The sequence below is a fragment of the Xenopus laevis genome, chromosome 7L (genome assembly GCF_017654675.1).
Source record: "Xenopus laevis strain J_2021 chromosome 7L, Xenopus_laevis_v10.1, whole genome shotgun sequence".
NCBI lineage: Eukaryota > Metazoa > Chordata > Amphibia > Anura > Pipidae > Xenopus > Xenopus laevis.
The window spans coordinates 107,773,014-107,894,909 of record NC_054383.1 but is presented as its reverse complement, the minus strand read 5'-3'; the positions used below and the strand labels follow the sequence as shown (position 1 = coordinate 107,894,909).

Genomic DNA, 121,896 nt, shown 5'->3' with positions numbered 1-121,896 from the left:
TGCTGAGGATCAATTACAAACTCACTGAACAGAAATGTACCATGTGGCCCCCTTCAAGTTGCTGACTAACTCACAGTTATAGAGCTGAAAAGCAGGAAGTTGGATTCTGGCTGTTTTATTAGACATCCAGTCACTCCAGTCTTTATATATTAAATTTTTGGCTAACTAACTACAGTGGTGTGAAAAACTATTTGCCCCCTTCCTGATTTCTTATTCTTTTGCATGTTTGTCACACTTAAATGTTTCTGCTCATCAAAAACCGTTAACTATTAGTCAAAGATAACATAATTGAACACAAAATGCAGTTTTTAAATGAAGGTTTACGTTATTAAGGGAGAAAAAAAACTCCAAATCTACATGGGCCTGTGTGAAAAAGTGATTGCCCCCCTTGTTAAAAAATAACTTAACTGTGGTTTATCACACCTGAGTTCAATTTCAAAGGTTATAAAGCAATTTCTAAAGCTTTGGGACTCCAGCGAACCACAGTGAGAGCCATTATCCACAAATGACAAAAACATGGAACAGTGGTGAACCTTCCCAGGAGTGGCCGGCCGACCAAAATTACCCCAAGAGCGCAGAGACAACTCATCCGAGAGGCCACAAAAGACCCCAGGACAACATCTAAAGAACTGCAGGCCTCACTTGCCTCAATTAAGGTCAGTGTTCACGACTCCACCATAAGAAAGAGACTGGGCAAAACCGGCCTGCATGGCAGATTTCCAAGGCGCAAACCACTTTTAAGCAAAAAGAACATTAAGGCTCGTCTCAATTTTGCTAAAAAACATCTCAATGATTGCCAAGACTTTTGGGAAAATACCTTGTGGACCGACGAGACAAAAGTTGAACTTTTTGGAAGGTGCGTGTCCCGTTACATCTGGCGTAAAAGTAACACAGCATTTCAGAAAAAGAACATCATACCAACAGTAAAATATGGTGGTGGTAGTGTGATGGTCTGGGGTTGTTTTGCTGCTTCAGGACCTGGAAGACTTGCTGTGATAGATGGAACCATGAATTCTACTGTCTACCAAAAAATCCTGAAGGAGAATGTCCGGCCATCTGTTCGTCAACTCAAGCTGAAGCGATCTTGGGTGCTGCAGCAGTACAATGACCCAAAACACACCAGCAAATCCACCTCTGAATGGCTGAAGAAAAACAAAATGAAGACTTTGGAGTGGCCTAGTCAAAGTCCTGACCTGAATCCTATTGAGATGTTGTGGCATGACCTTAAAAAGGCGGTTCATGCTAGAAAACCCTCAAATAAAGCTGAATTACAACAATTCTGCAAAGATGAGTGGGCCAAAATTCCTCCAGAGCGCTGTAAAAGACTCGTTGCAAGTTATCGCAAACGCTTGATTGCAGTTATTGCTGCTAAGGGTGGCCCAACCAGTTATTAGGTTCAGGGGACAATTACTTTTTCACACAGGTTTGGATTTCTTTTCTCCCTAAATAATAAAAACCCTCATTTAAAAACTGCATTTTGTGTTTACTTGTGTTATCTTTGACTAATAGTTAAATGTGTTTGATGATCAGAAACATTTTGTGTGACAAACATGCAAAAGAATAAGAAATCAGGAAGGGGGCAAATAGTTTTTCACACCACTGTATATTAGAAATATTTTTTATTTTGCACAGTTTTATACAATTTTTATTTTCACACTGAACTGTTCCTTTAAATACCATTAGGAGTGGTGACAGTTTTCCCCCAGACAACAGGAACAGTCAGTACCCTGGCCTTGTTTGTAATGCAAAACTTTGCGGTCAGTGGCGGAACTAGAGTTTGGGAGGGGCCCTGCAGACAAACATGAGGGGCCCCCTTCCTCACTGAAGCACGTGTATACACACTTACGAAAACAAATCCCAGACTTGCCAGTAAGACCAATGCAAATACGTCCAATGATCACTCTCCTTAAAGGGGTTGTTCACATTTGAGATAACTTTTAGTATGATGTAAAGACGGATATTCCGAGATCATTTGCAATTGGTTTTCATTTTTTATTATTGAAGGTTTTTGAGTTATTTAGCTTTTTATTCAGCGGCTCTTCAATTTGCATTTTAAGCAATCTGGTAACTAGGGTCCAAATTTCCATAGCAACCATGCACTGATTTGAATAAGAGACTGGAATATGAATAGGAGAGGGGCTGAATAGAATGATCAGTAATAAAAAGTAACATTAACAATACATTTGTAGCCTTATAGAGCATTTGTTTTTTAGAAGGGAGTCAGTGACGTCCATTTGAAAGCTGCAAAGAGTCAGAAGAAAAAGGCAAATAACTATAAAAAATAAATAGTGAAAACCAATTAAAAGTTTGCTTAGAATTGGCTGTTCTATAAAATAATAAAAGTTACCTTAAAGGTGAACCGCCTCTTTAACTGCAGACTTGCCAGTAAAATGACTGCAGAAATGGCCTCTGGGCACTGCATTGACAGATTGAAAGTATTAACTCACCAAGCTGAATAACACACTTTTGTTCTAACTGTGCTTGTCTCTCTCTCTCTCTCTCTATCTCTCTGCCTCTTTCACCTCAGGGAAACTTGAATGAAAAACTCAAAGATGGCTGTGTGTTCCACAGGTGGAACGCACGGCCATCTTTGAATTATCCTGGTCAGAACAGGAAGGTGAGACAGCTCTGTTTAAAACCGTGATGCGGTCCTGCGGGGCGCTATTTACACCAGTGTATGTGTGTGTGGTTCTTAATGATCACACTACTGATACAACAACTCTAAAGACACTGCCTTGCTGTTTAACAGGGTTTGTTTACCTTTAAACAATCTTTTAGTATGATGTAGAGGGTCATATTCTGAGACAATTTTCAATTGGTTTTCAATTTTTATTATATGTGGTTTTTGACTTTTTTAGCTTTTTACTCAGCAGCTCAATTTCAGCAATCTGGTTGCTAGAGTCCAAATTACCCTAGCAACCATGCATGGATTTGAATAAGAGACTGAAACATGAATAGGAAAAGGCCTCAATAGAAATATGAGTAATAAAAAGTAGCAATGACAATCATTTGTTTTTAGATGGGTTCAGAAGAATAAGGCAAAAAATTATAAAAATAAATAATGAAGACCAGTACAAAAGTTGCTTAAAACTGGTCATTCTATAACTTACTACAAGTTAACTTAAAGGTGACCCACCCCTTTAATATGCAGAGCCATTACTTAAGTATACTTAACAACACCAATTGGGACCGCTCCAACTCACCACCACTTCGCTGCTTCCCTTTGAAGTCGGGTGCTCAGTCCGCAGTGTCCCCACTGCCGCAAATGTATACACCAACAGATGAACGGCACTCCGATAAAAAACAGGCTTTTTATTACTGGGCAATGTGGAAAGGCCTATGTATTTCCACATTGCCCAGTAATAAAAAGCCTGTTTTTTATCGGAGTGCCGTTCATCTGTTGGTGTATACATTACTTAAGTATGCTCTATCACCTAATAGACTAAATTGCTTCTACTGAGGAAGTCCAAATAGTGTCTTCCGTCATCCAATAGTATTGCATAGAGCAGTGACCCCCCCCCCAACCAGTGGCTTTATGTGCAACATGTTGCTCAACAACCCCTTGGATGTTGCTCGCAGTGGCCTCAAAGCAGGTGCTTATTTTTGAATTCAAGGCTTTAGGGCAAGGCCAGACGTGGCGTTTTTGCAGCGTTTTTACGTTGCGTTTTTAAAAAAGAACAGCCAGGCGTAAATACGCCACTGAAACCACATGCGACCGTCAACATGCGTTTTCCAGCACGTAGGATTCTTTTCCCAACATGCACTTCTCATTGTTCTCATTGAGAATTTGGACGCCAAATTTAAAATACGCTGCATATTTACGCAAAGTGTGGTTTCAAACGTGCAGATCCCGTAGAGTCTATTGTAGTTTCCTGACGTATTGGCGTTTCTGCTTAAAAACACAAATACTGGCGTCCTGTGGCGGATTTAAGCTTGCAAGTGCCCTGTGTGAATTGCCATAATGCGTTTTCCATTAGTTTCAGTGGTAGTGCAGATACTTATGCGTATATACGCCTGGCTGTTCTTTTTTAAAAACGTAACGTAAAAAAGTCACGTCTGGGCTTGCCCTTAAGGTAAGATTTGGTTGCATAAAAACCATGTGTACTGCCAAACAGAGTCTTCCAGTTAGCCAATCACACCCTTTATTTGGGGTCCCCAGGAGATATTTATCATGATTGTGTTGCTCCCCAACACTTTTTAGTTTTGAATGTGGCTTGTGGGTAAAACGTCTGGGGAGCCCCTGGCTTAGAGATTGAGCAAGACAAGAGTGAAAAGAGTGAAAAGGCAAAACATATGCATTTTGTACCTTTGGACAAATAAAGTAACGGTATGAATAGACTCCAAGGTATGATATGTTTTATTAGAATAACATGAACTTGTATAAATTCATTCAAATAATATACATCGCATACATCTACCTGGGAGAAATCGAGATTGCACAACTTTTTTTTTTTAAGATAATCAGGGGATTTTGTTTCCTTAAAACAACAGTTTCTTTGCCTCGTTCTTTCTATTTCGTAACGGTAAAGGGAACTACATCCTTTGGTTTTTTTCAGGCAGGGGAACGCCATCAACATTTCCTTATGTGTATGTGAAGTCTGGAAACACAAGAACTGACCGGAAACAGCCTGCTATAAAATCCAGTCAGAAAGGGGAAGAATATTTGCTTTCTATGCATAACACAGAACCCTGAAAAGAGGAATTTTGACATCAAACTTGGATAAGTTGCCACACAGTCAGCAATTTATTGGGTTTGATCCACCCCTGCAGGGAAAATGGCAATTCCATGACCTTTGAACGGTACGTTTTACACCAGGCGCAGTATTTTAGGCCCCCTAGCAAAGAGAGGCAACAGACCTGCTGCAATTTACCAATATCTTCACGCAAACACAGAAGAAAGATAAAAATAAGAAACCCCAAGAGTTCACGTGTCACAGGGTTCCACAAATTAGTCCCGTCTCAGATTGTTCAACCGCTCTTCTAAATCTGCATCTGCATCAGCCAAAGCAGCTGTAGCTTCTCCTTTCTTTGCTCCAGCCACACTGAGGGAGCCCCCTGTTGACGGGAGGTCTGTGAAAGAACAGAGAAGCACAATTTCAGAGCCACAGTCATCCCATACAAATAATTCAAATTCTAGCAAAAATTCTCGAAGTATTACAGATAACTGCATTATATGTCTTTATTCTATTTTCAGTCGTTTTTAAAAAACATATTAAAATTCAGAGGAGCTCATTTATAAACACTGGGAAAATTTGCAACCAGGGCAGTTCCCCATAGAAACAAATTTCTCTTTTCTCAGCTAGCTGCAGGTAGAAAAAGGAGATCAATCTGATTGGTTGCCATGGGTTACGGCCCAGTGTTTATAAATAACCCTTAAAGGGGAAGGAAACCTAGTCGGCGCAAACCCCCCACCCATTTGTTGCCCACCCTCCCTCCTCCCCCCTGGCCTACCCGTCCCGCTGGGCAAATGCCCCTAACTTGTTACTTACCCTTCTGCGCAGGTCCAGTCCAGGGAGTTCACAGATGACATCTTCTTCCACGCGATCTTCTTTCTGCTGTGAACGGCGTTTTGGCGCATGCGCAGTAGGATCATTTCGCCGGTACGGATCTACTGCGCATGCGCCAAAAGTCACGCACATGCGCAGTAGATCGTAACGGCGAAATGATCCTACTGCGCATGCGCCGTTCAAAGCAGGAAGAAGATCGCGTGGAAGAAGATGTCGTCTGTGGGAGGGTGGGCAACAAACAGGAGGGGGGGTGGGGGGTTTGCGCCGACTAGGTTTCCTTCCCCTTTAAGTAAAGTTGTTTTAACGTATTAGCCAGTCAAAAACATGACAAAAAGGTGGTATAAATGTGATACCTTTATTGGCTAACAGATAATCACAGCAAACTTTCAGAATATTTTAGTCCCTTTTTCATCTTTATGTAATGAAGTTGCGGTGTTCTCTGAAAACACCTTTTTGTCATGTTTTGCCCTAAATGAACCCTAGTGACTGAAGAGTCAGTCCAAAAGCTTTTGTTTTTAATTCAATTCTTATTGATGATTTTTACTTTTAAGTGTAAGCTTAAGTTTTAAACATCCATCCTTTTCTTTTCTCAAGTTCTGTGTGATTTGGGCTATGGGCCAAGAGACCCATTTGAGAAATATTTAAAACAGTGGCCTAAGAGATGGGGGCTATTCATTCAAGTACAATTCTATCGTATTTCAATGGAATGCAACAAAATTACAATTATGGCAGTGTAACTACAAGCGGTAGACCGGATTTGCTAATGTCACTAAAAGGTAATCCAAAAATTAGAGGCTGCCAACAAAATTGGCTCAATGTATCACATATGGTGGACGTGTCCTAGGGTGGTCCGAGTTTGGATTAGAATATTTTATATTATATAGTTATATTCTCTGTTTTTCAAATCAATGTTAGAAGGGACCCACTAATAGCACTTTTGAATGGTAAATGTGCAGGTTTTACTAAACTAAAACATAAAGTGCTCAAGATAATATTTATGGCCACAAAACAAACCATAGCTAAAGCATAGGAATCCAGTTCTATCCCCCTTCCGGCCTTTAAACACAAAGTAGATCGGATTATGGTAAATGAAAAACTTGCTAGCTTTCTTAATAACACTCACGATAAATATTTAATAATTTGGCAACCTTGGTTGGATTACAGACGATGTGACCCCACCACAAGACAGCTTCTCTCAATATGAACTGCACATTGTACCTTGTTATACTCACGCTGCTGGATATTATAAAGTTACCATTGTAGAATGCTCAATGCCTAGAAGGAAATTTTGTATCATAGCCTTGTGTAATATTCTCTTCTTGCGAATGGTGTAGTGAATATAAAGGTAGGTTTATTTTATTTTTGTTTTATGTTTAAGGTGACTTATTAGGACAATGTCAGATCAACCTATGTTAATCCAAATTGTCTATGCTTGTTTCAAGAGGACATGTAACATTTCAATTTTGCATGAATATTGTATGTTTTAAAAAGCAATTAAAAATTTTTTGATGGGAAAAAAAGGTAATCCAAAAAACCTAGGCATCCCCCCCTGCTACAAATGCTACAGTTAAACAATCTATAACAATGACTATTTTTAACATTTTGGCCTCTACAGCATTATGGGATAATTAGAAAAGGAAAAAGTTTCAAAAACAAATGCCTTGCTTAATATCACATGCAAACACATTCTCCACTGAGAGATACATTCAAACTGAAACAGATGTTATAACAGATGAATATTTCCTTAGCAAATACTCACTGGACAGCTCATCAGTCAGAGTTAAGCCCAACTCATCCAGGACCTGAGATACAACAGCGTCACTGTGGGAGAATAAAAATAAGATCAGGATTGCTTTAAATAACCTGTCATTTACATTCTTATCACTTGCGCCTAAAGGGTTCCTCCACCCAATAACTGCTTTTTTGTGTAATAAATGGAAATGTAATTCTAAGAAACTTTCAATATACATTATCTCATGCCTTTCTGCTCGCTGGGTCTGACTCTTAGGGTGGTTGCACACGGGGAGTTTAGTCGACAAATCTTCTCTACTGCGGGCAACTAACCTCCCTGAAATGCCTTCCCACCGGCAAGAATGCGAATGGTGGGATGGCATACGTATCGCTTGGTTTTCCGAAGTTGCCTCATGAGGAAATTTTGGACGACTTCGGAATATGAAGAAATGCGTATGCCATCCCACCAGTGATTTGCATTCTTGCCGGCGGGAAGACATTTCAGGGAGATTTGTCACCCGCAGTAGAAAAGATTTGTCACTTAACAACTAATTTCCCCGTTTGCAACCACCCTTAAGGGCAGAGACAGACGCTGCTATTTCTGGAGATTAGTCGCCCAACAACAAATCACTTCTTCTTCGGGTGACTGATCTCCCTGAACTGCCTTTCCACCAGCTAGAATGTAAAACGCAGGCAGGATGGCACTCGGGTCACTTCGGCTTTCCGAAGTTCAGGCGACTTCGGAAAACAAAGCGTTCCGAGTGCCATCCTGCCAGCAATTTACATTGTAGTCGGCGGGAAGGCAGTTCAGGGAGATCAGTCGGCCGAAGAAGAAGTGATTTGTCGTTGGGCGACTAATCTCCAGAAATAGCAGCGTGTCTCTGCTCGGCAACAAATCTCCTCTTCTTCGGGGCGACTAATCTCCCCGAACTGCCTTTGTTTGAATATTCGACCATTCGATAATCGAAGTACTGTCTCTTTAAAAAAAACTTTGACTTCAATACTTCGCCAAATTAAACCTGCCGAAGTGCTTTGTTAGCCTATTGGGACCTTCTAGAGCATTTTTCTACGTTTTTGGAAGTCGAAGTAAAATCGTTAGTTTGATCGCTGAAATCCTTCAAATCGAACGATTCAAAGGATTTAATCGTTCAATCAAACGATTTTACTTCGACCGCAGGATAGCCAAATTCTCCTGAAAACAATCAGCTGACTTGTTTCAGGAGTCAGAACCAGGAGTGCAGATATGTAAACAGACGAAGACTATCTTAATAGCAATTATATTCACAAATAACATTAACCAAATAACCTTTAAAAATATATAATGTCAACCAGTCACAAAATATAATGAAATAAAATCATGGCAACCAGTCACATTTTTGCTTTCAATGTGTTAACTTCATCTGACTAAAAAACCTGATCACGGATTGGTCGCTAAGGATTACTGTCCAGATGCAAATTTGCCCATTATTTTTTAATAAGCCCTACTCAACTATATCAACAATTGTGCTTAAAGGGGTGGTTAACTTTCAAGTTAACTTTTAGTATGTTCTAGAATGGCCAATTTTAAGCAACTTCAACTGATCTTCATTATTTATTTGTTTATAGTTTTTCAATTATTTGCCGCCTTCTTCTGACACTTTGCAGCTTTCAAATGGGGGTCACTAACCCCATCTAAAAACAAATGCTCTGTAAGGCTACTGTATTGATATTGCCACTTTTTATTACTCATATTTCTATTCAGGCCTCTCCTATTCATATTCAAGTCTCTTATTCAAATTATTGCATGGTTGCTAGGTTAATTTGGATCCTAGCAACCAGATTGCTGAAACTGCAGACTGGAGAGCTGCTGAATAAAAAGTTAAATAATACAAAAACCACAAATAATAAAATATGAAAACGAATTGCAAATGGTCTCAAAATAACCCTCTCTACATCATAATTAAAGTTATTTCAAAGGTGAACAAAAAATATACCTTTCTTCTTCATCATCTTCATCACCCATTGCATCATCAATGGCATCATTCATCATTTCTTCTTTCATGTCCATAATTTCCGATTGTTTTTCAAACTCCATCATAATTTTCTGTATCTGAGGAAGCTTAAGCTGCAGTGAAGAAATAACTCAGCTTGACTTGTTGGAGTTTAAATGTGGAGTAAAATACATAAAAAGGACATTGATGAACAGGAAGGTGACATGACAGCAAGTGACATTTATGAAACTAATTATATTGTCATTTTGGAGATTAAAGATAATAAACCATTGAAGTCACAATGTGTTATTTGCAGCGCCAGCTTTTTATACAGAAGAAAAGATGAGGCATGCTATTGGCACATGCTTTTAGCCAGGGCAGGAGGGAGGATTTAATAAAGGGAGTAAACGGACGTAACCCTGCTGTAAAGTGGGTGCAGCAGGAAAGGATCAGTTCTGGTTATGGAAGGTGAGATTGTCAGCACAACTACTTGAAGTTATCTGATGTACACTGTTCTTTCATATGGAATAATACACAATATATAAACTCATGTTTCTATTGATTACCTGTCTGTTCATGGTGGCCATGGCTTTAGTTACTCCTTTCATAGCTTGAGCCATAGAATTATTAGATTTTAGTGTTTGAATTTTAAGCGAAACTGCCTGGATGTTTGCTCGCATCATGATAAATTTCTTCACGTAGCGACGGGTGCGCACAAGATCTTTTGCCATGATTTTCACTGCGTCCTTGAACAGAGGAGAAGAACAGCTGTTACCGGTGTTGGTAAAAATAACCAATACAAATAAGTTTTGATATAAATTAGCACAAGGAGAACACAATTAAGGTTACAATATTATAAATATCAGAATCAATATAATTTTGCAATGCTTGTGGAATAAAAAATATAGAGCATATTGGCTCTCCTGTAGAATGTTACAGTAACACATGCCATTCATGATAAATACTCACCATTTGTCCTTGTTTTGCCATTTTTTTAATATCAGCGATTATTTTCTTCTCTTGTTGCTCTAGTTTCTGTCGCTCCCGATCCAGTTCTCTCATAGCCCTGTTCAGAGCTCGCTGATTTTGCCTCAACAACTCCTCTGGGGTCTTACGGCGTCCAAAAAGAAACTCCATATTTGCTTGTAATGTCTGAAAAATGAGTAATTGTGGATGTAAAAGAATATTGTTTTCTATATAAACCAGATCTAATCAAATAGTGCAGTGACCCTAGAATGTCAGGAAATAACATAAGCCACATACAATGGCAGATTAAGGATGAAAACATTGCATATCTTCATGAGCGGAGGATATAGATGTCTAACATGCGGCTCCTTCCAACTGGGGGTGGGTTGTTGTGCAACTCCCAGTAACCCACTATTTTATGCATCTAGTTAGCTGCAGGGCCACACAGACATCTCCTAAGTATGAATCAGTCTATAAGGACATTTTGTAAAGTTTTATGAATATGGATTGCTGTTAATTGCTTTATAATTGCAGAAAAAAAAATGAAAATAGACTCCAGTTCCACAGAAACCTGTATCGAACATTCTCAGTGCTGGCAACAAGTTAATAGTAACATATACTTAGAGGCACATTTATCAAGGGTGGAATTTCAAATTCATGTGAGTTTTTTTTAAACTCCCCTTAACTCCTATAAATTTGAAATTCGACCAATTGAATTTAAAGTCGGACGAATCGAAACAACCAAAATTCGATTCGAGTTTTTTCTCCAACAATGTCAGGAAGGCTGCAAACATATCCGAATTGATCCCTGGAGCAAGGCCCGGACTGGCAATCTGTGGGTTCTGGCAAATGCCAGAGGGACTGCCCGGACTGGCAATCTGTGAGTTCCGGCAAATGCCAGAGGGGCTGCTATAAGAAAGTCAGTATTTTGTGTGCTGGTGGGGCTGTTTGGGCTTCAGTGTGGGCTGATTGGGCCTCTGGGTACCTGAAATGCCAGGGCCTATTTTGACTCTCAGTCCAGACCTGCCTGGAGCTCTCCCATTGACTTAAATGCCAATTCAACAGGTTTTAGGTGGCGCATAGTCAAATTCGAACTCTAAAAAGGGCCAGAGTGTGATAAATCTTGAAAATTTAATTTGAAATTTTTAAAAAAAATCAAATTTGGATAACTGCCTAGTCAAATTTGAGAGCTTTGACCATAAAATAAATTTGAATTTTCAATTTGATTCTTGATAAATGTGCCCCTTAGTGTGCCAGGGATAAAGTTACATTGTTAGGCACAGCATCATCTCATGTCAGGGACCAACATTTGCCCTCCTATAATACCGAGATCAGGCAAGTTCATTGTTACCAGCACATGCTGTAAAGAAGTATCCATGTTTACAGATAAGAAGAGGCACAAACACATATTTGTATACATAGTGAATAAAGTACCCCCTCTTGTAAAATATAAGGATATTATAAGTTACCGAGGAGTTTCATGACCCTATAGTGTTTTTATACGGGTCATGGAACTCCGAGGTAACTTCTAATATCCTCATATTTTGCAACTGGGGTACTTTATTTATTATGATACACAAGATTCAGTGAGTCATGTGACAGAAATGACATCAGAACTCACCGTTTATAAGGATATCATTTACAAGATATTCATAGCTTTTGTGTATTGTATTATATATATATATATTCATGTATAGAAATACAGCCAGTGCCTCTTTGCCCCAGTATCCCACCTTATGTAGACTGCCAGGTGCTATCTCTGTACCCCAACTTACTTAGCCACCAGTGTATCCTTCCTCTCCAGTGACCCTCCCCACCAAGAAGCTTAATCGTCTAACCAGAGAGTCTGCACCGTGACAGAGCCGAGGTGGATCTAAGTACCGCGGATACCTGCTCTCGCTAGTCAATAGCAGCATCTGTTTCTCTCTCACTTCCTGTTTGTCCAGTCCGTGACGTCAGGATCACAAGGTACGGGCGCGTCGCTAGTCACTGATAGTGGAATGCGTAAGTCACGTGACGATGAGCTCACCGAGTTTCTGTGCTTTGCCATCTTTAATGATGGAAGAGATTAGAAAGCTAAACAATGATGTGTTCCCTGGCTCTCCAGCGCTGCCTGGCTACCTTAGGGAAAGTACATAGAAATACAAGGGATTTAGTGTAAACTGTTGGTGGGATATGAGAGAATCATTGCGAGATACCCTTGATATTGAGATTTGCGGCCCCTAGAGAAATGATGGCTGATGCTGGGAACTGATGAAATACAATGACAAGGTGTCTTGTGCTGACAGGGCCAGGGGTCTCCTTAATTCACCTCCTGAAAACAAAATGTCGATGTTTAGAAAGAGAACTGTAATATGAATAGAAATAGTTCAAACATATTGGGTTATATTTATCAAAGAGCAAAGTTAGAGACAGGCCCGGACTGGCAATCTGTGGGTTCTGGCAAATGCCAGAAGGGCTGCTATAAGGTCCCATAGAAAGTGACTATTTAGTGGGCTGGTGGGGGCTGTTTGGCCTCTGTGTGGGCTGATTGGGCCTCTGTGTACCTGAAATGCCAGGGCCTATTTTAATTCTCAGTCCGGACCTAGTTAGAGATCACCACAGTCCACTAGGGTGAAATCCCGCCACTCTCCATTAGGGTTGCACTGAAGCCACGATTCGGCCTTTTTCAGCAAGATTCAAATTCGGCTGAACCGAATACGAATCGTAATTTGCATGTGCAAATAAGGGACGAGAGAAAAATCGTGTGCCTTTTTGTCACAAAACAAGGAAGTAAAAAATGTTTTCCCCTTCCCAACCCTAAAGGTGGCCATAGACGCAAAGATTTTCGGACCGTGTGTTGAGAGTCCCGACATTTTTCGTCCGGCAGAGATCGGTCGTTTGGCCGATCGGACAGGTTTGATTTTGTCCCGACCGATCCCGCCGGGGGCCCATTGCACTCTCATCGTAATCGTAGTTCAGATTACCACCGATATAGCCATGTCGCCAAACAAGTGGATCTTTTCGTCTGTGGCCACCTTAATATGCAAATTCGGATTTGGTTCGGTATTAGCCTAATCTTTTGCAAAGGATTCGGGGGTGCGGCCGAATCCAAATAGTGGATTCGGTGCATCCCAACTCTCCATTCATTTCTTGGGGTTTTTGAAAGGCGTATTTATCATAGAGGATGAACTTTCACTTTTGCCCATTGATAAACACTCTTTTAAAAATCCCATAGAAATGAATGGAGAGTGGCAGAGGACTTTGGCGATCTCCCCCTAGAATGCATGTTAGCTGCTTCTATATGTGTAATGGACACCAGAGTATCTTATTCCTTCCTCAACTGAATTGCCAGAGTTATCTAATGAGCCAGTAGCACTATTAGCACCCCATTTATTATTGTCAGGGCAAGTTTACTAGGTTTTTTATAAGCGACCAGCTGCACAGAAGTATTTTAGCTCATGTGAGCACAGTGCAGACTGAGTACAGTACTCTAAAGGTGGCTATACATGCACAAATATTTTTTTGCCAAACGATGTTTCGTACAATATTCAGTATATGGTGGTAGATGATATCGGCATATAACTGATATCGACAAAACTATGGGGGGGTTGTTTTGAAATTGGCCTCAGGTGTGCATCCACAACCCCCCCATAGTGATATCGACAAAAGACTTGGATATCGACTCATCGATCTGCCAAGTTGAAAAATGTTGATACATCGGTCAATGTTTACTGCTGAATCGGTAGAATTGTATTGTTTTTTTACCTGTGGATGTGACAATTCAGCTCTAAATGTCTGTATTGAAAACGAACAATCTTTTCTGCGCCCAATGGTTGTACAAAGATTGTAATTGTTATATGTAGGGCCAGGAACAGTAACATAAAAAAATTAAAGTGTTTTAAAGCAATTCAAATATAATACAGTGTTGCCCTGCACTGGTAAAACTGATGTGTTTGCTTCAGAAACACTACTATTGTTTATATAAATAAGCTGCTGTGTAGCAATGGGGGCAGCCATTCATAGGAGAAAAGACTCGGGTTACAAAGCAGATAGCAGATAAGCTCTGTAGAACATAATGGTGTTATCTGTCATCCACTATTTAACCTGTGCCATATAGCCTTTTTTCAATTTCCGCTGTTGCTACTCTATAGGAGTGTTTCTGAAGCAAACACATCAGTTATACCAGTGCAGGGCAACACTAAATTTTAATTTCATTACTTTCAAACGCTTTCATTTTTTGGTGTTACTGTTTCTTTAAGAGTATAACACCCTCTGCAGAGGGGGGCAGTCGGCAGTGGGATTATTACATGTTATTCACTGGTTTACCTCTTGGTTCCTACAGGAGAACTGTTATGGATTGAACCTGTGGAAAACCTGATTTGGCCACCATCAATAAGAACTGATCATTTGGACCCCAGCCCAGCAACTGGATCACAATAGGTTTCTACAGTGACCCATCAGTAGAAGACAGGATTAACACATCAGTGCTGTCTGGTTTTCAGCATGACATGGTCAGTATTCTCAGGCAGTGCATGGTCAGTTTAACACTGCTCGATTTGTTCATACTATGGGGTAGATTTGTTGCCAGCGACCGATTCGCACCCATTGCTATATTACGCCAGATGCAAATGCGCTCAGATTACGCTAATTCACTAAAATGCGGAGTTTCGTCGTGGGCGTCGAACGCTGGGAACTTTTAGCTAGCATTACTTCGGCAATACGAGTATTTGATAGTGAGGACGCGCTAACGTTAATTTCTGCCTAGCGAAACTTCACTAGGGATCTTGCGCTCAGGTCAATTTGCATAGGGTGGGAAATTTAAAGTTGTATGGACGTATTTATGTTAAATGTTGGTGCATATACTTACAAATTACACTTCTTAAAACACATGTCCAGGGAACCTTAATAAAGAAAATAGAGTTATTATAATGCCCTACACATGAGCCCACTGTAAAGTTAATGTTCCATATGTTTGCAAATGTATGGGGAAAAACGGTTCCCCCAAAAAAGTTCAAGTTAGGTCTTTTGCAGCCAATCAGGCTGAAAAAAGGAAAAGACACCAGCGTTTTTTGGACTTTGATGCATTTTCGGCTCACAGAATAATGTAAGTGACAGAAGATTGAGGAAGATCTAGCTGCTTTGCTTGGTCTGAGGTGGCTAAGGCAACTCTGGCGAAAAAGGTAACGTTCAGTAAAATCCGCACTTTAGTGAATTGGCAGAGTAACAACCTTCCCCCATAGCGAAAAGTGCCTGGCTATAGAGTGCGAATGACTGCTAGTGCCAGTCTCTGTTGCTAGTGAATTGGCGCCTACGCTCGTTAGTAAATCGGCAAAGTCATTGTTTGCCACTTCGCCCTTTAGTAAATCTGCCCCTATGAGATCAGACCAGATCTGAGTATTGACATTTTGTTTTTTAAATATATATATGTTTTCTTAGTTAACATTAGATCCAATGAGCGGTTTCCAAATTCTGTGTCATGATACAATCAAAGCTTGTCAGAGTTAGTTTTATTTTTCATGAGTTGGACAAACACAACTATAATAGCATGTACCGCATACAATTACTACTGGAGCCAAGGAAAGGATAGGCATCAGAGCCGGCCCAAGGTATTTTGGCACCCTTCAATCAATGCCTCCCCATCCGGTATTGCATTACCATTTCCCACCTTACCATTCATATTGCCACCTGTATCTGTGCCAGCACCAATTGTGTTGCCCCATGTACCTGTGCCAATGGCAGTCAATCCCTCAGATTTTCCCCAAGCCCCCAATCTGTACCTGCGCCAGCATAAGCCAAAACATCCATTATATTGTTACCCCCAATCTGCACCGATGCCAGCGGCAGCCAAAAAAATCCATATTGCCCCTATTTTGTACATGTGCCAGCAGGAGCCAAAAATCCATCATATTGTCCCAAATATTTGTGTACCTGTGCCAGCAGCCACCATATTGCCCCATGTACCTGAGCCAGCAGGCAATTACTATGTGCTTTTTCAAAATCTTTCATTTCAATCATTTTTGGGGAGCCATGTTCATTCAGATATTGATATTATCTGGTAAATAACCTTTAGGATCTGTGGCAAAACTACCAGAGGGGGTGGAAGGTATGGCTGCACCAGGGCTCAGACTATCATGGTGCAATGTAAACCTAATTTTAGGTAAGGTGTGATAGATTGTGTACTGGTGTGTGTGGGGGGGGGGGGTCTGGGAGCAAATTTTTGCACCTGTAACGAGAGACCTTTCATTTTATTAGTTTTTAGATCTGCACTCTCCATTGTCAGACAGCTTGGTGTCTCCTTTTGCATAATTTCCCGCAGATTACACTATTCTTCTCAGAATTAAAGGTGACATGAACCCAAATATAACTTGCTTAAAGGAAAACTATACCCCCCAAACAATGTAGGTCTCTATTAAAAGATACTGAGTAAAACAGCTCATATGTAAAACCCTGCTTCATGTAAATGAACCATTATCATAATAAAATACTTTTCTAGTAGTATGTGCCATTGGGTAATCATAAATAGAAAATTGCCATTTTAAAAAATAAGGGCCGCCCCCTGGGATCATAAGATTCACTGTGCACACATACAAACCACATGTAAGGTCACATGAGCCAATTAACAGACAGAGTTCTGCCTTTTGCTTCCTCACTTCTTCCTGTTACAGTTGTAGTATTTCTGGTCAGGTGATCTCTGAGGCAGCACAGATAGAGTCACGAAATGGTGGTTCAAGGCAAGAGATGTAAAAGGGCAATATTTATGTAAATATATATTCCAGTTTGGTAAGATTCTTTAATATGTCATTCAATTTGATATAAACTATCTGTTGCTTAAGTATTCATTTTGGGGGTATAGTTTTCCTTTAATGAAAGAACATGTACAGTATTTACAAGCAGTTTTCCAGTATACATGCTTTCAAAAGTTATTTGTAAATGTAATTGCTACTGGATTTAAGCAAAGTAGCACAAGCTAGACAATTAATAAACCTGCCTTGGTTGGAGGAGTGTTGAGTTCTGCTACATTGTTTCAATGGACAGAACCAGCAGTGCAAAATAGGACCAACTGCTTTCAATAGCAATTGCATTTACAAACCACTTTAATTATGTGGTTTGTGTTAATTATGTATTAGAAAGTTGCTTTGAATTACATTTCATGTCATTAGGAATAATTACATTTTGGGGTTTTCAGCCCATTATATATACTATGCTATTTAGCAGGAGTTTTCCCTGTGCTGACTATTGCATCTGTAACCATGTTGTTCTTTAATCAAGCTGAAATATGACTGGTTTCTTATAATCAGCTTGTCATGACCCAAGTGATCTAATACTTACAAGATAAAGGCATTTTCCATGTACTTGGGTTTGTCCCTTTTGAAAGGGTGCAGTGTATATTTTATAAACATTTGCAATAACTTGTTGCCTTGGGCTGGTATAGAAGACCAAAGCATGTATAGCATTGCCTAGATGTTTTTTAAAGCTGTAATTCTCTTATAAGTTTTATGTACCTTCTGTAGAAGGTCTTATTGATATTTATATTTTTTTCTTACTATTCATTGACCATCTGCGTTTCTCTCACTCCAGTGTGTGCCAGTGATGTATGCGATGCCTACCTTACTGATGTGGTCTTATGTAACAGTAGTAGAGCAGTTGGCGACTTTGTATTGGATTTTATTTTTTCCTTTACATCCCCTTTACTTTTTCCAACTCCAGCTGCAGGGACAAAGATCATGGAGCCAGATTTAAACAGATGAACTGGGATTCTATGTGGAGGATTATTTTGCTACAGTCACTGGATCTGCAGAGTTGGAGAACAATGCAAAATACATAAAATACACAGTAGATTACACGACAACACAGGACCCAGTGCAGTCTGCATATTCTGATTATTACTCAGTCTTGCTGTATTGGCTTCTGGCAGATATTATTTGACTTGTACTGTTTAGATAATTTATGATGATCCCAGATCAAACTGAGCATGTGCACAGTCTTGTGTTGCAAAGATGTATAACAAAGTTACAAGATGGTGGCCCCCTGTGGCCAACTGGAAAGCATGAATTATTTGTTTGATTAGGCTTGTGGTGCAGGAGGTTCATGTTTATGTTTAGTATACAAAATACAGCATTTCTAGCCTTATTCTATTTTAGACTTTACTTCCCCTTTAAAGAAAATAATTTTTAGCCCAGAGTACAAGCAGCACCATATATAACTTATTATTGCCTACAAGATTAGGACATTTTAACTTATCCTATAAGTAGGGATGCACCGAATCCACTATTTTGGATTCGGCCAAACCCCCAAATCGATCCGGCCCAATACTGAACCGAATCCTAATTTGCATATGCAAATCAGGGATGGGAAGGGGAAAACATTTTTTACTTCCTTGTTTTGTGACAAAAAGTGACACAATTTCCCTCCCCTAATTTGCATATGCAAATCAGAATTCGGATTGGCCAGGCAGAAAGATTTGGCTGATTCGAATCCTGCTGAAAAAGGCCAAATCCCGAACCGAATCCTGGATTCGGTGCATCCCTACCTATAAGTCTCCTTTAAGCTCACACCTACATATGTAGAGTATTACTTGTACAGATCACACAGCATTTCTTTCCAGTTCATCCTATTTGATTCCTTGCTTCTCTCTCTTTCAGAAAACCTAAAGGCTGTCAGCGTAGGGGAAAGTGTAAATTAAAACAACATCCGTCAATCATGGTTTACGTTTTATTTTATTTTTTGTCTTTTTGTTTTATTATTTAAAACCATACACATCAGTTAAGTGGACTCTATTGGGTCTCATTCGCAAGACAGACGTCATTATAGAATGAGGCTCTAAAACTGAGAGTGTGATTTTGCCCTCCCGGCATGCTGGGATAGATGACAGAGAAAGGCATGGCTGTTACAATAAAGATCAGCTTGATTCTGGCTCTTGGAACCTGTTTCAACTGATAGGGCAAGATTTCCCCTTATGGAGTACAGAGCCCATTACCACCCTGGGCCACCAGATTGCAACCTCACAGGTGTTTGCAGAGCAGATTTGTTCAGTACAGAGCTTCTTGTAGCTCATGCACAGAACCTGACTGAAGCCATTCATTAATAAATATGTGCACTTAAAGAAGAGAAAAGGGGAGGTGGAACTGGGTTCTTGTGTGAGACAGGAGGAATGCCAGGTAAAGACACAAGGGATAAAAGAGAAAATCTCACTCATACGTCTCTCCTCAACACCGTTAACAAACACATATCACCTGGGCTTGCCCACTTGACCCCTGATGAAGGCCTCAGATCAGAAGTATCGGGGTCGGTGTGTCGTTTCTATATGGAAACCATGGCTAATTTCCGAGGAATGAAGAAGTCTATTAACGGGCTCTAGAGAGTCTTCCGAAGCAAACATTAAAAGTGGACGTACATCATTCAAGTCACAGATGGTGGACAGGAAAATCTTTAACCACCTTGTATTTTGTTACATATAATAGTGTGCTTTCAATGAAACAGGAGATGTGGCCAAAGGGTGGAGAAGATCTATGGTGGCAAATTACTCCCTGATTAACAAAAGCTTAAGGCATAAGGCCATAAAAGGAAACTTGAGGCCCCACCAACCTTGATTAAAGGGGAAGGAAACCTCCTCGGCGCTAACTCCCCACCCCCCCTCCCGTGTATTGCCCCCCTCCCTCCTCCCCCCTGGCCTACCCCTCCCGCTGGGCAAATGCCCCTAACTTGTTACTTACCCTTCTGCGCAGGTCCAGTCCAGGGAGTTCACAGGCGACATCTTCTTCCACGCGATCTTCTTCCTCCTTTGACCGGCGCATGGCAGTAGGATCATTTCGCCGGTACGATCTACTGCGCATGCGCGTGACTTTTGGCACATGCGCAGTAGATCCGTACCGGTGAAATGCTCCTACTGCGCATGCGCCAAAACGCCGGTCAAAGGAGGAAGAAGATCGCATGGAAGAAGATGTCGCCTGTGAACTCCCTGGACTGGACCTGCGCAGAAGGGTAACAAGTTAGGGGCATTTGCCCAGCGGGAGGGGTAGGCCAGGGGGGAGGAGGGAGGGGGGGCAATACACGGGAGGGGGGGAGGGGGGTTAGCGCCGACGAGGTTTCCTTCCCCTTTAAGGTTCAGGTAGACAGAAGGATATGGACGATACATTACTTTGCTGCTGCTGTTAATATATATATATGTTTTTAGGACTTCTCTCAGTTGATGACCATCTGAGAGTCATCAAGGGCCTTCACACAGCAACAAAGAAAATAAGGGAAGGCAGAGGAAATATATTTATTAACCTAAAGATCAACAGATGCTCTGCATGAGAAAAGAAGAGCAAGGTGAGGTAATGAAAATTCAAACAATGGCATTACAAAGGTACGGTAAAAATCAATCTGCACTCAGTGTTCCCCCTTCTATAAAAAGGGCTAGCAGCAGGACTAGGCGACACATGAACACCTTGCATATTTCCTTCTACATCAGGAGCTCAGGCTGCCTTGGTGTGTGAGTTTTTTTTTTCTTCGCTCTCTTGGGAGGGTGGGGGTTGGGGGGCAGGTAATGAAGGCAAGATAAATGAGCAATGGGAGACGTAACTGGGCGAGGGAAGAAAAGCTGGTCAGATGGATGGCGGGTTTAGCACTCAGAGCTGCTCAAGTTCTATTTCAAGCAGCGTTCAAAGTAGGTGGATCCTATGTAACCACCCCGCATAGATCGCTGCACATTCTGTTCAAACAGGCGTCTGTTGTTCTGAAGAACCTCAGCGGCTTCTTTATTTAACGGGTCTTCAGGATTTGGCTCCTAGCACACAAAACAAATGGTCAATGGAAGCAAATTGTGGCATGCACAGGATATTCACACAGACATGGTTTAAAGGGCATGTAAAGGCAAAAAAATAAAATCCCATTTTTACTTTCTTTAATGAAAAAGAAACCTATCTCCAATATACTTTAATTAAAAAAATGTGTATCATTTTTTATAAGAAACCTGACTGTATGGAGTGAAATTCTCCCTTCATTTACTGCTGTGGATAGGAATTGTCAGACGTCCCTAACTGCTGGGCAGGGAAACAATCATACTTGTGAACAGCAGGGGGAGCCCTCGCCTTACTTTCCAGCCTTTCAGAATGCCAGCAGCTTTGTTTACCTGTAAAGCATTCGGAGACTGTGTAGATTTGTATTGTATTTGTATTTATTTGTGCCTTTAAATCCCCTTTAATGTTTCCAGCTCCAGGGACAAAGATCATGGAGCCATATTTAAACATATAAACTAGGATTCTATTTGGAGGATTATTTTGCTGCTGCCACTGGTTATGCAGAGTTGGAGAAAGTTAGATTACATGACAACACAGTGCCCAGTGCAGTCTGCATATTCTGATTATTAATCAGTCTTGCTGTATTGGCTTCTGGCAGATATTGTTTGACTTTTGGTTGTTTTGATAATTTTTGACGATCCCTAAGCAGCAGCCCAGGCCACACTGAGCATGTGCACAGTCTTGGTCTTGCAACAATGTTTAACAAAGTTACAAGATGACAGCACCCTGTGGCCAACTTTGAAAGCATAAATCATTTGTTTGATTAGGCTTGTGGTGCAGTAGTGCAGTAAGTTCATGTTTATGTTTAGTATACAAAATACAGCATTTCTAGCCTTATTCTATTTTAGACTTTCCTTGTCCTTTAAGAAACACTCGGGCTGAAAAAAAGCAGTTTCACTGTCCGAACTCTGCCTTGTTTCATAGGCCTTACGAAGTTCTAGGTTTGTGTTCCTTTGGTAAAATCACCCAGTTTGTATCTGTGATCTAGTGCTCATAATGTGCTTCAGTTGTATGGCATGTAGCAAGTAAAATGGTTTGTATGAACCCAAGGGAAATTCAGAACTGTTCTTGAGCGCTGTGCTGATGCTGATGGCTAAACACGCCATAAGGCAATACTCTGGTACTTTTTTCAGTTCAGTTGATTTAAGATAGTTTACAAGAAATAAAGGTGTTTTCCAATTACTTTCTATTTTCTATGTGTAACCAGTTTTGTAATATTGAAGTGTAAAGTGTAATTTTTCACCTTCTAAAGCAGCTCTGGGAGGGGGGGTCGCCGACCCTGTAAGCTTTTTTAAATTGATACTTATACAGTTTATATATTTCTTATCTTTGTCCCTGCTGAGTAGGGCAGCTGTATTAATACAATAATTGCTCATACTCCAGAGATGCGGCTGAGAAATGTATCAACTAAATGTTGCAAAATTGAAGCAGTTTGCGCCTGAATAAACTTAGATTTTGGAAAAACTGTAAAAATTAAACATGGAAAGTATTTGGAAAAAAAGTCTGGAGAACAATTGAACTGAAAAAAAGTGTTTGGAAGGAGAACAATCCCTTTAAAGGAGAACTAAGGGTAAAATCACTGGGGCTGCCAAATGTTAGGCACCATTGAGTAATTAAAATCACTTAGCCGATACCCCTGGCTGGTGCTCCTGTTAGCAGAAAACTGTACTGACCCAGGGTATTTGTGTAGGAGCTCATTTGCTTCTGTCTTCTTTTCTCCAGGTAGGGGCATGGGCAGTAGAGTGAAAAAGCCTGCCTTCTGCATCTAACTTCAGCTTTCACTCCACTGTGCATTAGCAAACACAAGCAGAGACCCCAGGTATCAGGTAAGCAATTATCACAGTTTGACACTCCGCAACCTTTAATACTCTTAAGATAGGGGTGCCCGGTTTATAAGCACTTCTTTTAGTAAAGTTACTGCACCACGATCAGATAACTCTATGGCAAATGGAACTTCACTGCATTATTACACAGACAGACAAGATATAGAGGGGAAGATGGCAGATTCCACACAGTTTGATTACTTGACAACTTTAGACCGACTTTCTGGAACGGTTTGAGCAGTTGAAACACAGTTTTAATAGGTATAACTGCTCACCAGAAACGATGAGCACTAATGGGACTGAATCGTTGCCCCCCAATGATGTAGATTGTATATGACAGAAGAATGGGTTTGGGCCATTATTTTTCACAGAGGAACCATTTGCATAATAGTCTGTTAAAGAAGAAGGAAAGTCTTGGTGCACTTGGGGGTGCCAAACGGAATTTCAGGTATTGACTAACTTGAAACCCCGGACCGGTGCTCCTATCAGTAGAAAACTGAACTGGGGTTCACCAGTGAGCTTCTTCTTTCTTCAAATTCCTGGGGCAAACGCATGCGCAGTTGAACTAAATAGCCCACTTTTTAGTTAAAAGTTCGGCTTTTCCTTCTAAGAGGAAGACGGAAGAGGATCTCTCCGTGGGGCTCACTGATATAACCCCCGGGCCGGCCCAGGCTTTTAGGTAAGTCATTACAATCACTTGGGGGTGCCTAACATTTTGGACCCCCAAGTGTACGATTCCTTTCCTTCTCCTTTAAATACAAGATACATGATTGTTATCTTTTTCCAAGCATTAAACATCAATAACATTCATAAAAAAAATACTGATTCACAAAAAGCCTGACCTCTAGCTGTCGCTTTCTGTAAGGGCAATAACAGACGGGGCAGTTTGTCATGGCGACAAAAACATAAGAATTTCTCTATTTCTGGTAGGGGTGAATAGCTGCAGGTAAAGTTACAGTTTCAAACTTACCAAGAAAAGATACTGCAGGCCATAAATTATAGAATTTATTGTGAGTACAGGTTTCCAGTCCTCTCTGGAGAAGAAAAAAAAAATTCATACATGCAAAAATACCCCAGCAATACATCATAAAGGCTCAAATGGCAGATGGATTTAGTCATGAATGCTATAGTATAGTTTTCAGGGATGTCTATTTTCCAATATTTAGATATTATTAAAATATTTTGCTATGGATTATACAAGACGAGTGCAAGCAGGAGAAAAGGAGCCCTTGTTTCCAGTGACACCTACATGATTCACATAGAAAGCAATGTTTTCCTTTTCATCTTGTACATCCAGCTATGAGGGCCTCAAGGAGCAGTTGAATGTAGCAGAAACTGAGTGGAGCAGCTCATGAGACTGACAATCTGATGAGCCTTTTCCCTGCATGGATTCTGGGCTGCCATACTAAGAGGAGCAGATACCAAGAGATGAAGTCTGAAAAGACTCATGGATGTTTGTTTCTCTGCATCTGAGTAGTAGGAGCTAATGAGAATACCTGCACATTAGCATAAACCTCCGTAATGTTAATGAGGCCTAAAGATAAATAAATGCTCCTTTGTAAATGATTATTTCACCTAGTATTGGGTATCTCCAGGAGGAATGGATAAATAGTCCATGAGCATGACATGTCCTGGTGGCATCAGAGAACACAACCCAGCCAATGGGGGTAGTAATTGTAGAATGTTGGAACCCAAAGCTCTTTTCAATGACTAGAAACTAGTGATGTGCAGCTGGTAGAGTCCTGCAGCGGGTTGATGGTGGTCGGCGGGTTGCGGGTCCGTTAGCGGATCAAAGAGGGAAAATATGCGGGTTGTGGTTCAGGTCGCGGGCTCGGGTGTTAGAAATTGGTTCCCCACAGGACTCAAGCGCCTGGCCCGAAACCCACGGATCGGGTGGGTTGCGTCCAGCTACTGCAAATAATCTTCGGGTCGCTGCCAGCTTCCAGCCCAGCAATTTATTGTTTTGCACCTGCCCCGCCCCTTTTTGTAAAACCACCGCAAGGCGGCTCTATAAATAGAGGGGACGTAGCAAGACGGGTCTGGGTCGAGGAAAACTCAACCCGCACAACACTATTTGACACAGACTATAAACTAGCAGGTGTTTCACCCAAAAGTGACTAAACCTGAATACAATGGAAGTTGGGCAGATCGTTGGCACTTATTAGCACAAAATGCAACTTTGCAGAATTTTATTTTTTAACAAATATATTTTATCAAACAAATCTGTTTTGGGCAGGTTTCTCCAGCAGTGGGAGTGCTATAGCAACATAAAGGATGATATTAAGGCATAGTAAATAATGACATTTGGCTTACCTTAGAATATTTAAGCAGACGTTGCCCTCTAGGTCTATATTTGGATGATATACCATGGTTTCACATTTCACCTTTGGAGGGTCATGTGGGTAGCCCTGTCCAACCTGCAGACAACAGAAATGAGGCAACTGAATATACACACACACATACACCGTTTTGGAACATTTCACAATTATTAAATTTACAAATAAAAGCACAATATACAGTAATGTGTGAGTATATAGAAACACATACAAGCCCCCTCAAGAAGCCCAAAGCAGTGTATGGGGGCCAATTAGGTTGATATTTTGTATGTTTAGATATCGGTACAGGTATGGGACCCGTTATCCAGAAAGCTCCGCATTATGGTAAGGCCATCTCCCAAATAATCCAAATTTTAAAAAATATTTTCTTTTTTCTCTAGAATATTTATAAAGCAGTAGCTTGTACTTGATCCAAACTAAGATAGAATTAATCCTTATTGGAAGCAAAAAAAATCATTCCTGTTGGGTTTATCTAATGTTCACATGATTTTCTAGTAGAAGGTATGAAGATCCAAATTACAGAAAGATCTGTTATCTGGAAAGCCCCAGGTCCCCAGCATTCTGGATAACAGGTCCCATATCTGTACCACAATTGGAGCTAATAGATCCTGACCACATGATAAGAACAATGGGAGGCTTGAATCTAAATAGTATAAAATCCTCCTATTAAAAATGACAGATAATTCAATACCTTCCAACGTAACAGTTTAAGGAAAGCAACGAGTCCGGTTTCCTAAATATGTTTTATAATTATGTTATGTTCTATCAGCATGATATTAATGGTACAAGAACTACACACAGTACTGTATAGTATAAACAGTGTAAGTACTAATGTGTTGTAGTATGAAAGGGTACAGGTATGGGACCTGTTATCCAGAATGCTCAGGGAAGGAAATAAAAACATTTGCCCCTTCCCATTCCTAATTTGCATATGCAAGGTAGGATTCGGTTCGGTAATCGGCCGAATCTTTTGCGAAGGATTCAGGGGTTTGGCCAAATCTAAAAATTTCAGCGAATCCCTGCCATTAATGATTGGTTTAGTTCACAGATCCCATTGAAAAGACACTGATGCTACATAGTGCAGGTATGGGATCCATTATCTGAAAACCCAAAAAGCTCCAAATTACGAAAAGGCCATCTCCCATAGACTCCATTTTATCCAAATAATAACATTTTTCAAAAATAATAAAACAGTAGCTTGTACTTGATCCAAACTAAGATAAAATAAATCCTTATTGGAAGCAAAACCAGCCTATTGGGTTTATTGAATGTTTACATGATTCTTTAAGGTGTGAGGTTCCAAATTACATAAAGATTACAACCCAGAAAACCTCAGGTCCCGCGCATTCTGGATAACAGGTCCCATACCTGTACACATATATAATTTCAGAGAGGACTAGCACTTCACTTGAAGGATTAGTACTGATCCTCTCTAAAATGATACATCATTACAACTGACAGAGTACTAAGGGGCCTTTTCATTATGTGGTGTAAAACGAAATATGCCGAAATAAAAAACCACTGTAAAAAGCTGTGTAAAATAAATGGTGAATTTATCAAGGTGTGTTTTATTTTACGACATGCAAACGCCAGATTTGCTGCTGTCATTTTACAGTGGAAGTTGCTCAAAGAATTTTTTTTTTTTTTTTTATACAGCAAATATTTTTTACACTGTAGCTGTTTTTTTACACCACATAGTAAATGTGCCCCTACTGCGAATAGAACCGGGAAACACAGAACAGAAAATGCGTCTTCAATCTGCGGCAGTTAAGTGGTTCAATTGCTTGTAGCTGAAAAGAAGTGACTTTTGTTGTTTTCAGTTCCCACTAAGAAACACAAAGGCTGTTTTTAGCCAGATACAGGTATGGGATGCGTTATCCAGAATGCTCGGGATCTGGGGGTTTCCAGACAATGGATCTTTACATAATTTGGATCTTCATACTTTAAGTCTACTAGAAAATCATGTAAACTTTAAATAAACCCAATAGGCTGGTTTTGCTTCCAATAAGGATTAATTATATCTTAGTTGGGATCAAGTACAAGTGACTGTTTTATCATTACAGAGAAAAAGGAAATAATTTTAAAAAATTTGGATTATTTGGATAAAATGGAGTCTATGGGAAACTGCCTTTCCATAATTTGGAACTTTCTGGATAACAGGTTTCCAGAGAAACAGATCCCATACCTGTACAAGTAGCTGCTAATCATGTCTCAGTGTTCATAGAGCCATAGTTGAAATGCACAATGGCACAAACCCTCCTATAACTGATCAGTAATGAGTTTATGTAGGAGCCTCCACTAAAAGTGACTACTCAGTGGAACAGCAGTGCAGATGCACAGGGAGATCATGTGACTGATCCTACTGAATGATCACACAAACCTTCACCTGCACACACTTGTACATCTATGTAACTGCACAGGTTCCCATCCCATGACTATTTATACATTGCACTGCTGTTTCTTTCCTCTCATGTTAATGGAAGCAAATGATCACGCAGCATTGTCCATTTCTCAATGAGAAAAAAAGATTACCTTGTATTATGCCGTGGAGTAGAACTGAATCTCACAGCATTGTGGTGACCCTGAAACTATTGTACTTTACAGTTCACCTTTATGCTATGCATATGCTATGTTGTATCCTTTGCAACTATTCAATTTATTTAAAAGTTTATTAGTTATTTGCCTTCCTTTTGTTCTTTTTAGCTTTCAAATCAGGGTCACTGACCCTCTACAAAACTGTAGCACTTCAAGGGATAGGTATTCCTCCTAGACTGAACAAACAGGGAAATATCTTGTAGGACATAGTAAGCAGGCCTGTGGGGAAAGATGGACAGCAATGCAGTAGAGTTGCGCTTTCTCAGTACAGGCTATGAATGAATGAATGTAGGGATGGCACCTATGACTGCTCACTGCCATTGACAATTCCTTTAAAGGAAAAAACTGGGTAAATAGATAGACTATTCCACATTACAAATGTTTCTAATTACAGTTAGTTAGCCAAAAATGTAACAGAACAGAACACTACTTCCTGCTTTGCAGCTCTCTTGATTTCCACTGATTGGTCTATTTACCCAGTTTTTATTTTTATGCTGAACTGTTCCGTTAATGGGCAGATTTGCTAATTTATTATTATTATATTTATTATTAACATGTATTTATATAGCGCCAACATATTGCGTAGCACTGTGTCTTTCCTTTAGACAAATACAGTGACATATTTTAAATAAAAAAAGGCATAACATGCTTTTAACTCGTGCCTTGTGCTGAAATGACTACCAAATTGAATCCCTGCCCTTGAAGTAGAGTCCTGCAGCAGGTCGGGTACCTGCGGTTACCCACGAAAATCTGCGGGTTGCGGGTAGAAGTTCCGGCTGCGGGTATAGACGCGCTTCTTTTTTCTGTTCATGTCGATGATATCATTTCTGGTTTAAGACAGCACTTCTTAAATCTCGGGTAGCGGGTCCAAGCAGGTAAGAATGCGGGTCCGGGTTGCAAAAAATGGACCCGCGCAGGACTCTACCTTGAAGGGATTCACAAAAATCTAGAACCTTGAAATCTAGAACAAGCCAAGTCAATCGCATTTGTCAAGGACAATAACGGAGGAAAAACTATAAAATGGGTCTTACCTTAAAGCTGAACACAAATTTTCCACCCTTGTAGAAACCCTTAAAGAAAAAAAAAACCAAATCAGGAAGGTTAGGGTTACACTCTTATGCACATATAAGTCAGTGGCTAACAGGGCGCAGGTATTATTATAAGTTAAAAACAAATGACAGTAGAGCAAACGTAAAGGGGTTGTTCACCTTCAAGCACATTGAAGTTGGTTTCAGATAGTTCACCAGAAAGACTTTTTCCAATCACTTTCTATTTGTGACCATTTTTATAATACTGAAGTGTAAAGTTTAATTTGTTACCTTCTAAACCAGGGATCCCCAACCCTTTTTACACGTGAGCCACATTCAAATGTAAAAAGAGTTGGGGAGCAACACAAGCATGAAAAAGTCCCTTGGGGTGCCAAATAAGGGCTGTGATTGGCTATTTGGTAGCCCCTATGTGGACTGGCAGCCTACATGAGGCTCTACTTGGCATAGATGCAATTAAAATGTGCTTCCAAGTATGGATGCCCCGAATCCACTATTTGGGATTCGGCCTAATATCGAACCGAATCCTAATTTACATATGCAAATTAGGGGCAGGAAAGGAAAAAGTGGTAAAAATTCTTCTTTTGTGACGAAAAGGCATGTGATTTCCCTACCTGCCCCTAATTTAAATATGCAAATTAGGATTTGCTTTGGCCAGGCACAAGGATTCGGCCGAATCCTGAACCCGAATCCTGGATTCAGTGCATCCCTACTTCCAAGCCTGAAATTTAAAAATAAGCTCCTGCTTTGAGGACAAGGAGAGCAACATACAAGGGGTTGGCGAGCAACATGTTGTTCACGAGCTACTGGTTGGGGATCACTGATCTAAACAAACTCTGGGAGGGGGGGTCGCTGTCTTAAATGGTCTAAATTGATACATTTAGTTGATACATTTCTTATCTTTGTCCCTGCTGAGCAGAATCCCATAACTTCATTTAAGGCAGCTGTTAGACTTGATACAATAGTTGCTAATATTACACAGATGCTGCTGAGAAATGGGTCAACTAAATGTAACAAATTGTAACAGTTCAAATGCTCCTGGATCAGCTGCCAGACTGGAACACCAGAGACAGGAACATTCAACGTTAAACTTAAATTTTGGGAAAATGGTAAAAAATAAAAGATGGAAAATAATTGAAAAAGTCATAGTTTTTGTGTTTGTAAGGTGAACCACCCCTTTAAGCATGAATTACACAAAGCGTGTGCGTGTGTGTGTTAACTGTACATACATAGCAGAAAAGCCTGCTAACGTCACCCTCTCTTACATCTGCTCCATGACCTGCTTTCACCCAGTTGCACCCGATCTAACAGAGGCTGATGTTCACAGGCTTTCTGGTACTTATGTACAGCCCAAGGGAATATGGAGAAGTGGAAGCAAATCAAGTATTTAAAAGTGTACAGTTTTTGTTCATATACATATTTTTGACATTAAGGCACACAGGCAGATTCGGGGAGATTAGTCGCCTGGCGACAAATCTCCTCTTCTTTGGGGCAACTAATCTCCCCGAACTGCCTTCCCGGCGGGAAGGCAGTTCGGGGGGATTAGTTGCCAGTGACGTAACTAGAGGGGGGCAGGCGCCGGACGCGCTGCCGGGCCCCCCGCTCCCCTCCGTACACCCGGAATCGCCCGGGAATCGTGGCGCGTGAGCTGCTGGGGGGCCCTGGCCCAATCGCACCCCCTGCTCCCCTGGTAGTTACGCCACTGTTAGTCGCCCTGAAGAGGAGACAAGTCACATGCGTCAGAAATAAGGTAAGTGATAGAAATGTCAGATGAAGTAGCAGCGTTGATCCGAAATGTCAGATGAAGTAGCAGCGTTGATCCGATGCAAATTTTTTAAACTCAGGTGAATAGGATCGAATCGAATTTGATTAGAATTTTAAAAACTCGATTCTCCAAAAAAAAAACTTGAATGTCAGGAAGACTGCAAACAACTCCAAATTGATCCCTGGACGTCTCCCATTAACTTAAACAGCAATTCGGCAGGTTTTAGGTGGCGAATAGTCGAATTTGAGTTCTTAAAGAGACTACGCCCCTTAGTTTAGCCATGAAAACATAATGGAGAAAATCCACATAGCAGACTGCAGTAAGATAACACTGCTACTTACCCCAAATCAGACCCTCTATGGTGTGGAATAAGTCAGGAGGCAAGGGTTGACTAAAGCCCGGCAGTGGGTGCTCTCCATAGTCTGGTACGTCTTTTGCATATTATTTAGTACATGCCATGTTATATATAGTGACACCATATAATGAACATTGTCTTTAAGTGCAATGGTGTATGATTATTATGTAATATTGACATTAATTGCCTCTTGTACCCAACATAGTTGGCTTGTTTGCTCTTCAGGGTAGAGGGGATTGTATCTAAAGATTTATCTACAACGGTTCTCTATGGTTAGGGCCACATGGGCCTGGTTGAGGCAGTTAGCTCCATTTGTTAAAGGAGAACTAAACCCCTAAAAATGAATATAGCCAAAAGTGCCATATTTTATAAACTGAATTTATTGCACCAGCCTAAAGTTTTGGCTTCTCAATAGCAGCAATGATCCAGGACTTCAAACTTGTCACAGGGGGTCACCATTTTGGAAAGTGTCTGTGACACTCACATGCTCAGTGGGCTCTGAGAAGCTGTTGAGAAGCTAAGCTTAGGGGTCGTCACAAATTATCAAGCAGAAAATGAGGTTTGTCTGTAACATAAGCTGATGCTACAAGTCTGATTATTAAATTCATTCAAGACGTTGCAGCGCACTCCAGAGTCAAATGATCGCTCAGGTTCGTATTCGGTTAAAAGATCAGCCTTTATTGATTACATCAGTTTAAAATGAAATGTTCACGAACCATAGGACTAAGGGGTGGTAACTTGCAGGCAAAGTTGTTGCGAACAGAGGTGAAATGGATTCACAAATTACACACGAGTTTACATTAGTTGTTATATCTAATAGCTCTGTGGAATGAAATAGGGATTGCATTAATTGGAAAATAAGAATAAATTATATATGGATCGCCTTATGAACTTATGGAACCTTTTTTAATGATTAAGTAAAAACCTTGTATCCACGATATGAAACTGAAAGTGGGATCTTAGAGAGCAACACATATTTATATTTTGGTTCAGAAATGATTTAAATTGTAACAACATAGTGAGAAATATATAAAAGTATGTAACAGTTGGTTGACTTAATTGGAACTATCTTGCAGTTTTGGAAATGTTAGATGAACGATACAGTTATTTTATGAAAGTGAATGTTTTTATACTGGTTTTCTGCATATGTTGCTAATTAGTGTATTAGGTAAATTAGCTCACCCCTGTGAGGAGAAGGGGAGTTCCCCTTGTGGGATGGAACTGAGCATGCCCAGGTCTCTGATGAAGTACATAGTTACGAAACGCGTCAGACCATGAGCTAACATTTCATTATAAACTGATGTAATCAATAAAGGCTGATCTTTTAACTGAACACGAACCTGAGCGATCATTTGACTCTGGAGTGCGCTGCAACGTCTTGAAAGTGCATTGTGAAACGTCTCCCTTAGCGACAAACTCGGGGCGGCAGCACCCGGGTCACCCTGTGGAGAAGGTAAGCCGATCTATCTATGTGCGAGAATAACCTTTGGGAATAACGTGTGGAAGATTGTGTAATAAGAGCAGGTGCATCCGAGCCAATTACTACTAATGGTGAGCGGCTATCAACCGCTATTAAGCTTCATACCATATAGGATCGAGCGCGTGAAAAAATATATATTTGTTGGAACCTCAATAAGGGTGTTGGGACATTTATGGAATAGTGACAATTTGATTATTAAATGCTGATGCTAATTGCACTGGTTTCTGTGCTGCCATGTAGTAATTATCTGTATTAATCACTAATCAGCCTTATATTGTGATATTTCTATTCTATGTGTACTGTATATTGTGAGTGGGTCCCTAAGCTCAGTAAGTGACAGCAGCAAAAAGCATGTGCAGTGAATCTGCAGAAAAGAAGATGGGGAGCTACTGGGGCATCTTTGGAGACACAGATCTTTACTGCTAAAGGCTGTGGTTGCCTCGGGCTGGTAGAGAAGCAAAAAACATAATGTACAACATTTCTAGCTACTTCTTGAGTTAGGCTTTAGTTCTCCTTTAATAGTAACCTCAATGGGAATACTGTATCGGTCGGTTGCTCCATTCCTCACTCCCAACATTCTTATGTTCAAGGTCCGAGTGTTTCCCAAATGACTAACAAGTACCACTAGCCATCAGGGCTGCCACTAGGGAATGCAGCAGGGCTCATGTGCTGCTTATACAGAAAGATAAAACATCTAATCCAGCCCAGCATTTGCATATACAGGTAAAGCTACACAAAACAACTGCACATATACTGACCTCATCAGGGCAGATGACTAATTTGAAATTTAGGAGATCATCGTGGTCGGAGAACTCTATTTCGCATGTCTTCGGCAAATTCAGTTCGGTAATATCTGGAACACAGGCACGGAAACGCACATTAACGTCTCATTGGGTTTTATTACAAACAATTTTGTTTACTGCAACAGAAACAGATGTGATTAAAGGGCAATGAAAGCTCTGATCAGTTGTGTCCCTATTTATTTATGTTCTCCCTTTTTTACTTGATTTTCATATTTATATTATACAATATTTATTGGATAGCCCTGTACAGAGATAAGTCTCTGAGCAGAACCCTTGTATACAGCTGGTGAATAGAATTCTGCACCCATGCCGTGCTATTCTATGCACTTTTGCAATGTACATTCATCTTCTTTTTTTTTTTACTTCCAAGTTATTAAAGGTTACATGTATTGTTAAAGGATAAGAAAACCTCAAAAATAAGTGTTTGTAAAACTGATGAGTGCTATTCTAAAAACTTTTGCAATATACATTCGTTATTTATTTATTTTTAATTCCAAGATATTACAGGATTTATGTACTGTTAAAGGGGTTGTTCACCTTTGAGATAACTTTTAGTACGATGTAGAGAGTGATATTCTGAGATAATTTGCAATTGGTTTTCATTTTTTATTATGGAAGGTTTTTGAGTTTTTTAGCTTTTTATTCAGTAGCTCTTCAATTAGCATTTTAAGCAATCTGGTAACTAGGGCCAAAATTACCCTAGCAACCATGCATTTTACATTCACTTATTTTTAAGGTTTACTTATCCTTTAACATGAATTAATTGAAATTACAACAGCGCCACCTGCTGGTCATTTTCTGACCATCACGTAGTCAAGGAAGTTGTCAGGAGAAAGAAAGAGGCTGCTCTGATGTTTTTCTGGTTAGGACAGATCTGAGAAAGGTTTTTAATTTTTTTTTCCCAACCAGAAGAACAGCAGCCTCTTTCTTTCTGTACATTCCAAAAGAGCTTAGAATCGCCCCTTCGTTCATTTTACATTCACTTATTTTTAAAGTTTACATTAATGTTGACTTTGCAAGGCAACCTCTGCCCAGTTTGGCCACCCATGTGGAAGGCCAAATGTTGCCGATCCAATCAGAAGCAAGAACTCTGTTACTGGGCACCTCTGTGCATACGTGTATATATATATATATATATATATATATATATATATATATATATATATATATATATATATATATATATATATATATATATATATATATATATATATATATATATAGACAAATACAAGATTCCTCTGCACTCAACCCATTATCAATATATTTAAGACAGAGACATTTTGTGCATACTGCTACTAAAAAATGCCTTACCCTTTAAACAAAACATATATATATATATATGAACTGTATACGGCTGCTGTACAGTGAGGTTCATAAAGCAGCTCTACTTATGTTACGATTGTGGGGAAAAAATATAAAGAGTGACAAAAGGGTTGTTCAACTTTAAGTAAACTTTTAATATATTATAGAATGTCCAATGCTAAGCAACTTTTCAATTGGTCTTCATGATTAGGCTTTCATAGTTTTTGAATTATTTGCCTTCTTCTTCTGACTCTTCCCAGCTTTCAAATGGGAGGTCACTGACTCCAACTTAAAAACAAATGCTATGCAAGGCTACAAATGCACAAACACTTTAGGATGGAACTACTTTCTGGCAGGCTGTTGTTTCTCCTACTTAATGTATCTGAATCAGTCTCAGTGGGACTTGGCTTTTACTACTGAATGCTGTTCTTAGATCTACCAGGGAGCTGCTATCTGGTTACCTTCCCATTGTTCTGTTGTTAGGCTGCTGGGGGGGGGTTGATATCACTCCAACTTGCAGTACAGCAGTAAAGAGTGACTGAAGTTTATCAGAGCACAATTCACATGACTGGGGGCAGCTGGGAAACTGACAAGATGTCTATCCCCATGTCAGATTTCAAAATTGAATATTACAAAATCTGTTTGCTCTTTTGAGAAATGGATTTCAGTGCAGAATTCTGTAGAATTTCGTATTCAAATCGTATTCAAATCGGTTGCTAAGGAAATCTGGACCCTAGCAATCAGATTCCTGAAATGGCAAACGGCTGATTAAAGTTAAAAATTGTCTCGGAGCATCACTCTCTGCATCTACTAAAAGTTAATTCAAAGGGGAACAACCCCTGGCTTTCAGATGCTCCAGCCTATTACTGTGCTCCATTCAACCAATCATTCCAATATAAGGAAATTCTCTGCTAGTAGTAAGGGAATCATTTTCTCATTCCACAAATATGCAAACTCCACACCCCCTCTTTATAATGTTACCATGAAGGCAGGGCTCAGAGCTGCACTATACTGAGCTACTATACTCTTAGGGGCGTATTTATCAAGGGTAGAACATCAAATTTGAAAAACTTCGAAATTCGAATTCAAGAAGACCAATTGAAATTAAGTAGTTTTTTTAGCGAAATAGGTCCATTTTCGATCAAATAGGTCTGTATTCAGGCGAATCGAATCATACGAATCTATATAATAGCGCATTCGATCAAATTCAAATCAAACTTTCCAAAAACAAAAAAAAAACCTTCTATTCTTCAAAGTCCATTAATTGACTCCAAATAGGTTCTAGGAGGTCCCCCATAGGCTAAAACATCAATTCGGCAGGTTTTAGATGGTGAATGGTCGAAGTCGAATTTTTCAAGAGACAGTAAAATCTAAAAATAATATTTTTTCAAATTTGAATCAAATTTGGACTATTCCCTTGTTGAAGTACACAACAAAATAGTTCTAAATTCTAATTTTTTGAATTCGAAAATTCACCTCGACCCTTGATAAATCTGCCCCTTAGACTTTTCTGTACATAGTATATTACATAACATTCATCTACGCCTGTATACCTTGCACCTTACGACCAAACAGCCTGTGTGTATGTATGTATATATATATATATATATATATATATATATATATATATATATATATATATATATATATATACACACACACATACATACATATACACACACACTATTTCTTTAAGATAAAAATGGTACACTTAATAATAATAATAATAAACAGATTTTGGTGGAGAAGAGGAAAATTTTAAAAACTTTAAGTTCTAGTGAGAAAAAAAAAAAAAAGACTTGTAAATTAGGGCTGTGTGTTATAAGGGAAGGGCTGGGAGTTCTGGAATGCAAGGGGCCCATAGTAAGGTAACGTGTATACTGTAGGTGCTAGAATGAAGTGGTTGTCTAGAAGAGGTGCCTATTTACTAACAACTGGATAAGATCTTGGGGTTTCCACAAAGCTGCCTCTGACCAATATACTGTACCAACCAAACAAAAACATTATGGGATGGGACAGACTTCAGGAGTTTCACCTTGAATAAGAGGGTTACGGGCAGTGCCAGTCCTGGGCTAGTATGTATGTACTATTACACGTGTGTGTGTTTACATATATGTATGTCTTCTCCACGCATAGAGAGCAAAATATTTCACCTTTGAAACACCAGCGAGACTATGGGTCAGAGCACCCCGTATTCTGATCACCCCAAGTACTGGAGATGCAAATGCAAAGGCTTAACGGGGTGGTTCACCTTTAAGTTAACTTTTAGTATGTTATAGAATGACTAATGCTAAACAACTTGCAAGCAATTTGTCTTCATTATTTATTTTTTATAATTTTTTTTGAATTATTTGCCTTCTTCTGACTTCTTTTCAACTTTGAGAAATGCTCTGTAAAGCTACAAATGTCCTGTTAATGCTACTTTGTATTATTCATCTTTCTTTTCAGGTCCTCTCCTATTCATAATCAAGTCTTTTATTGAAATCAGTGCATGGTTGCTAGGGTAATTTGGACCCTAGCAACCAGATTACTGGAATTCCCAAACTGCTGCTGAATAAAAACCACAAATAATAAAAATGAAAACCAATTGTAAATAGTCTCAGAATATCACTCTCTATAGCATACTAAAAGTTAACTCAAAGATAAGCAGCCCTTTAGGGTAAGGCCACACTGGGCGTTTTGCGGAGATTTGGTCGACTGGCGACTAATCGCCTCGTCTTTGCAGCGACCAATCTCTCCAAACGCCTTCCCTCACTCTGCGCTGGCTAAGATGAAAAAACGCCGGCACTAATCACACACAGCAGTTCGTTTTCCGAAGTCGCCCGAAGTTGAGGAAACTTTGGGCGACTTCGGAAAACTAATCGCCACGTGTGATTAGCGGTGGGGTTTTTTCATTTTAGCCAGCGCAGAGTGAGGGAAGGTGTTTGGAGAGATTGGTCGCCACAAAGATGAGGAGATTAGTCGCCAGTCAACCAAATCTCCCCAAAACGCCCAGTGTGGCCTTACCCTTAACGTGAATCACTGCAATGTGACATACGAAGGAGCTGACCCATTAGTGAAGAGCAGGGCTGTGGAGTCGGTTAGTGATGTGCGGGTCAGGATTTTCCCAATCCGCACCCACCCGCAACCCGACCTCCCACCACCCGCGCCCGACTTCCAGGTCTCTCTTATAGACCTGCCCCGCCGATGACATCACAAAAGGGGCGGGGCGAGAGGCGCGCATCTATAAAAACTCAACCAGGAAGTCGAAAGCTGGCATTTGGTCGGAAAACAGCGTGAGGTCGGCCCGAACCCTCCCGACCCACGGGTATTGGGTCGCCCGCACATCACTAGAGACGGTACATAAATCCTTCAACTCCGACTCCTCAGTTCATGGTACCTCCGATAGTTTTTAAAGGAACAGTAACACCAAAAACCGAAAGTGTAACTAAGTAACTAAAATATACTGTTGCTCTGCATTGGTAAAAGCTGTGTGTTTGCTTCAGAAATATAAACAAGCTGCTCATTCAAGCTGGAAAAAAAGGAGAAAAGGCACAGGTTACGTAGCAGATAACGAATGAAACACCATTGTACTGGACAGAGTTTATATGGTATATGCTATGTAACCTGTGCGTTTTCTTTTTTCTTCCAGCTTGAATGGCTGCCCCCAATGCTACACAGCAGCTTGTTTATATGAAAAAGATCCGTTTTACCAGCGCATACTACAGTATATTATATGTTGATTATTTTAAAACGCTTTCATTTTTTGGTGTTACTGTTCCTGACGTACTTTCCATGTTGACTGAAAGAAGTTAAGTAGACAACATACAAGGAATTTTATCACTGCCAAAGCTCAAATATATAAACCACATCCTTTGGTAATTCTAAAACAAAATCAAAGTTAAACTGCATAAACCAAAAACAACTGGAAAACCTAAAACAACTTGTATATTAATTGAACCTGGTATTTAACTGTAGAGTAGCTGTTAAATAAAATCCAAATTTAACTAAATTATTGTTCTTAGAAAAAGAATTGCTTCTGCCATATCCTCCTTCATAGAAGCTCTTATTTGATTATATTCAGTGCTTGTAGTTATTAGGAGTCGTATATTTTCTGCTCGGACTCCAGATACCCAGAATTGCTCCTGACTCCACAGCTCTGATACAGAGTGACTGATACGGCCACAGATTCTCCTGACGGCATTGGGAATTGATACCCCTTAACCTATTCCTGCTCTTATGATTCATACGTTGGCACCTGCCTGGTCCCATTTCATATGATGCCAGTTAATTGTCCTCCCAAATAAACTAATTTGTATTTCAGCAGGGTTACTCAGCAGAAGGAGGGTCAAACTTCCCTGTGGTTGTAGCAACACCAGCCCATTTAATGGTGGCCGTATGCCTTTAAAAACATGTGTTTGGTTAGGAGGTCTCTCCTCTATGATAGACAAGAGAGGGGCAGGAACAGTCTACAAGACCAATACTTTGGGCAGGTGGCACTTTTCCCCAAAAAAAACAAAAATCAGCAGGGCGGTGCTAACCTAGGAGAAATATGATCGGATAGAATCATGTGCAGTGACCAACCCTCTATTTTTTTGGTATGAAGTGAATATGAACAGATCAGTTGAACTTCAATTATATTCATCTTTAACCTTGGGGTGTTGCCCTAACCACCCCCCTCCTGGTTTCACTCCTTATAAACAAACACATAGTTCGGCCGCGCAGCAGCACATCTGGAATAGTTCCATTGATTTCAATGAGCGAATCCACATAAGCCTGTGTTCTGCTGGATCCCGGGGCAGATTGTAGCAGGTTTGTTGGAAAGAGAAAAATAGAGAAAATCTGTTGCAATGAAACCTATAATTAAGCTGCATGCGGAGCAAACTTGTGATGTACAGTTGTGTTAGACCTGTAATAGAAAAGAAGGACAAAGGGGTGGCAATGAAAGAGGCATGTGTAGGAATGGTGTGAGTATAGTGTAGGAATGGTGTGAGTATAGTGTGAGTATAGTGTGAGTATAGTGTAGGAATGGCATGTGTATAGTGTAGGAATGGCGTGGGTATAGTAGGAGTGGTGAGAGTATAGTGTAGGAATGGTGTGAGTATAGTGTAGCAATGGCATAGGTATAGTAGGAGTGGTGTGAGTATAGTGTGAGTATAGTGTGAGTATAGTGTAGGATTGGCGTGGGTATAGTGTAGAAATGGCGTGGGTATAGTAGGAGTGGTGTGAGTATAGTGTAGGAATGGTGTGAGTATAGTGTAGGAATGGTGTGAGTATAGTGTAGGAATGGCGTGGGTATAATAGGAGTGGTGTGAGTATAGTGTAGGAATGGTGTGAGTATAGTGTAGGAATGGCGTGGGTATAATAGGAGTGGTGTGAGTATAGTGTAGGAATGGCATGGGTATAGTGTAGGAATGGCGTGGGTATAGTGGGAGTGGTGTGAGTAAAGTGTAGGAGTGGTGTGTAGTGTGAGTATAGTGTAGGAATGGCGTGGGTATAGTAGGAGTGGTGTGAGTATAGTGTGAGTATAGTGTGAGTATAGTGTGAGTATAGTGTGAGTATAGTGTGAGTATAGTGTGAGTATAGTGTAGGATTGGCGTGGGTATAGTGTAGAAATGGCGTGGGTATAGTAGGAGTGGTGTGAGTATAGTGTAGGAATGGCGTGGGTATAATAGGAATGGTGTGAGTATAGTGTAGGAATGGCGTGGGTATAGTGGGAGTGGTGTGAGTAAAGTGTAGGAGTGGTGTGTAGTGTGAGTATAGTGTAGGAATGGCGTGGGTATAGTAGGAGTGGTGTGAGTATAGTGTGGGAATGGTGTGGGAATGGTGTGAGTATGGTTGAGTATGGTTGAGTATGGTTGAGTATGGTTGAGTATGGTTGAGTATGGTTGAGTATGGTTGAGTATGGTTGAGTATGGTTGAGTATGGTGTAGGAGTAGTGTGAGTGTAGTGTAGGTATAGTGCCCTATAGACACAGAGAAATAGAGAATAAAGAATACAAGCGAGAGGCTGGCACGGGCTTTATGAAGAGCAGAAAGGCCATTGGTCGGCAGGGGCAGGATAGACCATTGTTCCCCCTAGTGGCGGGGGTGAGACAAAGCTCCAGGTTACCTTTCTGAATGCGAAGCTGTGCGGCTGAGGCCTTTTTACTGCTGCCTTTAGTTCCCCCTGCAGATTCCTCCTCCTTCTTCTGCTGCTTCAGGGAGAAGAGTTTGATCATCTTGCTGGATGTGTCCCCCGCGGGCCCGCTCCTCCCTCACTCCCCTCCTGCTCTCCCGATGTCCCGCACTGGGGGAAGCTCCCAGCCTCCCTCCCCTCCGTCCCCTTTCTCTCTCTCTCTCGCCACACACAGGCCGGGGGAGACAGGCCGCAGCACTGGGGTCTAATCGTCTCTCCCTGACCGATAGAAGAACTGGACGTGAGTTTAGACCCGGAGCAGCAGCTTTCTGGTGCCGGTACTCACAGCCGCTACCGACTAAGGCTTCTCGGCTTTAACTGTGCTGTCTCTTCCTTGAGCTGCCCGGCAGGTATCGGAAACACTCAGATCTGCGGCCGCTCTGCTTCTAGGCAGAAAATGCAGCTACTGCGCAGCTTCGGAAGCGCTTGCGCTGGGGAATCCGGGGCTTTCGGAGATACTCGGCTGGTTCCGCCAACACTCGTGTTTGGGACATCGGGAGGTTCCGGAAGCAATCGTGGCAGCGAAATTGTGGTGCTGGGACTTCGACATATTGGGGAAAGATCGGAAGCAGTTGATGGTGAACTCAGAGCTCGAGAAGATTCGCCAATCATGAGGTTAATTCCCAGGAACAGGATTGTATTACAGTTTAATGATGATGATGTTGGCCCCATGCACAGGATTTCCACATAGTATCAAAATTGTGTGTTTTGCCTGTTAATAATCCTGAGCGCTGGGTATTCCTGTTTGTACCATGATGCAGGTGTTCATTTTAAGCAACTTTTCAATTGGTCTTCATTATTTATTTGTCATAGTTTTTCGGTTGTTTGCCTTTTTCTTCCAGCTTTTAAATGGGGGGGGGGTCACTGACCCCATCTAAAAACAAATGCTCCGTAAGGCTATAAATGTATTGTTATAGTTACTTTTTATTACTTATCTTTCTATTCCAGCCCACTCCTATTCATATTCCAGTCTCTTATTCAAATCAGTGCATGGTTGCTAGGGGAATCTGGATCCTAGCAACCAGATTGCTGTAAATTTAAGATGGAGAGCTCCTGAATAAAAAGCTAAATAACTCAAAAAACACAAATAATAAAAACCAATTGCAAATGTTCTCAAATCACTCTCTACATCATACTAAAAGTTATCTCAAATGTGAACAACCCCTTTAAGGACCAACTTTCGGATGGAGGCCCAGCCTGAAAGCCGGTTAGACTGAGACTTTGGAATTATTACTTGCTCTCTTAGATACAATAAACAAGTTGAAAAGCAAAGGACCAATGAATCTTGGTGATCTTGTCGGTGGGCAGGAACAGACGCTGGGCTCTTGTGTCCCATCAATCCCAGGAATGTGAGTCTCTTACTGGGAATAAGGGTGGACTTGGAATTGTTTATAGTCCAGTTAAGACCTGCTAGTGTCTGGATCATGGTGTCCAGACTGGATTGGGCCTCAAAATAAGATGGCACCTTGATGATAATGTCGTACAAATAAGGTGCGAATGAAATGCCCTGAGCCTGGAGTGCAGCTGCGACCACTGCCGTCACTTTGGTAAAGATATGGAGGGCAGTGGTGAGGCCGAAGGGGAGGGCCTGGAACTGAAAAGTGTTGGTTTTTAAAAGCAAAGTGCAAGTATTCCTGATGTTGAGGGAAATGGGAGTGTAAGTACACGTCCTTAATGTCCAAGGCTGTCATGAGGGTTGATGGGCGCTATCACTGATTTCAATGACTCCATTTTGAATTGCAGGAAATGGATGAAGACGCTGAGCTGCTTGAGGTCCAGGACAGGATTGAATGAGCTGTCGTTTGGGACAAAAAACAGTTCTGCTGATGGAACAGGAGTAACAATGTGATCGAGGAGCATGTGTTGCGATGCATATTGAAAGGCTTCATGTTTCCCAAGGAACTCAGTACATGAAGAAGCGAGGGGGGAGGAACGGTTTCAAATTCTAAATGGTAACCAGACGATTTAGCGTACTCAGAGGTCTGGGGTGAGCCAAAACCATGTCTCCCCAAAATGGTGCAAGCGATCGCCCACATGCGGTGGTGTGGTTGGTAGTCATGCATAACGGGACTTGTCTGATGACTTAAGTACTTGTCTGAGCGTACCAGAGCTGATAGATCTCCATGACAGCTGTTGACCAAGACTGAAAGGCTCTGCTGACCCAGGCAGTGGCCGTGACTGGCCGTAGGGACACAGTGAAGATAGATCTCAGGAAACCCTCGTTGAAAAAAGAAACGTCAGGGACCAGAGGGGCTGAGAGAGGCGAGACAACGTAGCGCCGAGGACCATTTTTAAAAGAATTTTCGGTGAGGATGGATACCGGTGCTAAAATCGCTTTGCTGGATGGTCTCATTCACATTGTAGAAATGCTTCCTAGTTGTTGATGTGAAAATCCCAGTTGTTTGCACTGTTCCCTTGAAGTATTTCAGGATGGAGAGAGGGTTGTAACAGGTTGCTAAGCGCATCTAGGGAGCTTCCATGTAGCAGAATGTGCTCCTGTTTAGATGGTGAGAAGTGCGTGCCTTCTGTATTGAGCATCTATCCAGATGCAGGGGAGATCACAAGTAAATTAGGCTCTTCAGCAGAAGGGGCAGTGACATACGCTGGCGGGAGATGCCGATGACACAGGAGGCACAAGTCCTGCCACTTGGCTACACGGGATACTTGGCAACATAGGCAGAGCAGTTACAGGAGTCAGGCACAAGGAATATTCTGGTGATACTCAGCACAGAAGTACTCTGTATTGGTCCCTGCTGCAGTACATTCAGGTAGCATGCATCTGCTGGACAGCCCCCAGAATCCTTAGAGAGGAAAGAGGTCTGGCTGTGTGACTTTCTCAGGGAGACTTATTAGCCCGAGCAGCTCACATGCGCATAGGGGGAAACCACCAAAAAAGACACTCTATGGAGAGTTCTGGGTCAACCCCTGCTGTCAGTGGAGTGCTGGCCGCAAAAAAAAAAAAAACTGGAGTCCTTGAGGACACTGGAAAAAACAGAGATGCACCAAGTCCTTTTCTGGGTTCAGCTGAATCCCCGAATGCTTGGGTACAGAGTTACCAAATACCAAACCGAACCCTTGTGCTGTTTTGTTTTTTTTCAATTCCATAAGATTCTGTTTGCCAGGCTCTTGGATTCGGCCAAATCCAAACCCTGCTAAAAATTGCTTGGATTTGGTGCATCCCTACTTGAGAGCCACTGGCAATGCTCCTTATTACAGCACCAGAGGTTGTTTACTAGGCATCCTGGGGGACAGATACGTTTATGTTTCATCAAAAAGAACGGTTATGCTTAATAACATTTAGAAGATATTGGTTGTATGGCAGAAGAGACACACACACTTTAAACCACTCTCTGTAGAAAATGAGCTAACACTTTTATTAACTCTCTGTTTCTTGGCAAAGAAACAATGACACCACGTTACAACTATTTATTCAACATGAAAGCACTCTAAAGTATACAAGCATTGTAGGAATGGCAAATTGTAGTTAAACAAAACTAAAACAAAATACCGCTTTTGTGAAACAAATATGTGTTAACCAATACAAGAACTTGAAAAGTGTTGCTTTATTACAATTACAAAAAAGGTTTTTATTCTCGAAACTTCTCACCGCTCTACAAAATGTCACAAACAGATAAAAACGGACAGCTGGGCAATTGAGAATCCATATACACTTTTAATAGATCACAGTTGTAGGGAAGTTGTGGCTTACAGTAGAAGGACAAAGTCAAATGCAACTGTACAGTAATTTGCCATTTGTAGTAACAGGAGATTCAGAAACATTCCTATTCAGTAATGACATCAAGTCTTATCCAATTTAGTGTGAGATGCACTGAATCCAGGATTCGGCCTTTTTTTTTCTGAATTTTAATATGCAAATTAGGGGCAGAGGGGGAAATTGCATGACTTTTTGTCACAAAACAAGGAAGTAAAAAATGTTGTCCCCTTCCCTTTGCATATGCAAATTAGGATTTGGTTCAGTATTCAGCCAAATGTTTCGAGAAGCATTCTTGAGTTTTGGCCGTATCCCATGGTAGAAAGGAAGGGTCCAAAAACTATTCAGTAATCCAAAAAGTAAAAAAAAAATGAATCTGTAAAAAATGGTCAAGTCTGTGACCCACTCACAAAAAGCCCTTATTCTATTTTCCTGTATGGAGTTCACGAATATCTACTGATTTGCCCAGAAATGGGTACCTTAAAGAAAACATCAAAGCAGTGTATGAGACTTGATTGGAGCTGTAGCCATTAATGGGCCCTACTGGCTTATCAGTCAAACAAAGAAGAGTGACGGAACACAAAACAGGACACGAGCTGAATCAAAAGTCAGCACAAACCGTATAAGGTTCTGGGAGTGGGAAAAAAAAAAAAAAAAGCAGACTTCCACTGGGTAACTTTTCTATTGAGGGTCTTGCCACACAGGCAGATTCGGGGAGATTATTTTCCAGGCGGAGCGCTTCGTTTTCAGAGTTTCCTTGTGAGACAATTATTGGTGATTTCGGAAAACGAAGCGTTCCGAGTGCCTGCCCCCAGGCGACTTACATTTGACCAGGCGGAAGGCAGATCGGGGAGATTATTCGCCGCGAAGAAGAGGAGATTTATCGCCTGGCGACTAATCTCCCCGTGTGGCCAGACCTTACATGGTGCACATCTCTAGGGTCAACATTGATCACTAACTGGAAAGAGGCAAACAGTTCTTATCAGTGGGATTTCAGTTCAAGTAAAAGTTTCATAGACTTGGGGTGGTCGTTATTATGATTTCATCGTCGGTCAACGAGGCAGTTTCCAAAACAGGGTTGTGCGAAAGAAAAGAAAGCAGAAGACTAGTGTTCAAGCTGTCCGGCAATATCTACAACAAATCAAATGCTTTGTCAGGTTCAGATGCTACCAGTAAAATATTACAGACGAGTTTTTTGTGCTCACTAAAATTCTTGTTCCTTCTATTAAATCTGAAACACACACACTACTGATTGTTCTTGGTTCCTTTCATATAAAAAGTTTCTCTCTCTTCATTAAGGCCTTACTTAGATTGTAACCTGCAAACAAAAATATATGTATCCAAGGACTTTTGCAATTCCAGAGAATAAGGCTGAGCAGGTCTAAAATATGAAATAGAAGAAATAAAACTCTGGTCCTGGATTAATCTGCAAGTATCAAAAGGGAAATTAAAAAAGTTTCTTTAAAGGGGGTTGTTTACCTTCAAACAACTAGTTTATTTCAGATCACCAGAAAAAACGACTTTTTCCAAGGGGACAACATTTTTCTGTGTCACCATTTTTCTAATATTGAAGTGTTAAGTGTCATTTTTCACCTTCTAAAGTAGTTTGGGGGGGGGGGGCAGTGAGTCGTTGACCCTGTAAATTGATACATTAAGGGTCAGGGCACACACTCAGATTTGGGTAGATTAGTCGCTCTGCGACAAATCTCTTGTTCAGGGCGACTAATCTGCCTCCCGCCGGGCGATTTACATTCTAGCTGGCGGGAGGCAGGTCAGGGAGATTTGTTTCCTCCTGAGGCAACTTCGGAAATAGCGCTGTGACATCTAGCCGGCAGGAGATTAGTCACCCAAAGAAGAGGCGATTTGTCAATGGGCGACTAATCTCCCCGAATTGGAGCATGTGCCCTGACCTTTAGTCGATACATTTCTTATCTTTGTCCCTGCTGAGCAGAATCTCTTGTAGTGATGTGTGGGTCATTCTTTTCCCGACCCGCACCTGCCTGTTTTAACACCACCTGCCTGAGCCCTACTTCTGGGTCACTTTAATAGACCCACGCCAACCCCCCCCCCCCACGACATCATCACAAAAGGGGCGAAAGGCGCACGTCTATAAAAGCTAAACCCAGAAGTTGGAAGGTCGCGGATCGGGAGAGCAGTAAGAATAGCTTAACCCGCACCGGAAAGGATCATGAGAGGTCAGCCCGAACCCGCCCGACCCGTGGTTATCAGGCCGGCCCGCACATCACCAATCTCTGGGTTTCATTACAGGCAGCTGTTAGAATTGATACAATAGTTGCTGATATTCCAGAGATGCTGCTGAGAAATGTATCCACTAAATGTTGCAAAATTGTAGAAGTTTAGAGTCTGCACCTGAATTACTGAGCTGCCAGACTCAAACACCAGAGACACAAACATTCAACTTTAAACTTAGATTTTGAAAAAAACAGTAAAAACAAACAAATGGAAAGTAATTCATTTCTGGGGAACAATCTGAAAAGAACTGAACAGAAAAAAAGTGTTTGAAAGGTGAACAACCCCCATATTGGTCTAGTTTCCCCACACATTCCCAGCACCTAATCAAGATGGCTACATACGCCCAGCTCAAGTAAATTGTATCACCGGGGGGGGGGCATTGGTTTGGCATTTCTCCAAATCTATAAAGTTAGTGAGAACATTTATACAAACCATTTTCAAAAAGAAAGACTCCTTTGGGCCCAAAGAGTCAACAACAAAGGGAAAATAAACCCCCGTTTTTTTGACATAAGCTCATTCATTCGGGTTTATATAGAAACGGTGCATATACGCGGTCTGAACTTCCCAAAATAAATCTAAATGTATGTATGTTTTTTACACAGACATTCTTGACTCAACAAATTGAAAGGAAAGCCTGATATACTCCTATAAACCATTCCCTTAGGTTCACAGTGTACCCCTATCTCTCCTTGCTCCATTGTGAAATGAAGGATTCTGGGACTTGAAGTGCCCCCGCTTTCTAGAATCTGTAATATACAGGTATGAGATCCATTATCTGGAAACCAGTTATCCAGAAAGCTCCAAATTACAGAATTCCAGTCTCCCATAGACCACTTTTTCCAAATAATCCAAATTTCTAAAAATTATTTCCTTTTTCTCCGTAATAATAAAACATTACCTTGTACTTGATCCAAACTAAGATATAATGAATCCTTATTGGAGGCAAAACCAGCCTATTGGGTTTAATGTTTACATAAATTTCTAGTAGATTTAAGGTATGAAAATCCAAATTATGGAAATATTCATGATCCCCAGCTCCCGATCATTCTGGATAACGGGTCCCATATCTGCAAACATGTCAAAGGGCGAAAATGGACTTCACCAAATTATTTGAAAAATACTTCCACATCCACGACGCATTTACCCAAAGCAACACTACATTTGCGACTTAATGTTTTAAAATGGCTTATACCACGCACATTTTTTGCTGCATCTTTCAGAGAATTTCATGGTCGACGTCTATTTTCATCCTTTAATACATAGAGTAATGCAAACTGGTGCACAACAAAATAAAGGAAGCCCCCTTTATAAAAGTGTCATATTGCAAGATAGAACCATTGCATAAACCTTGCCATAATGCATTAGTAGCCTTTTGGGAAGAAGATGCATTATTATACATAACCAAAAATAAAATAATGTGGTGAACGATATCACAAAATGAAAGACATTTCTTTTTTAAAAGGTGTTCGAGAAATTCAGACCTTTTTAACCTTACTATTTTGTACAGCACTTGTCAATATTAATGTTCCTCCCAATCCTTAGGATGCATATTTAATATCCAAACAGAACCAAGGAGTCGGAAGAGGAGCAGGAAACATATTTACTGGAATTTGTCATGTGCACAGACCCAACAATGTGAAATAAAACAAACACATCCTCTTGACTGAAACCATTAGAATAGACAGTCCTGTTTTCTTAATCCTGCCCAGTGTTGTTTCTGACAGATGATAGGCTCTCGCTGGTTGTGCTCATTGGGGAACTTCTTTGTGTACCGCTTTGCTGCTCAGACTCGCTTAAAAAATCCCTCAGGAGACAGGAGAACTTGCGGTCTCCAAAAAGATGGTTGAGTCTTGCTTCGAAGAAAGACTGCAGCTCAATGATCGACTGTACCACCGCTTTGTCCTGAGGAAAAACACACATTAAGGAGGTTATTTACTAACGTCCGAATGCCAAAACCCAGAAAAATTTCGGGATTTATTATACCCCAAAGGATGTAAAAAGTCTGAATTAGAAAAAAAAAAAAAAAAAAATCTGAGTTTTCGGGTAGTAAATCCAAAAAATTTATACAATTTGGGTTTTTTTCACGTTTTTTTTTTTATGGGTTTTTTCCCCGCAAACAATTATAAGGAGAATAAACCAGTGCGAATTTGGTCGGAGTTGTTTTCATAAAACATTGAGATAAATTCGGACTATCGGATGAATGGGCCTCCCCAACTAAATAAAAGGAATACATGTCCCCAAAACAATCCCATATCATCACAGGATTTAGAATGACCTGGAATAAATATTTTAGCATGTAATACATCTAACCAATCATAGCAAAGCTCAGTAAGTGACAGCAACACAGAGCATGTGCAGTGAATCAGCAGAAAAGAAGATGGGGAGCTACTGGGGCATCTCTGGAGACACAGATCTTTACTGCTAAAGGGCTGTGGTTGCCTTGGGCTGGTACACAAACCCAAAACATAAGGTACAAAATTTCTAGACTACATCCCTAGTTTAAGGGATACTGTCATGGGAAAACTTTTTTCTTCTTCAAAACGCATTTGCTAATATTGCTAAGGTGCCCCCAGTTATGTGACTTGTGCTCTAATAAACTTCAGACACTCTTTACTGCAATTTGGAGTGACATCACCCCCCCCACCATCAGAACAATGGGAAGGTAACCAGATAGTCCCCTAACACAAGGTAACAGCTGCCTGGTAGATCTAAGAACAGCACTCAATAGTAAAATCCAGGTCCCACTGCGACACATTCAGTTACATTGAGTAGGAGAAACAACAGCCTGCCAGAAAGCAGTTCCATCCTAAAGTGCTGGCTCTTTCTAAAAAAGCACATGACCAGGCAAGATAACCTGTAAACAGTTTAATTTACAAATAAAGAAAGAGAGAACATAGAGAAAACATATTTGATTTGAAATACTATGTTTAACATGAGAGTACATGTAAGGGATAACATCTATACTTAACATGCAATACATTGAATAAAAAATGCTGCCCGACCTCTGCAAGTTTGCTCACGTTTCTGAACATCACCCACACGTCTCTAACAAAAGCTTCAGGTGTGATATAGGAAGGGGATCGCTTCTGCTGCAGTTTGGCACGAATAAGTGTTAGGTCAATCATAGGATCGTTGTCCTGTTACAGAAAATGAAAGCTAATTAAAATGTGCAGCTTGATTACGAATGAAAAAATGTAAAATTATATATATTTTTTTATATATATATATATATATATATATATATATCTATATATCTATATATTTCTATATTTCTATATATCTATATATCTATATATAAAAGTCACCTCTAAGTTAGGTAAACCAATTACTAATAGTAACAACTTGATTTCGTGATTAGTTACAGGAAGTTGCTTTTTCTGTTCTCTATCTCTGTTGGTTTCAATTGTAACTACTGCGGGCAACTACTGCGAGCAACTACTGTAACTACTGCGAGCAACTACTGTGACCAACTACTGCGAGCAATTAGTTAACCAGGGCAGGTATTTGTTCCTGACACTATCGAGATAACATACATAGCCAGACAGTGCCCAGAAAAATTAGGAAAAATCTGGGAACCCTGGTTGGAGCTCTGTCCCGAAGTAGACCCAGAGTCTCAATAAATACATGTATATGAGAGAACATATATGTAATATAACTATTAATTTTTCAGCGAATTGAGTCCTATATAAGCGCGCTCAAATCCTGTGAGACTTGGAAGTAACATGTAATACTCACATTAACCTAATACGTGGCAGACTTTATGCTCCAATTGTGTACCTTGATGCCTTAATCTGATATGTTGTGGTCCTGCGTGACCAACTGCACTTTTCATCACCAATGCTTACATTATCTGTTATTAAGTATGTTGTTTGTTTCAAAACGCAAAATAAAAACCTTTTAAAAAAGGCAATTCCACATATTTTTCTGCCTCCGTTTAGGTTTAAAACAGACTATGTTCTATGAAGAAACCACATTTTTCTTCTAAAGCAAAAATAATGACAAATGGATAAAAAGAAAAAATAGGACTTACCGAACCCGAGGATAACCTGTGGAAAGGCCGGCAAGGCTCATGACAAAGCATTTCCAACAACAGACGTTCACATTTCTGCAAAACAGACAACATTGCTTACAATTTAAACACGTTTATTGAAATACTTGAAGATCTGTGACACACGGAATTAGATTTTTTTTAATCAATCCACTTATTTTTTATCTTGTTCCAAAATGGTTACTGGCATTAAACGAAAGCAGGACCTACAAACCTTCTGATCAGATGGAGACAGACGACTGGAATCTACAGGTGGTTGATCATTTTTGGAGGTGAGATCCTGGCATAACATGCACTTCCACACTCCACTGTGAAGAGAACATAGAAGCGCTTGAACGTACATCTCAAACAAAAGGTTTGGCACTTAAATAACATTTAAAATCCAAAAAGCTATACTGTGTTTTTGCATTCTGGATAGGCAGCAATAACCTCCACATGCAGAAACAGAGACATGAATGTAATCTTATAAATACAATTATGGGATCCGTTATCCGGAAAGCTCCAAATTATGGAAACTGCGCCTCCCATTTCATAAAAATAATTCAGATTTTTACAAATTTCCTTTTTCTCCGTAATAATAACAGTAGCTTGTACTAAGATATAATTAATCCTTATTGGAAGCAAAACCAGCCTATTGGGTTTATTTAATGTTTACATGATTTTCTAGTAGACTTAAAGGGGTTGTTTAACTTTTAAATGTACTTTTAGTATGATGTAGAATGTGATATTTTGAGACAATTTGCAATTGGTTTTAATTTTTTTTATATGTGGTTTTTGGGTTATTTAGCTTTTTACCCAGCACCTCTCCAATTTGCAATTTCATCAATCTGGTTGCTAGGGTCCAAATTACCCTAGCAACCATGCACTGACTTAAATAAGAGACTGGAATATGAATAGGAAAGGCCTGAAGAGAAAGATGAGTATTAAAAAGAAGCAATAGCAATACATTTGTAGTCTAACAGAGCATTTGTTTTAAGATTTGAACATTTGAAAGCTGGAAAGGTTCAGAAGAAAAGGGCAAATAACTCAAAAAGTATTACATATAAATAATGAAGACTAAGTGCAAGGTAGCTAGGAATTATACATAACTAAAAGTTACCACAACGGTGAACCACCCCTTTAAGGTATGAGGATCCAAATTACGGAAATATCCGATATCCGGAACGCCTCAGCTCCCGAGCGTTCTGGATAACAGGTCCAGTAACTGAGACAGAGCATTACCAAAAGCCGTGTTTCTTTACATCCCTTTTAGTGAGCAACCTCCACCCCCTGCCCCCAAAAACAAAACAGCTAGCTGTAGCTTACAACTTGGTGCATTAAACATAAACCAACACTACAGAGTTATTTGCTTGACATATAAGCTGGGAGAGAAACATTCTGTACTATGACGATATTACTTCTGCAGAATTTATTCTACCTTGTAATTTCCATGACTGATGGTAGGTGGCAGTCTCTGTGGAAAAGGCTTCTACACTGGCCACATGTGAGCAGCACTCCTTCCTTCTGACACACTTTACAACGGGCACCACTGACCCCTTCATATAATCCACCGCTGCTCACTCCTTTAAAATCAGAGGAAGCCGCATCACTAGCTGCACTAGGCGGGCGGATTGCAGGAGGCAGAGTTTCTGTCAAGCCGTCTGGGCGAATGACCAAAGACTTTTCAGAGCGGTCAGTTGTAGGGATAGGGATGCCCGTTTCCATGGCTTCTTCCTAAACGAAAGAAAATTCAAGAACAGTTTCAAATGAAAAGTGACACCATTTCAATTTTACAGTTAAAAGTCCTATTTTACAGTTAATGTCCTGTTAAAATGTACTACTGAAAAAATCACCAAGAGCACCTTGTAAATCAATTTGTAATATAAAGGAGGCCAAAGATATTAAGACTTAAAAATAACAATGTTCCAGTACTACGGCAATTTTTTCCCTTAATGTATAACTTCCAATGTATCCACTTGATTAGAACAGAGGTCTGATTTGGTCAGTAGCTCAATAATTAAAATCCAGTGAAAGAAAAGAACCCCTCTTCCATCAAGTACTAAAAAATCTTCCAAATAAGTTCTCGGTTATATTTTCAAAATCAACCACCACCGGAGTTAGAAGAATTCAATAAATTATCAGCAATCTGTGACCAACCTTAAGTAATTCCAGAATTCCTATTAAAGTGCATGTGCCATTCGATCAATTAATTTATATTCAAATTGACAACTCAATTGATGAATGCCTTAAAAAATTCTATATACAGGTTAAAGTGCTGATATGAATAACTCAATTATTCCAATATCCTGCTTAATCCATTGATGTGGTGTAAAGTGCAGTGCCAATAAATAGAATTAATCAATTCTCCCTGAAGTGTAGTAACTTTATAAAGTACTTAAATATGATAACTAGAAATAATCCAATAGCTTCTAATTAATTATAAATAAAGTGCAGTGCCAACAATTAAATACTCCCAATTGATTGTTGTTTATAAATAGTAAATTAATTTGTGACCATAGATACTTTCATAGGATAAATTAGTTCCCAAATCAGCTAAATCCATAGAGTGAAATAGCAAGAAAATGAAATAAGGAGAGGTGGAGTTGTCCCAATCATGTCTACCTATATTTTTTCTATTCCCGGGACAACACTAGGGATGCACCGAATCCACTATTGTGGATTCGGCCGAATCCCCAAATTCTTCACAAAAGATTCGGCCGAATACCGAACCCAAATTTGCATATGCAAATTGGGGATGGGAAGGGGGAAACATTGTTAACTTTCCTGTTTTGTGACAAAGTTAAGTGATTTCCCTTTCCCGTCCCTAATTTGCATATGCAAATTAGGATTTGGTTCGGCCGGGCAGAAGGATTCAGCAAAATCCGAAGCCTGCTGAAAAAGGCAGAATCCCAACCCGAATCCAGGATTTGGTGCATCCCTAGTCACCACAAAGTTGGAGAAGGCAGGGTAACCAAGACTGTGGTCTTATTTGTTAGCTAGGCCTAGGCTGTGAAAGAACTACCTTTGCCTTGACATTCCGGTTACTCATAACAATTCAGAATTTCTGAAGTGTAAAAATTTACGTACGCTCATCTATCTATTGGACTATACACCTCCAAATTGACAGAAAATAAGCAAATTCTATTCAAGTTTTCGATTTCAAAAGAAATGCTTTTTGTACTTGTATATTTTCTACTGCATTCTACCTTTAAAATGTAGTCGCTTAATTTAAACACAATATTTTCACAATTTTTACCTTCACAACTGCTTCTCCAGGAAGATTCCCCCTCTCAATTACAATTAAATTATAATCTTCATTTGTATTTCCTGGGAAAACTTTGAAGACTGGTGGCTGAGTGTCAGGATTAAGGTCCACATCCAAGCGCTCTAAGCTGACACGAGGAACTTTCTTTAAAAGTTCATTTACACCCCCTTCGGAACTACGCCCTCTGCAACCAAAAAAAAAAAAAGTTAAATAAAATGGTATGGAGGAGGGTTCCTGTTTTGCTCTTTTAAAGTTTTATCTACTTTATATTACAGCAAAATTTGACTTCTAAACATACCTTTTCTGGCCAATGAGTGTATCAAATCCAGAAGATACTCCCTCTAAAATGAATTGGGAAAAATATACAAAGAAAATAAAGGCATCAGAGCAAACAAAATAACTGTAAAAGATATACATAGTCAAGTGTATATATATATATATATATATATATATATATAGATAATGGGTTGAGTGCAGAGGACTCTTGTGTTTGACTATATATATATATATATATATATATATATATATATATATATATATATATATATATATATATATATATATATATATATATATATATACACACACACACACACACACACACACACACACATACAGTGGTGTGAAAAACTATTTGCCCCCTTCCTGATTTCTTATTCTTTTGCATGTTTGTCACACAAAATGTTTCTGATCATCAAACACATTTAACTATTAGTCAAAGATAACACAAGTAAACACAAAATGCAGTTTTTAAATGAGGGTTTTTATTATTTAGGGAGAAAAGTAATCCAAACCTGTGTGAAAAAGTAATTGCCCCCTGAACCTAATAACTGGTTGGGCCACCCTTAGCAGCAATAACTGCAATCAAGCGTTTGCGATAACTTGCAACGAGTCTTTTACAGCGCTCTGGAGGAATTTTGGCCCACTCATCTTTGCAGAATTGTTGTAATTCAGCTTTATTTGAGGGTTTTCTAGCATGAACCGCCTTTTTAAGGTCATGCCACAACATCTCAATAGGATTCAGGTCAGGACTTTGACTAGGCCACTCCAAAGTCTTCAGAGGTGGATTTGCTGGTGTGTTTTGGGTCATTGTCCTGCTGCAGCACCCAAGATCGCTTCAGCTTAAGTTGACGAACAGATGGCCGGACATTCTCCTTCAGGATTTTTTGGTAGACAGTAGAATTCATGGTTCCATCTATCACAGCAAGTCTTCCAGGTCCTGAAGCAGCAAAACAACCCCAGACCATCACACTACCACCACCATATTTTACTGTTGGTATGATGTTCTTTTTCTGAAATGCTGTGTTACTTTTACGCCAGATGTAACGGGAGACGCACCTTCCAAAAAGTTCAACTTTTGTCTCGTCGGTCCACAAGGTATTTTCCCAAAAGTCTTGGCAATCATTGAGATGTTTTTTAGAAAAATTGAGACGAGCCTTAATGTTCTTTTTGCTTAAAAGTGGTTTGCGCCTTGGAAATCTGCCATGCAGGCCGTTTTTCTTATGGTGGAGTCGTGAAAACTGACCTTAATTAAGGCAAGTGAGGCCTGCAGTTCTTTAGATGTTGTCCTGGGGTCTTTTGTGGCCTCTCGGATGAGTTGTCTCTGCGCTCTTCGGGTAATTTTGGTCGGCCGGCCACTCCTGGGAAGGTTCACCACTGTTCCATGTTTTTGCCATTCGTGGATAATGGCTCTCACTGTGGTTCGCTGGAGTCCCAAAGCTTTAGAAATGGCTTTATAACCTTTGAAATTGAACTCAGGTGTGATAAACCACAGTTAAGTTATTTTTTAACAAGGGGGGCAATCACTTTTTCACACAGGCCCAGGTAGATTTGGAGTTTTTTTTCTCCCTTAATAACGTAAACCTTCATTTAAAAACTGCATTTTGTGTTCAATTATGTTATCTTTGACTAATAGTTAACGGTTTTAGATGAGCAGAAACATTTAAGTGTGATATATATATATATATATATATATATATTTTTTTTTTTTTATGGTGTCATTTTTATTTCTAAATTACACTGTTTACACTGCAAATAATTCACTAAAATGAATCATTCCTGAACCAATAAGGGTATTTTTTTTAGTTGTAATATTGGTCTGTAGGCGCCATCTCAGGTAATTTTGCCTGGTCATGTGCTTTCAGAAAGAGCCAGCACTTTAGGATGAAACTGCTTTCTGGCAGGCTGTTTTTCCTACTCAATGTAACTTAAAGTGTTGCCGTTGGACTTGTTTTTTTTACCATCGAATGCAGGCTCTTATATTGAACAGGCAGCTGTTATCTTGTGTTAAGGAGTTGCTATCTGGTTACCTTCTCATTGTTCTGTTGTTAGGATGCTGAGAGGGGGAGGGGTGATATCACCCATATTTGCAGTACAGTAAATAGTGACTGAAGTTTATCAGAGCACAAGCCATATGACTGGGGGCAGCTGGGAAACTGACAATATGTTTATCCCCATGTCAGATTTCAAAATTATAAAATATAAAATCTGTTTGCTCGTTTGAGAAATAGATTTCAGTGCAGAATTCTGCTGGAGCAGCACTATTAACTGATGCATTCTGGGAAAAAAAAACAACAACAACATGCTTTCCCATGACAGTATCCCTTTAAAGCGGTGGTTCACCTTCTCATATATGTTAGGAGAAAAAACAGCACTCCACTCCAACACATGCCATTGGCCTAGCGGAACATATAGTTGTGCATGGAGGACAATAATGTATATGGTTGGAAGATTTGGAAGATGCGTGGGTTGTCCGTTCCATATCATGAATTTGGCTTGCACCTGAAAGACTTCCTTACTAAAGCAATGTGATACATTACGAGTGTACTTGTACAACATCTAAACATGAACTATTATATGTACATACCTGCAGAAGAGCCAAAATCATCCATTTGCTGCAAGTGGAATAAAAAAAAAAAATCCTGATGTCAAGATAACAGACATTAAAATGATGTTGTACGTTCCCAAATGAAAGAAACAATGAATATATCAGTGGGTTAACAAGCCCATCAGTTAGCAGGCAGTGAAATCTTGAAGGACACTCGAGTGTCGCAAGTTTTGACTCCATTTTAGATCCATATCGCTATAATCAATTACAAGGAAATGACAGATGGTGCCATAGAGTGAAATGATAACAGAAATAACAGTGAAATATCAGAACATAAATCTATCCAGCATCAGTATGTTAAAGGCAAAGATATAATAAGATAAAGAGGTGATTTATCACCAAACTAAAGAGGTAATATATAAGCCTTAATGAAAACCAACAGGTAACCTTTTGAGAGGGGCTCCATATGTATATAGCTTTTTGGCAATTTAATCTCAGCATGTCAAGTATTAGCATCAGGGAGTGGGTTGGCTTAGACGTGTGATTCGCTCTGCCACATTACTTGCTACTCTGTAGGCAGCCACTGCGGGAAATGAAGAAACTTAATCTGGAACAATCACGAAAATGGAAATTTAATATAAGCTTCATCATACTAAAATAAGAAACTTTGTAAATACAATCAATTCAATATTCTGCATCATTTCAGAAATAATTTATCTTCGTTATTCCTCTCTCAGCATCTGTTTCTCTTCATTCTGTCTTCATGCAGCAGTTGGGTGTCAGACAGTCATTGACATTTAGATCCAATATCTCTTATAGGGGGGTTTCCTTTCCTAGCAGATGTATTAGAGCTCATAGAAATAACGGATTCCAGTAGAAACAAAATCGAAAAAAATAACTGCCTTTTGCACAAATTCTGCACGTAGAGAGACATTATGTCTGGTGATTTTAATAGAGTGAGCTCTAATACATCTTCTAGGCAAAAGGAGCCCCCTATAAGATATATTGGATCTAACTGTCAATGAATATCTGAAACCCAACTGCTACATGAAGACAGAATAAAGAGAAACAGATGCTGAGAGAGGAATAGTGAACATAAACTTGATGAAGGTTATATTCAATTCTAATTTTCTCCATAGTTCCCCTTTAACATTCAGCATAAGGTTGCAGGCACATGGGATGTTTGGCCTCTCAGAAAAGTGCCCAAATCAACCTCAGCACCAGCTACTGACAGTAATGCAAACCTCCCTAGTAGATGTTTTAAGGCCTTGTTGTTAGGACACTTCACTCTTTAGCTTTGATGTAGCTGTACTTTATATTTATTTGTATTATTTAAATAACTACTATTAACTTGCTGTTCTGCTGTACAGTGATGCATAGGTAAATATTGCAATATGAATACAAAATTACACAGAATGCCTTCAGCACCAGCAATTTCTAAGGGGTCAGTGTTAGGCTGAACAGGGTATCTTTTTATTTAAATTGTTGTTTTTTTCTCTGTTAAATATCCCCATCCTGTAATCCAAACCTGCATGGGCTGGATGAAGTTGCCAGCTGTACCAGCTCTGGCTGGGGATGCTTGATTGAGGGAAGCACCAGGCCTTGCTCGATTCTGTACCATTGGATTAAAGTTAGTAAGAGGAGCCAGCACCTGAGATGATGCAGAATTTATAGACTGGGCTGCCAACGATCCAGAAGACGACTGAAGAACACCTGTTTTGTCAGATACGATTTTACCTGTAAGATGTAATCAAGGCTGCAGTTACCGATATGAAATAAAGACATTTGAAATGCTTTGATTTAAAGCGCTTGTACACCTTTAAACACTTTCTTTTTAAGTTCAGGTGTTTTCAGATAGTTCACCCAACATGATTTTCTATGCATGACCGGTTTTCTAATATTGAAGTGTAAAGTTTCATTTTTCACCTTATGTCTTTCTAAAACAGCCATGGGGGAGGGGGTTCATTAAAGTGGATCTGTCACCCAGACACAAAGAGCTGTATAATAAAAGTCCTTTTCAAATTAAACATGAAATCCAATCCAATTTCGATTTTTTTATTAAAGCATTCATAGCTGTTGTAAGCTCATTTGAAAATCTCAGCTGTCAATCAAATATTGTCTGCCACTCCTCTATCCTTGGGCAATTACTTTCACTTTCCATTCAGCACTTCCCAGATGTCACTGCTCTCCCCACATTCCCCCGTTCTCTTTACTATTTAATTGTGTAGCCAGGGCATGGGGATGGACATCAGGTCCCCCATTCTGGTGCACAAACAAGATTCTGAGATGATACAAGGCTTGCCTTAATAACAGTGTCCACAAAATGGCTCCTGCCTGCTTGCTATAGTAATGAATTCCCAGACTAAAGGAAACAAGATTCAAATAATTTATATAGTGTAAGTAAAGTTAATTTTGCTTGACTGATGTTATAAAATAGGATTTTGAATATTTTTTTTGAGTGACGGGCCCCCTTTAAAGGCAGCCGTTAGAATTGATACAAAAGTTGCAAGTATTCCAACGATACAATGGAGGAATGTATCAACTAAATGTGTCAATTAAATGTAGCAAATTGTAACAGTTCAGAATGCAGTTATTTGTAATTGAAATGCAATATTTATTTATTTTTTTAAGGTTTTGATGCTATAATAGCCGTTACCTTGCCTGCAATGCTTCCTGCTTTTTCTGACTGTGCCATCCTAGCATTGCAGCAAGCGCAGGGAGATTGCGCTGATTTGGTAACAGTGTAGTGGGAATAAAAAACAAGTAATGTGCTGTTCTGCATTGTCACTGTAAGGTTATTTCATTGCTTGTGCTAGACTTCCCCCACTCTCCCCCTCAAGCTGTGTGTGCTTCTGAAAATTGTATCTGTAAAAATAACCGCCTACTGTTTTTACATTAGTAGGTGGGCGGGTTAGGCAAATGAGATGGCCGCTTGTAAAGGTTTTCTTTACAACTGAACTGAGCAGATTGTGGGGGAATACACTGACAGACAAGATAACAGCTATTATAGCATCAAACCCGTAAAAAAAAAAACAACTATATGATAACCTTATAATCATTCCCCAAAGCCTAGGAAAGATTATATTTGACCATAGATACCCTTTAAATAAACCCGAAAGGATTGTTTTGGCTTAGTAGTTGGTAGCAAGCAAGATGAAGGCATGCGTATCACTTAACCAGGTAATAAGTACTGGCAACTGAGTTATTCTAAGAGAGAAAGGGCCATTTATTAATCACTATGTCTGTAACACTAAAACAGAACAGGAACTTTGACACAAGACAGTTCAGTAATTGGTCTGCTGAATGTATGAACGAGAAAGAGGAAAATTGTTCAGTTTCTTACCAAAAAACTCTGCATGTTTTGTCCAGGTATCAGCGTCCCACTGGAACTTTAAATCACCCAAAGACTCAACCGGATCAACAATAACTTTTAGAGCACGATGCAACTGAAAATGTATCTATGGATAAGACGAAAATGCAATAATTTAGGATGTACATAAACACGACGGTTGCTCAGCCAGGTAATATAACTGCTGGCGACTGCATGGGGATATTCCAAGACAGAAGCTGTTTGAATCACCCAACAGGGCCATTTACTAATTGCTACGTCAAAGCTAAAAGCAAAGTCATTTTACCAGTTTCTTTGAAAGCAACAAGGCTGTGTTGTTGTCACTTTCCAGGGCCCACGTAGCAAACCTAAGGATGTGCTCTTGATGCTTCTGCAACTTGTTCATAGCCCAGTGCTGCTTTTCTAGTTTATCCTGATGTCCTTCTGTGACTTTCTAAAGAATAAATATATAAATATAAGTAAAGGAAAGTGCGACAAAATTATAAAAAGTCCTGGCTACAGCACAGTATTAACAAAATTAGAGAAGAACCCATAACAAATGGTAACTATGAGGCACATTTTTCAAAGGTTGAATTTCTAAATCATGTGAGTTTTTAAAAACTCCCTAAACTCCCATAAATTCGACCAATCAAAATGTATTAATCTCGGATGAATGGAATAGACCCAAAAGTCCTAATCGAATTCAATTTGAATTTTAAAAATCTCGATTCATGGAAAACTCGTTCAAGAAGGCTGCAAACAACTAAAAATTGATCTCTGGATGTTTCCCACTGACTTAAACAGCAATTTGGCAGGTTTTAGGTGGCGAATAGTCGAATTTGATTTCTTAAAGGTCCAGTGTATGATGAATCTTGAAAATTAAATTACATTTTTTTTTTAAAAAACTCGAATGGAAGTTGAATAACTCCCTAGTCGAATTGGACAGTTTTGGCCATAAAAAAAACTCGGAAATTCGAATTTTCAATTTGACCCAAGTGTTTTAATTCACATGGGATCTATAACAAAACATGATGACAAATATAAAATAGGTAGCTTCTCCACTGATTTCAAGTTACCCAGAATGTATCCAGAAGCATATGATCAGGTCAGAAGAATTTGTGGTAGCTGAAGTACAATAATATTTACAATTGCATCCAAAAAGCAAAAGTTAAGGACGTTCTTCATTCCTTATGCAAACGCTAATCATTAAGAATCGAATCATTAGCATTTAAAATTGTGTTCTAAGAATGCCAGCAGTTGTACTCTACCTCTTGTATCAACTGTATTTTTATGTAATCTCAGCGTACACACCTATCTATCGTTAATAATGCCCGAAAAATTCTATTGGATATATCTTGTTCTGTATTCCAAGACTTGATTTAGAATAACAGGATTTTTGATACTCACCGTTAAATCTGTTTCTCTGTGGTCGATAGGGGGACACAGGGACTATGGGTTAAGCTCCACCCTCCAGGAGGCAGGACACTTATTCAAATGAAAAAAGGGGGCGTGCCAGTACTGTGGCTTAACCCCAGGCTAGAGCCAATGTATTCAGTTGGTACCAAAGACCTGCTAACCAAAGAACATAAGTAATGCTCATAAAAATATATTAACGGCAGAACAGATAACTCAGGAAGAAATTCCACACAGACCAACATGGTCAAACTCGCATAGGGCGGGAAGCCCTGTGTCCCCCTATCGACCACAGAGAAACAGATTTAACGGTGAGTATCAAAAATCCTGTTTTCTCTGTTGTCTCAAGGGGGACACAGGGACTATGGGGACCTAACAAAGCAGTCCCAGAACAGCAGGGTGGGAGCGAGAGAAAAGACACATTATTGCACCACAGAGTGCAACACCTTGCGGCCAAAAGCGGCTTCCGCAGAGGAAAACGTGTCAATTTTGTAAAATTTTGTGAAGGTGTGAACGGAGGACCAGGTAGCCGCTCTGCAGATCTGGTCCAAAGAAGCCGAGTTGCGCCAAGCCCAGGAGGCTCCCACCGACCTCGTGGAATGGGCTCGGACGCCCTCCGGCGGAGATTTACCTTTGGCTAGGTAAGCCTGACGAATGGTCTCCCGTAACCATCGAGCAATGGAGGCCTTGGATGCTGCCAGACCGCGGCGGGCCCCAGAGGGCAGTACGAAAAGATTTTGAGACAGTCGAAAATCCTTGGATCTCTGAATATACCAGCGAAGAGCCCGGACAACGTCCAGACCATGAAGTCTGCGTTCCTTGTCGTTCTTGGGATCCGGGCAGAGTGAGGGTAGAACGATCTCCTGATTTATGTGAAAGGATGAAACCACCTTAGGCAGAAAGGACGGTAAGGTGCGGAGCACCGCTTTGTCTTTGTGGAAGACGAGGAAGGCAGGATCGCAGGATAAGGCACCGAGTTCAGACACTCTCCGAGTTGATGATATTGCCACGAGGAAGACAACTTTCCAGGTAAGCCATTGTTCAGAGACAGTCCCGAGAGGTTCGAAGGGGGGATCCAAGAGAGCATCCAAAACAGTATTCAGGTCCCAGCCGGGGACTGGTGGACGGAATGGAGGACTGATGTGTGCTACACCCTGCAGAAAAGTGCGGACGGAATCATCCAGAGCCAAACGGTGTTGGAACAAGACAGATAGAGCAGAAACTTGAACTTTCAAGGAACTGAGCTTCAGGCCCAACTGCAGACCCCGTTGGAGAAAAGACAGCACTCTAGGGATGTTACAGTCCGTGAAGGAAAAGGGGCTGGAGATGGGAATGGCGGTGTCGTTGCACCAATTCCAATAGTTGCGCCAAACTCTGTGATAAGCTTTAGACGAAGTGGGCTTGCGTGATTGCAGCATAGTAGCAATGACATCCTCCGCTATTCCCTGTCGTTGCCAGATGGCCGCCTCAATAGCCAACCCGTCAAAACGAAGAGGCCCGGGTTGTGGTGGGAGATGGGACCCTGGCGGAGCAGATCGTGCCTGAGGGCTAAGCGAACGGGCGGTGCTATGGACATGTCCCGGAGATCCGAGAACCACGTTCTTCTGGGCCAGAATGGAGCTATGACAATGACTGTGACAGGGGACCACTTGATCTTCTTTAGCACCCGCGGTAACATGGGAAGAGGCGGGAAGATGTAGGCCAGGTCGAACAGCCAACGTTGTGTCATGGCGTCGACTCCTGCAGCGAGAGGATCCCGGGAGCGGGCGAAGAAAGTGTTGACTTTGCGGTTGTTCCTGGAGGCCATCAGGTCGATTTGCGGATGCCCCCAACGACGAACGAGATCCGCAAAGGCTTCCGGGTGAAGCTCCCATTCCCCTGGGTCCAGGAGATTGCGGCTGAGGAAGTCTGCCCTGGTGTTGTCGACTCCCGGGATGTGAATGGCGGACAGCCTTGCCGCATTGGATTCTGCCCAACTTAGAATTTGCTGAACTTCCGCTAGCGCTGCTCTGCTGCGGGTTCCTCCCTGACGGTTTATGTATGCGACTGTGGTGGAGTTGTCGCTTTGGACTCTTATCGCTTTGGCCTGGAGAAGAGAGGACCAGTGAAGGAGCGCCAACTTTACAGCGCGGAGTTCTAGGATGTTGATAGAGAGTTTGGACTCCGCGGGAGACCACAGACCTTGTGCGGACAGGGAGTTGAATGTTGCTCCCCACCCCAGGAGACTGGCGTCGGTCGTGAGAACCGTCCAATCCGGTGTGGCCCAGGATTGACCCCTGGAAAGATTGCTCGGCTTGAGCCACCACTGAAGAGACAGCTTGGTGGAGGGTAGGAGAGTCATCTTCTGAAGGAGAGATCCGCCCTTCCAGGCAGCTAGAATGTTGGCTTGAAGGGGGCGTAGGTGAAGTTGAGCAAAGGGTACCGCCTCTATGGTGGACACCATGGATCCCAGGACTTTCATGGCCAGATGAACAGTAGGAGACAGAGTGCAGAAGAAGTTTGGAAAGAGAACGTATCTTCTCCTGTTTGTCGAGTGGGAGAAAGACCCGTTGTGTCAGAGTATTGAACTCGAGACCCAGGAAGGTCATCTGATGACTGGGAACAAGGTTGGATTTCTTCCAGTTGATCGTCCAACCGAATTCTTGTAGAAGGACAATCGCTCGACGGAGATCCTCTTCGCTCCTCTCTGCTGTGCTGGCCTTGAGGAGCAGATCGTCCAGATAAGGGGTCACCGAAATCCCCTGAAGCCGCAATGCCGCAGCCGTCACCGCCATGAGTTTGGTGAACACCCTGGGGGCTGATGTGAGACCGAAGGGGAGAGCCACAAACTGGAAGTGACGATTCTTGAAGGCGAATCTCAGGAACCGATGATGAGGAGGCCAAATGGGGACGTGAAGGTAAGCATCCTTGATGTCTAGAGACATCAGAAATTCCCTCGACTCCATGCCCCGAATGACAGATCGCAGGGTTTCCATTTTGAAGCGAACTGAGCGGATGTACTTGTTGAGGAATTTCAGGTCCAGAACTGGCCTGAATGATCCGTCCTTCTTGGGAACAAGGAAGAGGTTGGAGTAGAAACCGGAGAAGGTCTCTGATGGGGGTACCGGGACGATCACCCCACTTTGCGCCATCTTGTTGATGCAATCCAGAAAGGCCTGGGCCTTGGTGGGACTGGTTGGAATTCTGGACATGAGGAATTTTCTTGGGGGAAGGGACGAAAAATCGAGATGATAACCCTCTGTGATAATCTCGTTGACCCAGGCGTCTGAGGAGTGTCGACTCCACACCTCCCGGAATTGCAGAAGTCTTCCCCCTATGGATTGCTGCGATTCCGGAGGGGGTGGCCCGTCAGCCTGATACGGGCTTGTCGGAGGAAGATTTGTTCTGGAATTTTGAATTCTTCCAATTTGGGCGTCCCTTGTCAGAAGGTTTGGCTCGAAAATTGGAGCGTCGAGGCGGACTGTATCTTCGTGAAGATCGAGCAGATTGGCCTCGAAAAAATTTTCTTTGACGAAAGGACTGAGTAGATCTAGCTTTAGCTTGTGGGAGGAATGTGCTCTTTCCCCCAGTGGCTTGGGAAATAATTTTCTCGAGTTCCTCACCGAATAGTCTCTGTCCCTTAAAGGGTATAGAAGTTAGGGACTTCTTAGAACTGAGGTCAGCAGACCAATTCTTCAGCCAGAGGGTTCGCCTAGCGGCTACTGATAGAGCTGAAGTCCGTGCTGTGATCTGCGCGGTGTCCAGTGTGGTTTCGGACAGATAGGCCGATGCCTCAGCTATGGATTGAACAGATGAGACGAGGTCTACTCTAGGAACACCCTCCTGAATATCCGTAAGGAGGGAGTCAGCCCATGCTTGAATCGCCCTGGCTACCCAGGCCGACGCTAGAACTGGACGCAGGGTAGAACCTGCTGACGAGTAAACGGCTTTGAGAAAACCTTCGAGACGTCTGTCGGATGAGTCTTTGAATGCAGCCGCGTCTGTCACTGGAAGTGTAGTTGATTTTGACAAACGAGAGACAGGAGCATCGACTGTAGGGGGCATAGACCATTTGTCCACCAATTCCTTGGAGAAGGGATAGGATTTGGAGAATTTACGAGTGGCTTGAAATTTTCGTTCCGGAAAATTCCACTCTTCTTGTATGATAGCTAAGAGCTGATCGTGAGATGGGAAACAAACCGAGGATTTGTGTTGTCTTTTGAACAAGCTGGAAGTTTGCGCCTGTTCCTTTGACTGAGAAGCTTTTAACACCTCAGTAACACCTTTGATGATATGTTCGATATCGTGTTGGACATCGTGGCCTTTAGCCTCATCCTCAAGTTCCTCTTCATCCTCCGACGACACCTCTGAGGGGAGAAGTTCGCCCTCTGAATGGGAGGAATCCCCTCCCACAGTTGAACCATCAGAGGGAGTGTGGGTCCCTGTGCGTGGTCTGGAAGGCTCTGGTCTCTTGCGTTTTCCGCTGGACTTATGCCCCAGTCTGGTCAAGGCTTTACCCAAATTATCTGCGAGGGCAGGTAGATTTTGCAGGGAGGCCAGAGACTGTGAGAGTTGCAGAGCCCACAGAGGAGCAGGGGGTTCTGAAGATGGCCCGGCTGCGTTGTCTTGAGGAGTGTCGTCTCCTGATGGGGGGCCCGATAGTTCTGTGTGAGGGAGGTGAGAGCCCCCTGAACCAGGTACAACAGAAGCTCCCTTGGAGCAAGATCTGCAAAGGGGTTCCCCCTGACCCCCTGGGATTTTGGATTGGCAATTCTTGCAGGCAAAATAGGTGATTTGTCCTGCTGTTGCTGGTGCTCTGCCCCCCCCCGCCCTGGGGAATAGTCCCCCAGACTTACCTTCTGCCATAAGCAGTGTCTGTGGTACCTGCTGAATAACTGGCTGTGTGCACTGGAGTAAAGTAGCTTTGTCCCCAAAAGTATAGGCTGCTGCAAGGGCAATGCGCTGCAAAAACGGACTCTGTAGAGGCGCTAGAGAGAAGGATGCGCTCAATAGTTACTAAAGGGAAGGAGAGAAGCGTGTTGAGGAGCGCAAAATGGCCGCCGCAATGGAAAGGGCGCGAGATGCGGCATGAGAGAGAGGCTTGGAACGCGGTTCCGCCCCCTCCTCACCCATGCGTTCCAGGGGAAGCGCGCTGAAGCGCTAATGGCGCCAACAGTAAGGAGGCGCCTAAACAGTACCCCTGGAGCAGCGTGTTCCTAGAAGATAAACCTTCCCCACATGCAGCAACAGCCAGAGCAGTAATAGATTGGGTAGGGGGGAGAGCAACCACAGCGTGAGGTAAAAGTAGCCTTTATACTCACATGCAGCCACACTGTAAGGCCCTCTGCTCCCCCTCAAGGAGTGCAGGCATGCCTAACCGAGTCTGTTATAGCCTATGGGCCAGGGAATGACTCCAGTGGGCCTCCCACGGAGGGGGTGTACACAACAGATACAGGTAACCCTGATTGTGGTAGCACCCCTGTCTACTTGAAGCTTGAAAACTTGGAGCTTGCAGGTTGTCCATCCTCCTAGTAAGCAGGACACTTAAAAACTGAATACATTGGCTCTAGCCTGGGGTTAAGCCACAGTACTGGCACGCCCCCTTTTTTCATTTGAATAAGTGTCCTGCCTCCTGGAGGGTGGAGCTTAACCCATAGTCCCTGTGTCCCCCTTGAGACAACAGAGAAATATACTTTCTAGTTGCATCTAAAAGTCCCAAGAATTACACAATTTACTGAAATCTAATTTTCTGGATCTCAAGAACTGACTTTTTCTGGCACACCAGATATAGTCACATGACTTGCACCGAAATGACATTTAAAGATGTTAATCTATAGTGGCATGTATTGTGCTTCCCAATCAAAACTTGCTAGCAAATATGCTGTATCTTAATTGACAAAAAAAAAAAATCAAAGTTTGTATAAATAAGTCTCACCTGCATATCATTCACTAGAAGTTTTCCACGTTTATTAAGTTCCTTCATTATGTGCAAGATTGCCATCTTTACGTCTACTTGCAGTCTCCTTTGCAAATCACTCACTTGACGAATCCTAACAAAAATTTTAAAAAAAATAAAAAAAAACTTAAAGGGGAACTATCACGAAAATGAACATTTTATATAAGCTTCAGCATACTGAAATAAGAAACTTTCTAAATACAATTAAAAATTCTGTACTGTTTTGGAAATCACGTTTATCTTCACTACTCCTCACTCAGCATCTGTTTCTCTTCATTCTGTCTTGATGCAGCAGTTGGGTGTCCGATATTCATTGAAGTTAGATCCAATATATCTTTATGGGGGCGCACCTTTTGCCAAGAAGATGTATTAGAGCTCACGCTATAAAAATCACCAGACATCCTGTCTCTCTACATGCCAAATTTGTGCAAAAGGCAGTTATTTTGTATGATTGTTTGTACTGGAATCAGTTATTTGAGTGAGCTCTAACATCTTCTAGGCAAAAGGATCCCAGCTAAAGACATATTGGATCTAATTGTCAATGAGTATCTGACACCCGATAGGGGCACTTACTTATAGGCTCCTATGAAGCCTATGAGTAAGTGCCCCAATAAGCACAAAATGCGTAAGGTCTTCACCTGTATTGTCCTAATAAATGTATTTGAACTTTTAAACCACTCTTGGTTTATTTTTTGAAAAAAAAAACACATCTTTTGCTATTGGTAAGTTCAGAAATAAGCAAGATTTAAAAACACCTCAACAGAGCAAGAAAAACTAAGAAAGTCTAAAATCCCTCCCAATATATTAATTGAAAAAAAATGCACTCTCCCTTCCCAAAACAAGTTTTTAAGCACGGATTTAAGTTTTTGAAGTTATATTTAAAGGGGCCTCCAAATCCCCCTTAGTGCTACAAACAGTAAGTTATGAGAATTCCACTTTGGCAAAGGCTATATTAAGTTCTGTAGCTATAGGTATAACAAAATTCATATTTTTATTTAAAAAAAAAATATACAAAGAAAAGATGCATAGCACTTACGAAGTTCGAGCCTCTTTAGTAGATTTCTGTAGAGAAGTGTGCTTTTCCCCCAGCCGCTTGACCAAAGCAGAAAGTATCTTTCTTTGATTTTTAACAGCATCCTCTACAAACTGGTACCTGAAAGGACAGAGCATTGGACTGCTTACAAGATACTTTTGTCTTATCCAGGGAGAGAACCAAAATGTAAAAACTGAACTGAATTGCATTGCTGGATTAAGATCTTACATAAATAATGCACCTACTGGTGATCTTTGTGTCCCTGTAGCTGGCAGTCCCGGCACGTTAAAGTATCACAGGTTTCACAATAAAGCATGAGAGGTTCATTTTTATGCAAAGGACAATAAACTGTTCCCTCTGCTTCTTTTTTGGAAGAACCTAGAATTTAAAAGAAAAAAAAATTGTTGCAAAAAAAGTATCTTAAAGGAAGATTAACATCAAAAAATGTATGTTTTAAAGTAATAAAAATATAATGCAGTGTTGCCATGCACTGGTAAAACTGCTGTGTTTTCTTTAGAAACACTATTGTATAATATATAGTAATGTAAAGATCCATTCAAAGGAGAAAAGGTTTAAGCTGGCCATAGACGCAAAGATCTGATCTTACGATTTAAGGATTCGTACGATTTTCGGAACGTGTGGAGAGTCCCGACATTTTTCATCCGGCGGAGATCGGTCGTTTGGTCGATCAGACAGGTTAGAAAATTTCTGTCGCCTGCCAATAATATCTCTGCGTGTATTGACGATTGTACGATTTTCAGTGGGAGACTGTCACTAGCTTTGGTTGGACATAGATATCGTACGATTGCTGTCAGGGGCAGAACATTGCTGATCTGTTCTTTTACTACTTTATTTGATCGGAATGGTAAGACTTTGATCTGAATGGTTAGTGGCGGGTTGGGAGATGGGAAAGTCCGATCGTACGATGATTCATACGATCAGATCTTTGCATCTATGGCCAGCTTTAGGCTAAACAGCAGATAAGCACTGTAGAACAAAGTTATCTGTTATCCACTATTTGACCTGTGCCAGTTATGTGTTATCCATTATTTGAATTGAGCCTTTTTTCAATTTCAACAACTGCTACACAGCAGCTTATTTATATAAACTATTGCAGTGTTTGTGAAGTAACCAGATCAGTTTTACCAGTCAAGGGCAACAGTACATGATATTTTCATTACTTTAAAACAATTTCATTTTTTGGTCTTACTATTCCTTTAAATCCTATACTAGCATTTGGGTTATGTTTTGTCATTGGGCGCTATATGAGCTTATAGATTTGGCAGGCCTCTGCACTTCAGCGAACCAAATTCTTGGTAAGGCATAGTTCACCTTAAAAAAAAAATTAGTATGAGCTTTGAGACAAAACAAAGACCAATTAAAAACTTGCTAAGAATAGGCCATTCCAAACACTATAAATTAACATAAAAGGACACCTATCTCATGGTATAATCCTTAGACAAAAATCTGCCCATACACAACTATACCTTTAGCTTTTCCTTCCACATCCCGTCCATGCATTAATAGTGCAACTACAACATTATTAAGGAAGGACCAAGCCCAAGCAGCAATTTACTGCAAAGTGCTTTTCTTCACACAACATGTTTCGGTGTAGAACACAAATGAGATTTTGTGTACTCACAGTTAAATCTCTTTAGTTTCAGTCGCTTGTGAAACACAGGAACAGTGGGGTACACCTGGTACCAGTAGGATGCAGAACACAACAGAAAAAAGAACTAGCTGCTCCTCTGCTGGTTATACCCGCAAGCAGGCAGAGCCCAGTTCAGTTTTGTATCAAAGTGAAAACAGGAGGTTGAACAACAACTAAAAACCGTAACAACTAAAAAACCTGACTAGCTCAAACAGCAAGTAAGACTTGCGAATGTCTTGTACTCTGTGTTAGCAAAATTTGAGGGCCCGGACAAGGTCCAAGGAAGGCCGAAACTACCTTGGGTAGGACAGCACTGTGTGGAGGACCGCCCTGTCATGATGGAAGATGAGGAAGAACGACCTGCACGATAAAGGCACGGAGTTCCGAGACGCACCTCTCTGATGCAATCGCCAGTAGAAAATAGGTCTTTCAATTGAGTCATTGAAGGGGCACCAAAGTCATGGGTATGAATGGTGGTTGTTTAAGTACCCGTTAGATCAAGATGAGGTCCCACGTGAGCACTGGCGCTTGGAAGGGGTATGCACCATGGGATCAGAGAACTCCTCCTTCAGGATCCAGATCTTAAGATCCACGTCAAGTTGAGGCTTGCTGAGTTTGAATGTCGGATTGGACCCTGGGAGAAAAGGTCCGGCAGAGGGTTGAGGGTCCAAGGATCCGTTACGGAGAGGTTGAGATGGTCCAAAAACCAGGTGCGATGAGGCCACCTGGGATCCATAATAATGAGTGTGGTCTGTTCTCTCTGAAGTTTGATTGTCCTGGGAAGAAAGGAAGCGGGGGGAGGCATATGCAAGGCGAAAGTTCCATAGGAATGTGAGGGCATCAGTTGCTAAGGCCAGAGGGTCCCTGTAGCGAGCAAAGAAGGTCGGCACCTTCCAGTTCCGCAGAGTTGCCATGAGGTCCACTTCCGGTAACCCCCACTTCAACGTTATCCCTTGAAAAATCTACTGCTTCAGTGACCACTCACTTGGATCCAACGACTGCCAGATGAGGAAGTCTGCTTCCCAGCTTAGAAGACTTGGAATGTAGATGGCCGAAAGTGGAGTGTGATGGGTTTCCGCCCATTGAAATATGAGCTTGACTTTGTTTCGGGTCCATCTGCTCCTTGTGCCGCCTTGGTGGTTTATGCTGCTGTCCGATTGGATCTTTACAGCTTGTCCTGTCTGTTCCTGTTGCCAGTGGGACAGACCCAGGTGAATTGCTTGGATCTCTAGCAGGTTCATCTGTAGTAGTTCTTCTTCCGCGGTCCATCGACCCTGTGCTGATTAACCTTCCAGAACGGCTTATAAACCAAAGAGACTTGTTAGCAGATGCTATTGAGGGTCCCTGAGGGGCCTGCCTGTGGGGAGCCACCAGAAAAGAGATGCTTGTGTTTTCCAAGGTAGGGCGGATCTCTTGTAGACGGGACTTTTGTTTCCAGACTACGAGGATGGTCCACTGAAGCTTCCTGAGGTGTTGAGTGAAGGGTCAAACCCATGACCCCCAGCACCTTCATACAGAACTGTGTCTGTGTGGATCGGTTTCGGCAGTAGGGATTTGACCAATGATTAGTGGTGTAGAAACTTTTCTCGAGAAAGAGAAACCCTCTGTGTCCGTGTATCGAACTGCAACCTGAGAAAAACCATGGACTGACTAGCACAGTTGAACATGTCCTAACCTCCCAAGGACACAACAAAAACAATGAACTGAACTGGACTCTGCCTACTGGTGGGTATAGTCAGCGGATGAGAAGCTAGTACTTTTCTGTTGTTGTGACCTGCCTCCTAGTGCCACCAGCTTTACCCCACTGTTCCTCTGTCCCCCAAGCAGATAATGGAGGTTCAGGCGAACAGAGCTTACACTCCGGAATAGGCGAACCATTGCAGAACCATTTTGCAGAAAAGCAATGTAATTGTATAAGCCTGTTTAAACAATTTGTTTAAAGTTCGGTATTGAAAAAAGCAATGTTATATATACATATTGAGAAAGACTTTCAAACAGATGCAGTAGTTCAGTTGTACTGGAAGGTTTCGTTTTTCTTTCTATGGATCAAATGCAGAGATAAGAAAATAAGGGGGGGTTTGCACCGTGGGATGCATGAGATCACATAAGAATCAGCCAAACTGTAAAGAGGGTCTAATTTTAAGCTAAAATGCTTGTGAAGAAAGACATTTACACATGCATGGGGGCTGGAGTTCAACATTAAAACAAATTAGTATCTGCAGTATTCTCATCACATACTAATAGTCAAGCTTTCAGTTTTGATACTGTTCTACAATTTAAGAGTGTAGAATGCAAAAAAGTCAAAATTACTTTTAACTTTGATGGTATGATCCTTTGTGTATTTCACTCGCTGATGTGCCTCCACACAGGTCTCACACAGCCACTCTGTGCACTCCACGCAGTAACTATTTGCCACAGTATTGTCATCACAGCTGGTACATCTCTGTATTTTAAAGAGAATATTGTTTTAGTCATAGTATATAAATGAATGAAACAGGAGAAATGCATGTAAGCAACTGCAGTTTAAATAGGACAGCTAAGGCCTGTGTATATTACTGCAACTTAAACTTCCATCGCCTCTACAGTCTCCTCCTTTCAACCTTGCAACTGCAACTAACCATTTTTGGAACTTCAACAAAGATTCACGAGTCAAAAAGCATGTACAGTTGACTATGGCTTCAAGTTAGATCTGCCATGAGGTTCACATGCACTTTACCCTGGGCCTCGGTGGAGTCCTTGGAGTGGGATCAACATTCTTCCAAGCAGGATATTTTGCAGTGGCAAGACGATTGAAACCCTGTAAGAACTAGGGATGCACCGAATCCAGGATTCGGTTTGGGATCCTGCCTTTTTCAGCAGGATTCAGACTCGGCCAAATCCTTCTGCCCGGCCAAAAAGGAGGGAAATTTAATGACTTTTTGTCACAAAACAAGGAAGTAAAAAATGTTCTCCCCTTCCCACCCCTAACTTGCATATGCAAATTAGGATTCGGTTCGCTATTTGGCTGAATCTTTCGCAAAGGATTCAGGGGTTCCGCCAAATCCAAAATAGTGGATTCGTTGCACCCCTAGTAAGAACAGATGGAGTTTGGAAAACTTACTAAAGAACCTCAAACCTGCTGATTAAGTTGTCCATTAAAGGTGTTCTTCACCTTTGAGTTAACGCTTAGTATGATGTAGAGAGTGATATTATAAGACAATTTGTAATTGGTTTTCATTTTTTCGTTCACATTATTTGTGCTTTTTGAGTTATTTAGCTTTTTATTCAGCAGCTCTCCAGTTTGCAATCAAGTTGCTAGGGTCCAAATTAGCCTAGGAACGATGCACTGATTTAAATACTGAATAGAAGAGGCCCTGAATAGAAAGAGGAGTAATAAAAAGTAGCAACAACAATACATGCGTAGCCTTACAGAGCATTTGTTTTTAGATGGGGTCAGTGACCCCCATTTGTAAGCTGGAAAGAGTTAGAAGAAAAGGGCAAATAATGGAAAAAAAAACAAAATATAAATAATTAAAAAGTTGATTGGAAGTGGCTATTCTAGAACATTCTAAAAGTTAACCAGCCCTTTAAATGGTACATACAATCTCCACAGGATACAAATGACTGATCTATTTCTGATGAAGATACGACTATATGTACTATCAAACAGCTCCAATGAAGCATCAGAACACAAGTGATCATGCACCAGCTCTTCATATGTTATTTAAAATGGTTGTTCATCTTTAAATTAACTTTCAGTATGATATATTGCAATTTCAGCAATCTAGCCGCTAGGGTCCAAATTACTCTACCAACCATGCACGGATTTAAATAAGAGACTGGAATATGATTAGGATATGGCCCAAATAGAAAGATAAGTAATAAAAATTTAAAATAGCAATAGCTTTGTAGCCTTACGGAGCAATTTCTTTTTCTAAAATCGGGTTAGTGACCCCATCCGAAAATTGGGTCAGAAGATAAATTCAAAAACTATAAAAAAGAAGAAAAAAAGAAAATGAAGACTAATTAAAAAGTTGCTTTGAATTAGCCATTCTATACAATGCTACAAATAAACTTAAAAGGTAAACCACCCCTTAAAGGGCAAATAAAACCTAAAATAAAATAAGGCTAGAAATGCTATATTTTGTATACTAAACAAACTTACTGCACCACAAGCCTAATCAAACAAATAATTTATGCTTTCAAGTTGGTCACAGAGGGTCACCATCTTGTAACTTGGTTAAACATATTTGCAAGACCAAGACTGTGCACATGCTCAGTGTAGTCTGGGCTGTTTAGGGATCATAAATTATAAAAACAGCACAAGTCAAATAATATCTGCCATAGAAGCTGATACAGCAAGACTGATTAATAATCAAAATATGCAGACTGCACTGGGTCCTGTGTTGTCATGTAATCTAATGTGGATTTTATAGTTTTTTTATTGTTTAATACAAACGTTCTCCAACTCTGCAGAGTGACTGCAGCAAAATAATCCTACAAATAGAAACCCAGTTTATCTGTTTAAATCTGGTTCCATGATCTTTGTCCCTGCAGCTGGAGTTGGAAACCGTAAAGGGGATGTAAAGGCAAAAATAAAATCCAATACAAATCTCTACAGTCTCCGACTGCTCTACAGGGAGGGAAACAAACAAAGCTACTCGAGTTCTGCATGGCTGGGAAGTAAGGCGGGGGCTCCCCCTGCTGTTCATAAGTATGATTGTTTGCCTGCAGAGCAGTTAGGGATCCTCTGACAATTCCTATCCACAGAAGTAAATGAAGGGGGAATTTCACTGCATACAGTCAGTTTCTTATAAAAATGGTACACATTTTTTAAATTAAAGTATATTGGAGATAGGTTTCTGTTTCATTAAAGAAAGTAAAAATCGCATTTTATTTTTTTGCCTTTACATGCCCTTTAAATGTTTCAACTAACTCATAGCAGCTGTATAAGCCACTCTCCAGGGATAGGTGAACCTGAACCACTTTATGAAAATAGCAGACACCTGATTAGCACAGTCTTGCAAGAAATTAGGAGTACTTCAGAAACAAACCAGCCAATAATAAAATATAATAATAATACGGCTTAAATTTAGATTTTATAAGCAAGATCAAAAATATTGCACAAGGTCTCAAATTTACCTGAATTGTTTCAGTTACAGGTTCAGAGGAGGGATCCACTTTCAGAAAGTAGTTCTCAACAATGTCCTTCTGGAAGCACTGGTGCTTGCATACGGGGCAATTGACTACTGCTGTAAATACAACCAAAACTGTTTTAGCAACAGAAACACAAAAACCACATCGAGTTGATAAAAAAAGATCACTTGGCTTCATCATTCAGCAAGAATTAGGTAGAAAAAAAGCATGTTTATCAATATACAGTTAGGTCCATAAATATTTGGACAGGCAACTTTATTTTCTAATTTGGGTTCTGTACATTACCACAATGAATTTTAAATAAAAACTCAGATGCAGTTGAACTGCAGACTTTCAGCTATAATTCAGTGGGTTGAACAAAAAGATTGCATACAAATGTGAGGAACTAAAGCCTTTTTTTTTTAACAAAATCACTTCACATCATGGATAAACACTAGTGTCCCAGTGCCACTGGCAGCCATGCACGCCCAAGCCATCACACTGCCTCCTCCATGTTTTATAGATGATGTGATATGCTTTGGATCATGAGCTTATCCACGCCTTCTCCATACTCTTTTCTTGTAATCATTCTGGTAGAGGTTGATCTTGGTTTCATCTGTCCAAACTATGTTTTTCCAGAACTGTGCTGGCTTTTTTAGATGTTTTCAGTCCAATCTAGCCTATTCTTGATGCTTATGAGTGGCTTGCACCTTGCAGCGCACCCTCTGCATTTACTTTCATGCAGTCTTCTCTTTATGGTAGACTTGGATATAGATACACCTACCTCCTGGAGAGTGTTGTTCACTTGTTTGGCTGTTGCGAAGGGGTTTCTCTTCACCATGGAAATGATTCTGCGATCATCCACCACTGTTGTCTTCTGTGGACATCAAAAAGACCTGGATGTCCACAGAAGACAACAGTGGTGGATGATCTATAAATATATAAAATACAGTGTAAAATATACCAAGTAAAACTTAGCAAACTGCTTGTTCGAATACACGCCCTTATCTTTTCAAAACTAAGATTAAATAAAGTTGAGTTTGCTGCGATTACAGCCTCCACTAATATGGGAAGGATTTTTACTAGTTGCTGAACACTGGGATTTGCATTTTCAAAAATGACCATTAAAGGGTTGGTTCACCTTTGAGTTAACTTTTAATATGTTAAAGAATGGCTAATTCTAAGCAACTTTTCAATTGGTTTTCTTTTTATAGTTTTTGAATGATTTGCCTTCTTCGTCTGACTCTTTCCAGCTTTCAAATGGGAGTCACTGACCTCATCAAAAAAACCAAATTCTATGTAAGACTGCAAATGTATTGTCACTGCTTCTTTCTATCCAAACTCTCTCCTACTCATATTTCAGTCTCTTATTCAAATCAGAGCATGGTCGCTAAGGTTATTTGGACCCAAGCAACCAGATTGCTGAAATTGCAAACTGGACAGCTGCTGAATAAAAAGCTAAATAACGCAAAAAAACAAAATAAAATTGCAAATTGTCTCAGCATATCACACTCTACATCATACTAAAAGTTAATCAAAAGGTGAACAATTTCTTTAAGGTTTGCTTTCGCTTAAAAAACAAAAAAAAAAGCCCATAAGATGAATTTTGGATAATAGTTCCAATACCTGTACTTTGTACATTCTTACATACATGGAATTCATGGCTAAATTTCAAAAACATTTACACAAATTTATTTACAGCTACGTTTATTCCATCCACAATAAAATCTCGGTTTATTAAAAAAAAAAAAAAAAATGGTGGTCTAAGGGGGTTACTTATCAAAGGTTGAAAGCTTTGTGAGCTTTTTTAGCCCTCAAACGAAAGCACAACTCTAATGGAAGAAAAAACTTGAATGCAAGAATCTGGAATCAGCATATTCTGGGTGAAAATCTCAAATTGATCGAGTTTTCGAGCAAAACGTGAACATCAAGCAGCCGACAAATTTTCTAACCAGTCCAATCGACTAAACGACAGATCACCATCGCAAGAAAAATGTCGGGACATTCCACAGAAGGGCTGAAAATCTGCTGACACACAATGTTGCCAGACACATAAACCTGCAAACCACAGAACCTAAGAGAAGTGCAGTTGGTTGGATGGTGTCTGTCTAATAGCTGTACCTTTAAAGGAACAGTAACACCAAAAACATTAACGTGTTTTACAGTAATAAAAATATAATGCAGTGCAGCCCTGCACTGGTAAAACTGATCTATTTGCTTCAAAAACACTACTATTGTTTACATAAATAAGAAGCTGTTTATACATGGGGCAGCCATTCAAAGGAGAAAAGGCTCAGGTTACACAGCAGATAAGCTCTGTAGAACATAATGGTGTTATCTGTTATCCACTATTTAACCTTTGCCATATAGACTTTTTTCAATTTCTGCCATTGCTACACAGCAGCTTGTTTATATGAACTATAGTAGTGTTTCTGAAGCAAACACAACAGTTTTACCAGTGCAGCAACACTACATGATATTTTCATTACTTTGAATCACTTTCATTTTTTGGTGTTACGGTTTATTTAAGAGTAGAAGCAGCATTTTATGTTTTTCAGGGGGACCAGGGTTAAGCGTTAATGTTACACTATGGGGGGCATGTGCAAGGACTCTTGGACAGTGACATACACAAACTAAAGCAATAAGTGATTGCTTCAGGGCTGTATGAGGTGCAGACTAATTGGACTTGCATGTTTTGCTATGGTTCTGTCTGTAAACAGTCATCTGGTTACTATTTTAAACCTCTTAATTGCATAAATAATAACATTCACAAAGGACAGACAGACATGTTTGGGAATATCAGGAAAAAAATTCTGTGCAATATCCAAGAAAACATTATGTAATATCCGGGAAAGGCGCCAACTGAAATGAATTATAATTTAGTGAAACCACAAAAAAAAAGTAAAATGCAGTAAAACTTAAAGGCGTTAAATTAGCTTTTAGTATGATGTAGATATTCTGAGACAATATGCAACTAGTTTTCATTTTTTATTATTATTTCCAGTTTTTGAGTTATTTAGCAGCTCTCTAGTTGGCAATCTGGTTGCTAGGGTCCAAATTACCTACGAACCATGTAACTTACCTTACAGAGCATTTGTTTATAGATGGGTCAGTGACCCCCATTTCAAAGCCGGAAAGAATCAGAAGAAAAGGGGATATAAATTGAAAAAATGAAGGCCAATGGAAAGGTTACTTAGAATTAGCCATTCTATGAAAAGTTAACTTAAAGGTGAACCATTCTCAGAATTACCCGCAGTCCGGCGCTGACAAAGTGTATCCATGGAGTCGCTGCTGTATTGATTTGACGGCTTTTATTAACCAACACTTTGTGACATTAACAGTGGGTGAGATTATTAGAACCAACGCGTGTTGTGCCTTCCAAACTGGCACTTCTTCAGAGTTCAATGTGGGTCACGTGCGATCAGCTTTAAATACACTCTAAAATGTGCATCAATTGAAAACATGTGCAAATAACGCTACAATTAGCATATAAAAATGTGACATACAATAAAATCCATAAAAGAGTGACAAAATGTGTGAACTATGTATTCAAATCATGCAATAAGTATTAATTTTAAATTCAAATCCATGAATTGAAATAAACGAAATTTAATTAAATGAAATGTAATATTATTAATGGATTCATTTTGTCTGGGTGGTAAAAACATCATCTAATTTATATAGATTTATATATTTATATATTTCATATAGATCCAACATTCTCTCATTATTTTCAAAATATATAAACATGTTATTCAATAGATCTGCAGCGGTGCATACAAATTAGCAACTCCGATTCAAGTTGTCTGGACACACATGAGCAAAGCGATATCACGTTAAAACTTTTAATATTATTTTATTTTAATTATAAGGGGAATTTGCAGGGTTTACTTCTGGAGTTCATTACTTGTATTATATTGTGCAGCTTGTCTACTCTGTATCCATATAAATAGAATATGTAAATAGAATATGTTAATAGAGATATAAATATATAGTTGTGAAATCATACCAACCGTATATATATATATATATATATATATATATATATATATATATATATATATATATATATATATATATATATATATATATATATATATATATATATATATATATATATATATATATATATATATATATATATATATATATATATATATATATATATATATATATATATAGTACTAGTATTCTGAGAGAGTTCCGGACTGAAGTTGCCTGATTCCCGTGAGAGCAGCGAGACACTGCACAGCATGGAAGGGTGAGCTCCGCTTTTCTTCCCACATATCCATTATTTATGTTTCCTAAAGGTGAACCACCCCTTTAAGATCAGGGTATGTAAAAGTTAAGGTTTCACTGTATACACAAATAACTAAGACCACTGACAATTTGTAATGCACGTTTTCCATCCGGTGATCCCATTGGTGGCCAATAAAAGGGCAATCAAATTTGGGAGTTTTACTTTGAAAGCAGCAAGTAAGTTGCGGGTAAAACTTAGTCCCTTTACAAAATGTATAATGAAGCAATAGAATTCTTAATAAATCAGATTAAAGTTGAGTGTAGGACTGGCCAGACCAGGGATGACTTTGATGTAGTTGGCCAGCTGAAATATATTGCAATATATGGACAAATACTCCCTGTTTTGTTTAAAGGGTAAGACATTTTTTAGTAGCCGTATGCACAAAATGCCTCAATGTCCTTAATATACCGATAATGAGTTTATGTCTCTTTTAAGCAGTGGGTCAAAGGATATTTGCTGCAATTCAACCTTTTTCTAAAGAGCCTAAGGAAGTAATTGACAGTCTCTGACATTGCCTATAAGCAGCTTACAGGTAAATAATGAAGCGGTCACAACTGCCACACTTTCTATAATGGATTAAAAGTAGAGAGGGGTGTATGTATGGATGCTGGGTTTTCATTCGGAGGGGTTAAACTTAATGGACTTTGTCTTTTTTCAACCCAATTTAACTATGTAACTATGTATGACTTGCAACCTGCCTCTCACCTACACGGTCCAGCCACACTACTAGCTTGCAGACTGGAGATATGGCTTGACATAAGATAGACAAGTACTAATGCACCGTGTGCAGAGGAAATGCCCAACCGGGAAAAAAAAAAATCATACTAATTATCATTCCAATACACATTCACTTGCAATGGTTGCCATGTTATTTGCCAATGCAACAAAGCTTAAAGGGGTGGTTCACTTTTAAGGTAATTTTTATTATTTTATAGAATATTCTAAGCAACTTTTCAATTGGTCTTTATCGTCTATTTTTTTTTTATAGTTTTATAGTTATTAGCCTTTTTCTTCTCTTTGGAGCTTTCAAATGGGCGTCACTGAGCCCTTCTAAAAAACAAGGTTACAAATTTATTGTTATTGTTACTTTTTATTACTCATCTTTTTATTCAGGCCTCTCCTATTCATATTCAAGTCTCTTATTCACATCAGTGCATGGTTGCTAGGTAATTTGGTCCCTAGCTACCGGAATGCTTAAAATGCTAATTGAAGAGCTCCTGAATAAAAAGCGAAAAATCAAAAACCTTAAATAATAAAAAATGAAAACCAATTACAAATTGTCTCAGAATATCCCTCTCTACATTATACTAAAGGTTATCTCAATAGTGAACCACCCCTTTAAAGAAGTAAATGTAGCTGTTTTATAGAGTCAACACTGCTGGTTCTGACTGACAACTAGCATTGCCACCTGGCCGGTATTTTACCGGCCTGGCCGGTAAAAATGATGGCTGATTCCATTGTTATTAATAGGGAAAAAAGATAGAAGTCCGGTATTTTTTTCCAGAAAAGGTGGCAACCCTACTGACAACCCAGTAGCCGACCAACTGATTTACAGGCTTGCAATTTAAATGACTTCTGCTTCACCATTTCAAGAGTCAGAAGTAGAGATCAGAAAGTGATAACTGCCTCTGGCCCACTGCCTTTACATTTACAAATAAACACTGGCAAGTTCAAAATGATTGTATGCCTGGAAAATGGCTTAGAATGACATTATCTTTCATAAGTCAAACAGGCACTTCTGAGGGAGATCCCGTTTATCACTGGGCCTTTCTGGGTCACTGACGTGAGGGAAGGAGAGGAAGGTAAGTTGAGCAAAGGGAAAGAGACCAAGTTGAATACGTAATTTCTGGTTGATGCAAAGTTTTAATAAGAGTAAAATGTGTTGCTTTGCATGGAGCAGACAGGTTGCAAATTCTCACTTATTAATCAGCCGGAACAGAGAGCATGGGCTCTTCCTGGCATTTCCCTCGGCAGCATGACAGCTTTGTTCTCTTAGTGTGCCGCATGGGCCAGAAACACAGGCTGGGGACCCTATTCTCCTTCCCACACTGAATGGAAGTGCATGGGACTGACTGGGACTACGTGGAAGTGCATGGGACTGACTGGGACTACGTGGAAGTGCATGGGACTGACTGGGACTACGTGGAAGTGCATGGGACTGACTGGGACTACGTGGAAGTGCATGGGACTGACTGGGACTACGTGGAAGTGCATGGGACTGACTGGGACTACGTGGAAGTGCATGGGACTGACTGGGACTACGTGGAAGTGCATGGGACTGACTGGGACTACGTGGAAGTGCATGGGACTGACTGGGACTACGTGGAAGTGCATGGGACTGACTGGGACTACGTGGAAGTGCATGGGACTGACTGGGACTACGTGGAAGTGCATGGGACTGACTGGGACTACGTGGAAGTGCATGGGACTGACTGGGACTACGTGGAAGTGCATGGGACTGACTGGGACTACGTGGAAGTGCATGGGACTGACTGGGACTACGCATGGAAGTGCATGGGACTGACTGGGACTACGCATGGAAGTGCATGGGACTGACTGGGACTATGTGGAAGTGCATGGGACTGACTGGGACTATGTGGAAGTGCATGGGACTGACTGGGACTATGTGGAAGTGCATGGGACTGACTGGGACTATGTGGAAGTGCATGGGACTGACTGGGACTATGTGGAAGTGCATGGGACTGACTGGGACTATGTGGAAGTGGGTGGGCGGCAACAACAACATCACTTGCACGTGTAAAGCCGGAGTAGGTCAGGGCTGCCGCCTCTCTCTCCTCATACCTGAAGCCATGTCTCCACTGTTGCTGGGCAGCTCAGGAGCAGGGGTCGCAGGCGGGAGACAGTCCCGGCACACAGAGTGCAGGCAGGGCAATAACTGGGGTTCCGTGTCCGCCCGCAGTTGGTTTTTGCACACACCGCAGTTCTCCAGTAGCTCCTGCCCGTCCGGTTCCCCGCTTCCTCCATTGCCATTGTCGGTGCTTTGGACGCTCCGCTTGTCACGCGCTGCAGCTACCGACATGTTGGTCAGTCTATCTCTCTTTTTTCCTTTCCAAGGAGCGTGCGCACGAGAAGAATTTCCCGCCTCCGCCGAGAGACTCTATTGTTCTTCTCGCGGCCTACCTGCCGAGCCTCAGCACCGAAATCTCGCGCAACGGGCGGAAGGATACGCACGCACAAACGTCCCACGCTCTCGAAGAGCAAAGACGCGAAATCCTAGCGGAGCAATCAAAAAAAGTGCACGCCCACCAAGATGTTGACGTCAGGAATGGGGGCGGAGCATGGGTTGGGTTAGTGTCCCAGTAAACGTCTAAAGTGCTTGGAAACCGGAGTTATATTTATTGGAGAGACGAGAGAGAGTGTGTGTTAAAGGGCTGGTTTACATTTCACTAAACTTTTAGTATGTTACAGAATTCATAATTCTTATCAACTTTACAATTGGTCTTCAGTATTTATTTTTTTTATAGTTTTTAAGTTATTTTCTTTCTTCTTCAAATGGGGGTCACTGACCCGATCTAAAGAACAAATGCTCAGCAAGGCTACAAATGTATGGTTATAGTTACTTTTTATTACTTATCTTTCTATTCCAGCCCTCTCCTATTCATATTCCAGTCTCTTATTTAAATCAATGCATAGTTGCTAGGCTAATTTGGACCCTAGCAACTAGATGGCTGAAATTGCAAACTGGAGAGCTGCTGAAAAAAAAAACGAAATATCTCAAAAACCATAAATAATAACAAATGAAAACCAATTGGAAATTGTCTCAGAATATCACTCTCTACATCATACTAAAAGTAAATTTAAAGGTGAACAACCCATTTAAGTAGAACAGATTGGATTTAATACACTGCACTCCAAAGCTTCATCTCTTTTCTGGGTACAGACAACTGATATAAGGGTAAAACAAGGTTGTGCCAATAGTTATATGTATGTTCAGACGCCCCGCCCCGCTCTACTTTTTACTTGCAGTTGGTCGTCCATTATGTATATGTTGATTTTGGCCACATCAAGTCTATGAGCCTCCATTTGCTAAGTGGTTTAATAAATGTATTCCTTTAAGATTAAGTTATCAAGATGCGCTGCCTCACAAAACATTGTCATGGGTCATGGCTACTTTGTCACCACTCCTCCTTTAAATGGGTTGTTTACCTTTAAATTAACTTAGTATGATGCAGAGAGTGATATCTGGAGACAAATTGCAGTTTTAATTTTTTATTATTTGTGGTTTTTCAGTTATTCAGCAGCTCTCCAGTTTGTAATTTCAGCAATCTAGTTGCTAGTGTCCAAATTACACTAGCAACCATGCATTGATCAGAATATGACAATGGAATATGATTAGTTGAGGGCCTGAATAGGCAAATGAGTAATCCAGCAGCTCTCCAGCTTTTGATTCCAGAAATCTGGTTGCTAGGGTCCAAATGACCTTAACGACCACACAATTATTTGAATAAGTGGCTGGAATGTTAATAGGGGAGGGCATGAATAGAAAGATGAGTAATAAAGTAGCAATAACAATAAAATTGTAGCCTTACAGACCATTTGTTTTTTCGATGGGGTCAGTGACCCCCATTTGAAAGCTGGAAAGTCAGAGGAAAGAGGCAAATAACTAACACGGAATGTTTTTATGCCTAACATTTTGGCTTGTGGTATAGACATACTGTAAAGTAGATACAGGTATGATACCTGTTATCCAGAATGCTCAGGACCTGGGGGGTTTCTGATAACGGATCTTTCCATAATTTGGATCTTCATACCTGGTCTGCCAGAAAATCATGTAAACATTAAATAAACCTAAGAGGCTGGTTTTGCTTCCAAGAAGGATTAATTATATCTAGTTGGGATCAAGTGTAAGCTACTGTTTTATTATTACAGAGAAATATGAGATATAACAGCAGCTATTAACTTTGCAACACCAACTGCGCTACAAAAACAGTTATTGGGTAGTTTTCCCCCAGTGGGAATCAAATATCTATAAGTACACAATATATTATTCACCTGAGGGGCCCCTCAAAGTGCTGTGCTTTGTTCCCATACCCTATGGGATAGGGTATTTTACCTAAGTGGATTGTAAATAACATTTATAATAGTTTTAATATATTTTTGTAGCACATAGTTAATCATGATTTTCGGGATCTACCGGAATAGAAATGAATGGAGAGTGGCGGAATTTCACTCTAGAGGACTGTGGTGATCTCTAACTTCACTCTATGATAAATATACCCCCTTAGAATTTTGCATGCACAGTATAGTAAGGCTAGTGCCAGACAGGGTTCTTTCTTGGTCTGAGTATAAGTGCAGGCTGAGAAACAGCCGTATCGCTCATCTGCTGTTTTCAGTCTCTGTGCCCAGAGCCACTGTGTCAGCTTGGGTGCAGATACATGGAGCAGATTTCAGAGCTATAATGCATACTCATACGCTTTGGCACCAAAATCCACTCCCCGAATTCTGAAATCAACATTTGGGTGAGTTTTGGCCAGGCAAGTAGACCCAAGGTGTAGATTCTGCCAGGTCCTCAAGCATGGCCCCTCACATTTGGTGATATAATAGTGCTGACCCCTTCCTCATGATTTCAGATAATTCTTGACCTTATCAACACTCTGTTAACTCTGTAGTTACAAAGTTAAGATTATATATTTGGAAAATATAAATAGATGTGGCATGACTAACCACCTAGAAGCTGAAAGCATCTGACAGTTACATGTGGAGCAGAGTGCAACCACTTGTTGGTTATTATCTCTCTCTCTTTAGATATCTATCTGTATCTATCTAAAGACACACATACTAATGTAGCAAAGTATAAAGGTGATATATCTAAACACAGTTTAGAGAACTGTTCATGGGAAACATGAGAAGATGTTCACCTTCAGTCTTAGAAAAACAGTCAAAAATAAAAACAGGTTAAATATAGTTATTATTTCTGGTGGGCTATCTAAAAACAATGGAATTGAAAAAAAAGTATTTGTAACTACCCGTTTAACATTCTGGATGTTCTGTCTGGCCAGACAGAACATCAGGCGATGCTCCGATTACAAGTTCATAATACTAGCAGCATAAAACAGTTAAGATCATGAACACTAAAGACATATCAAGACTTTCTAGGATCAATTTTAGTAGTCTGGATGGATTTTTGTCTTTTTTTAACCAGTGTGGATCATTCATACCTTTACATGGTTTCTTCCTAGGCTATTACAAAAATTATTAAACAGAAAAAAAAAATAAGAAGATGTTCAACGAACACATACAGGTGACATAGTAAAGAACAAAGAGGAATACATAGATTAAAGACACTATTAAAAGGGAAGCTGCATTTATTAAGCTTTATTAAGCACCATCAATCTCTGTTTGGGAGCATTTACATTGTATCCGCTGTTCATATAAGAGATATGAAAATATATTCCCCCGTACTTATACGATACTCCTTTCTTTTGCACATCTTGACATTCTTAGAATTTAGCAACAACGAGCAAACCATTCCAAAAAAGTAAAAGCACAACTAAAAAGGACAAATCCTAATGAAAACATATGGTTATCTAAAACCCTACACGTATGTGTATTAATCCAAAACATTTTTTAAAGTGAAAGAGTCTTTTCTGAGCGTGCAGTGGTCATGTATTAAAGCAAAGGGAGATTATAGCCTAATTTTAAGATTATCTTGGTTTTATTTTCTCTTCAGTGGGCAGTAACATATGCTGTATGGTGCCTAGTGCTTGCAGAGACATTCAACTTTCAGTTATCTATTAGTATGTTATAAAATGTCCTTTCTAGCTGAGGTTCAGCTAGTCTTTTTAATAGTATTTAAATAATTTGCCTTCCTCTTTTGAATCTTTTCAGCTTCAGTTGAAGGTCACTGCCAAAAACCTATTGCTCCATGAGTTAGTTACTTTTTGTGTATTTTTCTATTCACTCCCTCTCCAATTCATTTTCCAGGCTTGTATTCAAACCAATGAATGGCTGCTTGGGTAAAGTGAACCCTAGTAACCATATTGTTTCAAAAATTCCAATCTGCAGAATTGCTGAAAAAAAAAAAAGTACATTTAAAAAAAAAAAAAAAGACCATTTGTAAATTCTCTCAAAATAGTCTACGTCATACTAAAAATTCATTTAAAGGTGAAATACCCCATTCCACACACACACACACACACACACAACACACTGATTTGATGCATATTAAACAGGTCAAAACATTTAACATTATAACATACATTATTACATAACCCAGTGTGTTTTTTGGTCACATATGATTTGATTGGTTTTAAATGCACCAAAAATTTTTATGATGCGTGGAACTGCTTACCTTTTGCATGTTGATATTGATAGATATTGGACTATATTCTAAAAGATGTTGAAAATAATTCAACTTTTGTAAAGAAAAAAAAATGCAGCTCACACAGCCAGATGTGTGGCCAAAAAAAAAAAAAGAGGAAATATTATGGTCACAATAAGCCAGGGCTGGCCAGTTATAAGAGGAGTTGGCTCCTATCTAACGCTGTAATATTTATGAACCTAAATTCCCATCTTCCTCATAAGGTTATAGCTTGCTTCCATTAAAATAAGCCGTCACACACCCCTTCATATACAATAGATAGAAATGAGATGATCAGAAATCAGCTAAACAATAAACCATATTTACAAACATGGCACATTTCTTGTTTAAACAGTACATATATTTTGCAGAAGAATATTTAACGGAGTGAAAATGGTTTAAAGCAGAGACTCAAACGTTTACTGGATAGTAAAAACTGAATAAAATGTTAACATTAAGCATTCCAGGTACAAAGAAAAGTATGCATTCAAATGAACTGAATGTAATCGGATAAATCCAAATGACTGCAATAACAATGAAATATAAGTAGTTTAATCAGGATACCTGTGGATATAACTTGCACACAAAAATAAAGGGGAATTTTGCAAAAATGAAAATTTAATATAAGCTTATACCGATATACTCCTACTCATACTGAAATAAAAAACTTTCTAAATACAATCAATTGAAAATGGTATACCGTTTCTGAAATAATCAATAAGTCTATCTTCATTATTCCTCTCTCAGCATCTGTTTCTCTTCATTCTGTCTTCATTCAGCAGTTGGGTGTCAGATGAATGATCCAATATATGTTATAGGGGGGCTCTCTTTCCTGGTAGATGTATTCAAGCTCACTCTATTAAAATCACCAGACATCATGTCTCTCTACATGCAGAATTTGTGCAAAAGGCAATTATTTTGTTAGATTTTGTTTGTACTGGAATCAGTTATATGAGTGAGCTCTAATACATCTGCTAGGAAAGGAAGACCCCCCCCTATAAGATATATTGGATCCAACTGTCAATGATTATCTGACACCCAACTGCTGCATGAAGACAGAATGAAGAGAAACAGATGCTGAGAGAGGAATAGTGAACATAAACGCGATTATTTCAGAAACAATGCAGAATATTTAATTGATTGTAATTTCTTACGGCAGTATGAGGAAGCTTGTATTTCATTTTAATTTTCGCGATAGTTCGCCTTTAAAAAAAAAAGTCAATGAAATTAGTAAAATGAAGAATAAAGGGAATCTAGACACAACTGACTTGCTGAGAGAACATATTTATGATAAAGCTGTACATGAATTACACCTCCCATGGCTGCTCCTCAGTGAGACTTATACAAAATCATTGATAAGCTGCAGCTCAAACACCTGCAAATGTTCCTTTAGCTTTTCTCTAACATCGGACTGTGCACGTCTTTCTCGCAAGTGTTCCTGTTGTAAAGCAGAAAAGCGAAGTCTCAGTCGCTGCTCCCTACGCCTGCATGCCTCCAGTTGCCTTTGGACTTTACCTAGAGCCTCCAAAGCAGCTTCAGCCCGTCTCTTCCAAAGAAGAGCATTGCCCACATGGTAGCTGTGTTCATTTTGGATGTAGGCACCAGGAGGTTGAGGGAGGCGCAGCATGTACGCTGAAGGAGAGACAGGACAGGAAGGTTCATTTTCCCTTTCTCTGGAATTTTCCACTGGGTCCATTGACATATCTGAAGCCATTTTATCTCTTACAATAGATACTTTCAAGCTACAGTCTGAGATGGGCCCATTAATAGCACTAGAAACCTCCATATCTTCCAAGGTGCCCTCTGGGTGCATCTGGTCAACTGTGGTGGCCACAGCTCCTTCTGCTGGAGCTGGATCGGTTGGAAGATCTATATTTTCAGGGCAGAGTCCATGGAAGTTAACCAAGTCTTGTGTAGGCACTCCATCATACCTTCTGTCATCAAAACATTCTGCAGCAGTTTCATCAGGGTTCCCTGACAGACTTGGATTAACATGCAATGGAAGATTCCTGCAAAGAAAAGTTAGAAACCCATATATGACGTTTTTGAAAGCAATTGAATACTGTACCAAAAAAAGGAAATTCGAGATACAAGCTTTATCTGCATAGGTGCAAAGAAGTGAAGCAGGATACTAAATACACTTTCCCTCTCATCACCAGTAAAACTATCACTCTATACATTTTATTCATAGTGTTGGTCTAGGATTGCTGCTGCCTGCCATTACACCCACTTCTCCAGAAATGTCCTCCTTACAAATGCTAACCATCTCTTAGGGGGTTATTTATCAAAATCCAAATGTATTCCATTATTTTCTGAAATATACTCCGACCAAATCCGTATTTCCCATTATTTATCAATATATTTTGCAGAAAAATTCCAGTTTGGGAAAAAAACGTGAAAATCGTCCGAAAATTCAAATCACACTAATTTTTCTTATTTTCCTCCTAAAAACTTTTTTGGATTTTTCCCCGAAACCTAGTGCAGATCAGGATATCTTCAGGAATTCTCCCATTGAATTATATACAATCTCGGCAGGTCTGAGATGCTGGATTTTCAGATCCTTGGGGTATAAATCCCGAAAAATTAAGAGTTTTTTGTTTTTCACTAAAAATGCATTCAGACATTAATAACCCTCCAAGTGTAGTGTCATGACAGTGCTGAGGAACTTATTTAACCAAGGTAAACATAAGAGGACTTTAAATTTAAATGGATGTATTTAAATGGAGAGTTTAGCTTCTAATATGGGCAGTGGTATACAATACTGAAAGTGTTTTCACTCTTTAATCCAGTTGAGAACATCCAGTAAGAAGAAAAAAAAAAAAACCAGCATTTCATTACCTTTTTCGTTTTCCTTTTGTGTTCTTTGCATTTTTCCTTTTTTGAGTTTTAAGCTTTGCTGCTCTCCGAAGCTTAGCAGACGACAGGAATAATGTTGGAACAGCATCTTCTTTAAGACGATGGTAGCCACTAGGAGACAAATAAAATCAAGGCTACAATACCTTTATAATCCAAGATATTTAATCAACACAATCAACATAATGGGATAACATAAAAACATTAATGTAGAATGCACAGGTTGCTTTGCCAATTTCAGTCTAAATGAAATTCCTAATTACACGTCTATCATTTATCAGTTACTGTATATGTAATATATACTTGGCCCATCTGCTATAGGTCAGCAGAAAATAAAGGTGGCCATACATGGGCCGACAGACAGAGTCGGCAGTTAATTAGCCCGTGTATGGGGCCCTCCAACGGGCTTCTCCGATCAATATCTGTCCGAAAGTCGGGCAGATGTCGATCGGACCAGACAAAAAATCCCGTCGGATCGCGGACCGCATCTGTTCGTTGATGCGGCCCCGCGATCCGACCGCCTGTTTACGCATCGTTATGATCCGATTGTTGGGCCTGCATCAAAAACTTGGAAGTACTTTCACTTTATTGACCCATAAATGTTCAGCATAATCTATGCCAATCATTTTTGGGTATTTCTAAGGAGTTTGTGGAAATCAGTTACAAAGCACTTTAATTACTGGAGACAACAGAGAAATGGGCAAAAAAATTAAGAGATGTTTAATAAAATCATGCATCGTGGAAAATGGCATGGACAATCCAAGGGCTCTTCATCGAAACTGAAATTATGCAGCCCAAGATGCACCAATTCAAATGGGCACTGCTGCATGTCAAAGTAAAACAAAACAGACCAGGCAAACTGGTTGTCTTAAATGTAATGGTCTAATCATTACTGAATGTACCCAGAATGAATATTCAGAATGATAAAAAAAAAAAAAGTTCATTAGACAGGCAAGTGGAGGTGTCCACATCCTTTCCAATCTAATCAGCAGGCCCAAAGACTAGCGACCAAAACAAATTTAGCCATCGACTGAAAAGAAGTGATTAAGCTGTACTGGGTGTGTTATCTCAAAATGTGGTGAGTCACTCCACTAAAAATATGTACATTGTCCAACGAGATCGCACACCATGGTATAAAAGTTTAAAACATTTATTTTGTAAGCATTAAATATAGTCATCCATATGGAGATCTGTGCAACATTTTCGGGTGTATGCTGCTCCCTTTCTCAAGCTGGTCTCCACGCAGTGCTAGAACTACAATTCCCAGAGGCTCGCTTAAGCCCTGTGGCGTCCCTTATGGTCGGGACGACGTTACCTTTGTTCGCAACATCGCAACGTAAATATGCAGCTCTAGCGTGCAGGCGACAACGTCAGCGTGACGGCGCTGTCATGCAGGTGTAATTTCCCTCACCATGGACACCGCGCTGCTGCGCACAAAGGTGACGTCATCCCGACCACATGGGATACCACAGGGCTTAAAGGAAAACTATACCCCCAAAATGAATACTTAAGCAACAGATAGCTTATATCAAATTGAATGACATATTAAAGAATCTTAAACTGGAATATATATTTACATAAATATTGCCCTTTTACATCTCTTGCCTTGAACCACCATTTTGTGACTATCTGTGCTGCCTCAGAGATCACCTGACCAGAAATACTACAATACTAACTGTAACAGGAAGAAGTGAGGAAGCAAAAGACAGAACTCTGTCAGTTAATTGGCTCATGTGACCTTACATGTGGTTTGTATGTGTGCACAGTGAATCGTACGATCTCAGGGGGCGGCCCTTATTTTTTGAAATGGCAATTTTCTATTTATGATTACCCAATGGCACATACTACTAAAAAAAGTATATTATTATAATAATGGTTCATTTACATGAAGCAGGGTTTTACACATGAGCTGTTTTACTCAGTATCTTTTAATAGAGACCTACATTGTTTGGGGGGTATAGTTTTCCTTTAAGCGAGCCTCTGGGAATTGTAGTCCTAGTACTGCATGGAGACCACCTTGAGAAAGGGAGCAGCAAGCACCCGAAACAAACTAGGGATGCACTGGATTCAGGATTCAGGTTTTTTAAGCAGGAGTCGGCCGAATCCTTGTGCCTGGCTGAACCCAATCCTAATTTGCATATCTTAATTAGGGGTGGGAAGAGAAATCACTTGACTTTTTCGTCACAAAACCACAGCATATGCAAATTAAGATTCGGTTCGGTATTCAGCCAAATCTTTCACGAGGGTTTCTGGAATTCGGACGAATCCCAAAAAGTGGATTCGGTGCATCCCTAGAAAAAACTAGTACTGAAATTTCCAAAATGGTGATGGTGTGTGTGTGTAAATCTTAAAATTATATATCTAGGAGGAAATTTAGGTGGAGTCTTACCTTGTTCCAACAACTTCAAAACAGCTTTTCTCAAAATGTTTAGAACAGAAGTATACATAGTCAGAAGAAGGATCCCATAGACCTTTGCCACTAGGGTCTGTGCGCTGGCAATTGGCTATCCAAAGATTTCTCCGGGGATCATCTTTCCTTGGAAGCCTTAAAGAGATATGTAAAGAAATCCGATTCATCATTTGACCATGCTCATTAAGACGCCATATGATGAGCTTAATAAATGGATTTAAGTTGGTTAATTACATGTGACAATATGTGTCACAATATGTGACATTTCCAAAGACGATGAATGACCCACTAACAGAGCTTCCACCCAATAGACATATAAACATTATACTGACCTGTGGAAGGAGATGTTGTTGTTTCTTGTCTGCCTTGAGTCTCGAGTGGTGCAGCCAAGAGCAGAGCAGTGTCTAGGCATCTAGATTACGGCCAAGTGCAGCAAGAGATGAAAGACAAAATGCATTTCCCTGTTTGAAACCACACTTACAAATTCACTTACACTTTAAAAATGAACAAGCCAGACAATAGATAATTATTATAGTCATTGAAAAGAGTCCAAGGAGTGTCCACAAATAAGTTAAATATCAAAATCTGAAAAAAGGGAATTAACCTCCAGGGCTCTATCAATGAATTGAACTGAACAAGATCCAAATAGTTTAACCCTTTAAGTGCCACAGAACGTAGAATCTACGTTCTGTGGAAAAGTAACTTGAAATGCCACAGAACGTAGATTCTACGTTCTGCAGCACTTCCGGGTTCTCGAGCGGAGGAGTGGCTGTTAGAGCCCCTGCTCCGTTCCTCCTCGATCCCCTGCCCCTTGGCAACGAGCAGAGCAGGGGATCGAGTGGCCCCTGGGGCGCGATCGCCCAGGGGCCCCAAAACAGTAGCAGGCACGTGTTACTTATGTGTCCTGCTGCTGCAGCCTGTACTGCGCCATCCAGCTCCGCCCCCACAGCACAGGGACAGGGGATTCACGTCGCAGATGTCTTCCTGGGGCCCTTCCAGATCGTCTGCAACAGTCTCCAGCGACTTTTTCAGGTTAGTGCAACAATTACACACACAAACACACCAACACACACTTATTACAGTAATACACACTTAGATTCACACTTACACATACATTTTTGGGAATTGGGGGGGTCACTTACACTCACTGCACTCACACACATGTGCACACGCACACACGCGCACATAACATGTAATTTACCAATTGTACACACGCACATACATGGCATTATGGCTTTTTTTTTTTTCCCTTATCGCGTCGTCTCTTTTTTTGGCTGAAAAAAATGTTTTATTGCCATTACGAATAGCGTATTCACTAACCGTACTGTGCAATACCTTTTGTATGTTATTTCGATGATTATATTGCAATTTTGGGTATTTTGGTGCATTTTATTGAATTTTTAGCCATTTTATTGCATTTTCAGCTCTGCATATGTTGTGTTCACTTGTTTCTAGCCGTATAACCTATTTGGCCCAGCTAAAATATTCAAACTGTGATTCTGATGGCCGATAACACTAGTCTGGAAAAAAAAACATTGATTTTTGTGGTTTTATTGGATTCTTTTGCATTTCACTCTTTACTGCCTTATTTTGTTTTGCCTTGTAAATTTTATCTACTGTATATCCATTTGGGGGTCTCTGTGCGCCACATAGTTTGGTATATCTATGCATATTGGGCATCAAAGTTTTCAGTAGACCCCTGGCGTTCATATTTAGGATGTTTTATGCTGATACGTTATGAAATGTGGGGCATATAATGGGGTAAAATTTAAGCTTTGTGACGATTTTCAGAAATTTGATAAAAACTGTTACATTCAGCATTGATTTGCAGTTTGGCAGTTTGCAGTAGAAACACATACAGTATTTATAAATATTGGATTCGTCAGAATGTGTACTTTCTGAAAATATATGGTTTTCTGGGGTCTCTGTACTGTTAGGGGGTCTAATGTCGCATAATACACACACCGGGTGGTTATATTGCAGCAGCCAGCGCGTCAGCCGTGAAAATGTATATACACTATTGTCATTTGGGGGTCTCTGTGCGCCACATAGTTTGGTATATCTATGCACATTGGGCATCAAACTGTTTAGTAGACCCCTACATTTATATTTAGGATGCTTTCTGCTGGTAATGATACATGGACAATACGATGCTGGAAAGTTGAAGCTTTGAGGCAATTTTCAGATATTTCACAAAAACCGTCAATTTTGGGAAAGCCTTGCGACTCAGTAGTTTGGAGCAGAAAGGCATGGGTACCCATTTTAGATTCTGTAGAATGTGTACTTTCCAAAAATGTATGGGTTTGGGGGATATATTGGGACATATATTTCTGTGTTTTTACCCCACAAAAATGGGACATATATTTCTGTGTTTTTACCCCACAAAAATGCAGTCAATGTGTTGATTTTTCATTAGCTGAAGTTACCCACAGGACTATTTGTATGCGCTAACTTCATTTTGAGGCCTCTAAATGCCAGATACTTTGGTAAACCTATGAACAATGGCCACCAAACTGTTTAGAGGAACCCTGGCAAACATATTTAGGGTGCTTTTTCTTGGTGCGTAACGATACATGTGTGATATGGTGCCGAGAAGTTGAAGCTTTGAGGCAATTTTCAGATATTTCACCAAAACCGACAATTTTGGGAAAGCCTTGCGACTCAGTAGTTTGGAGCAGAAAGGCATGGGTACGCATTTTAGATTCTGTAGAATGTGTACTTTCCAAAAATATATGGGTTTGGGGGGGGTAAACATATATTTCTGTGATTTTACCCCACAAAAATGCAGTCAATGTGTTGATTTTTCATTAGCTGAAGTTATCCACAGGACTGTTTGTATGCGCTAACTTCATTTTGGGGCCTCTAAAAGCCAGATACTTTGGTAAACCTATGAACAATGGCCACCAAACTGTTCGGAGGAACCCTGGCAATCATATTTAGGGTGCTTTTTCTTGGTGCGTAATGATACATGGGTGATATGGTGCTGGGAAGTTGAAGCTTTGAGCCAATTTTCAGATATTTCACCAAAACCGACAATTTTGGGAATGCCTTGCAACTCAGTAGTTTGGAGCAGAAAGGCATGGGTACCCATTTTAGATTCTGTAGAATGTGTACTTTCCAAAAATATATGGGTTTGGGGGGTAAACATATATTTCTGTGTTTTTACCCCACAAAAATGCAGTCAATGTGTTGATTTTTCATTAGCTGAAGTTACCCACAGGACTATTTGTATGCGCTAACTTCATTTTGAGGCCTCTAAATGCCAGATACTTTGGTAAACCTATGAACAATGGCCACCAAACTGTTTAGAGGAACCCTGGCAATCATATTTAGGGTGCTTTTTCTTGGTGCGTAACGATACATGTGTGATATGGTGCCGAGAAGTTGAAGCTTTGAGGCAATTTTCAGATATTTCACCAAAACCGACAATTTTGGGAAAGCCTTGCGACTCAGTAGTTTGGAGCAGAAAGGCATGGGTACGCATTTTAGATTCTGTAGAATGTGTACTTTCCAAAAATATATGGGTTTGGGGGGGTAAACATATATTTCTGTGATTTTACCCCACAAAAATGCAGTCAATGTGTTGATTTTTCATTAGCTGAAGTTATCCACAGGACTGTTTGTATGCGCTAACTTCATTTTGGGGCCTCTAAATGCCAGATACTTTGGTAAACCTATGAACAATGGCCACCAAACTGTTCGGAGGAACCCTGGCAATCATATTTAGGGTGTTTTTTCTTGGTACGTAATGATACATGCGTGATATGGTGCTGGGAAGTTGAAGGTTTGAGGCAATTTTCAGATATTTCACCAAAACCGACAATTTTGGGAAAGCCTTGCGACTCAGTAGTTTGGAGCAGAAAGGCATGGGTACCCATTTTAGATTCTGTAGAATGTGTACTTTCCAAAAATATATGGGTTTGGGGGGTAAACATATATTTCTGTGTTTTTACCCCACAAAAAATGCAGTCAATGTGTTGATTTTACAGTAGCTGAAGTAAAGTCCTGAACAATTTGGATGTGCTAACTTCATATTGGTGTCTCTAAATGCCAGATACTTTGGTAAACCTATGCATAATGGGTATCAAACTGTTCAGTGGACAATTTCATATTTCAGGTGCTTTTTCTTGGTACCTAATATAGTTTGGGATATGCGGTGCAGCAAAATAAAACCTTTGAAATGATTTTTCAGAATTTTGAATTTTTTTTTAGAAAAACCGCTATGTTCAGACAAGCTTTTATGTTTGGTAGTTGGGAGTAGAGAGACATAGTTACCCATTTTGTAATCGGCAGAATGTGTACTTTTCAAAAATGTATGGTTTTCTGGGGTAAACCTACGGTTTCAGGATTTTTTGCCTTGGAATCTAAAGCATGCTGTTTTCTGCCTTAGTGCTTTCAAAATTCGGTAATATACTGCAGGGAGTTTTTGCTGTACAATCCTAAATCTCCCTAAAACTATACATATCTGGTATTGGCACTTTCGAGAGACATACGGCTTTCCAAATCAGTTGGATTTTCATCCGTAAAAAGAAATATTTTTCTGGTATAAATTGATATACGATGAAAAATGGTAATTTTTCATTTTTTTTTGGTATTTAGCACTATAAATTTTTTTTGCACAGGTGGAAATACATGAAAACTCAGGCAGATTTAGAAAGCTCAGTTTCTACCGAAAAAAAGAATGTATAGTTTTCCTAGGTAAACTATAGGTTTCCCCTCAGAAAATGCCCCTAAAGTGCGAGAGCACAAAATGTTTCAAAAACGGCTGGCATTTCGCATAACCAAAATGTGAAATTCTACTGGCACTTAAAGGGTTAAAACAAATTAAAAAACAAACAAGGTGCAGCAAATGGGAGGAGGGATCCCTCTCCTAAATTATTTCACCCCACCACCTGCCTTATATTAAAGCAGGTGGGAAGAACAAATCATGTATATGGCCGCTGCAGCTGTGGGACAGACCGCTGGGTCTATGAGAATAATAACATTTTAGTAGTTAGGCACACATCTATGCCAATAATTATATCCAGTGGTTAATGGTCACACAGCTGATAAGGCACTAAGCTGAAATAGTAAAAAGTGTTGTATACAACAGAAAATGGAACTTAGGCGCTGTCCAAAATATTGTGAGGTTACAGGATTGTCCCAATACTGTGAGCACTAGATCTTTCTCAAAAGACAGTTCCACAATGTGAATAGATAGCGCTGTATACAATGTATATGCTGTAAAACCGCAATGGGATCTGTATATTGAAGATACTGACAGGTAATGTTGGGAGTCCAGGTGTAAAAGTCCAGCGACTTCCTTAGTGATTTAGCAATCGCGATCAATGTCCTGTCCCACTCCCACACAATATAGGTAAGTATACAGACCGTACTCCTACATGTGTGCCTAACTAATAAAATGTTATTATTCTCATAGACCCAGCGGTCTGTCCCACAGCTGCAGCGGCCATATACATGATTTGTTCTTCTGTTAAATTTTGCCTTTTTAAACTATTTGGATCTTGTTCAATTCATTGATAGAGCCATGGAGGTTAAGTCCCTTTTTTCACATTTTGATATTACACTTACAAATTCAACATCACTAAGCCCCAAGAAGTCATTAGCACCCACCACCAATTGATATTTTCTGGATAGCCACACAGTCTGAATAGATCTCCCATTAGGTCACAGATCAACCAGTGCAGAATGTTTCAGAATATAAGAAATACATAGGGTTGGTTCACCTCTGAGTTTACTTTTAGTATAAAATGGACAGTGATATTGTGAAACAATTTGCAATAGGGTTTTATTTGTATTATTTGCGGTTTTTGAGATTTATTTTATCTTTTTATCCAGCAGCTCTCCAGCTTGAAATTCCAGAAATGTGATTGCTAGGGTCCAAATTACCCTAACAACCACACACTGATTTGAATTAGTGGCTGGAATATGAACAGAAGAGGGCCTGAATAGAAAGAAGAGTAATACAAAGTAGCAATAACGATAAATTTGTAGCCTTACAGAGAATTTGTTTTTAAATGGGGTCAGTGACCCCCCCCCATTTGAAAGATGGAAAGAGTCAAAAGAAGTCAAACAATTAAAAACTATAAAAAAGAAAAAATGAAAAGTTGCTTAAAATTAGCCATTCTATAACATACTAAAAGTTACTTCAAGGTGAACCACCCCTTTAAATCAAACAATAAACAAAACCTAGGCAAGACAAAAGGTACATGAGAAAACTCCAGCGATCCTGTAGCAATGACAACATAAGATTATAATATAACAACATTAAGAGATAGAAGGAAAGATATAATGTTGAGACACATCTGAGATATTGGAGCAAGAGAATGTTATAAAATCTGTACTGTGATGAAGGGACACTGCACCTCCATTTTTATTTTTTCGATGGATTTGGGATATAAAAATATATCCATTCCCCCCCCCATTAAGTTTTTACTGACCCCGCATGTAGTTTTAGCCTTGCCTAATCAGCCACTCTTAATCAGGATGACTAGCAGCAAGCTTCAATATTACCTCCTACAGACCTCCTTGTGTGTTCTAATTCCACAAGATGACAATGAGGATTGGTCTAGAACAGAGGTCCACAATCTTTGTTACCTGTGAGCCACATTCGAATGTTAAAAAAGTTGAAGAGCAACAGAAGGCATGAAAAAAGTTCCTTTGAGTGCCAATTATGGACTGTAATTGACTACTGGTGGCCCCCAGGGTCGGATTGGGGGGGGGCATCGGGGCTGCTGTCCCAGGGCCACCCTGCGCTGTGCCCTAGTCAAATTTGACAGTTGTGAATATAAAATTTTTTTTAATTTTCAATTCGACCCTTGATAAATCTTCCCCTTAGTATCTACTGCGGTATATAAATGGCGTAAGGGAGACCAGAAGGCTATCAGGATTTAACTCAAGTCCCAAAGAACCTGCTATAGGAAAGATTTTATTATCATGGTGCCTTTAAGATCAATAAAGCATTAAAGTATAACCCCTTTCCCAAAATGAATTAAAAATGTGCTGAACTTGCTTTCTACCTATTTTAATAAAGAAATATGTATGCTTTTGTTATATCTTTCACTAAACAGGGCAAAGACTGAAAATGGAGTCAACAAAGAAACCCACTGTATAATAAGCGAGTGCTCCTAAGGATGTAGCTGGGGGAACTGATGTTTGTTCCCAGCGGAATGCAACTTTAATTTCAATATCAGATTTTGCCCTCTACATGCTATGAATAACAAAAACCATACATATTCCCTAATTAGTAGTTAAAGCATGTTCAGCACAAGCACTAATGCTGAAAAATGTAAAATGACCTTTGAGTAGTTGAGTGTTGAAAATACTGTTGGCACCGCACTGTCCCGCAGCCGTACAGTCTGTCCGGTCCGGTCAAATTGTGTATTGTTAAAGTGCTGGGAACAGAGAGAGCTGTGAATGGAAGGAGTCCAGTCCGTTCCCACAGCAGCATGAGAATGGGTCACAGCAGTAATCCAAAGTTGCCTGCGAGCTTGTTCTTTTGGAAACCTACAGGGAAGATCAAGAAGAAATCACTTTATAAATTCAGCTCCGTTTCCAGCTATAAAAAAAAACAAAAAAACTTTAGGGACCCATTTATTAAACCTCGAATTTTTCTGGTCAAGTTTTTAAAGGAAAAACTCCAATTTTTAGAGGGGAAAAAAACCTCAGAAAATACTCCATCTCAAACCTGTCGAGGTCATGTCGAAGTCAATGGCAGATGTCCCTAAAGTTGTTTCTTGACAACGTGATCTGCGCTGGTTAATCTAATAAAGTCGGGGTTTTCGTCCGATAAAGTCGATTAAGTCCACTAAAGTCTAATAAAGTCGAGTTTTCGCGGCAAGAATTTGATGAAGTCGAGTTTTTGGAGCGTCAATCATATGATTTGAATTGACACACAAATTTGTCGCACCAACTTTTTCAAGAATAATTGATAAACGAGTTCAATTCGTTGATGGGAGTTTGGCGACTTTGTTTTTAATAAAAAATTCGAGTTTTAGTAAATAACCCCCTTAGTGTTCTGTTTTCTATAGAGCAATGCAGGACATTCATCATAGCTATACAAGGTACTTCCTATATGAATCATGTCACAGCTTGGCAGTAAAGCAAGAGAGGTGATATTAAAGGTCAGCAATATCCAGACTACCAGCTGCTTCTGAATGTCAGCTCCCATTATCTTTAGCAAGCGAGTGTAGTTACAGTTGTAAAGCAAGAGTTGTGATACCTATAAGAAATAATTATATGGCCTAGTATTTGTGGTGCCAGCACATCCTTAGTGTGTTTAATGTCAACTACAGCAGTCGGCTGCTCTCAAGAGATTTCAAAAAAATCCACCAACTCTATGCCTTATAAGTGCATCACTCAAAAAAATAATGTAGAAAAGGCATGTATACTAGGTAGGATATGCATATTAAAATCTAGTAGTAAATACATTTTAAAATTTTGTCTACCACGTGATATGTGGCAGAGAACTTGTATTTTCAAAAATGTAAAATCTGTATCGGCTGCATGATTTTATGTTGTGGTGTGGGTAGATTGTCTCATCTCCTGACAGCAGCCACTAATGCAGTTAAGATTTAATGAAAATATAAATGGCCTCTTCTTTCTACACTTTATTCTGAAGCTGGAGGAAGTAAATAGCCGCACCTGGTTAATTCTGTTTTTGTGGAACTAACATTAAACACATTTATGGCCTGCCCAAAAGCCCTGTTGAAATGTTAAAACACAAAGAACAAAAATACCAGAGGCGTAGGTTGTGGGCTGCATCAAGTTGTGTCATGACCTCCTGTATAATTCATCTGCAGGCCTGGAAGCTGAACACTCTGAACACTGCCTGGAGAACTAATCAGACTAGCAGACCACAAACAGTGAAAAATCAGCAAAATAAATTGGTTTGGGGTCACAGCCTTTTTTTTCAGGGGGGCTCTGGAAGTCAGTTTCACAGTGACAGAGGTTGTACTTCAAGGGATACACTTATGGGAAAACATGTTTTTTTTTCAAAATGAATCAGTTAATAGTGCTGCTCCAGCAGAATTCTGCACTGAAATCCATTTTTCAAAAGAACACTTGTGCTCTGATAAACTTCAATCACTCTTTAGGGCTATTCCACACGGGGAGATAGCGACGCGTTTGCGGTCGTGGCGACAAAGCGCCGCGACAGTCGCCGCGACCGGCGCAGGCGACAGTTTTGTATGGGCGCCTATGTAAAAACGCCTGTGCTAACCACACGAGGCGATGCGCTTTTCAACAGTCGCCTGAAAATGCCTCGCCAGGCTTTTTCAGGCGACTGTTGAAAAGCGCATCGCCTCGTGTGGTTAGCACAGGCGTTTTTACATAGGCGCCCATACAAAACTGTCGCCTGCGCCGGTCGCGGCGACTGTCGCGGCGCTTTGTCGCCGCGACCGCAAACGCGTCGCTATCTCCCCGTGTGGACTAGCCCTAACTGCAAGTTGGAGTGATATCACCCCCTGCCTCCCCCCCCCCCAGCAGCCTAACAACAGAACAATGGGAAGGTAACGAGATAGCAGCTCCCTAAAGGTGGCCATAGACTCACAGATAATATCGTACAAAACAAATTTTCGTCCGATATTTGTTGCGTGTATGGTGGAAAAAGAGCCGACCGATATCGACAGAAGATTTGGATATCGATCAGGCTGGACGGAAAATTTTGATCGGGTGCTTTTGAAGGGACCCAAACATTGCCTATTGTTAGTGCTGAATCATCAGATACAGGTAGAATTCTATTGTTTCTTCCCGTATATCTGACGATTCAGCTCTACACGTGTGTATTGAAGCGAACGATCTTTCTTGGAAAGATCTTTTCCAAGAAAGATCGTAATTGTTACGTCTATGGCCACCCTAACACAAGATAACAGCTCCCTGGAAGATCTAAGAACAGCACTTAATAGTAAAAACCTAATCCCACTGAGACTGGTTCAGATACATTAAGTAGGAGAAATAACAGCCTGCCAAAAAGTAGTTCCATCCTAAAGTGTTGTCACAAGTCACATGACCGGGGCAGTTGGGAAACTGACAATATGTCGAGCCCTGTGTCAGATTTCAAAATTGTATATAAAAAAATATGTTTTTTCTTTTGAGAAATGGATTTCAGAGCAGAATTCTGCCGGAGCAGCAATATTAACGGATGCGTTTTGGAAAAAACATGTTTTCCCATGACAGGATCCCTTTAACAACACGTCCCAACCATAAGTCAAGAATCCTTGGCCAAAGTAAGTGGCAAAACTGTAAATTATTTGCTAAATGGCCATGAAACAATTACAAATTATAAAGACCAATCTTAAAAAAATCTCCATGTGCGATGGAAAATCAAGAACAGATCATTTTCAAGTCCAAATTGACTTTAAACAGATGTGCATAGTCCTAACAACATTCACTTTTGTTGCTCCAAACCAAAGTACAGGTATGGGATCTGGTATGTGGAATCCAGTTTTCCAGAAAGCTCCAAATTACAGGAAGACCATCTCCCATAGACTCCATTTTATCCAAAAAAAATTCAACTTTTTCCAAATTATTTCATATCTCTCTGTAATAATAAGACAGTAGCTTGTACTCCAAAACGAAGATATAATAAATACTTACTGGAGACAAAACCAGCCTATTGGGTTTATTTAAAGGGATACTGTCATCGGAAAACATGTTTTTTTTCAAAACGCATCAGTTAATAGTGCTACTCCAGCAGAATTCTGCACTGAAATCCATTTATCAAAAGAGCAAACAGATTTTTTTTATATTCAATTTTGAAATCTGACATGGGGCTAGACATTTTGTCAATTTCCCAGCTGCCCCCAGTCATGTGACTAGTGCCTGCACTTTAGGAGAGGAATGCTTTCTGGCAGGCTGCTGTTTTTCCTTCTCAATGTAACTGAATGTGTCTCATTGGGACATGGGTTTTTACTATTGAGTGTTGTTGTTAGATCTACCAGGCAGCTGTTATCTTGTGTTAGGGAGCTGTTATCTGGTTACCTTCCCATTGTTCTTTTGTTTGGCTGCTTGGGGGGAAAAGGGAGGGGTGATATCACTTCAACTTTCAGTACAGCAGTAAAGAGTGATTGAAGTTTATCAGAGAACAAGTCACATGACTTGGGGCAGCTGGGAAATTGACAATATGTCTAGCCCCATGTCAGATTTCAAAATTGAATATAAAAAAATCTGTTTGCTCTTTTGAGAAATTGGTTTCAGTGCAGAATTCTGCTGGAGCAGCACTATTAACTGATTCATTTTGAAAAAATTTTTTTCCCATGACAGTATCCCTTTAATGTTTAAATGACTTTATAGACTTAAGGTATGGAGATCCAAATTACAGAGAGACCCATTATGCAGAAAAGCATAGGTCCTGAGCATTCTGGATAACAGGTCCCATACCTTTAATAAAATCAGCAATAACAAACTTTACATAAAATAGAAAATACATTTATATAGTATGTGTCTAAAAATAAGGGGGGCATGATTGTACAAATCAGGAGCTGTTCACCTTTGAGTTAACGTAATTATGATATAGGGAGCGATATTCTGAGACAATTCGCAGTTGGTTTTGATTTTTTATTATTTGTGGCTTTTGAGTTATTTATCTTTTTATTCAGCAGCTCTGCAATTTGTAGTTTCAGCAATCTGGTCGCTATGGTTCAACTTGCCTTAGCAACTGGGCATTGATTTTGAATAATAGACTGGGATATGAATAGGAGAGGGCCTGAATAAAAAGATGAACAATAAAAGTAGCAATAACAATAAATTTATAGCCTTACAGAGCATTTGTTTTTTAGATGGAGTCAGTGACCCCCCTTTTGAAAGTTGGAAAGAGTCAGAAGAAAAAGGCAAATCATTCAAAAACTATTAAAAATAAATAATGAAGAGCAACTGAAAAATTGCTTCGAATTGTTCATTCTATAGTATACTAAAAGTTAATTTAAAGGTGAACCACCCCTTTAATGTAAACCTAATAAATCTAATCCAAAAGGTGTGTTATTATAGAGAATACTATAGATAGTTAGAGCACATTACTACATACATACCGATGGAAAGTTATACCCTTGCGCTTGTTTAGTGCCGTCTGACGGTTGACGCAGTTAGCAGCGGAACATGATCGCACCATTTCGTAGTTTTCAGCTAAGGATCTTGTCTAACCCAAACAATAAGTGAGGGAAATAAAAGAAAACATAATTGTAATATTTGGATGGCTATTAAAACATTTTGAATGACTTGTTTATGCAGGTTGCCAGATATTGGCAAAGTCTATACTTTGCCAGATCCAATCAGGGATAACCAAATCTGGGAAGAAATGCAATCCATGCTGTTATTATAGCTCACTTTAGGAACATCACTGATATTGTGGAACAATCTGCAATTAATATTATTTTCCTATGTTTCACCGCAACAGGAAAAGTCAGCGAACAGCTCAGAGAACGTGGAAAATTAGAGTGAACAGGACACACCAGTCTTAGCAAAAAAAGTTGATCTTTTATTCCATAACTTAATAATGCAGGCTAAAGAACCTAACTTGCTTCAACCCCTAAAAATGCTGTCTAAATCAAAAATTTTGCGCGTGCCCCTGATGAAGACCCCCTTTTTGGGGTTTGTTCCATGTGCACTATATGGGGGCTGACAGGTAGCTGCCAAATAGTGAGCACCTAGCATTTGAATAATTTAGATATGGTGTGCCGAACTCATCCATGATTATACTCCGAGAACCTGGAAGCAGCGGATAAAAAATTTTTTGCACCCGATACAGTCTGCAGCTCTCCAGCTGGTCAGCCAGCCGCTTTCAAATGTAACCATCACCAGACAGTAACATTAAATGCCTTTAAATAAATGGAAAAAATGTCAGCAGAAATATTTCTGCGCACGTATTGAAGGAAGTCGACTCAAATAAGAAAAAAGAAACCTTTAAGTATGATGTAGAGAGTGATATGCCAAGACAATTTGCAACTGGTTTCCATTTTCTTTTTAAATTCTTTGTGGTTTTTGAGTTTTTTATCTTTTTATTCAGCAGCTGTCCAGTTGGCAATTTCAGCCAGCTGGTTACTCGGGTCCAAATTACCCTAGCAACCACCCATCGATTTTAACAAGATGCGGAAATATGAATAGGAGAGGGTCTGAATCAAGGAGTAGCAATAACAATAAGGGGCACATTTACTTAGGGTCGAATATCGAGGGTTAATTAACCCTCGAATTCGACCCTCGAGGTAAAATCCTTCGACTTCGAATATCAAAGTCGAAGGATTTACCGCAAATCCTACGATCGATCGTAGGAAAAATGGTTCAATCAAACAATGAAATCCTTCTAATTGAACGATTCAAAGGATTTTAATCCATCGATCGAAGGATTTTCCTTCGATCAGAAAAAGCTTAGAAAACTTATGGGGAAGGTCCCCATAGGCTAACACTGTAGCTAAGGTGGCGAAGTAGGTAGTTGAAGTTTTTTTAAAGAGACAGTACTTCGACTATCGAATGGTCGAATAGTCGAACGATTTTTAGTTCGAATCGTTCAAGTCGAAGTTGTAGTCGGAGGTCGAAGTAGCCTATTCGATGGTCGAAGTACCCAAAAAAAAAAAACTTAGAAATGCGAAGTTTTTTTTACTTCGAATTCTTCACTCAAGCTTAGTAAATGTGCCCCTACATGTGTAGCCTTACAGAGCATTTGTTCTAGATGGGGTCGGTGACCCCCCCATTTGAAAACTGGAAAGTGGCATAAGTCAAATAAAGCAAAAACTATTAAAAAAAGGTATTGGAAAGTTGTTTATAATTGACCATACTATAAAATACTAAAAGGTGAAGCACCCGTTAAATATCAGCCCCTTTGCTGCTAAGTGTTGCCATCCTGATTACTCTGCACCCCCCCCCCCCCCCACAGGAATCTGCTGACATTGGTGCAGACAGGAGGGAGTGTAGAAGGAACCAAAACAACAGCAGGACTGCAAAGCTTCCATTTTATTTCTATAGCTGATTATTCATTCCAGGCCCCTGGTTGTTCTGCTAAGACAATAACCTCCCATAAAAATCAAAACCAATTGCAATTTTCCTTGGAATTCTGAAGGCTGCACAGGGCTACACGTCCATTTTTAAGCAGTGAGTTGCTTTACTTGGTGGACATGAAATAGAATACGTCATGTTAGCCAGCCCACACCATTTCTTCCAACCCAGCACAGCTGCAAAACACATTTACCTTGTAGTTTCTATCGTCATATAAGGACCGTAAGACTCAACTTCTGGCTAAACTGCAAACTACCTCCCAACTGTCCCGCCTTTCGCGGGACAGTCCCGATTTTCATAACACAGCCCGCAGCCCCGGACCGCTGTTTAAATATCCCGCATCGCCGTTTCGATGGCCAGCTCCTGGGCTCCAGCCGGCCTACTTTCCAAGGATTCCGTCACACTCTCGCGAGACGTGGTTGTGACGTACCGACGACAAACTATATAAGCGTGAGACGGCGCGCAGCCACTTGGTGGCGTGACGAGTAAATCGATAGCTGTATAGCAGTCCAAATATTTGTCACACTTATACAAGTTCATAGGAACGATTGGACGTGTATGTTTAGGTTACGGAAAGCCGTATGGGACAATTTACAGTTTTCTTTTCTATGCGCAGCGTTCCCTGTATTTTGTCAAAGTGCTTACCTCCCAACTGTCCCCTTTTCGGAGGGACAGTCCCTCTTTTGACAGCTCAACCCGCAGTCCCTCATTTGTACTGGAAAGTCCCTATTTTCTCTGCACTGAACAGCCAGAAAAAGAAACAAAGTTTCTCACTTAATTGGCTTTTAACAGAGAGCACAGAACAACTAACGGGTGCAAATAAGATACTTTGTAACAATTTTGAGGCACAAAAAAAAACTGTTTAGATAAGGAGAATTATTTTCAAACTTTCAGAACCTGCCAAGTTTTGTAAAATGAACATGGTAATTAGGGGGTGTGGCCACAGAAAGGAGTGTGGTCAAAAAATGTCGCTGCGCTACGTGCAGAAAAAAAATTTGTCCCTCTTTTTACTTCCAAAATGTTGGGAGGTACGTAAGAGTATAGTTAAATAGAGGTTCTTTACCAATAATGTATGTATGTGACTTTTGGTTTGCGTAATTGTTTTGAACCACGCCCCCTAATTACCATTTTTGGTTAGTTATTATATTAAATTACAAAATTATACAAAATTACAAAATTTGGTTAGTTATTAAAGTTTGAACACACTTTTGTGGTTTTTATGTGGTATTACAGTTTTGCTAATGAAAGTGAATTGCCTGTTAAGCTGTGAGTCTTAGTTCTTATCTTATCTAAAACTGTTAAAAAACTATCTTAAGTATCTACTCTGGGCTCTCTGTCAAGAGCCAATTAAGATAGACACTTTGTATCTTTTTCTGGATGTTCAGTAGGAGATGAAAGAGAAACTCTGGACATATCAGTATAAATCCGGGACTGTGGGTTGAGCTGTCAAAAGCGGGACTGTCCCACTCAAAACAGGACAGTTGGGAGGCACAGCCTACAAGTGAATTGAAAATGTATGATATTACCTCCCCAAGCTGAAGGTCTGGGGCTTGAGCACCTGGACCCCCTGTTAGTATTGAAAAGTGTATCTTACTGCTTACAAGTCTACAATACTGGATACTCTTTCCCCTACTCCCCATTTCCCTTGTTACCCCTTTAATATTATGCTCTTAAGCATTCCCCCGATTTCTGGTGATTTTCGTGATTTCTGAAGATTTGTGTGGCCACAAAATGAACATGGTCAAAAAATGTGGCCACGCAGAGCGCAGCAAATCTATTTGTCCCACTTTCTACCTGTTGCGGGCCCTCGTCTCCATCTGAATCACCAGAGCTTGTATGAATTCTATTGAGTGTTGATTCCTTCCTACATCCATAAACAGGTAAACGGTTAGCAATAAGACACCATCAGTGTCGGACTGGAACCAGGGGCCCACCATAAAACCTTAGACCAGGGGCCCACTCTCAGGACTATTATTCTTCCTCTCCTCACTCAACCTCTATTCTCCTAGTCTCTTTTCTTTACATATTATACTCAATTATTCCATTTATTTAGCCTCTTTGTTCTCATAGAAATAGGGAATGGCCATGAAATAGGCCAAATGTTAAGCAGCATGAGGGAATGAAGAATGAGGAAACGGCACACAGAATAGAATGCAAAAGGGGATATACCCCTATGGATTTATTGTGTCAAACAGCACAACGTTTCGTGGGCAGGCCCCTTCGTCAGGTGATATGATATCACCTGACGAAGGGGCCTGCCCCCGAAACGTTGTGTACCACTAACAAAGTGGTGGCAAAGCACTTTCTTGAGAAGGGACACAGGTTTCCTACTTTTCAGGGGCACATTCAGGGACTTAACTACCGGGGGAGCAGGGGGTGCAATTGGGCCAGGGCAGGGCCCCCCCCCCGGCAGATCGCGCGTGCTGCAGCCGGCTTGAGCCGCAGAGAAATCACACGGACGAGGGTGGGGGCAGGCCCGACTGAACGACTCGCACCAGGTTCCGTTACTGGGCACATTTACTATTGGTCGAATATCGAGGGTTACTTAACCCTCGATATTCGACCCTTGAAGTTAAATCCTTCTACTTCGAATATCGAAGTCGAAGTATTTAGCGCAATTCGTTCAATTGAACGATCAAGGAATAATCGTTCTGGCTCAGCCAGGTCGGAGCCCATCAGGTTTTTTCCCGGTGTCCCGCCGGGCCAGTCCGACACTGCTTAGACAAAAAAAGGGACAGGCCCTTGACTTAAATACAACGTCCAGGCTGCTATTAATTTTTTAAATACGGATATTTTTATCAGGCTTAAGAAAATGTAAATTTTCTATTCAAAATTAATGTGGTACCGACAGCAGGTCAATAGGGATATGGATTATTGACGACTGGGTATATTTTTTTTTATTTCTTGTGTAAAGAGATTTTATTTTTATTTTTAAAACCATCAAACTTGCTTATAGATTGTGGTCGGTGAGATTAAGTTGCAAGATCACTAACTAAACCATTTATTGAATGGATTCATGTCTCTGTGGGCTGATGACCCAGCACAGACAACCTTGAGCAATTCTGTAATGAGCTCCCCTGAGCCACGGCGAGACGCTCTCCCACCTTGTTCTTCACGCCCCAGGCGGCTACGTGTCGCGTCATTGCGTTAATACTGTCTGCAGTCGAGACGCGACGTCACAGTCTCATCTCGCGAGACTACGATACTCTGGGAACGCAGGCAGGAGCGGAGGAGCTGGGTATTTACACGGCGGTGGTGGCGATTTAAACGTCGATGCTGCAGGACACTAACACGGCAATGTGGATCATTTAAACAGCGACTTGGGACTGCAGGCTGTGCAATGCCAATGCCACTGGGTATGACTGGCTTATAGACTCAATGCCTCCTGTATTTAAGAGAAACTCCACCCAAAAACTGTTTTTTTTTGCCTAATGAAGAAAAATGCATTTCTGTGCCACTTTCCAATATACACGTCTCATTTCTTTTATGAATGTAATAGAAACAGTGAGCGGCGATTGTTTCCCTCTTTCTGTTCGCTGCTTCTGACTCTTCCAGCGATGTGACAGAACATTGTATATGTGATGTATATTGAAAAGTTGCTTAAAGGGGTTGTTCACCTTTGAGTTCAATTTTAGTATGATGCAGAGAGTGATATTCTGAGACAAGTTGCAATTGGTTTTCATTTTTTATTATTCGTGCTTTTTTGAGTTATTTAGATTTTTATTCAGCAGCTCTTCAGTTTGCAGTTTTAGCAGTTTGGTTGCTAGGGTCCAAATTTCCCTAGCAACCTTGCATTGGTTTGAATAAGAGACTGGTATATGAATAGAAGAGGCCTGATTAGAATGATGAGTAATAAAACCTAGCGATAACAATAGATTTGTAACCTTTGCGATCATTTGATTCTTGACAGGGTCAGTGACCCCTATGTGTAGGATCGGACTGGGCCGGCGGGACACCAGGTGGAGTCCTGCAGCGGGTTGCGGGTAGAAGTTCCGGGTGTGGGTATAGACGCGAGTTTGCGGGTCTTCTCAATAGCTATTTTTAATCCTTTTCTCTGACCACACCTACTTTTGATGATGTCACTTCCGGTTTACAATGACAGCACTTCCTGATTCTTGATCGTCAGCGGGTCCAGGGTTGCGGATAAGGTACTTGTGGGTCCAAGCGGGGAAGAATTTGCGTTGCATGTATGGGTTGCAGGTTGCGAGTACAGGTCGGGTATGGGTACCAAAAAATGGACCCGCCTGGACTCTAACACCAGGGAAAAAACCCGCTGGGCCCCGTCTCTTTTGGTCCCCGCCGGCCCAGTCCCTCTCCCTGCACCACCTCCTTATCTCCCGGATGCGCCAGCATAAGGTATTCATGCACGCAGCCTAGCACAGACCCACTCTCTGCACTTCCTCCTTACCGCCCAGACCCCGGTCTAACCATGCACAGACGTGCAGCGTGCCAGGAAGGTGGTTTACCGGCAGATTGGACTTTGCGGTGTGGGGGGCCCCTGAGGCTGTGACTCGATGGGCCCTGGGCCCACCAGTCCCACACCGCCTATTTGAAAGCTGGAAAGAGTCTGAAGAAGAAGGCAAGTAATTCAAAAACGAAACAAAATAAAAAATGAAAACCAATTGAAAAGTTACTTAGACTTGGCTATTCTATAACATACAAAAAATTTTTTTTGAGGGGGCGGAACCATTAAATGTTTGGTAGTTAAATAGATAGCCTGTGATCTCCAACTTGGAGCCTGAAATCTGTAAAGGATCTGCAACTCCCAGAATCCTCCAGTGTTGAAGTATCAGAACGGGGTGGTTAGGGATGTTCCAACAACCCCCTGTAAACATTTTGTAGGCGCGCAGGAGCCTTACATGATGCACAGCTAGTACACAATGCTGCAGTGCACTCAGGTCTGTGTATATGTGCACATGTTTTCTAAGTGAGGCAATATTTCTGGAAGGCTATAGGTTGGGCATTTCTGGTTTGTGCTTATGTGGGGGAAAAATGTATTTAGGGTTTTTTTTTAGATGATCTTGTTCCAGTCTAATTTGAATGCTTGTCATTCAGGTGCGAGAAAATCAGGTATAAGTTTGATTATAAACAAATGAAAAAATGGTGAGCGTCAATAGTGTAGATTATAATAAAAAGAAAAATGTATTCATTAAAATAAAATGTGTGTAGCAAACATATATGTATATGATGTTTTCCTTAAAGGAGAACCAAACCCTTAATTATAAAAACCCATTCCCCCCTATTCCCTACATAGACTCCCCCCCAGCCTATAGGTGTTACCTCCGGTTTTATTATTTGTGGTTTTTGAGTTATTTAGCTTTTTATTCAGGAGCTCTCTAGTTAGCAAATTCCTCAGTCTGGTTGCTAGGGTACAAATTACCCTAGCAACCTTACACTGATTTAAATAAGAAACTGGAATATGAACACGAGAGGGCCTGAATAGAAAGATGAAAAAAAAAAAATTAGCAATACATTTTGTAGCCTAACAGAGCATTTGTTTTTTTAGATGAGGCCAGGGACCCCATTTGAAAGCTGAAAGGAGTCAGAAGAAGAAGGCAAATGAGTCTAAAAGTATAAGAAAGAAAAAAATGAAGGCCAGTTGAAAAGTTGCTTAGCATTAGGAATTCTATAACATATTAAAAGTTAACTTAAAGGTGAACTAACCCTTTAACTGCTGTTCCCACTATATTACAGATCATTTGCATTGTTTAAATGCATTCCCTCTTCCTGGCCATGATGTGTAATGTGTTTGTTATTTGAAAGTGATGAAGTGGGTCACCGTTATCACCTGGTTCTATCTGATGTGTCGATTATTGTCTTTTAAGACATTTTATTTATTTTTTTAAACCTAGGAAACTACTTAGCTGGAACAATGGCAGATGCCGTTCATTACATCCACTTGCAGAACTTCAGCAAGTCTCTCCTGGAGACTCTAAACGCCCAGCGATTAGGTGGGCATTTTTGCGACGTGACTGTTCACATACACGATGCAACTCTACGGGCCCACCGTTGTGTCTTGGCAGCTGGAAGTCCCTTCTTCCATGATAAGCTGCTCCTGGGTTATTCTGAAATTGAGGTTCCACCAGTGGTGCCCACCCAAGTTGTACAGCAGTTGGTGGAATTTATGTATTGCGGCTCGCTGGTTGTTGCCCAATCGGAAGCATTGCAGATTTTAACCGCAGCCAGTATACTCCAAATCAAAACGGTCATTGATGAATGCACGCAAATCATATCTCAGAGTAGAGCCAACAAACCAGTGAAAATCGCTGGTGCTATGTCGTCTTGTGGCCCGCAAGGGAGATCTATGAACAAAATTCAAGAGCAAGCATCCAAAGATTCTGACGGTCCATCCTCTATTGGCTTAAGAGACTCAAGTTGTTCTATTCCATCGGCATTAAGAAATAACGACATTGAAATAATCGCACAAATGGGAGCGGTCAATGAAGCGCCCAAAATACTGTGTGCTTCGGAAGTGCGTTACAAACTAAGAGATATGCTTTCAGCACAGCAGAGGCAGCTACCGGAAGTACGGGAGATAACGGTGTCCGAAGGGGAGCCAGTTTCTGAAGGTGAAAGCCTAGCAACTGCCTATATCACACAGACGGAGGCTCCACAAAGCTGCCACAGCCGTAAACAGCGCCAGCCAGTACGTCTTCAGCTTTCAGATTCCGTACCTGTAATCATCAAAGATGAGGAGGAAGAAGATGATGAAGATAGCAATGCGAGGGAAGGAGGTGACGAAGATGATAAAATTACTGCATATAATGAATGCAGTGGGGGCTTTCCAATTTGCAGTGAAAATGAAAAGGCCAGAAGTCCAGAAGATAAAGTTCGCAATGCAGGAAATGGCAGAAAGGACTCATCTGGTCAAATGGAATTCTCCTCAGAAGGACCGGATTTCTTTACCAACCAGGATGTATTCTCTGAGTCCTTTATACCTCCTTGGCAGAATGAAGAAAACCTCCCTGAAGGAACTAGGGAGAACCCGATTGAAAACGCAGAGAAGTTCCACCCTGACTGCAGTTTGGAAGGCTCCAGCCTTAGAAATCTGGCAGTTGTCGCTAGTGGCGACTTCAAATCAAGTCCACCGTTTAATTCGAGAGTTGGTGAATCCAGAACACTTCCATTTGTCACTTCGGCGGTACCTCGAGATCTAAAGAATTCTGGCTCTGGAGCTGTTGCTACAAGCACTTCAAGCATCTTCCAGTTTCACTTGACACATCCTAACCAATCTCAGCCTGGTGTAACACAAGGATTTTTTAGCGTCCAGCAAGATGGCACTGCTAATGTTGTACAAATGAACTCTAACATGGTTTCTGGATCATTGCAAAATGAACCAGCTCAGCGGCCTGGGCCTTCTCGTAACCCTGAGCCTTCCTATGTCTGCAGCCATTGTCAGAAGACATTCAGCTCTAGGAAAAACTACACGAAACACATGTTTATCCATTCAGGTATGTACTGCACAAATGTCTATGTGAAACATTTTCTCCAGTGTTTAGCTGTTATGTGCTCTACATTTTTTTAGAGGGTGGGATTGCTAGGGACGGAGAACCAGTTCTTGCTCTATCCAGAATGATAAACACAGATATAGACTGCCATCACTCGGCTACAATTTACCATTGGGGAAGTCTTCTGAATTGAGACCAATTACTACCAGTAGTTAAAGGCACACAACGTATGTAAACACCTTTTTATTGGGTTTTCTCGTCACTCATATTTGGATATAAAAACCATGGTGTCAGTCCTATAGATTAGTTGCTTGACCATGTTTGTAAACTTCCCAGCTTCAAAGAGCTTGTCATGGGGTTAGTAATGGAAAACCTCATGCTCTCCAACATGCTTCTAGTTCTAGTGTGTTTTTTCCTTGAAAATAACACTTCTGTTTTTTAAAGGGGTGGGTTACCTTTGACCTAACTTTTAGTATGGTATAGAATGGCCAATTCCTAGCAACTTTGCAATTGGTCTTCATTATTTATATTTTATAGTTTGTCATTTGCCTTGCTCTTTTGCCTCCTTCCAAACTTAAAATGGAGGCCTTGGACCCAATCTAAAAAAACTGCTCGCTAAGGCTACTAATTCATTGTTATTGCAAATTATAACAAACATTTCAATTGGCCCTATTTTTTTGTTTTTTTTATATGATTTAAATTATTTGCCATCTTCTTCTGACTCATTCCAGCTTTCATATGGGGGTCACTGACCCCATCTAAAAACAAGTGCTCGTAAGGCTGCACAATGAGTATTATTGCTACGTTTTATTACTCCTCTTTCTATTCAGTCTCTCTCCTATTCATATTCCAGTCTTATTCAAATCAGTGCATGGTTGCTACGGTAATGTGGGCCCTAGCAACCAGATTGCTGAAATTGCAAACTGGAGAGCTGCTGAATAATAAGCTAAATAACACAAATCAAAAATGAAAGCCAATTGCAAGTTGTCTCAGTACAGGTATGGGAACTGTTATCCAGAATGCTCGAGATCTGGCGTTTTCTGGATAACTGATCTTTCTGTAATTTAGATCTCCATACCTTAAGGGAAAAGCTTTGAAATTCGAATTCAAAAAGACCAACCGAAATTAAATCGCTTTTTATTTGGATGAATAGGTCCGTTTTTGATCGAATAGGTCCATTTTCGATTGAATTTGAATCGTACTAATCTAAGAATCATACCATTTGAAGTTTTTCCCCACAAAAAATTAGCTTTTTCAAAGTCCACCAATTGACTTCAAATAGGTTCTAGGAGGTCCCCCATAGGCTAAAACAGCAATTTGGCATGTTTTAGATGGCAAATGGTCGAACTTTTAAAGAGACAGTACATTGTATTGAATAGAATCGAATTGTACTATTCCCTAGTCGAAGTACACAAAAATTAGCTCGAAATTCAAATTTTTTTAATTCGAATTTTCACTTAGACCTTTGATAAATCTGCCCCTAAGTCTACTAGAAAATCACGTAGACATTAAATATCCTCAATAGACTGGTTTTGCTTCCAATAAGGATTAATTATATCTTAGTTAGGATCCAGTACAAGTTACTGTTTTATTATTACAGCGAAAAGGGAAATCATTTTAACATTTTGGATTATTTGTATAACAAGGAGTCTATGGGAGATGGCTTTTGCGTAATATATAGCTTTCTGGATAACGGGTTTCCGGATTACAGATGTCATACTCGTATATCCCTCTCTTTACTAAAAGTTAATTCAAAAGTGAACAACCCTTTAAGTGATATTGTTCATATTTATGTTTTCTCAAAAGCACTGAAGTGTTCCAGTAAATAAGATGAACTTTAGCTGAAGCCACTACCTTCATACATTAGCAGATCCGATACAAAACTGCAGTATATAGGCTACAGCTATATCCGTTTTCGATTCTATTTAGATCTTTATATTTAGAAGATTCCAGTTTAGAACTCTGAAATAGTGAGACAAGCACGACTGCCATATATAGCGTGTTTGTGTGAGTTATTATTACAGTGTTTAAATTGGTTCCTCTGTAGTTTATTTTAGGGGCCGAGGCTTCTCTTCTGTAATAGATAGTGGCAATGTTGAAGTGAGCCCGAGTGGAAAATGTTACTGTTTATGTCTTTCTCTGCATAATATAAATTCAAAGTAATTGAAGTATATATTGACTTCTGAAATGAAAAGCAAATATCAAAGACGCCCTCATATGTTTGGACTGATGAACAGTATAAATACGCACATTTTGGAAGAAAATCTGGATATAAAAAGTTGTGAACATGCAGTATGGATTTGTAAAGGAAAGACTAATGATATCTTACACGGACTTATTATACTGTACAATACTACAACTAAAAGAAGAGGGCCCTGCTCAAAAGTGCTTACAATATAAAAGTAATATACGGTTCATTATACAGGTATTGGACCTATTAACCAGAATGCTTTTCCTGATAACTGATCTTTCCGTAATTTGGATCTTCATACCTTAAGTCTACTAGAAAATCATTTAAACATTAAATAAACCCAATAGGCTGGTTTTGCTTCCAATAAGGATTAATTATATCTTAGTTGGGATCAAGTACAAGCTACTCTTTTATTATTACAGAGAAAAGGGAAATCATTTTTAAAAAATGTGGTTTATTTGGATAAAATGGAGTCTATGGGAATAATTTGGAGCTTTCTGGATAATGGGTTTCCGGATAACAGATCCCATACCTGTATATGATATTCATGTTCAGGGAAGGTGTCATTCCGATGACCCATTTTGTACTGTTCTGTATATAGACTGATCATGTGGAATTACCATAAAGTAGAAGAAAATCAAAATGCCAGCAACTGTTCCTGATTTAATTACGGAATCATTTGCATGTAGTTTTTTGCATCAGTTGTAATGTAAATAGATATGATTGGAGCATCGTGGCTATATTGTTTATAAACACCAGTAGGAGATCCTGATGGTTATAGGGGTCATTTATCAACACTGGGCAATAACCCATAGCTTTTTTCAATGGAAGGAAATATTTGGTTGCCATGGGTTAATGCCCAGGTTTCAGTTTGCCCAGCATTGATATATGAGCCACAGTGTTATATTTTTCTCTTTGCTTAAGAGAACCTAAATGTTGGCTTATGTTTGTTCATTAAATACTATAATGTGTAGTTAACATTTGCTGTTCAGTGCTTAAAGGGGTTGTTCTGCTTTTAAATTAACTTTTATTATGATGTAGATAGTGATATTCTGAGACAATTTGCAATTGGTTTTCATTTTTGTGGTTTTTGTTATTTCGCTTTTTATTCAGCAGTTCTCCTGTTTGCAATTTCATCAATCTGGTTGCTAAGGTCCAAATGACCTTAGCAACCATGCATTGATTTGAATAAGAGATTAGAATATATATAGGAGAGTCCTGAATAGAAAGGTGAGTAATAAAAATTAGCAATAATTATAAATGTGTAGTCTAGAAGATATAAACTGTGTTTATTAGTGTTAACTTTCACGTGTGTGTGTGGGGGGGGGGTGGGGGGGAGGTGTGGGTGGTTTATATGCAGAGTGAGCTGTGATTACATTTTGGGCCAAAGAGAGGGACTTGAATGCAAAATCTTCGAATCATTAATGCGAAGAAGCTGCCATCACCAAGTTTTATAGTCATCAGCCATTTTCTTTGCCTTGACTTTTGGGGGGTTATTTATTAAAGGTAGAGGTAGAGTTTTTGAGGGTATTTTTAAATTTTTCGGGGTCTAAAGTTTTTCGAGATTTATTATACCCCTAACCTGGAAATAGCTTGAATGTGAAAATACTTCAGCTAAAACCTGTTGAGGTCATGTAGAAGTCAATGGTAGAAGTCCCTTCAACCATTTGAGGATGTTTGTGGCCTTCATGATGTTCAGGTTTTTTCAGTGGGTTTTGCTCAAAAACTCGATCAGTTTGAGTATTCCAGATTTCTTTTTTGCCAAGAACTATATTAATTTGAGTTTTTCAACCCAAATTCACTTATCACCGATGCGGCTGCAATCAAACGGGAATTTTTAACCTGCCCCATCGAGATCTGGCCGACTTTCGGACAGACATCGATCGGGTAAGCCCGTCGGACGGCCCCATCACGACTTGGTCTGTTGGCAGCTTTTAAAGGCCTGTGTATGGGGGACTTTACATTGTTAAAAAAAAGTCTGAACCGCCAGGGCAGAGAACTGATAGGGACAAACACTGCTTTTAATAGCGTAACATATACAAATAACAAGCAAAGTTGCTTAGAATTACATTTTCTGTTATTAGGCAAAAAATTATTGGGGGGGGGGGTTGACAGTCCCTTTAGGTTAAGACGAAACAGAACCTCAAATTAAAGGGGAAGTATATCCAGTGACGTAGGTAGGTATCTTAGTAATACTGTACACATATGATCTTTTGTAGATCTTCACCTATAATGCACCTCACCCTTGAAAGGCGTATACTAGCTAGAGGATATACTTACTTATTTCCCTATTTCTCTTTGCTTTTCTCTTATCTTGTATCCCTTTTTCCTTTTCACCGTTTCCCTTCTTTACTGGAATTGGAAATATATTCCCAATGTTGATACAGGAGTCAGTTTCTGGGAATATAATAGAGAATATATACTGTATGTAAAACTGTTTACCCTGAATGTAACTTTTTCCTTCTCTATTTACTGTAAAATTTTCAATAAAGCAGAATTTTTTAAAAAAAAGGCAACATAGGATTTTATAAGCTGTGTCATTAGTTTTCTCCAAATGTTTTCCATATCCATGTTTTAACTTTTGGTTTGTCTAATTTATATTTAGGCGAAAAGCCTCATCAGTGCAGTATCTGCTGGCGGTCATTTTCCTTGAGAGATTACCTGCTGAAACATATGGTCACTCACACCGGGGTGCGGGCCTTCCAGTGTTCAATTTGTTGCAAGCGTTTCACCCAGAAGAGCTCCCTCAATGTCCACATGCGCACTCACCGGCCCGAGCGTTTCCAGTGCTGCTTCTGCAACAAGTACTTCTCTCATCGCACCCTTCTAGAGAGACACATTGCTACACATACAGCCTGAGAAGGACGGACCATTTCAGTACTATCCCTACTCCTTAAGCTTATTTTAAGTATTTATTTTAGAGCGGCTCCAGTTAGAATGAAGACTTATGTTCCCAGTGATATTCAATAAGGGGCCTTCAGTTTTTAGAAGCTTTTTTTTCTCTAATATACAATGAAGTGTACTTGGATTGCATGGCAACATTTCCAAAGGTAACGTAACACAATGCTGTTTAATAACACCCTTAGCAACAATTATTTCTCTGATCAGCATGATACCGTGTTACTTTACCCCTAGAATAGAACCTCATGAAGTGTTCTTATCTAGAATAACATTTCAAAAGGGTTTTACCCCAGACAAGAGCAGTATTTCTTCAAAATAATTGCTTATAATGCAGTTATGTCACAAAGAGGGTCGTTCCGGAATCAGGAACAGCCTCCTAGAGTTCACTCTCATAAAGATTGCTTAGTCTACAGTCGTCTGAATATACAGGTTCTATGTTCTAAGAAGATCTGAGTTTGACTGCTAGCAATCTCTGTATGAAGACACAAAAAAAAAAACAATATTCACACTAAGGGAAGCTTTTGTCCAGGCAACCAATTGCATTACTGGCGTTACCTTGGCACAAAGGTAGCCTGAAGATATTGGTCAGAATATCCGTATACATTCTAATCTGGTTTTTGCCGCTTTCTAAAAACCACCATTAAAGGGGTTGTTCACCTTTAAATTAACTTATTATGACGTAGAGAGTGATATTTGGAGACAATTTGCAGTTGGTTTCCATTTTTTATTATTCATAGTTTTTTAGTTATTTAGCTTTTTTTTAATCAGCAGCTCTCCAGTTTGCAGTTTCGGCAATCTGGTTGCTAGGGTCCACACTACCCTAGCAACCATGCATTGATTTGAACAAGAGACTGGAATATGAATAGGAGAGCACCTGACTAGAAAGATGAGTAATAAAAAGTAGCAATAACAATACATGTGTAGCCTTACCGAGCATCTGTTTTTTCGATGGGGTCAGTGACCCTTGTTTGAAAGCTGGAAAGAGTCAGAAGAAGGCAAATCATTGAAAAACTATGAAAAATAAAGGCCATTTGAAAAGTTGCTTAGAATTAGCCATCTTAAAGAGATACTGACAACAGAAAAGAACCTTTTTTATATCCTTCATGACATTATCTTTGAATGGTATTTATAATTTTGCCATAAAAGTATTTGCCTGGTGCTTTTACATTACCTTTCTTACCCCTGTGTTCCTCTATGAGGGGCTGCCATATTTGTGCAGCAGGAGTCCGTTAGCATTAGAAACTGCCAGGCTGAGAAGGGGCAGTCAGGATGGCAAAACAGTCAGGTTTGGTAACTTCAAGTAGTCATTACTTTCAAAAACAGAATTTTCAGCAAACTTTTAGAGGGTTATTTATCCAAGTCCAAATGTATCTCAGTATTTTCTGCTACAAACTGATTGGATTTTATATGCCTATTTATTATTACATTTTCCCGAAAATTTGCTTTGCGTGAAAAAAATTCATCCGATTTTCATGACGTTCACCTGAAAACTTCGGGGTATTGCACAAAACCCAGCGCACATCAAAAAATCATTGGGACTTCTCCCATTGACTTATATGCAACCTTGACAGGTCTGAGATGCCGGATTTTCAGATTCAGACTTTTGCATCCTCTGGGTTTAATAAATTCAGAGAAATTTGTGAATTTCTGATTTTAAAAAAAAAAAAAGAAATCACAAATTTTTCATGATTTTTGCATTTGGATTGTAATAAATAACCCCCTTAATGTAGATTAATATTTTGAGAAAAATTTTTTTAGTGTCAGTAACACTTTAAAGGTAAACCACCCCTTTAAAGGCAAGTGATTTTTTTTATGGGCATTGAGAAGATCCTTCAGCAGGGACCATACTACAATTCTCTCTGCAAAACCGTATCGTATGTTGGCAACTCGTATATTAATAAAACGGACGGGACTGGATACTTTTCCATTTAACAATATCCGAGACGTAAAAGGTGTTGCAGCACCTTCTCACCTGTGCACAGTTTCACACAATTGCAAAAGGCACTACTTAAAACCAGCAATTTTACCATGTGAATGCCAAAGGATTTGTGATGCCCGTTGTGAAATATATTGCACACAACTGACCCGTCTGTGGTTAACGTTTTATAATCTTGTCACGTCGTGTGTGTGTGTAACCGATTCCTCCTTAATCATAGGCCTATGTAAATAGTTTATTTAATCACCTTTTACAATGTTTCTTAAGTTACTGTTTGTATTTATGAATGTCCGTGTTGTTAAGCTTTCAGACTGCCTGTACTGACAGCGGCTCCTGTCTGTAGTTTGTCACCTGTTTTTATAAACCAAATGTTATGTGTGTGTATTACTACATGTGAAAAGTAGCAATGATGGCACTAACACAGTGCGAGTATGTAGTGCAGGTGCCACATAAGGTTGTTAGAAAACAGAAGCACTTATTAATTCCTTCATAATGCTGCTTGCCTAGGCAGAAAGTGGATACGACGAGAGGAATGCACTGAATCCGTATGTTGCGGTGTTTGGCTGAAAACTGAACCCTTGTACCAAAGATCCGTCCAAATTCCGAAACAAATCCAAACGCTAATTTGCATACTCGGATTTGAGGAAAATAATACATTGCATCAATTGAAAACAAAAAAAATAACATTCAGTTTTCAAGTGCTTTGATGTCGCGTGACTTTAAGGGTTCGGAGTCGGTTTGGCCTAATCACAAACTGAATACGGGATTCCGCGCGGCCCTAATTTCAATGGATCGACTACTGAGAACGCAAAGATATTCCACGTCGGGCACCTGCAACATATTGCGCTATCTGGTAAGAAAAATAGTTATTTCTTGCTGAACGACTGAATCCCTTCTCTTCCCTTCCCCCCCCACTATAGTATTTTGTATCCATGTGATTCAATATGGAACTCACTCTTCACATAATATCATTAGTCACAACGTAATATAGCCGTTTTTACAAATGTGTGTTTTGCATGTCAAATAGTTAGTGTTGGAAGGAAAACACCGCAGCATCTGTTTTTTTGTTGTTGTTGTTTTGTTCTCTCTGTACTTAATCGTAGGCTGTTCTGTACTTTAGGCTCCTGACCGCAAATTGGCTGATTATTAAAGGGGCAGCGATTGTTAATCCGCTCATTTTGTGACCATGATTCTTGTGCTTTTCACTCTCATTGTTGCAGCAGTTGGGCTCATTTACTAAGGCTGGGCAGATATATTAGTGTATTAGTTTGCTTTCATTGTTATACCTGCAGTTGGCAGTCTAAAACATAATCTATTCCTTTTTCAATGTCCACAAATTTAATAGAATTTGCACTTGCTAGAAATGGATTGTTTTTGTTTTTTTTGCATTATT

The 121,896-nt window shown here is 40.2% G+C and overlaps 6 protein-coding genes and 1 long non-coding RNA gene across 13 annotated transcripts; 2 read left to right on the top strand and 5 right to left on the bottom strand.

The window, feature by feature from the left end:
• Positions 1-4,339: 4,339 nt before the first annotated feature.
• Positions 4,340-12,126, bottom strand: chmp2a.L (charged multivesicular body protein 2A L homeolog). Of its 3 annotated transcripts, none has more exon segments than NM_001091756.1 (6): positions 4,340-5,070; positions 7,267-7,328; positions 9,212-9,342; positions 9,775-9,954; positions 10,178-10,360; positions 12,065-12,126. In NM_001091756.1, coding segments are annotated over 5 exon segments (663 nt in total). In that variant the 5' UTR covers positions 10,346-10,360; positions 12,065-12,126; the 3' UTR covers positions 4,340-4,948.
• Positions 12,127-20,401: 8,275 nt separating this feature from the next.
• On the bottom strand, positions 20,402-40,974 carry ube2m.L (ubiquitin conjugating enzyme E2M L homeolog). Its single transcript, NM_001093496.1, is given in 6 exon segments — positions 20,402-20,924; positions 23,731-23,794; positions 25,074-25,177; positions 28,723-28,761; positions 33,096-33,190; positions 40,536-40,974. Coding segments are annotated over 6 exon segments (552 nt in total). The 5' UTR covers positions 40,645-40,974; the 3' UTR covers positions 20,402-20,783.
• A 104-nt stretch (positions 40,975-41,078) lies between these two features.
• On the top strand, positions 41,079-46,403 carry LOC121395600. The gene is made up of 2 exons (XR_005962582.1): positions 41,079-41,216; positions 42,345-46,403. It is a non-coding gene; the product is annotated as an uncharacterized LOC121395600 (long non-coding RNA).
• Positions 46,404-47,804: 1,401 nt separating this feature from the next.
• trim28.L (tripartite motif containing 28 L homeolog) lies at positions 47,805-82,774 on the bottom strand. 4 transcript variants are annotated; one of them, XM_018224636.2, is made up of 17 exons: positions 82,263-82,774; positions 75,167-75,276; positions 72,356-72,488; positions 68,640-68,772; positions 68,398-68,514; positions 67,341-67,455; positions 60,321-60,467; positions 60,029-60,143; positions 58,214-58,422; positions 56,725-56,752; positions 54,157-54,199; positions 53,850-54,042; positions 52,032-52,327; positions 50,829-50,922; positions 50,597-50,671; positions 49,569-49,703; positions 47,805-48,468 (listed from the first exon to the last, which is right to left on the bottom strand). In XM_018224636.2, exons 1-17 carry the CDS (start codon positions 82,498-82,500, stop codon positions 48,262-48,264), a joined length of 2,388 nt encoding a protein of 795 aa, XP_018080125.1. In that variant the 5' UTR covers positions 82,501-82,774; the 3' UTR covers positions 47,805-48,261.
• LOC121395599 lies at positions 61,448-67,038 on the bottom strand. The gene is made up of 2 exons (XM_041569455.1): positions 62,875-67,038; positions 61,448-62,838 (listed from the first exon to the last, which is right to left on the bottom strand). The coding sequence occupies exons 1-2, from the start codon at positions 64,615-64,617 to the stop codon at positions 61,849-61,851; spliced, it is 2,733 nt and encodes a 910-aa protein (XP_041425389.1). The 5' UTR covers positions 64,618-67,038; the 3' UTR covers positions 61,448-61,848.
• Positions 82,775-85,781: 3,007 nt separating the features above from the next.
• Positions 85,782-106,457, bottom strand: thap7.L (THAP domain containing 7 L homeolog). Of its 2 annotated transcripts, XM_018226173.2 has the most exons (7): positions 106,221-106,457; positions 104,071-104,177; positions 99,343-99,550; positions 92,377-92,456; positions 92,024-92,179; positions 89,620-89,748; positions 85,782-88,790 (listed from the first exon to the last, which is right to left on the bottom strand). In XM_018226173.2, exons 2-7 carry the CDS (start codon positions 104,148-104,150, stop codon positions 88,121-88,123), a joined length of 1,323 nt encoding a protein of 440 aa, XP_018081662.1. In that variant the 5' UTR covers positions 104,151-104,177; positions 106,221-106,457; the 3' UTR covers positions 85,782-88,120. The 2 variants fall into 2 exon arrangements, with proteins under 2 accessions (XP_018081662.1, XP_041425388.1); XM_041569454.1 differs by lacking the exons at positions 104,071-104,177; positions 106,221-106,457 and adding an exon at positions 100,783-101,044.
• Positions 106,458-109,067: 2,610 nt separating this feature from the next.
• zbtb45.L (zinc finger and BTB domain containing 45 L homeolog) lies at positions 109,068-119,087 on the top strand. The gene is made up of 3 exons (XM_018226172.2): positions 109,068-109,383; positions 111,880-113,478; positions 118,272-119,087. The coding sequence occupies exons 1-3, from the start codon at positions 109,368-109,370 to the stop codon at positions 118,523-118,525; spliced, it is 1,869 nt and encodes a 622-aa protein (XP_018081661.1). The 5' UTR covers positions 109,068-109,367; the 3' UTR covers positions 118,526-119,087.
• The last annotated feature ends 2,809 nt before the right edge of the window (positions 119,088-121,896 follow it).

Bases quoted from the DNA above. Each gene is read 5' to 3' on its own strand.
- chmp2a.L (XM_018224460.2), bottom strand. From the start codon at position 10,345: ATGGAGTTTCTTTTTGGACGCCGTAAGACCCCAGAGGAGTTGTTGAGG. The intron at 9,955-10,177 runs GTGAGTATTTAT...CCTCTGTTCAAG, and splicing joins TGGCAAAACAAGGACAAATG to GACGCAGTGAAAATCATGGC. The intron at 5,071-7,266 runs GTGAGTATTTGC...GTTCTTTCACAG, and splicing joins TCTGACTGATGAGCTGTCCA to ACCTCCCGTCAACAGGGGGC.
- LOC121395599 (XM_041569455.1), bottom strand. From the start codon at position 64,617: ATGTCCAGAATTCCAACCAGTCCCACCAAGGCCCAGGCCTTTCTGGAT. The intron at 62,839-62,874 runs CAGGGAATAGCG...GCTACTATGCTG, and splicing joins AGGCGGCCATCTGGCAACGA to CAATCACGCAAGCCCACTTC.
- trim28.L (XM_018224636.2), bottom strand. From the start codon at position 82,500: ATGTCGGTAGCTGCAGCGCGTGACAAGCGGAGCGTCCAAAGCACCGAC. The intron at 52,328-53,849 runs GTAAAAATTGTG...TCTTTCGTTTAG, and splicing joins CTGGAGAAGCAGTTGTGAAG to GAAGAAGCCATGGAAACGGG. The intron at 50,923-52,031 runs GTAGAATAAATT...TTCTCTTCACAG, and splicing joins TCAGTCATGGAAATTACAAG to TGGAGTGTGGAAGTGCATGT.
- thap7.L (XM_018226173.2), bottom strand. From the start codon at position 104,150: ATGGTGCGATCATGTTCCGCTGCTAACTGCGTCAACCGTCAGACGGCA. The intron at 99,551-104,070 runs GTATGTATGTAG...TCTTCCCTGTAG, and splicing joins AAGGGTATAACTTTCCATCG to GTTTCCAAAAGAACAAGCTC. The intron at 88,791-89,619 runs GTAATGAAATGC...TTTTCTTTGCAG, and splicing joins ACAAAAGGAAAACGAAAAAG to GAATCTTCCATTGCATGTTA.
- zbtb45.L (XM_018226172.2), top strand. The intron at 113,479-118,271 runs GTATGTACTGCA...ATTTATATTTAG, and splicing joins ACACATGTTTATCCATTCAG to GCGAAAAGCCTCATCAGTGC.